This window comes from Abramis brama (assembly GCF_963993115.1).
Source record: "Abramis brama genome assembly, chromosome: 3".
NCBI classification, from domain to species: domain Eukaryota; kingdom Metazoa; phylum Chordata; class Actinopteri; order Cypriniformes; family Leuciscidae; genus Abramis; species Abramis brama.
The window spans coordinates 13,958,294-14,102,472 of NC_139965.1; the positions used below are offsets into that span (position 1 = coordinate 13,958,294).

A 144,179-nucleotide genomic window follows, 5' to 3' on the forward strand; every position below is an offset into this window, starting at 1 on the left:
ATTCCATGGCCGAAACAAGATTTCATATCTTTCTCTGGGCCTGTCTAAGACAAATTCATGCCCTCTGTCTTTCTATAGAAGTATTTATTTACACCGTTCAGAAAATAAACATATATTTGAAGCACTTTTTAGCAGCCAGATAGTTCTTTTAAGCAATTGTTTTTTTTTTTAATGCAGGTATGCTCAGAGGAGACCTTGGATGAGATTCTCCAGCGATACCTGCACTACAATTCCCATGCATCAAGCTACACCTGGAAACACAATGGTGTAAATTTGGACATGAGCAAGACCCTGAGTGAAAACGGCATCCCTGAAGAGGACGAGTTTTACTGTGGAAGCCCAGACTGTAACCTCTTCTCTCCATCCATATGCCTGTATTTTAACGACGACCTCACTGAACTCTAAAGACGTATGCATTAATATGAACAATGGCATATAATTCATTAGAATATTGTATCCACTGCTAGCAAATTTATAGGCATCTGAGCAAGAACGCCACATCAACTATTTATGTGTTCAGTGCTTTATCGATTTCTGTCTATGGTTATCTTATTGCAGCTCTCTGGGCTTCATCCAATCAAATGCCGTGCAACAGAATAAAAAAGATGAATGTCAGCCTACATAATAAACCCTTGAACCATAAAGTCTGGTGGTTGCCATGGTAATTGCTCGGAGGAAATGCGGCAGCTACTGTATTGTTGGCCACAGCGGGCTCTCAACCCTAATTAACTTGCATTATAAATGTATGCATGTATACAGAATTGATTTCATGCAACCAACATATCAATGAAATCACTACTTTATGAGACTCGTTTTTGTGATGCCATTAACATCAGCAAACGTGCGTCTTTTAGGCAAGCAGTTTCATTTGCTGCTTGTCTTTGTGTCGTGTGTACAAGAAAGAACATTCAACCGGGGCCTCGGGGGCCTAAAGATGGCTTAAAATTATTTAAAATAAGACAACATGTACTTTAAAATAAGCTGAACAGCTAAAGCTCAAGATGTGAGCTGATGTCATATTTCTTATTTTAATGAATTCCCCCAAACACTTGTCATTTTTACTAAAGAACTGGGGTTCCCACAGGTATTTAAGGAATTTTTAAAAATTACACCATTATTGTAGACCTGGAAAAGTCATGCAAATTAGTAAAATCTTAAAAAGTCGTAAACATTTCTATAACATATACATTTTTCTAGTTATTGTCAAGCTCTAAAATATTTGAATGGCTAGAAATTGCAATTTGTGAGTAAACATAAAAAAACTATTCACAAATTACTAGAAAAGTCATGTAAATTCATTAATAAAATGTAAACTGAAAAACATTGTTATTTAAACTGCTTCTGTAGTTATGGAATTGTATTTTATTTAATGTAATTATAATAGTGAGTACATGTTGTTAGAAATATAATTTCAACTATTTATATAAATATTTATTATTAAATTAATTATATTGCTGTAATAAATAAATTATTTATATATATATATATATGAAGAGTTCAGATGCAAAAGCCCAAGTGCCATCTGAAATTTTCTTCTAGAATGATAATTTTTATCAAGCTCGTATATTTAAGTTCAGTAATTTCACTTAAATGGCAATGAAGATTACCTATTAATTGTAATTTAAGTGAAATTACTGAACTTAAATATACAAGCTTGATAAAAATTATCATTCTAGAAGAAAATTTCAGATGGCACTTAGAGGCTTTTGCATCTGAACTCTTCATATATATATATATATATATATATATATATATATATATATATATATATATATATATATAATATTATTATATTTTTTAAATGTGCAGCTTTTTCTTTATATAGCAGAAGTACCATACATATCTTGTGGGGCGTCAATTGTCTTTGACAATAGTGTCAGAAAGGATGAGAACGCTGATCTAGAATATGAAACTATATATATAAACGAACTGCAAGTTTAATCAAAGAAAAGGTATTTCAAGTTGGAAAATGTGCATAAGCTGCTCTGGTTTGCATGGAAACTTGTGGCATGCATCCTTGAAAAGTGTCAGCGTTTAGAATGCAGTATGTGCATTTGCAAACTATTAGTGTAAATCAGCAGCTAAACATGTGGAATGATCTGTCTGTGCCATTTCCATTTGCTAATAATTATTCTATCTTTTGCAGCTTTGATAACTCGCTTGGTTTTGTCCTCACCTCAAACAGTTAATTTTTAAGCAATGCAACATGATGTAAGTGTGGGCATGGCTGCGGCAGCGCTCCCCCTCGAGCCAACCTCACATCAGCCCTTTCGCTCCAGCTCTTTTTCTTTTTTCTTTTTCTTTTGTGGATTTGTTTTTACAAAGGTGGGGGCTTTAAAGAATATTAAGGTGGCCATGTTTGTTAGATTCGTGTTGCACTCTGCAGTGCGCGCGTGCGTTACTACAGAGTTACAAACCAGGCAAGTCTGAAGCAGTGAGAGAGAAAGATCACACAATAAAAATGAAATGAAATACAAGTGCAATCAGCCATACTCCCCCCTCCAGTTACAGTGTGATTATTTTTAAGAAGGGAGGGGAGACATGAGAGAAAGAGAGAGAGAGAAAGAGAAAAAAGGAGGAGGAGGAGGGGGGGCGTTCTGAAATAATATAGTCAGCCATTTTTATGTAAGGGGATTTTTCTTATGGGGGGGGGGGGGGGGGGGGGTTGTTAAAAAATAAATATAAGGGCGGCCATCTTTGTTTCTCTGCCTTGTAGTGTAAAATATTCCAAAACGCCCCCCACTTTTTGTGTGTCGATTTGAATATTAAATAAATATCATAATTCGGACGGAATACACTTTTGGATCTCGCGGAACGGGGTCACGAGCGGGAATATAATGTCCTCTCTTCTCCGTTCTTGTGAGGAAGATGAGGGCACGGCGGTTAATTCCGAGGGAGGAGATTTTGATGAAGAAGAAGAAGACGACGGAGACCTGGACGAGAACGCAAGCGACATAAACTCGCCGGCGGCGCCTCGAGAAACTGCAGCAAGAGCCGCGCCAGGTACCGTACAGTCCGCGCGCGTGGGGCACAAAAACACATCGAAACAAACGCGAATCACCCTTAAACTGCGACATCTGCGCGACTGTATACTTCATCATGGATGCTCTGATGCTGTTAGGAATTGTGCATGCTTTATTTATCCGCGTGCATTTCGGCAAAGAGTTGCATAGAGTTTGGCTAAAGTTGACCGATCCCCTCTCTCTCTGTCCCGTCTGTGTCATTCATCAGGTCTTGTCATATGATGGTGCTTTTTCATCTCCCGCGGTGATCTGACAAAGGATCATTAAGCTGCCATCATCTCTCTCTCTCTTTTTTTTTTTTTTTACCCTTAAGGTTGCGGATATTTACTTAAGCAGATACAGAATAACAAGCCAATGCATTGATCTAAATGCGGGTCAGAAAGAGGCGCGAGTGTCAGGACTAACTGTTACCGCTTTGATTGTGACAATGTAAATAAACTTGACCCGACCCACTGCCGCCTTGTTCAGAGATCTGCTATGCTTTCACTTTGCAAAATGTCATGACAGTTTGTCCTCTGTCATCATCCCTCAGGCTGTTTGACTGTGACCATGTCAATAAACCGCTGTATTATTATGTGTATGGCATATGACATCAACAGAGATAGTGATGAGTCAAAAGTTTAACTATTCAGTCGATTAATGTGCTATCTTATAGCGCACAATCATAGCTTAGTTATAAACATGACGCTTTGTCATATTATTACGAGGAATGTGACGAGTAATGTTTTTTTTATTATTATTATTTATAATAACTGGTAAAATAATTTGTGACACCACAATTTTTAAATACTATTTGTCTTTAAAATAACTTTAGTTAATTCTAACTTTTATATTTGGGGCCTCGTATAGTGTGTGTCTCGCGCATTCCCACAGTGCGCGTGAGTCAGTCAGCAGCAGCAGCACGCGCGTCTTGTCTCGCCCCCGCGACCTCCATGTGCGGTTCATCTGGTGGTCTCTCACTCCGGGTGCAGGAGTTCACGACGAGGGGAGCATCAGCTCAGCTCACGGCCTTTCAATCCCCGAGCCTCGAGTGTGTGTTTCTGCCGCCTCTGGCTGGGGGGGGGGGGGGGGAGAGCTCTGACCGCGCGCGCCCCAGCAACAAAGACACTATCAAATCCAACTCATTAATCTTAGCGCAATGGCGATACTTCTGCGCTATTTGCTGTTAGTCAGACATGATATGATGATACAGTGCAGATACGGTGCTACATTTACAAAAACAAGCTGTATAATGCAGTGTAAAACTAGAAAGTGAGTAGGTGCACTTTTTAACGTAAGGAGGTATTTCTATCTTATCTGACCGTTAAAGAAAAAAAGCTCTTTCGTTGGTGTAGCCTTAACTAATGTCGTCAGGTTTATTAGGCATGTTGAATTATATTTTGGACTTGGTAATATTATGTCCAGAATGTTTTTGAATTTAAATGGGCTAAACGAGTTGTGTGTTTTACACAGAGCTGTCTGCTTTAAATGAAAGAATAGACTCGTGTCAACGTTTTTACATGGCTGCTGTAAATTGTCACATGACTGCAGTTGCCCCTTCTGAAAGAAAGATGATGTCTGTGTCAAAGCTCCTTTTATGGAAGCATAATACAGGGACCTTATTTGGAATATATAATATTAACCCCTTTTGATTTAGATGTTACCTCATGAAGCACATTGTAGATTAACTGACAACACAAACACATTCTGAGAGAGTTTTGAGTTTGATGGTTGTGGTTTGCTATTGGTCATCTCATGTGAGTGACAGCTTGTGAGTTATTTTGATTAAAGATTATGAGAGCACATAAATAAAAAAAATGATGTGCATGTATAAATCTTTTAAAATAAATACTGCAGTATTCCATAAAAAAAAGTAAGAATTGTCAATTTTGATTTCATGGTGGCTTTAGAGTAATTTATTCTGCTCATGCAGTGACCTGGAATTTTCATCTTATGGAGTGCCACATACAATATTTATCATCTTAAAATCCACTCTGTAAATAGCTTTCCATGCGAGCCGGCTGTCATAATTAGGTCATGTAGATAATTATGTTTGTGAGATTAATTAATTAAATACTACAGCTTAGTTCAAGTCATAAGTGGAATGACTTATTTCCTATGTGACAGTCTCGGTCTCTGCACCGCTCGTGTTGTTCAATAATTGAAGTGGGAAATGATTTGAAGGATACCTCAGAGGGTTTGCAAAGAATTATGGTCACTTTAATTTCATCAGTCCTCCCATGTTCCCTCATTTCCCTGCATCTCTCTCACTTAGATGATGGAGACGACATTGGCGAGACATCAGACAGGGACAACCTGGGGAAAAAGAAACGAGGCCCTAAGAAAAAGAAAGAGACGAAGAAGAAAGACAAGGACAAGGAGGGGAAGATGACCAAAGCGCGCAAGCGCAAAAAAATAGTATGTGGTTGATGTGTTTTTCTATCGTCATGTTCAAATGCATTTTTCATTAAACTTTTAGTTAATAGTAATCTGCAAACCATCAATTGATTTTTAATCAAATTACAAATTTAAGGCAAATTACATGATATGCTGATTAATTAGCCCTTATGAATCACAATATATCAATATATTATGTATAATAATATATCATATGTATTATATCAATAATATATACTGTATATATATATATATATATATATATATATATATTAAAAAACAAAAAACAGTTAAAAAACAAAACTACGTGCATTTTGCAGATTAACATTATTTTGGTTTTGCTTTGGCTTTGTGTGACTGTGCGGATGAATATGGTTCTTTCTCATAACTAAAAGAGAGAGAGAGAGATATATATTATCCTGCTGCTCATAAAACATTCACTATAGGCTTAAGATATATAACCAGGTTAGATGGAAAGGATCTCAAGCTGACTAGCTGAAGACGTTACTGTAGCTTTACATATTAATGGATATGGTACTGCGTCGAAAATAAATTCCAGCACAGCGCTACAACAACCATAATGAAATGCGCCTTCACAATAAATAATGCGTTACAGTGAACTCTGTTAGAGATCTACATATGGCTGTTGAGTGATAAAAACATCATCTCCGCGTCACTTTTACAACATTTCAAATCCTTCAGTTCTTGTTATCTACAAAAAGCCAAGCCAATGTTGATTCTTGTTTTTATTACAACTCTGTCTCGTTCTCTTTTTGCCAGCAGAATCTCCTCTGTTCGGCGTTTGTTTAAAAGGGTTTATTCCCTGGAGTTTGGAGATTTAGCTTCTCCATATCAACCTTTCTCACTCGTTGTGAAACTAGCCTCTGTCACTCCAACATCAGACACACGTCAAAATAGCCGGAGAAACTTCTCTCTATTTACGGATATGACGAGACTATGTCTCGGGCGAGTGACGTATGTACGCAATTTCTCGTGAAAACCATCCCGACAGGTCTAAAATATAAACGCTTATCATAGGCTTACCATAGTGGATCAGGGTAAGACAAAAACACGTTTTGGAAAAAGGATTGATTGAATTTTTGTTGATTTTGAATAAAAAAACGTTGTGTACATTTAAAAGTAATTGCGCAAATTTATTGTCACATTATTGTTTTTATAATTAAGTGTATTAAATGAATGCAAGTATATTGACAGCTCCAATGATATGTTCTTAAGGTTGATCTCACTTTCTCTGCCTCTTTCAGGACAGTGACATAGAGAGAGACTCAGAACCGGACTGTGCCATGAACTCTGACAGTGCTGCCAGCGATTACGGAGGGGAGAAGAAAAAGAAGAAGAAACACAAGGATAAAAAAGAGAAGAAAACCAAGAAAAAGAAGAAAGAGGATGAAGACAGCACACATGAAGAGACCACAAAGGTTATCCATTTGCGATCTCTGTCTTTTCTTGCTCTGCATGCTGAGTCGCATGATTCAGGTTTTGTTTTTCCTTATTCTCTTCTGTATCCAAACACAATCAGCTCATTATAAAGTGTAAAATTTAATACTCAACAAGTAAACACTTGTTTGGCTAAAGTTAAGTAAAGTAAGTTAAGTAAAGTTAAGTAGGAATTGCATTTTTCTGTGGACGTACTTTATTTAATGAAGAAAATGCAGTATTATTAACAAATTAACTTAAAGGGGTCATGGCATGAGAAATCACATTTCCTTTGATCTTTTGACATATAGTAAGAGGTCTGTATACCGTTAAAACATCCTGCAAGTTTCTTAGCTTAAAACGTCCTCATCATTATAAACAAAGCATTTATTCAATCTAGAAAACAGCTCATTTTGATATTTCGGGATCTGTGACGTCACATAGGCAAATACATTTGCATATGACTGCCTCCAGAGCAAGACATCGATGAATAGTTAAACATCATCACCAGGGCTTGACATTAACACCCGCCGCCGTTTTGCTCGTGGCGGGTAACACAGTCACTCCAACTAGCCACTTTGGCGGGTTGAATAATTGTAGTCAAAAGGCATCTCAAATAAGCCATATTGCAGTGTGACACTACGAAACTCCCATGAGTATTACATGCACACAGTGTTGACTTGCGCTTGCGCGCTAGTGACCGACAACACAGAAACGAAAGAGACAGCTAGCTGCCCTGCTGGAGTTACGTCGTCAGTGTTGCCAACTTAGCGACATTTTTTTCAAAAAAGCGACTAGCGACAAAACTAGAGACTTTTTGGACAAACCTCAGTATGTAAACCTTCAAATGTTGCCAATACTGTCCTGCGAGCGCGAGGTCTTGCTTTTTCCCCGCCGTCACTCGCTCTAGCTGCGTCTACCCTGTTCAGTGAATGGCTGAGAGGAGCTGTTCATCTGTTGAGCGCACGGCTGCTGATAGACGTGAAAGAGTAGTGTTTTTCAACGGACTTATCACTTATCTGTTTTTCTTTTGTTTTATATTTAAAGAATTTGGTTTAACCATTTTAATTTACTTTCTTTTCTTGTGCTTAATACTTGTAATAGGCCTACTCACTATCAGAGCTTTAGTTCATCCGGTTCCCGCACTCTCTATTCAGATAATTTTCCACATAACGTTAGGCCTATAAAAAATTTAGTCATTCACTATATCATAGCTACTCGTTATTGTCAGACAAAAAAAAACATAGGAAATGAGAACAGCTTTATTTGACATTCAGCTATTGTCAGGTTTCGTACAAACGAAGCAGGCAAGATGGTAAGTTTGATATTTTAATAGCAGAATGGATCGGACACAATAGCTTCGGGTGGCCATGGCGGAGAGGACCCCCCCCCCCCAAATTTCCTTGGGGAAATTATCAGGCTTTGACACTGGGCTGGATGAGGCAGGGGGCGAAAGTGGCTCTGGGCTGGACAGGACCAGTGACGAAGGCGGCTCTGGACTGGACAGGACCAGCGGTGAAGAGGGCTCTGAGCTGGGCGGAACCAGCGGCGAAGAGGGCTCTGTGCTGGGCAGCGATGAGGGCACTGTGCTGGGCAACGATGAGGGCACTGTGCTGGGCAACGATGAGGGCACTGTGCTGGGCAACGATGAGGGCACTGTGCTGGGCAACGATGAGGGCACTGTGCTGGGCAACGATGAGGGCACTGTGCTGGGCAACGATGAGGGCACTGTGCTGGGCAACGATGAGGGCACTGTGCTGGGCAACGATGAGGGCACTGTGCTGGGAAGGACCAGCTGTGAAGAGGGCTTAGAGCTGGGCGGAACCAGCGGCGAAGAGGGCTCTGAGCTGGACGGAACCAGCGATGAAGAGGGCTCTGAGCTGGACGGAACCAGCGATGAAGAGGGCTCTGAGCTGGACGAAAGCAGCGGCGACGAGGGCTCTGAGCTGAACAGGACCAGCTGTGAAGAGGGTTTTGTGCTGGACGGGACCAGCGGTGAAGACGGCTCTGTGCTGGACAGGACCAGCGGTGAAGAGGGCTTTGAGCTGGACAGGACCAGCGATGAAGAGGGCGTTGAGCTGGACAGGACCAGCGATGAAGAGGGCGTTGAGCTGGACAGGACCAGCGGCGAAGAAGGCTCTGAGCTGGGTGGAACCAGCAGTGAAGGCTCTGTGCTGGACGGGACCAGCGGTGAAGGCTCTGTGCTGGATGGGACCAGCGGCGAAGAAGGCTTTGAGCTGGGCGGAACCAGTGGTGAAGGCTCTGGGCTGGACGGGACCAGCTGCGAAGAGGGCTCTGAGCTTGGCGGGACCAGCGGCGAAGAGGGCTCTGAGCTGGGCAGGACCAGCGGCGAAGAGGGCTCTAAGCTGGGCAGGACCAGCGGCGAAGAGGGCTCTGAGCTGGGCGGAACCAGCGGCGAAGAGGGCTCTGAGCTGGACAGGACCAGCGGCGAAGAGGGCTCTAAGCTGGACAGGACTAGCGGCGAAGAGGGCTCTGAGCTGGGCAGGACCAGCGGCGAAGAGGGCTCTAAGCTGGACAGGACCAGCGGCGAAGAGGGCTCTGAGCTGGGCAGGACCAGCGGCGAAGAGGGCTCTAAGCTGGACAGGACCAGCGGCGAAGAGGGCTCTGAGCTGGGCGGAACCAGCGGCGAAGAGGGCTCTGAGCTGGACAGGACCAGAGGTGAAGAAGGCTCTGAGCTGGGTGGAACCAGCAGTGAAGGCTCTGGGCTGGACGGGACCAGCGGTGAAGGCTCTGTGCTGGACGGGACCAGCGGCGAAGAAGGCTCTGGGCTGGACGGGACCAGCGATGAAGAGGGCTCTAAGCTGGACAGGACCAGCGGCGAAGAGGGCTCTGAGCTTGGCGGAACCAGCGGCGAAGAGGGCTCTGAGCTGGACAGGACCAGCGGCGAAGAGGGCTCTGAGCTGGGCGGAACCAGCGGCGAAGAGGGCTCTGAGCTGGGCAGGACCAGCGGCGAAGAGGGCTCTAAGCTGGACAGGACCAGCGGCGAAGAGGGCTCTGAGCTGGGCGGAACCAGCGGCGAAGAGGGCTCTGAGCTGGACAGGACCAGAGGTGAAGAAGGCTCTGAGCTGGGTGGAACCAGCAGTGAAGGCTCTGTGCTGGACGGGACCAGCGGTGAAGGCTCTGTGCTGGACGGGACCAGCGGCGAAGAAGGCTCTGGGCTGGACGGGACCAGCGATGAAGAGGGCTTTGAGCTGCACAGGACCAGCGGCGAAGAAGGCTCTGAGCTGGGTGGAACCAGCAGTGAAGGCTCTGTGCTGGACGGGACCAGGGTGAAGGCTCTGTGCTGGACGGGACCAGCGGCGAAGAGGGCTCTGAGCTGGACAGGACCAGCGATGAAAAGGGCTTTGAGCTGGGCGGAACCAGCAGTGAAGGCTCTGTGCTGGACGGGACCAGGGTGAAGGCTCTGTGCTGGACGGGACCAGCGGCGAAGAGGGCTCTGAGCTGGACAAGACCAGCGATTAAGAGGGCTTTGAAAACTCTGGCTCTGGGAGAACGACGCTCACAGACTCTGGCGGGCAGGCGAACGGCTCTGGGTCATCAGGGCTGATGAGAGGAGGAAGATCGCTGAAGTTATCAACCTCGGACATAGGCTTGGCGGGCACGACGCTGTCAGTCACAGGCGCGGCGGGCATGACGCTCACAGTCTCAGGGGCGGCGGGCACGACGCATACTACCTTGGTCTCGGCAGCTCTGGCGTGAAGTGCAGGCTTTGCTGACTTCCGGAAGATGATGGGTGGCGTGGTGAAGATGGCTGGAGATGGTGGCGTTCCGGACCCGAACTGGAATGCCGGCTCGGCAGGAACCAACCGGATGATGAACGGGGCTGCGTAGAATAATGAAAGCTGACTCATCCTGGAATCCGAAGGATTCTGCATCTTGGTCTGGTCTTCTGTCAGGTTTCGGACAAACGAAGCAGGCAAGATGGTAAGTTTGATATTTTAATAGCAGAATGGATCGGACACAGCGTGAAAGGTGAGTAAACAGGAAGTAGATAATTGGATGAAGCTTAACTGAATGATAACAAAGTCTCTCTTTCTCTTGCAGATGCAGATGATGAGGATTCTCTGAAGATGGACTGAAGACAGGCTGAAGAAGATCGGGATTGACGGTAAGTATGCAGGTAGGTGTAGGAAGGGAGTCTGTGTGTCTTGTATTGACAAGACCAGACCATGACTGAAGGTTGAATGCTGAATATAAAGGGGTGAGATGACGAGGTACAGGTGATGATGATAATTACTTAGAGGAGAGTGAGTGCAGGTGTGCGCCAAGGAGGATTCTGGGGATAGCAAGGCTGGTGGACCACGGCTCACGGGTGCAGATCTGGCGGTCCGCGGCGTTACTCCAACAAATACTCCAACAATTTCCCACTTGTGGTCCATGCTCATTTTATTCATGAAGTTATAGTTCATCCTTAATTTTAATAACATTTAATGTATTATGTCTTAATATCCACAACAAGTGAAAATTAAAACGTGATGGTCAGCAAACCAGAAAGTGCACCACACCACCGGTCTGATGCATGGACCGCTCTTGGACCACCATCATATTCAGTTTATTAACTTACCATTACACAAATGTTCAGTAAATGCATGTATGCCTAGGCTAAATACTGTTTTGACAGTGGCATCATAAAATGCTTGATATGACTCATACCATATGAAGGCTACAGTAGCCTAGCTAACGTGAACGATAATGCTAACTAACGTTACAAACATCCCTGCAAAACTCACCACAACTTTGTAGGTCTTGTCCCTCATGCTGGCCCTTACAAAACCCACAAGCTGACCCTCGGACACGCTAACGTTACACTCAACTACATGACCTGATTTGAAGTGGTTTTCACAATTTGAACACTTTTGTTTTCCTCCTTGAAAAAAGCCATCATGGCAGTCAAGAGATCATGATTGCACTGATAAGTCTACCGTGCAAAAACGCAACACAGGTTTTTTTTATATATATATTTTTTATTAATGATCTTCAGTCTTCACGGACCTTCGCGGGGTTTAACAGACAGTTCCACGAGTTCCACCAATCAGATCAGATCATGACCCCTTTAATAAAGTAAAGTTACCTAGTTGCAAGAACACTTTAATCCAGATCTACAGTAGGGTTAAAGTATTATATTTTACATAATTATTTAAAATATTTGCATTTATATGCAGAGAACTTGCTGAAATTCCACAGGATCTAAGTTCACCAGGGGAAAACTAATCATCTTAACACTGATTTCCTACAAAACACAAATACCAACTACAACAAAACAACAGAGTTCAAAAGAATTCAAGCCCATGATAAATTCCCTTGATTTTACCAAGCATACATAATAATTAATTGAATATTAGATAGCGGTTAGTATTTACTGTGTATCAGAATATGAATGGCTTTCATCTGCAGAGCTGGTGTTAGTGCTGTATATGCAAGAAATTTGCCTCAGTGTAAGGTGTTTGCAGACAGAAACTTCACACATTCACAAACACATATGCAAGCACATCATCAGAGGTTATTCTCGCACTTGCATCCAGAAATTATGAAAGAATGACATGCACAAACTGTGACATGATGTTTCTAACTGTTGCATGGCCATGATAATGTACCACACACATAATTACTGATCCAGCTAACATGTAGCGGAGCCCAGATGTGTCCAGATGTTTATTACCCATCCACACTGTGACAGCCATATGATGAAGCCTCTCTTCCAGCCGGTAGAGATGAAAACATCAGCCCAGCTGGCTAGAGAGTGGGGGCTGGAAGATGTCGATCACACATTCACAGAAGAAGATTACCGCACACTAACCAACTACAAGGCCTTCAGCCAGTTCATGAGGTACTGACTTGCACCAGGGCTTTCACACATTGTAGTTCCTTTCCTTTGTATTAAATGTATTATATCGTCTGCAGACCCATGATTGCTAAGAAGAACCCTAAAATCCCCATGTCCAAGATGATGACCATTCTGGGGGCCAAATGGCGTGAGTTCAGCACCAATAATCCGTTCAAAGGCTCGGCCGCAGCCGTCGCTGCCGTAGCCGCCGCCGCCGCGTTAGCCGTTGCTGAGCAGGTCTCGGCAGCATCGGCCTCCCCTGAACCCCCACCTCAGCCACCACCACTTCGCAAGGCCAAGACCAAAGAGGGCAAAGGTAAGGGGTCAGAAAGCATGGGCAGCTTTATGGGTTTCAGTACAGGTACAACACACAGCACTAAAAATGTCTGGTTTTGTAGGATTGATAGCAATATCTTAAAAATTATAAAACGTTTCTTCTATTTTTATATTCAGATGACCTTTGTCGTCATCTTAGCGGACACTTAAAGTGCCCCTATTATGCTATTTTAAAGGTTCCTAATTTTGTCTCCTACAATAGATTTTCATGCATTCAAGATAAAAAAACAGTTTCATTTTCTCAGAATATACATTGCACGTCACCTCATTTCACAAAGATTCAGTCTCTCTAAACCCCTCCTTTCCGAAAGCCTACTCTGCTCTGGTAATATTCAAAAAAGCATAATAGAGGCACTTTAAATCTCACTTATGAAACACTAAGACATTTAATTTAATTGCATATTTAATAGCAAATTAATATTACTCTTTTATACTGCACCTCATTGAACTTGTAGCTTTTAAAAAATATATATTTTTAGTTTTTTAGCGTATTCTTTTTTTATCCAGACAAAATGCTATCTAATTTTAATACTGCCCATTTATTGGTTATTGGCAGGCCCTGGCTACAAGAAACGCAGTAAGAGTCCTCGTGTCTCAGACAAGAAGAAGCCAAAACCCAAGAAAATGGCTCCTCTGCGCATTAAACTGGGAGCACTTGGTAACAAGAGGAAGAAGAGCAGTTCGGTGAGAGTGTGTGTGTGTAATGCATATCCCCGTAAATGTGTGTTGGGTGCAGTAGTTGTGTTTGATTGTATGTTTTATGCAGAGTGAGGAGGTGGATGAGGACGACTCTGAGCAGGAGAACTCCAGCGTTCATAGCTCCTCAGTCCGATCTGACAGCTCGGGACGGGTCAAGAAGAACAAAAGGGGTCGTCCGGCGAAGAAGAAGAAAAAGGGTGAGATCCCCCCCCCATCTTTGTATTGGATCTGTTTTTAAAAACAATGCATCTGTTTAACAGCTTGATTTAATAAATAAAGCAAAAAATCCTAATGTTTTTTTAAAAAACATTTATGCTTTTCGTACAAATTATAATCATTCCTCATTCTTGTGCCCCAAAATGATATTAGTTTCTTAGTTCATTACCATAGGATTGTGGGTAAGTACCCATTGCGGTTTGGATGCACACCGATAATGGCTAAAAATTGCTTTTAAAATCTTCTTACTGAAGTGGACATTATTTTATGTTTTATTGTTATTTTATTTATTTAGAAAAACAGGGACAGCGTACAATAAACATTAACCTCAAGGGGAGAGATGCATAGTACCAGGTTTTAGCTCAAGAGCTAATTTCCACCCGTAGTCCCTGGGCAGGCTGATGTTATAATAAAATACATAATACATCATACATACATGAATAATGGAATTTACATTGACCAAATAAATAATCATAAAAAATCAAGTCTTCAGATACACAACATTGGTCACATGTGGGTGCAGGTTTGATTTGACAAAAACATTATGCTCGCTTATGCTCGTATCTCTCTCTTTCTTTCTCAGTGCTGGGTGATGAGGATGGCGATGGCTATGAGACTGACCATCAGGACTACTGCGAGGTGTGTCAGCAGGGAGGAGAGATCATCCTGTGTGATACCTGTCCTCGAGCGTACCACCTGGTGTGCCTTGAGCCTGAGCTGGAGAAAGCGCCCGAGGGCAAGTGGAGCTGCCCTCACTGTGTGAGTCACATCAACCCAAACCTACAGAATCACAGGTCCATTTGAAACTGAAGGACTCAGTGAAGCCAGACATCGTCTGATATATATCCCACATTTTTATAAGAGCAGATCATCAACAAACCTTCATCATATACAGTATGAGATCAAACAGGATGTTTTCAGTTTGTTATTCCTCTCTGTAGGATCTTCACATTGAGCTTTTCTAGATTTATTCCCTAGTGAAAAATAAATATGCTAAAATGTATTTGAAATACATTTATTTTATGCTAAGTATACTACAAATGCATTTACATATTTATGTACGTAATATAAATACCCTGCAATTGTACTTTTGGTATCCTAAATTTGTATACTAAAAGTCTGCTAGATTGGAACAACTAATTTTGTACTAAATGCACTTTATCCAGAAGTAGTGCTGAGGTCCAACTAAAGAAAATATTTAAGTTTATTTGATTGTGCTAAAGTGGAACTATTGCAAGTATACTTTAAGTACACTTTAAATATCTTGCATATAAAGACTGATATTATACAGAGATCATACTATCCCTACTTATATTGATATTAAAGGGGTCATCGGATGCCCATTTTCCACAAGTTGGTATGATTCTTTAGGGTGTTCGTGTAAAGTTTGTAATATACTTTGGTTAAAATTCCTCAATGGTTGTGTAAAACAACACCCTTTTCACCTCCTCAAAAACAGCTCTGTTCACAGCGACCCGTTTCGGTGCGTGTCTCTTTAAATGATAATGAGCAACTGCTCACCCCACCCCTCTCTTCCATGGGGGGTGTCGAATGGCTGAGCGGAGCATGAGCAATATATTCATAGCAATCATATTGCTCAGAAAATCCAAACGGCTTGATTATTGAGAGTGTTTAGACTTTTTGAGGATAAAAAAAAAAGGAGTGCATTGATTTTTTTCATTGTATGGTGGTTGTGTCCACACACTGCAAAGACACATTTATAAAAGTTATAAACACCATATAAAAGTGAATTTTGCATCTGATGACCCCTTTAAAACACATTTTAGGCTTAATATTAAGAAATGTGCATTGTGCAATAAAGAAGTGCTCCAAGTAAAGTTTAATTATAATCCTTATATCAGTAAGTCTCAAGTGATATGTCAGTAAATATGTTAATGTATTTGTAGTATACATAAATACATTTTGGTGTAGGTTTTCACTAGGGTTGTAATTAAAGTCTATATCTTTCAGGAGAAAGAAGGGATCCAGTGGGAAGCAAAGGAAGAAGACTTTGAGGACTTTGAAGAGGAGTGTGACGATGTCCGGGATGTGGAGGCAGGCCTGGGTGGAGAGGAAGAGGAGGATGATCACATAGAGTTCTGTCGCGTGTGTAAAGATGGAGGAGAGCTGCTGTGCTGTGACTCCTGCCCGTCATCCTATCACATTCACTGCCTGAACCCCCCACTGCCCGAGATCCCCAACGGAGAGTGGCTCTGTCCACGCTGCACTGTGAGTAATGCTCTGCCACCACACACGTGGTTCTTCAACGACTGGCAATTTTATCTCCAATGGCTTAATATTGACTTCTTTTTGTTGTATTGAAAGTGTCTTGAAAACTTTTTACAATAACTGATATATGCTGATTTTCAAATGTCTTTTTTTTTTTTTTGCTTTTACGCAGTTTTTTTCTCTGACCCAAACATTAAACCTTAAACTACGAACTAAAACTGTGGTAGTTGAAGCATAAACCATTTCATTGTTTAATGTGGAAAAATGACTTGCTATGGGATGTCCCGTAGTTGTGGAGACACCATAACAAACTATTTTGTTGTGGTGACTCCTAATAAAGTTTTTTCCAAAAGTTATTATACTTGCTTACCATGGAGACAACAGTGTCAGTGAAGAGCATGCTTGAGATGAAATATGAGACATGTGATGTGTGAAGAAAAGAAAGAAATTCAAGGTAAATATCTCTCGTGAACAGAATATTTTTGTCATTTTCAAGCTGTAATTTTGTTCATATATGTGTGAAATATGTATGAGGTCAGTAAAAAAAATGTATATACTTTTATTCAGCAAGTATGCAAAGTCTTACATGGTTACTATATCAAACAAATGCTGTTCTTATGAACTTTCTTTTCATCAAAGAATCCTGATGAAAAATGTATTAGTTTCCACAGAAATATTCAGCAAAAAAATTATTGATAATAATAATCAAATTGTTTCTTCTTGAGCATATTAGATAATAACTTCAGCATATTAGAATGATTTCTGAAGGATCATGTGACAGTGAAGGCTAAAGTAATGATACTGAAAATGCAGCTTTGACAGGAAAAAATCTAGCATTTTATGTATTCTTAATAAGTACAATAAAATAATATATGCAGTATATATAAAGACTTGGGATAAACACAGGTGTGTTAACTGAGATGGGTTTAGCTGAGTTGAATTGGGTTGAATTTAGATTAGATAAGTCAGTTGAGTTTTTAGATATTGATTATTGTGGTTGGTTTGGGTTGTGGATAAAGTCATTTTTTAGGTTATTGAGTTTAACTTATACTTAGGGAAAGAAGACTAGCTTGTTAATTTTAATTTATATTTAATACATCAGAAATTCATCAATGGCCAGTCTATCAGACATTTGTAACACAATCGGCTGTTAACTTCTGTTGTCTGTTTTTCAGTGTCCACCAATCAAAGGGCGAGTGCAAAAAATTCTGCACTGGCGATGGGGTGATCCCCCACCCCCAGTTCCTGTCCCTCCACCCCCAGACGCACCCCCCGATGCCCCGCCCCTTCCGCCCATGAAGGGTCGCCCAGAGAGAGAGTTCTTTGTGAAGCTAACGGGACAGTCCTACTGGCACTGCACCTGGATCACAGAGCTACAGGTGCGAGAGTGAGACAGATGTGTGAGACAGACATAACTGTTATGCGATGTACAGATTTTCTCTTATCCATCTGTCCTTCCTCAGCTCGAGATCTTCCACTCTGTGATGTTCCGCAACTACCAGAGGAAAACGGATATGGACGAGCCGCCCAGTCTGGACTATGGCTCTGGGGGAGAGGAGGATTCTGGGAAGAGTGAAAAGCGGAGGGCCAAAGACCCTCAATATGCCATTCTGGAGGAGAAGTACTATCGATATGGCATCAAGCCAGAATGGATGATGGTTCACAGGATAATCAATCATAGGTGTGTGATTTTTTGTGTTAAACTACTATATTATACTGTATATACTAATACTTTGTAATGTCAGAAGATTAAAGTGTGTGTGTATTTGTGTGTGCACAGCTTGGATAAAAAGAGCAACTACCACTACCTGGTTAAATGGAGAGATCTGACCTATGACCAGTGCACCTGGGAGAGAGATGAGCTGGACATCCCTGAGTTTAGTGGGCACAAAACGGCGTACTGGAGACACAGGTGCAGTCATACATCGATGTTTCAGCAAACTGTCACAAGGGTTTGATTTTTCATTGGATAGTTCAACCAAAAATTAAAATTCTGTTATTTAAAGGGGCTATATGTAGAATTCAGAAACCGACACCGGTGGCCGTTAAATGAACTGCAGCCAGCAACTTATTTCTCGTGCTCGCACTTGTGCACACGTAACATACACGAGACAAGTATATTTGAGACTATAGACTATATAGATCTGGCTATGTGAGACTATAGTTTGAATTAATTCCTTTTCTTTGCATTACACCTTGACATTACAGTACAGAATGGCTCCTGAACATTGAATAATCATTCGCTTCATGTGTCATTGAACGGAAGAGAGGCTCTCGGGAGCGTAAACGTCACATCCTTTTGATTTTTCCAGCAAGTCCTTTACAAAAAAATCAGTCTACAGGCTTTCATAGACAACCTAAGAAGTCGAGGAAGGTCGTTTTTTTAAAGCCACACCGCGGAACTTTTGCGGGCGCTAGGGGCGCTAGACCTGTAACTTTCACGTCTAGCGCCCCTAGAGGCCACAAGCGCCGCAGCACTGTTGCAAAAGTCTGCTCCATGAGTATATCAGAGCCTATGGTCACGTGATGGCCGTAAAGCGATACGTTCTCCAGGTCACATGAACTGGCCAACGACGGTCCGTCTTCTCCAAACTTACATAGGCGGTATTTCAAGAGGGCAGCCCCGCTCGGAGCATTAATAGTGTCAAACGCTGTATATTGGCCTGAGGAATCATTTAAAATAACTCGTATGCGTCAACTCTTTAGGTCACAAAGTCCGCGGTGTGGCTTTAAGTTTCGTTACAAGCTGTTCACACATTGGCAACACAGATATCTTATCTATCCCCTTTAATCATCCTCACGTTGTTTTATTATATTTTTATTGTATTTTTTTCTTCAGTGGAACACAAAATGAGAATTTTAGTAGAATGTGAATGATCCTTATTCAATATAAAGACTTTTTTGCCTTTAATGTCCTACATCTTTTAAATAAACGTTTTTGTTTTTTTTCTAGCAATTATGATATTTTGAATGATGGAATAAGCAGTTCTAATTTTTTTTTCCTTATAGGGAGGAAGTGATGAAGGAAGACCCAGAGAAGCCAAGGAGGATGAGGAGGAGAGAGGAGAATGATGAAGCTCCAAGCACGCCTGTTAATGATGTTAGTGCCTTTTATATCAGTGGTTCTAATATTTTTTTTACAAAAAAGTAAAATTTTTGCCAAAATCAAACAAGCCCAGCCTAGTCAGAATGATGTTTCCCTATTTTTTTTTTTAGAGATGGACAACGCAACCAAATACAGAAACGCACCGCATATACTCACAACCAAATACAGAAACACACCGCAAATACTCACAACACAACCAAATACAGAAATGTGCTGTAAATACTCACAACACAACCAAATACAGAAACACACCGCAAATACTCACAACGCAACCAAATACAGAAATGTGCTGCAAATACTCACAACGCAACCAAATACAGAAACGCACCGCAAATACTCACAACCCAACCAAATACAGAAACGCACCGCAAATACTCACAACCCAACCAAATACAGAAACGCACCGCAAATACTCACAACCCAACCAAATACAGAAATGTGCTGCAAATACTCACAACGCAACCACATACAGAAACGCACCGCAAATACTCACAATGCAACCAAATACACAAACGCGAAACGCACTTCAAATACTCACAACGCAACCAAATACAGAAACACACTGCAAATACTCACAACCCAACCAAATACAGAAATGCGCTGCAAATACTCACAAGCCAACCAAATACAGAAACACACCGCATATACTCACAACGCAACCAAATACAGAAACATACCGCAAATACTCACAACGCAAACAAATACAGAAATGTGCTGCAAATACTCACAACGCAACCAAATACAGAAACACACCGCAAATACTCACAACGCAACCAAATACAGAAATGTGCTGCAAATACTCACAACGCAACCAAATACAGAAACGCACCGCAAATACTCACAACCCAACCAAATACAGAAATGTGCTGCAAATACTCACAACGCAACCAAATACAGAAACGCACCGCAAATACTCACAACGCAACCAAATACAGAAACGCGAAACGCACTTCAAATACTCACAATGCAACCAAATACAGAAACACACTGCAAATACTCACAACCCAACCAAATACAGAAATGCACTGCAAATACTCACAAGCCAACCAAATACAGAAACGCACCGCAAATACTCACAACGCAACCAAATACAGAAACGCGAAATGCACTTCAAATACTCACAACGCAACCAAATGCAGAAACACACTGCAAATACTCACAACCCAACCAAATACAGAAATGCACTGCAAATACTCACAACCCAACCAAATACAGAAATGCACTGCAAATACTCACAAGCCAACCAAATACAGAAACACACCGCAAAAACTCACAACACAACCAAATACAGAAACGCAAAACACACTTCAAATACTCACAACTCAACCAAATACAGAAACACACTGCAAATACTCACAATTCAACCAAATACAGAAACACACCGCAAATACTCACAATGCAACCAAATACAGAAACGCACCGCAAATACTCACAACGCAACCAAATACAGAAACGCGAAACGCACTTCAAATACTCACAACACAACCAAATACAGAAACACACTGCAAATACTCACAACCCAACCAAATACAGAAATGCGCTGCAAATACTCACAAGCCAACCAAATACAGAAACACACCGCAAAAACTCACAACACAACCAAATACAGAAACGCGAAACGCACTTCAAATACTCACAACACAACCAAATACAGAAACACACTGTAAATACTCACAACCCAACCAAATACAGAAATGCGCTGCAAATACTCACAAGCCAACCAAATACAGAAACACACCGCAAAAACTCACAACACAACCAAATACAGAAACGCAAAACACACTTCAAATACTCACAACTCAACCAAATACAGAAACACACTGCAAATACTCACAATGCTACCAAATACAGAAATGTGCTGCAAATACTCACAATTCAACCAAATACAGAAACACACCGCAAATACTCACAATGCAACCAAATACAGAAACACACCGCAAATACTCACAACACAACCAAATACAGAAACACGAAACGCACTTCAAATACTCACAACGCAACCAAATACAGAAATGCGCTGCAAATACTCACAATGCAACCAAATACAGAAATGCGCTGCAAATACTCACAATGCAACTAAATACAGAAACACGCAGCAAATACTCACAACGCAACCAAATACAGAAACACGCTGCAAATACTCACAAAGCACACATGATCAGGATGTTAAAATTAATAAAAAACTCACCTTTCAGGTCAGTGACAACACATTGAACAATAAGCATGTCCCAGCCAGGTTCGTCACTTGTAGGGTCCCCATGAAACATTTTTGTTGTGGTCTGTGCTATTTGCAGCGCTTTTCTGTATTTGCAACGCATGTGTTATCAAACTGATGAAGATGATTTCATAATTTGCTAGTGTTTTTTCTATGTGTTTTCTTCAGTTCCAGCGCATTGAGCTCTCTTGGCCACCATCATTTTAACATCTTCTGATGTTATAATTTGGTCAAATCTGCTTTCTAGCACAAAGTCCTCAGTGCATTAATGCTTTTCTCACCACTTCTCTGCCCATCTCTCTTCTTTCAGCCCACAATCAAGTATGAAGAGCAGCCAGACTTTGTGACAGAGACAGGAGGAACGCTGCACCTCTACCAGATGGAGGGGCTGAACTGGCTGCGCTTTTCCTGGGCTCAGGGCACTGACACCATCTTGGCTGATGAAATGGGCTTGGGCAAGACCATCCAGACCATTGTCTTCCTCTACTCACTGTTTAAAGAGGTCTGTGCTGGTCAAGTTACAAAAGTATATGTTAAATGACGCTATATTTTCTCTCTCCCATCCTGTTTCTCTCTGTCCATTCTCCCTTATCACTGGGTTTATTTCTGTTTATTAGGGTCACACTAAAGGGCCATTCCTGGTGAGCGCACCGCTCTCCACAATCATTAACTGGGAGAGGGAGTTTGAGATGTGGGCTCCAGACTTCTACGTTGTCACCTACACCGGAGACAAGGACAGCAGGGCCATCATCCGCGAGAACGAGTTCACTTTCGACGACACAGCGGTGAATCGAGGAAAGAAAGCCTTCAAATTACGGGTGAGGAGATGAGCACTGGAAAGAACGCAAAAAATTGGTTGTGTAAGAAGAAACATACAATAAATGACTTTTACTGTAACCATTCTTTACACTTCCCTACAGAGAGAAGCGCCCATTAAGTTCCATGTGTTGTTGACGTCCTATGAGCTTGTGACTATAGACCAGAACGTTCTCAAGTCCATTGACTGGGCCTGTCTTGTAGTGGATGAAGCCCACCGTCTCAAAAACAACCAGTCCAAGGTATACTCACTTCATGGGTTTTCTGTCCAGGATTTATTCAGTTTGTGTGTGTGTTTGTGACAGAGAGAGAGAGAGAGAGAGAGTTTGGAAGATTTAATTTTCTAATTTAATACAGGAAAGGAAATTACTTTTTGGATTCTTTGCAACACAGCAGATTGAGGATGACAGAAATAAACCGGCGCCTTTATAAACGGTCATAATAAAGCCATTACGCATTTTCATTCAGCAAGCCATTATCTAAGTTAAAAAAATCATAGAGGGGACAAAAATATGGATGTCAGATATGTTATTTTGGAGTGCTTTTTTTGTTAGTTGTTAAAATTGTTGTTTTGTTAAATTTTTTTACTAATTGTGTGTGTGCAAGTAACTTAATTAAAAAATTAATGAAATGTATAAACAGTGCAGCTTTAAATTGGATTACAACGTTTAAATAGGACGTTAAATAGGACGTTTTTGTAACAATGTGAAAATCTTGATTAATTTGATCAAGAGTCCTTACTAAATAACAGTATTAATTACTTAAAAAAAACAACTTTTGAACGTTAGTATATATACATTGAGGATTATCTACACATACAAAAAATGCATTACGAAAAACAAATTAATACTAATTCTACTCCTATTTGTACACTTTTGCACAGAGATGTAAAATGTTTTGTCATTGGCAAGTTGTGCTTATCTTGGTTTCATACTAAATTATTAGTGATGCACCTTGTATGTTTCCAGTTGAGAGAAGTATATATTTGTGTGTGTGTGTTTTATTAACTGAAGTCTTTTGTTGTGGTGTGTTAGTTCTTCAGGAGACTGAATGACTATAAGATAGACCACAAGCTGCTGCTAACGGGAACGCCACTCCAGAATAACCTGGAAGAACTTTTCCACCTGCTCAACTTCCTGACGCCCAACCGCTTCAAGTACCACAAAACACATAAAAGCGCACTTATCCACTCTAGACTATAAAAGTGGCCCAACAAAGTATTTGGACAGTAAAACATGTAATGTATCTAATGCAATGATATCTTTTTTTTAGTTTATCTCAATGTCCAGATATTTTTTGGGGTCCACTGTATGTACACACTGTATCAACACAACTCTACATTATTTCACTCTCACTTTGTTTCTGTCCCTCAGCAATCTAGAGGGTTTTCTAGAGGAATTTGCGGACATCTCTAAAGAGGACCAGATCAAGAAACTGCACGACCTGCTCGGCCCACACATGCTCCGGAGACTCAAAGCTGACGTGTTCAAGAACATGCCAGCCAAAACTGAGCTTATCGTCCGAGTGGAGCTCAGTCCCATGCAGAAGTGAGACCCACAACATCAATATGCGTTTTGCATGCTGAATTTATTCATACATCTCAAGATAATCAGCTAAAGTAATGAAATCAGCTCATTTGTTTAAATAAACATGTTTCTTATTATGCATGCCAGCCTAAAACATTCAAAACAAAAAGAGAAATTGTCGATATATAGAGTTATGTGGAGGGGGAGATATTTTTTTTTCATATGTTTCTGTGTGTGAACAGAAAATACTACAAGTTCATTCTGACGCGTAACTTTGAGGCGCTGAATTCTAAGGGAGGAGGGAACCAGGTGTCTCTGCTCAACATTATGATGGACCTAAAAAAGTGCTGCAACCACCCCTACCTCTTCCCCGTCGCTTCTGCCGTAAGAACACACACTGTATTTCTGACAGCTACGCGAAAACCTTTGAATTTGGAACATTTGGATGGGTTTTTGGCTCTTTTGGACCTATCCTAACTTGTGTAGTGTGAAATACTGCCACCTGCTGTCAGAAAAAATTGGTTAAAATGCTGTTAAAATGTTGTGTTTACTGTTTGTCAGGGTTTTTTCTTGAGCATATATGTCTCATAGGCTGTTTTGTTGTGTTTGTGTGTTGCAGGAAGCTCCCAAAACACCAAGTGGAGCGTATGAAGGTGTTGGTCTCACAAAGGCCTCTGGGAAACTCACGCTGCTGCAGAAAATGCTCAGAAAACTGAAAGAACAAGGCCACCGAGTGCTGGTGTTCTCTCAGGTACAAACGCACATGTTATAAATACACATTCACACTGCCTGTTATTTATGCCTGCTACAGACTCTGTGATTTGGGCAATACTATAAGATCATTACAGATCACACTGTACGACATGGATCTAATAAACTTGGGTACGACATGTATGTAGACTGTACGATGAAGATGACACCTATTGAATCTTAGGCTACGACGCAAGTTAGTATAGAAGAATAAAGCGTCATCATCAGCACACGCTAGTGGTGAACAAACAGAGCAAGATGAATGGCATTTTGGCCATTGGGGTTTTTGTTTGCACTAAAAAAAAGAGGAGGAAGCGAAAGAGGAGAATATGGATGTGGTCATGTCTAGGGAAAAGAGGCCAACTTGACATGCAAATTTTGCAAATGGAGCTTGAGGGAGTAGTTTTGAGTTTTAGCGTCATGTCATGTTGATCATTCCATGTTGCATTTTTATTGGCTGGTCAGTAGACGTTGAGAATGATGATCATTTTACAGTTCTGACACTGTCAGAAAATTATTGCAGGCTATCTTTGGTCGCAAAACCTTGACAACAGCCGTTTTTGAACCTCTCTCACTCTACGGCATAGGATCACCATTTAGGGGCCACGACTGCAGAAATCACCACGATTGGTCATCTTTCATCTGACAGCCCAAAATTGTACAATGTGTACCAGGCATTACACATGCCACATAAGAAGCTGCTGTATTTGCATGGACTATCAAATTGTGGTATGTTTAGTGCCCCCAGGTGGTACACAGCGGAAACTCTAGAAATGTAAAATACCTATAAATATTACAAAATATATTGTTTTTAAAATTGCATTTACCATGTTTTATTTCTATTCAAATTGTATACAGCTTTGTGTTTCTAATTATTGCTGTCTAATATGGAGCCCACGGTAGCCACTTGGATGGTATTTGCTCTGCAAATTTTTATTGGATCATACTTACACACTCTGTTTCCTCCTTAGATGACCAAGATGCTGGATTTGCTGGAGGATTTCTTGGATTATGAGGGTTATAAATATGAGCGAATTGATGGAGGCATTACTGGAGCTCTCCGACAGGAGGCCATCGACAGATTCAACGGTAACAGCAGTTCACCATTTATACATGTTGAGAATATTTCTGTAGTGTGTTTAGTCTGTAGTGTGTAGTGTGCTAGAGAATTAGCTTCAGCAGTGATCCTGTGGTGCTTTCAGGTGATGAAACTAAATTACAATAACATAAAATAAGAATATAAATATATGAAGTTAATATGATTTTGTCTAAAACAGGGTTTCTGCGGGTCTTAAAATTTAAGGCCTTAAAAAGGTCTTAAATCAGTGCAGTACATATTAAATTCATAAAGTCATGGCATGATATGTTACATGCATTGCAATATATATATATATATATATATATATATATATATATATATATATATATATATATATATTCTGTTTTACAATACAAATATCTAATTCCTTCAATTTATTCCTTACATTTTCTTTACTTGGTCTTAAAAGGGTCTTTAAAAAGTCTTACCTTCATAAAACCCACAGAAACCCTGTGTGAATGTCGTTAAGCTGTGCCGTACTTTTAACACGTTTAGTACATGCACTAAAGAGAGAGCAGCAAAACCTGAGGTGATTAAGAAACGTGTGAGATATTATTCTGTTGGCCCTCAGAATATGTGAGTGCCTTCTAATGCTAGATTGCATCAAGTCTACTTTGAACTCAAAAAACTTGGATTCAGCACTTAGATTTGCACATGATATCAATAATGAAACTTGTTTGACAGAGCTGTTGCGAGCGCCTCTAGAAAGATAGGAAAAAGTGTAAGAGATTAGTTACATTGCCTCAAAATTTTAAATACATTTGGTATTTATTTGTTAAAAAAAAAAAACTTTCCAAACGATGTGATCTGTAAAGTGTGTGATCCCCCCCCCCCTCCTCTCTTCCCAGTCCAAATGCTGATGATAAATGTGTGTTTGGTGAATTTAGAGAGACTTTGTAAGTGTTTGTAACTGTTTGTAAGACTCAATCCATTCTTTGAGCTATTGAGTCAGTTGTTTTTCAGATGTGGAGAAAAGTTTATGAAAATACCGAATGTCTTATCTTAAAATGGCAGTTGATTTATTTTATTGTCGGGTAAGCAAAACAATAGGACAAAATCACTTGAGAACAGACATAGTCCTGTGTTTAAAGCGTTTGTAAAGTCTGGAATCGTTGTTGAATTTGAATGTTCCAGAGTATCGAAAGATATATAAACATTTGAACAACAGTGGTGCTATAATTATATTCTCAATTGTGTTGATGGGAGAATTTATTTTGGTATTTTGTGGTGTTGAGGTTGATTGAATGTGTTTTATTGAGGTTTGTGATATTTGTTATGATGACTTTTTGGGTGGCAAAAATCTTATCACGCTATGAATATTTCTACATCACGTTTTGGGAATTTTTTCAAATCCAAACACACCCCTTTTGATCCTCTTTTTAACTTGTTTGGGACACATCCTGTCAGATAGTTACGTGCATTCTGTCACCGTTTAAACTGCCCTGTCAATCATCTTGTCACAGTTAAAATCCGCCACATTAAATTAAATTGAACTTCCTACTGTTTCAGAGAGAAATGTAGTAGCACCAGTCGTGGGTCTTTCCTGCTGATAACTCTCCTCATGTGTTTTCAATTTGCATAATGATGCATTTAAAAGTACATGACCAAACGTATCTTTACAAAAGTTCACAATGCATTTGCATATGAAATATAATGTGGAAAACATTGAATAAATATCTTTTCTTCAGGTTAGATACTGATAGTTAAGCACTCAAACCCCTTTATCTAAACCTCTCTACTTAACCGTTGGACTCGCACATACCATAGTAAGTCATTTTTTAACAATTTTTATTCGTGTTTGTAGTTCTAATCGAATCATCGTCCAACGTGCAATATTAGTCGTTAGAGTCTGTATGATTCTGCACTTCGGATTCTAACCGGGAAAAATACACCATCCGGCTATCTTTGGAATACTCATTTCAACATATTACGATTTGGGACACACTAATTCTAATTTCGAACACTATTTAGGACAGGTAGTATGCGAATTGGGACGCAGCAATACAAACTGTGAAGAGCAGGGAGGCGAGAGGACTAGAATTGGGAACCCCTGAGGTACACTATATAAGTTTTGGCCCTCTAGAAGTTAAAAAACAGAACTGCATGCATTTTGCGGAAAAACATTGTTTTGCAACAACCATAATGAAAAGCCCCTTCACAATAGATAATGCATTATAATGAACTCTGTTAGAGAGCTACATATGGCATTTTATCTGTTCAATAAAATACTATAATCGCTTATACAACATTTCAAATCCCTCAGTTCTCGCCATCTCCGAAAAGCCAAGTCAATGTTGATTCTTGTTTTATTACGAGCTCTGTCTCGTTCTCTTTTTGCCAGCAGAATCTCCTCTGTTCGCCGTTTGTTTAAACGGGTTTATTCCCTGGAGTTTGGAGATTTAGCTTCTCCATGTCAACCTTTCTCTCTCGTTGTGAAACTAGCCTCTGTCACTCCCACACCAGACACACGTCTAAGTAGCCGAAGCAAGTTTTCTCTATTTACGGATATGACGAGACACGCATGGGCGAGTGACGCATGTACGCAATATCCCCTGAAAACCATCCCGACAGGTCTAAAATATAAACACTTATCATAGGCTTACCATAGTGAATCAGGGTAAGACAAAAAAAAAACGTTTTGGAAGAAGCATTGATGATTTATTGACTCATTATTTAAATTTTGTTAATTTTGTGTACATAGTGTAACTTTAAATATCTGCATCAAATCTCTCTCTGTCTGTCTCACAGCTCCTGGAGCGTGTCAGTTCTGTTTTCTTCTCTCTACACGTGCGGGTGGTCTGGGCATCAACTTGGCCACTGCGGACACAGTCGTCATCTTTGACTCGGACTGGAATCCCCACAATGACATTCAGGTAAATCAGATATTCACTTTACTTGTGTCACACTTGATGGTTTTGTTCTGCTATTTTCTTTGTCATGTAGTGTTCCATCTAGTGGACAGGGAAACTCATAATAGCATCTGGTTTCAAAGCTAAACATATTTTATTAAGCTTAATGTAGCAGTTTTCTAAGTCGTCTCGAATATTAACTCTTTTTCTCAGGCCTTCAGTCGAGCTCACCGCATTGGTCAGGCCAATAAAGTGATGATTTACCGGTTTGTGACCCGGGCTTCGGTCGAGGAACGAATCACTCAGGTGGCCAAAAGGAAGATGATGCTCACACACTTGGTGGTGCGGCCCGGTCTGGGCTCAAAAGCCGGATCTATGTCTAAGCAAGAGCTGGACGACATCCTCAAGTTTGGCACTGAGGAGCTTTTCAAGGATGAGATTGAGGGTGGGATTGATAAGATAAATCAGTTGATGTGCAGAATTTAATGAACCTACGAATCAACAAATTAATTTTATGAAAAAACTCACTCTGTACTCAAAACTGCTCTGTAACTCATGATTGTGCCCAACATCTCCGCTCTGAATGACCAAAAACACTTTGTTATACTGAAGGTTTACCTGTGTGTTTCTTTTTTCAGCAGGGGACAATAAGGATGATGATGGCAGTGTAATTCACTACGACAACGACGCCATCGAGCGTCTGCTAGACCGCAGCCAGGACGCCACAGATGACTCTGACATGCAGAACATGAACGAGTATCTGAGCTCCTTCAAGGTGGCCCAGTACAATGTCAGAGAAGATGACAAGGTGGGAGACCTTTCTGAGCAGTATCAAAGAGTGGGACTGTTAAAGTGCCTCTATTATGCTTTTTCAAATATTACCTTTCATGCAGTGTGTAATATCGCTGTTTGTGAATGTAAAAGGTCTGCAAAGTTTTAAAGATCAAAGTACACGACAAATTTATTTATTAAAGTTATTGTCTCCTAAAAGAAGGAATCGATTCTGAACTGCTGAAACGAGTCGTCAGTAATTCCAGTCTCTCTTCCTGTTACAAACCTATGTAACAATGTGACATATTTGCATAATGCCAGTCTAAGGTCTTCATTGGCTGCCCACGAACAACATCTACTCTGACCCTCAAACACTGTAGTTGTAGCTGAGACTGGAAGAGTTTGATGCACTTCAAAAGAACGAGGACTCTTGCTGGAATTGATACTTAAAAAACAACAGTGTCATTCGTATCACTGTGTATCAAGCGCTGAGGAAGATCCGGAGCTGAAATTCAGATTGGTGTTTTGTTTCCAACACACGCTGTAAGTGGTCGACCAATCACAACAGACTGGACCGTCTGACCAATCAGAGCAGGCACTCGGAAAGGAGGGGTTTAGGGGTTATGTGCAATGTATATTATGAGAAACTCTTACTGACCACAAATTTTGAATGGTAGTTTAATGGTAGTTTTAGTTTCCACCAAAGCGTTTTTCCAGAGGCTAGCATATTTTTCCAATTGTTTTCAATGGGGACGGCGTGTTTTTAGGCACTGAGCGTCCATTTCCTTTTTTTACCGGTCGCTGAGAGTTGAAAAATGTTCAACTTTGTTCGTGTCATAGCAAGCAAAGCGTCTCAACTGAAAAATGCAGCGCTGCCGAAGTGCTCTCAAGCGCCCACAGCTAGGCCTTTTCAGCAGAACAGAGCTTTGGTGGACATATGGCCTAAGATTAGATGTAAATGAGACAGTTTTTGCAAGAATTTAATGAGAAATGTTATTCTCTGACATTTGATTGCAGATTTGGCCAATAAGAGTGTGTTGAGATCTCTTTTACAACTCTAGTGGATTTTGGAGATTATTGGGCTCTTTTTTTTCAAGAGAAACATGTGAAAAGCAGGAGTCTTGGGTCCAGATTTACTAAACGGGGCGAATTAGCGTGAGAGCGTAATTCTAAAAAAGCGCAGATGGGAGTGTAAAGTTCTGCGCGTGATCTACTGACGATGTGCAAATTAAAAAACACAGATACAGCAGATAATTTCCATAATGACCAACGCTGTCTACCAAGAGCAGCACAAATTAGCGTCTGGTTTAAGACATGCTTTTTTGGGGGCATTAAATAATGGCGCAAATACCAGTAAATGGACTAGCGCAAAACCTTATATGATTGATTTAAATACTCTCTTCCCATAAATTTTGTCTTAAAGAGAAACTCCTACAAATGCATATGCAATAAGGTCAGCCACAAAAATAACCCTGTCCACGCCTTTTAAGCGCTAATTTTTCACTGCGTGTCTTTAGTAAATCCTGACAATAGTTTTTTAAAGCCAAAAGCTGTTAGTAAATCTGGTCCTTGGTCTCTGTTTGCTCTCCATTAAATCTTATTGGTCTCCATGAGAAACAAATACAATAATTCAAATAAACAACTAAAGAAAATATTAAGGAGATCTCACTTGAATTGTGTCTCCAGATAGAAGAGATCGAGAGAGAGATCATTAAGCAGGAAGAGAACGTGGATCCTGATTACTGGGAGAAACTCTTGAGGCATCACTACGAACAGCAGCAGGAAGATCTGGCCCGCAATCTTGGCAAAGGAAAGAGAGTCCGCAAACAGGTCAACTACAATGACGCAGCTCAGGAGGACCAAGGTACAATCCATCACTTCCTACAGATTGAATTTCAATAATGTCTTAGTGTTTGGTATGTCGCATTTTACTTCCGTAACCATTTTTCCATCAACCTATTTTTATGCACATTTTGGGATATCGCATCAAAACCACTGGATGGAAACGCCAAGATGCAAATAAATTAAAAAAATGTGAATAAAAAACGTATTATTGAGGTGGATATACTTTTTATCTGATAAGAATGCATTCGTTTAATCTATGATGGAAACACATTTACCACATAAATAAAATCCTTTGATGCACAACAAAAAACTTATGTGACTTTGCCTCAACCGTGGATGTGATTGGATAACTGGATTAATCAGTGGACCAATTTAATCGCACAGCATCTCAAATATTAGTTTGATCATTCTGAAATGCTTGAGCCAAAGTCTTTCATCAGAACGATTTAGTTGAATTCCCTCCCAGAAGCGTCTCACATGATTGCGTTCTCAAACACCAACATCCGAACACAAGATAACATGATCATTTGATTAGTAACCCAGAAATTCTGAAATATTTCTAATATTTTATGTCCGTCATGGTTTAAAGTGGATTTTGAATCCAAGATTTTCAGTGTGGTCTCAGACTTTTGGACCCCACTGTATTCTAATTAGTCCATTCTTCTTGCCTTTTATTACGAAAAACCATGTTTATGCTTGTCATATAAATGCAGCATATTATCTCTTTTAAATCTCCGAAATTACATCTTGTAGCAGTTTCATTCTCGGCATGTGGTTTACTACTTTACTTTTGATTGAGTGGGAAAGAAAAAGCATATCCCACACACTGCTGCTTTGGTCAGGTTAGAACAGCCACATGCAGTTGACTCAAAAACAGCTACATCCACAACACCCAGGGGATGCCGAAGTGTGGCAGCTTTTCATTTATGTGTCAAAAAGAGACAAACAAAATAGTCTGGAAAAAGACAAATAACAGAAGGTTTTCTCCAGAAAGGAACAATATAGAATTTATGGTTTCGCAGTGGTGCTTACAGCTGCATAATTACAGTGATAACTAGGATAAACTGTAAGCACACATACTTTCCTTTGTGTATCCAAGCATCCTGACTTGCAAGGTTGTAATGTTGCGGCATACCCTCTGCAGAATATATTACAAATGCACAGAGGACGATCCTCTGGCCTTTTCTTAAAATTCGAGAGTTGCCTGTGCTTCACTCATTGACTTTTGCAGGTTTTCATTTTTTGTTTAAGCAGCCCTTTGTTTTCCTGTAGGGCTAAATCATTCTCGTTGACAGTGGAATTTGAATAGAATGTGTGTGGATGGTTAGATAAGTGGAGATACAGAACAGTTTGTCACAAAAGAGCCAAATCTGAAATAATCACATCTGTCTTTTTTCCACTGTTGGAGAGAGTTGCCAAACTGATATATTAGATTTTTGTTGGATTCCGGTGCATGGAAATTGTTTGACCACTGCGGCACACACACTCTGTACTATGGTTTGAATTTAGTGTTCATTACTGACGTGCTCTTTTCTATATGCTGTTGCAGAGTGGCATGCTGACATTTCAGATAACCAATCAGAATACTCTGTGGGCTCAGAGGAGGAGGATGAGGACTTTGATGAGAGACCTGAGGGTGAGAACCGCACTGACACACTCTTATTCCCTCATTCCCACATTGTTGATGGACTCGATCTACTCCATCTATGTTTTGATCATCGTTCTGAATCCAATCTACTTGTAGTCTTTGACAAAAACGTGATTTTCTCACAGGGAACAATGGAAACAGAAAAACACTTCAAAATAACAATCCAAATACCACAAACCAAGAAACTCAAAACTAGTGAACATGTAACAGGTAGGGGTTTAACGATGTCAGATTTTTAAAAATGTATGTGATGAAAGTCGAGTCGACGTTGACTTGTCGCTGATTACATCAATAATGAACAAATAAGCCTGAAGCTCGAGCTGAGACTGAACGCGGGTTGCCTTGTGCACAGCTATGGCAGTATGACACAGCGCTGCCCACAGTATCACGTCACTTAAACTGAACCTTTCTGAAAACTCCTGCCAGGGTGAAGATTTTCTGAAACTCCGGTTACAGTGTTGACATGAAGCCGAACGTCGGAGTGCAAGCTCTTATCTCCTTTGTTTGACATCAGATTGTGCGCCGCTATCTCCTTAGTTTAAATGAGGCCGGTCTGTGCAATGGTGGACATAGTCAAAATATTGCTGCTAATAACTGTGCTAACAGGGCTTATAACATGTATGCGGATACATGGACAGTTCTTCCATTATATTGTGGAACAGAGGCGTCAGAATGCAATCCTACGCAGGTCACTTTTTTTTAAAACAAACGAGGAAAAACTCAAATACCCGTGTGGACTAGGTCTAAGAAATATATGCTAGAACTTTTCAGTTTCTAAGCTATTTTATTGATAAATCACAGAATTTGTCAGTCACAGAAATGTCGACAATACATTTCTGCGAATGATTCTGTGTGTGTGATCTGCACGTGATGTGCGAAGCTACTGTCTGTATGTGTGTGCGTTACAATGCAGCACTCATTAGTTTAGAACGGCGATTAACTTATGTGTTACAGTAAGCTGTTTAAAACGTGCATTTTTGAGCATCTAGATGGTATAATCAAACATATCTTGTGGAGAGCTCTCAGAGTATGCAGTTATTTGTCATTTCAACTGTTGGAAACGGAGTGTAAAAGTGGACTTCAAAGTTTTTTTATCCTGTTGCGCCCTCTATAGGCTCTATCAAGCTTAAAGCGTCATGGCAGAGCATTTAAGTCAACTAGTCTGTGCAACCCCTAGTAACAGGTCCACTGTAAAAGGGGGCCAAAAAATCCAATAGACTTGATATTCTAGTCTCTTGCGTGTGCTTTTTTTTTACCAGGGCCAGTAAGTAACCACCTAGCAACCATTCTAAACACCCTAGCAAGCACCCAGAGCACCCTATGACGTACAAACAACCACTCAGAACACCTTAGGGTGCTTTCACACAAGTACTTTTGCTGCGCTCCCGGGCTCGATTGACGTCAGAGTTTGATTTGTTTGCCGTACTCGGGTGCGCACCCACGAACCGTACACAAGTCACATAAAAAGGATGGTCTGGAGTACGGTTATGTAGCTGGTTCTGAAGATGCAGTAGTCCAGCGCGGCAGCTACACATTGTCATGTTGTAAACAAGACAACATCAGTATTGCAAACCCCTCCATGTTGCAGTTGTTGTTTTTGGCGTATGTCTACGAATGCAACGCCATTGCCATAGAATCCAACTCAGAAATTCCAGAAAACACAAAGAGCGGCATGGACACACAAATCGGATCTGAACAGTTGCAATACACAATTTCGACAGTCAAGAATTTTAAATCAGATTCCAATCGGATATACAAGTGATCGGATTTGGACTGACAGTGTTAACATAGCCTTAGAAACACCCTAGCTTAATGGCAGTGAGTTTGCACATACAAGCTCCACTCACAAATGTACAAATCTAGTTATAACTACTACACCCCACCCCAACACATCTTTTGGCACCTTTTAGACTTTAATTAATTTTTTTTGTCCATTTGTGTCCCTTTTGGTGCTGTATTGGGACGTCTTGTGGTTTTGTTAGGTTTTGCTATTCTTCTGGAGGCATATTCACAGTTTATGTATTGCAGCTGTTCAGGATAATGTATCCTTCCTGTGCTGTAACCCTGTTTCCTGATGCTGGCTCAGTGAGATGGACATGTTGAACTGATATCTTGGCTGACTCTCCTCCCCCCCCCCCGTCCAGGTCGCAGACAGTCACGCAGGCAGCTCAGAAACGAAAAGGATAAACCACTTCCACCCCTGTTGGCCAGAGTGGGTGGCAACATTGAGGTATCGCTTATTTGTTTTTGTCTAGTTTTTCTTTATTTGCTTGTTTGTTTTGGCCCAACTATTGCAAATTGCCATATAAAGACATCCTTGAGCTTAGTGTAAAATCAACATAAGCCCATTGGTCACAGTTTAATGTGGATAATAGTGTATTTTCCCAGTGTTTGCTTATCTATCTGGCCAGTATACACAGCGTCTCTGGATGTGTGCCTCTCATAATTAAATTGACTGACACACAGCTGGAGATAACTGGGCTAAATTTTTTCCAGTTTTGAGAATTGCCCAGTAATGTTTCATGATTGCAATAAATTCATGTCTGTTTTTCATTTAAGGTCTGATTAGATTAAAACAATTTCCATAAATGTTGAATCTGCTGTCTTCTGCTTGATCGTGTGTCTGTGTGTGTTGGTCAGGTATTGGGCTTTAACACGCGTCAGAGAAAAGCCTTCCTGAATGCCGTCATGCGATGGGGGATGCCCGCTCAGGACGCCTTCACCTGCCAATGGCTCGTGCGAGACCTCCGCGGCAAGAGCGAGAAAGAGTTCAAGTAGGACTTTCTTTTCCAGTAGATGTGTTTGGAATATGTAATTATCAAGCGTAGCGTCAGTTCTGGCAGGTCACGTTAGTCAAGCTCGCATCAGCTGACTCTCAACTGATCCACATCTACCTATAGGAATACAACGCCTATCACCGTATACATATATAAGCTCCTTCAGTATTATCAGCAGCTATCGCGTTCTCAGGAGCTAATTACCCTTCTCCATCCCCAGCTCCTCCTCTCGCCCAGTCAGGATTTGGCATTCGGATTCCCCCTGAATCAGACTAAAATTCTCTAATTATGTTGTACATTAAAATGAATTAATGATATCTGCAATACATTCATGTTGGTTCTGTTCTGTTTACCCTAAGGGGTTTATTGCTGCTCTCCCTGCTGTTATCCATGCTAGTCTGCGTGGATGCGCCCAGAACAGAACCATACCGTCAATCCAAACTATATGCTAATTGTCAATCGTATTTGACGATAGTGGTCCTGACAGAACGACGTGTAAACTTCAGACTTGGGTTCTGCTAAGGAAACGTCTTTTTTTCTTCTTTGTTTCTCTGGCAGGGCGTACGTATCTCTCTTCATGAGGCACCTCTGTGAGCCGGTGGCTGACGGATCGGAGACGTTCGCTGACGGCGTCCCGCGTGAGGGGCTCTGCAGGCAGCCGGTTCTCACGCGTATAGGGGTCATGTCTCTGGTTAAGAAAAAGGTCAGTGTGGGTCTGCTGCATTTCAGTGCTAATGAGCTGTGGATGGATCGGGATGGTTGACTAGATGATTAAAATATATGATATAATTATGTACTAGTGTTGGGCGATACTCCTCATGGTTAGAGATCGCCGATACGCAATATTTTTGTGGGGCTTTGTTACTTTGGCATATTCGCTCATTTATTTGATCATTAATTTGCTTGTTTATTTAATCATTTAATTATTTATTTAATTTTGTTATTACTGGAAATAGTGCGTGTGAAATGTGAATTGTTGTCCATGTCCATCATTTTGAGAGCAAATATGGAGTTGGTGATAAAGAAACATCGCAATATTGGAAATATTTCAGTTTTGAACTAGGGGTGTAAATCGGACAGTTCATCACGATACGATACGATATTTACCGATACCTCAAAAAAATTCTGCGATACAATTACGATTCAATTCAGGGCAATATCGATCGATTAATCGATATTTAGATATTATGTGCCAAGTTTACACAACCAGTTAAGTTTTTTATTAACTCACAAATGCAACCAAAATATATAACATGAACGTTTAATTAAACTCTTTGAAAATTGCACACCCTCTCCCAATTGGGACATTTACAACAGAAGAGTTCATTTGCAAAAACAGATAACTATGTTCTTGTTCATTTTCATAAATCATGTTTTTTATTTATTTTTATTGTCCATTCCAAGTAATATCAATCAAACTGCAGCTTGGTTGTTTTAATTAAGTAATAATAATTAAAAAATACAGGTAACTTACAAAATTCAAGTTAATTGAGAGTATGTTTTTTACTCTGTATCTCTATATGGCTCTGCAACAAAGGATGCCTGTCGGTTTCTGCTGTAAAACATGGACTTGCGATGCCGTGACAGTTGACAATATCGGCTTTTGTGACAAAACGTGTTTAGGGTTCAGTCAATCATGTCAGGGGTCTATTTCAGATGAGGAGATTAACGTTATAAAGATACACCGGCAGACAGCATTGGTGAGTAAACGGAAATCCGTAAACGGACGTTATGTGAGGATGTGGATATTGTCAAACAAAGGTACCTCATATCGATATTTTACGTGGGGCATCGATGCATCGTAGCGTTAGACGTTAGATCGATGTATCGGTCCATATCAATGTATTGTTACACCCCTCTTTTGAACCATGAAGGTGAGCCAGATTATATCACACCAGCAATGTGCAAGCTTTATGCGAGAGTTATGCCGTTGAAGAAGTCTCAAACCCCAGTCAATTATTCACTACACAAAGTGAAAGTAAAAACTGACCGAGCTTTTCGGCATCTGACGCTGCATTAACCATGCATATTCTCTCAGAGACGACGAGAGATGAATCTACTTCAGCATATGTGGCCCTTTTTTATATCCATTTCTCAATTTCTCCATTAAAAAACCTTCAAAATAATGTATTGTTGGAATCTGACAAAAAACGAATGAGCTACACCTGTCGTCAAGAAGGGAGCAGAAAAAACCGAAGCAATTTTTCATGGATTATTAAAACAAAGGAAATATTTAGGAAGGTAAACCTCTCCGGAAATAAACAAATAGCCTAAAGATACTTTTAATTTAAGTTTAATTGCTATTTTGAGCATTGGGAGGGCTTATAACTGTAAATTAAATGAGGGCTTAATAAACACATTTTTGTGAAAACCTCAAATGCAACCAAAATTGATATATTTCACTTGTTTTGCCTGTAGCTCGAAATTAGCCGTTGCGGATCTCATTTTGCCAGCACGGGTTTCATATGCTGATAACAGTATATTACTGTCTTAATTTATCTTCTTAATATTTCTCTTGTGGCCCATACATAGTGAAAAAATAAAAAGATAAGTATTTTGTGTTAAACCAGCTGTTTTTGAAAGTTGGTGTTTGAAATAAAGCTGACCTTAATTTTCATAGATTATTGCAGTGTTCGGACCTATTAAATATTGTTATTATATAAATCATAATAGACTTAAATGTTTTTTAAGTTTTTTGAGTTCTTTAAGTTTTTTAATGAGTAAGCTAATCTATCTAATCCTATTATCCTTGCGTCTGGTATGCGCTAGGAAATTATGGTTGGGAAAAGGACTTGTAATATTCATTTAATAATAATAATAATAGTAATAGATATTACAACCCTATTATGTACGCTTCCTTGAACGGTGTAAGCAAGTTTTTTTTAAAGAAACGAATGTTTTTATTCAGCAAAAGTGCATTAAGTCAGAGAATGTCTAATAGGAAGAGAATTGGCTCTCTCTGCTTACTTCCGGTTTCTGGACTGGCTGCAGTAACACGTCTCTGTCCATGCGGGGGCGCTCGCAGGCGAGTGCAGAATGAATGGAGGTCTATGGCGAAATACCCATCAAAATCCACTTTTCTCAGGATATAATTTTTTGTCTAGTAATTTGAATGTTGTATTCGAAAGGAGATGCAAAGAAATTACACATTGCTGGGTGTTAGATTTTTTAGAGTCACTTATTTGCTTTAAAAAGTCTTTTAAAATGTCAATGACGTCATACACATCATACGACCAGAGATACTGCTTTACGGCAATCCTTCAGTCACTCTGGTGCTTTCGCGCTCTGCACTTTCTTTTCTCTCGAGGCATCGACAACACAGCTGACACAGGTAAATACACGTGCTAGAAGAGTTTTTTTTTTTAATTGTTTCTGTTCCCGCTTCGGATGCCACGATACCATCAAGCGGTATCTCTGGTCGTAATCAGTCCTTCACTGGCCAATCAGCGTTCATTAGCAGAATGCTAGCGTGTTATGGGCATCAACAACTCTACCTGTAAGAAATCGAAAGGACATAAGTACTCGTTCATTCAACTTTCGACCTATAACCCATGTTGAACTTGCAAAACCTACAATAAAATCTGAGATTTCTCAACGGCAATCGGGTGAAAGAGACACATTTAGCCGCCTAGCCCCATAGACTCCCATTCAGTCTGCACTCGCCCGCGATCACCTCCAGTGGAATTCTAATGGAACTGCAACCAAGATCGATACAATGGAAGTGCCAAGGCTCTCCGTAGACGGGCTCTGATTAAGTTGATCAAAAGTGACAGTAAAGAGTTTTACATTGTTAGAAAAAATAAATGCTAAAATAAACATATAAAAATAAAAGCTAAATTTCAAATGAAACTTTTTATTAAAAAAATCCTTTATTAAAAAAATGTATCAAGGTTTCCACAAAAATAATAAGCAGCACAACTGTTTTCATCATTGATAGACTGCACTATTGGCTGCTGAAAATACAGCTTTTCCATTACAGGAATAGATTACTTTTTAAAATATATTAGTAAGATTGTAATAATATTTATAGTATTACTGTTCTGATTGTATTTTGATTAGATAAAAGCAGACTTGGTGAGCATTAGAGACTTATGTCAAAAACATAAAAATATCTTAACGACCCCAAACTTTTGACCGGTAATATATTGTCTTGATACTGATATTTTAATGGTGCTTGATAAAACCGTCTTGGATGAGCTTAAATCCTCGCTGCTACAGCCATACACTTTCAGACAGACATCACTGATCATGTCTCACTGCGTCATGTCTCATGCTGTTTTTTAAGTGTTTCCTTAAAATCATACGTTTTCATATTTTCTTACCTAGCAGTTTTTGGAAGCAAAACTGTCTTATTTAAAATGTATATCTAAGCCAGCCTAATTAAATGTACAGGTCTTCTAGTTGAGACTAATTAGTCTACTAGTTGTATATGTAGTTTTGCACATTCCTTGAATTAGCTTTTAATAACCTTTTATAACTCACAACAATGAATTAAAAGCATAAAATAAAAAGGTAAGCTTTAGTTCCTATTTCATAGATAGATTGATGCTCGTTTTTGCTCTTGTTGAATGACGTAAAAGGGCAGGTTTCTATTTTTGTGTGTAGGTGCAAGAGTTTGAGCACATTAACGGTAAATGGAGCATGCCTGAACTGAAGCCAGAGATTACTGTGGACTCCAAGAAATCTTCAAGAGCCTCTTCTCCTGCCATTAAGACAGACACTCCCACACCTGAACTGAGCTGTAATAACACACCGTGCACCTCCAAACCAGGTACAAACTCACCTGAAACCCTCACACGCAGCCCAAAGAGAGAATCTCACACACACAGAGACTTTACCTGCCGTGACCTGTTCCCACAGCCACTCCCTCTCCACCCGACAAGATAGAAAAGAGCGCGAAAGAGGTGGAGAAAGATGAGAGCGAGTCCCAGACCGAACCAGAAAAAGAGAGAGAGAAGGAAAAAGTAAAAGAAGGAAAGGAGGGGGATAGTGTGGAAAGCACAGAACATGGAGAGGTAAGTGTGTGTGCATGTGTGTGTGTGTGTGTGTGTGTGGTTCAAGTAAACCCTACAATATGGGGACAAAATGTCCCCACAAAGATGGCAATATCTGAAATCCTTGTCCTTGTTCGGGACCTTTTTTGGTCTACATTACAAAAACAGCTTATAAATCACACTAAGTGATGTTTTTTGAAAATGTAAAAATGCAGAAAGCTTTCTGTGATGGGCAGTGTTGGGAAAGTTCACTTTCTACATGAACTATTTCAGTTCAGTTCACAAATTTCAAAATGAACTAGTTCAGTTCATAGTTCATACTTGAACTAAGTTCACAGTTCCAACAATATACTAGTTCATAGTTCTTTTCTTTCCATATGTTGCTACGAGCTATTTTTTTTTTTTTTTTTTTTACAATATTTCCACTGCCCATATAGAACCACAGTCAGCAATTATTAAAAACGTGCTGCTTGAATGGTCTTTTTTAATGAGGAATTATTAAAAGAAAAACAGGACAGTAGTCCTTAAGGTGCAAATGTTTTTCAATTTTAATAATTTTCCATTTCAGTACATACTAAAAAGGAATACTGGAATCCTGGAAAAATATACCAGGCAGGTTCAACAAGTGCGGATTTTCTTTTCCTTTCAAAGTTTGCACAGAAATGTAAGATTTTTCCCAATCCTCACCGACCTTGTCATTAAACTCGTTTAAATGATCATACGACGCCTCCTTGCTGCTTTGTCGTCTACATGCTGCTTTTTGTTTCGATTCCGCATGCGGCGGCGCGACACTGGTGGCTGGTGTTGTCAGATTGGGTGTTTTTTCCGCTACATATTAAGGCCGGTTTACGGTGTGTTTTAGGCGGGTTTTCGCCTGGAAGGCTCTATAGAAATCTGGCACCCTATTGAACGAAGTTAAACTGAGAGAGCGTGCCGTTCACAGACACCAGAATGAACGAGTTCACAGTAACGTTCGTCAGGCAGTATTATGGTACGTTCAGTTCACGTTCGCCCAAAATATACTATCGTTCAATGAACGCGTTCAGGCACAACAGTGGTGATGGGTAGGTTTAGGGGTTGAATATACAGTTTGTACAGTATAAAAATCATTATGTCTATGGAAGTCCCCATAAAACATGGAAACCCAATGTGTGTGTGTGTGTGTGTGTGTGTGTGTTGGCTACATTTAGAGGACTAAATGCAAAATCTGAAATCACCTACATTGTGGAGACCATCCAACAATCCACAAGGAAAACTGCTTAATAAGCATACTAAATAATGACTTTCTGAAAATGCATAAATGTTTGTGTGATGGTTAGGTTTACATTTAAGGGTTATTAAATGTCATCTCAGAATAAAAACAATAGAAGAATATAAAATCTCCAGCATGATAAACAAATGTGTGTGTCGGTGTGTAGCAGGGATTATTTTATTGCACAGGTTTAGCAAAACACGAATACATGAACCTGTCAGTATTTTATTTATTTATTTATTTGTTTATTTGACAGGGACATTGCACAACAAATGTGTTGCACAGACCAGAGATAGCTACAAGCTAATTTTCGTCTGTAGTCCCTGGGCAGAGGCAAAGTGACAGCAGGTTATTACAGTGGACAATGAGCATTCCCACTGATGAGTCCATTCACAATACAAAATACAGATAAAACACCTACAAAAGGATCATCTCAACAAACATGCAATTGCAATACCTTTACAACTATTTACAGTTCCCTTTTAAATTTACCTTCTTACATTTTTAACAATACCCCAATTAACCAGTTTTGTGCTAATGATCACAAATCTGACCGTCTTTCAACCACTTCTTTAGGTTAAGTTTAAACTGTTGCAAGGTATAAATCTAGTGTTTCAGAAAGTGTGTGAGAGAGCATGCGTGTATGTTTGCTTTGGTGTTTTGGTTTGGTTTGCTTTTGGTTCTTCAGGCAAGCTGCTTTTAGTGGTGGCTTTAATGATCTGTTAAGAATTATATAATGTAATAATGTTTTTAAATGTTAAAGTTACTGTAAAGTGAAACCTATGATTTAGAGTGTGGCACACACTACTGTTCAAAAGTTTGGGGTCGGTAAGATCATTTTATTGTTTGCTCATGTTCACCAGAGCTGAATCTGTCACATGATCCTTCAGAAATCATTCTAATATGCTGATTTGCTGCTCAAGAAACATGCACTATTATTAATTTTGAAAACAGCTGTGCTGCTTAATATTTTTGCGAAATACAGTTTTAATTTGGTAACATTGTAAAGGTTTTTCCTGTATCTTTTTGATCAGGTTAATGCATCCTTGCTGAATAAAAATAATTATTTCATTCAAACAAAATCTGACTCCATAGTTTTTAATGGTAGTATATTGAAGTAAAAATTAACAAGTACAACCTGTGCAAAATTAAACATTTCACACCCTAAGTAAAGATAATTGACCTTGATCAGACTATATAACAGCTGCTTTTGTTTGTACTTAAGAGGCTTAGTTCACCCAAATATGATTTTGCCTTCTGTCTTCATTTACTCACTCTCATGTGGAACATAGAAGATGTTTTGAGAAACGTGTCATTGTTGTTGTTTTTTGTCAGTGGACACCAAAATTGTTCGGCTACCAACATTCTTCAAAATATCTTCTTTTATGTTCTGCAGAAGAAAAAGTCAAACAGATTTGGAACAACATAAGGGCGGATAAGTGATGACAGATCCACAGATCCTGATGGAAATCTAAAGTCCCAAATCTCTAACAATCTTTTGCAAAGGGAGTGTTTTAACCACATGGTTATTAACCACTTTTGGTTATTTTCAGCTCAATTTGAACAAATCTAATGTAAAACAGCTCTGTTCCAGGATGGATCCCTGAAGAAGCAGGAAGCAAACAGTCCCAAATCCTGCATTAGTGACCGTCCTTAGCGGAACATCTGCTATAATGTAATGAAATAAACATCTGTTTTAATATAATTAAATATTTATGAATTATTTGTTGCTTGGTACGAAATGATTTTGTCAGGATGCAGCTTTTGAATGGCTGTAAATGGCTTTTCCGGGGTGCCTAAAGAAGCTGGAAGTACCGCTGCGAGTGTTTGTTTGTAGACTGTAACTTCATGTAAAGACATGCGAAAGTCAAATAAAGAGAGTGTTTCTGTCTCTTCTTCCAGACTTCCACCACTGTGGAAGAGGGTGAGAAAGATCCCGCAACCAGTGAAAAAGCTCAGACATCTGAAAGTCCAACCAGAGCATCCGATGACTCAAAAACGAAAGAAAACCCTGACATTTCTCAGTCTTCTCCGAAAGAAAAGAGTGAGAAAGAAAAACAAGACGAGGAGAGCACTGAAAAAGACGCCTCCCCAGAGAAAACGTCTGATTCCCCGTCCATTAAAGATGAGAGCAGAGGTACCTGTGGCAGAAACTGCTGAAATCGGATTGGCTGTAATGCATTTGAGGGCTGATTGTTGTCTGTCATTACAGAGGCTCTGAAAGGGGACAAGGGAGAGAAAAGAGAGAAGACTGGAGAAGAGAAAGAGAAGAGTGAAGTGACGTCTCCTCCTACAGAAACGACAGAAAAGAAAGAGAAGTTGGATCAATCTTCTGATGTCAAAAAAGGTGAATGTTACAATGCTACTCTTTCTTTCTTAGCATTTTGTATGTTTCATAGTGGCATAGAGAAGAATAAAAACCACCTGATCAAAGGCGTTTGTACAGTCTGTCACAAAAACTGAGTAAGTGCATCCAATTGACCGTTTGCAAAGAGTTACAGATGCTATGTCCGACAAGCCATGCCCCACCATGTTCTCACACAGTGAAAAATACATCGTGGAGCAGAGAGGACACTGACAACATGCTGATAGACAGGACAGACCAGGTTACTTTTGATATGAAACAAAGTCTCACCTTTCAAATTTGGTCATTTTTTAAAGAAATGTAAACAATAAATACCGTTTTGTGGCTCTTTAATGTGTCTGACAGATCGCTGTGGCGCCTCAGTTAAAGCTGCTCGTTAGGGTGACCACCCGTCCCGCGTACCGCGTGCGCGCACAGCGTTTGAAGTAGGGTGACCACCCGTCCCGCGTAGCGCGTGCGCGCACAGCGTTTGAAGCCCAATTCATGCGTCCCGCAAATTGAGACCGTGTCACGCATAATCCATGCTTGCTCAAAAAAAAAGTTGGTCGCTCTATATCCTCGAGCCCCAGGCAGCCAAACGAACATTACTTGACAGTTCAGCACGCTATTGTTGCCACACCCACCCCTCAGTTGAACTGCTGACTGTTGTCAACTTTTTCGTTGTTGTCATGACAGCGCACGCACGCGCATATCAGACACACTGGGAAGGAACTTTTAGATGCGCGCTTTCCAATTCGAAAAATGGAGAAAGAGACTGTCTGAGAGGCACCGCCATCATCAATTAAAAAGAGAAGGTGTGGGTTCAAGAAAGACTGGGAAAATGAATATTTGTGGCTGAAAGGTGTTGAGGGGGATACCGAGAGGGCTTTTTGTGACCTTTGCAAAACGTCCTTCTCAATCGGACATGGAGGGGAATACGATGTCAATCGTATATTTTTTTTGAAAATACTTTTTTTTCTAACTGTTCCTGTGGTGTTGAACAACTACAATTCCTGTTAATCCTATAATTTTATATTATAATTTATTTAAAGTGAATAAATTGTAATGAAAAATAAATTAAATTAAATAGTAGCCTAAATCGTAAGTGGAAGTGCATCTGTCAATTCATTGAATGTTCAAAATATTATGAATCTTTATTTAGAAAAAAATACACATTGGTTGGCCTATTCATGAGCATACATCAGCAATTATACATGTTTAGGGGAATAGGGCATTATTAATATACCATGATGTAAGGTGGTATGTGCTAGAAATGGGTAAACCACTATCCACAGTGAGTCTGCCCATGGGGTGGGGGCACCGCCGCGCCAGGCAGTGTCCCACATTGTCCCTCAGAAACATACCCCTTGTCCCCCCTTGGGCTTATTAGCAGGTGGTCACCCCACTGCTCGTGAACTTCTATTCCTTCTAGTTAATTTATAGCATCAAATAAACATGAATGAACATAAGAAGGAATGTTGTTTTAACCGCGGAAAGACATCAGTACACACAGTTTTTCAAGTTCAAACCCTCCAACGTTAATCTACTAACTCTCCTGACTGCTTTGTGGGACAAAAATGGCGGATGGCGGATTATGATTGGTCAGATCGCCTGTCAATCAGACTCCCTGTGAAGGGTCAATTACTAAATTAAACATGATGTAAACCTGTTTTTTCCTTTTTTCCATCGGGACACAGAGGAGGTGAAGGGTGAAAGGGATGCTGGGAAGGATGGCAGAGGGCAGAGGGAGGAAGTGCCCAAAGGTAACGGCAAGCCCACAGAGCGCCCACGGTTCATGTTCAACATCGCAGATGGAGGATTCACAGGTAAACTCAACCATTGGGTTGTTTAAAGCTGCTGTGTGGCATTTTGTCTGTGTTGAAATACTTTCAATCTGCCATCTCAGTGTGTAGGCTACTTTATTTAAACTTTAGTGTCAATTACCTGAGCTATTAAATAATGTGAGTGAATAATCAAATTAAGACAATGCTGATATGACTGAGTACTTGCACAGCCCCGCCATTCAGAAAAAATAAATAAATAAATAAATAAATAAATATATATATATATATATATATATATATATAAATGTATGTAGATTATATGTTAAAGGTACATTAAGTAACTTTTGGCCCTCTAGCAGGACCAAAAACAAAACAAAACTGTGTGCATTTTGCAGATGAACATTGTTTTGGTTTTGCTTTGGCTCTGTGTGACTGTGTGGATGAATATGGTTCTTTAACTCAATAACTAAAAAGAGAGAGAGAGAGATATTATCCTGCTGCTCATAAAGCATTCAGTGCTAGACTTGAGAGATATACAGTAACCCGTTTAGATGGAAAGGATCTCAAGCTGACTAGCTGAAGATGTTACTCTAGCTTTACCCATTAATACACACGGTACTTCCTTGAAAATAAATTCCAGCACAGTGCTTCAACAACTATGATGAAATGCCCCTTCAATATCAATAATGCTTTACAGTGAACTCTGTTAGAGAGCTACATATGGCAATTTATCTGTTCAATAAAATACCTTACTCACCTGTTGAGTGATAAAAACATCATCTCCGTGTCGCTTTTACAACATTTCAAATCCCTCAGTTCTCGCCATCTCCGAAAAGCCAAGTCAATGTTGATTCTTGTTTTATTACGAACTCTGTCTCGTTCTCTTTTTGCCAGCAGAATCTCCTCTGTTCGGCGTTTGTTTAAACGGGTTTATTCCCTGGAGTTTGGAGATTTAGCTTCTCCATGTCAACCTTTCTCTCTCGTTGTGAAACTAGCCTCTGTCACTCCCACACCAGACACACGTCAAAGTAGCCGGAGCAAGTTTTCTCTATTTACGGATATGACGAGACACGCATGGGCGAGTGACGCATGTACACAATATCCCCTAAAAACCATCCCGACAGGTCTAAAATATAAACACTTGTAATAGGCTTACCATAGTGAATCAGGGTAAGACAAAAAAAAAACGTTTTGGAAGAAGTATTGATGATTTATTGACTTTATTGACCTATTATTTAAATTTAGTTAATTTTGAACAACAAAAGTTACATAGTATACCTTTCACTTTATGTTGTAAACTTGTATGCTTAAGAAAGCATATTTTTCAAATATATTTAGTTTAAACCTTCAAATGCCAAAATATATTATAAAATGTACTTCAAGTTGCAAGACAATATTTACGACAAAATATTTCAATTTTTTTTGGACAATATAAATATATACATTGAAAATATATTTGCTAATATATTTTTTGAACGTTGTTTATATAAGTAAGCTTAGCAAAATACATTAATATAATATCAATATATTTTATCATCTATGTTAGCTATATAAATGAAATTTTTGCTGTATGGGCAAGACCACTCTATTATGAGCTGTGATGTCAATGGCAAAATAAACATTTCATGCTTTTAAGAGCCTTCCAACAAAATCCATTATATAAAAACATTTTGCTTGAAAAACAATAGTCAGATTACACAGCTAATTTTGAAAAGCCATCAATGGAGAAAGATGCTGTGTGTCTTCTGATGGTGTAATTATGGCATCTTCCAGTAGGGGCCAACAGGACCGTGTTTAGAAACAACATTTGTTCATTTTTGTTTGGTGTCGCTAATAGCACAGTAATGACACCCTGCAGCTTACGGATGCATTTTTGATATTCATATTTATTTGATATACATATGGCTGGTTTAATAGCTCTATTCTGACTCCTACATCTTGACCTTTATCCATGTTTATCCTTCGTACATCCCGCTAGTAAATTTTTTGCCACGTGTTGACAAGCACAGTAACATGTGCCAGGTCATTGTGTCGACATGATGTAAAGCTGCTCACTCATGTAAAGTGAAGCTTGTGCTGTTATGATAAAGCGCAATGGAACAGTGTGTTGTTGAGTAACATGACAGTGTGGTTACATTGTGAAGGAGCAGTTCAGCCTCTCTGAGCTTCCGCTGAGCGGTTTTACCAGGAACAGCAAGCAGTGATTTCATCTGTCAGTGGTTTACGAAGACTTCCCTTAGATTATTTTCCATCGTTCACCATTGATTATTTCCTAAAATGACTTGTGTTGAAATGCGAAAACCTATGATTTCATGCATTCTGCTTAAATTCATGGTCAATCAGCATGTAAATGTACACTTGTGTGTTTATATTTTGTGTGCAGATACTGTATAAGTGCATGCATCAGTATTTCTCTGCGAGACTAATACTCTGAATAATTGTTGTGTGGTGAGGGTGGATACTGTAATGGGACCATTGGGAATATAAAGGGAAAGTTCTGGAGTAGGTGCGCCATTTCCCATTACAAAATCAGAGACATTTTTTAAAGATAAGTGTAATAACCAACACACTGAACTGTCTAATATGATTCATCACCTGACTAAGATCATCAGGGGGAGGGTCACTTGAAAAACATTGAATTTGGGTTTGTTTTTTACCATTTCAAACTCCCAGAGATTCATAAAATGCCATAAAATTATCGGCTTATCAGCATCAGCCATAATTTTTTTATGACCGCCCTGTTCATGATCAAATACCAGTTAGATACTCAATTCCAACACCTGTCATCTCAACAACCCTTAGTTAGCAAGCTACGCTAGTTGTCATTCTCTGGTCTATTATTTCTTTGATTTTTCCCAGCCGCAGTCGCTATAAATAGTTTCAGTTCCCAGAAGCCAATCACTTTGCATAGTTTAATTTACAACTTTAAAAGAGAACAACTAAACATCAAGGGGTTTATACTTACTGTAGCTATAAACATTTCACCAGCGTCGATAAAACATTTCAAGCAAACATTAAGCATACAGCACTCTGGACAAATCATTTCGTTTATAGCTAGATAAACACGATTTATATGCATGCTAGCCATGTTGTTGGAGGATTGTTGCCTTTTGTTTATTTACGCGTCATCGGGTATAAGCGGATAGTAAATGATATCTGGCCGTGTTGTGTTTTTCTCTTTTGCACAGAGCTTCACACTCTTTGGCAGAACGAGGAGCGGGCGGCCATTTCATCAGGCAAGATCAATGAGATCTGGCACCGGCGACACGACTTCTGGCTGCTGGCAGGCATCGTGTGGTATCCTTGGAGATAGGCTGCTGTCACCGTAGAAACAATCCAGTGCCATTAATGTATATTTATACTGCGTTTGCTAAATGAAACGTTTGTTTAGAGCTCAAAGCCAAGAAGAACAAGGCAATAAAATGAGATGGAAAAAATCGAGTTCCTGCAAATACATTCATATTGCTTTAGCGAACACTATGAAAATAAAGTTCTTTACACTTCCTATGAGGTTTCCTACGAGGTTTGGAAAAGTATTGAATTTGATTTGAGTAATTTCCAGGTAATTTTGTCGAACACAACTGAGTGAATTCAAGGCACACAATTTCATGTTTGTCTTTACCAGTTTGTTTCTTTTGAACGAATGTGTGTGTGCCACTCAAACCAGCAACAGATAAAAGAGCAAACGATCATCTAAGGCCGCGTTTACACCTGGTATTAAGATGAGTTTTGGTCGATCGGATAAAGGGTGGACGACTCTAAATGCAGGTGTAAACGGGGTCTAAAACATTTTGAGCTTGTCCACTTTCCACCACTTCCAGAGGTAGTCAACATGTAGTCGACATTCGGCCGGATTGCTTTCATAGTGTAAACACTCATGTGATCGAATGTGTTCAAACAGCCACAAAAGACCGTCTACTCTCCTCGTACTGATCTCATGCGTAACATTATGGGAAGAGCTCTAGCCATATTATCACTTTGAGAAAACCAATGAAAAGAACAGAAAATAAAGATGGTCTATTAACATCTACAGAGAGCTTGAGTCTGGAAAAGTATGGAATTGGGAAGGAAAATGTGTAGAAACCCTGGAATTGTAGTTTGATCCTTGACCTATCGAAGCCATGGCTATGCCCGGTGGCAGGACATTCAGAACGACCCTCAGTTCACCATCGTCAACGAACCTTTCAAAACTCAAGCCAACAAGGGAAACTTCTTAGAGATGAAAAACAAGTTCCTGGCCAGACGGTTTAAGGTATGTTGTATATAAAGAATATAACTAAACAAAAAATTGTTTCGTTTCTTTTCTTTTTGTTTGTTGTGATATCCGTGGTCGAGTTTTACTGTGGCTTTTGTAGTTTTTTACACTTTTCTTTTCTTGCGTTGTGGTAGGTCATTGTTTGAAAGCTGCTTCTTTTGTTCAGTCGTTTGTATCATAATCATATACTTGTGTGTCTTGCTTTGGCATGCTTCTTTCTCTACCTTTTGTTCTGCTGTCTGTCTGACTCTTGCCTGAAGATTTTATCTCTACATGTTGATGCACCGCAATCGCAAACACAAAACCTGAATATGCTGACACTCGTTCTTGTGAAACAGCCCTGTCTCTCATTGTTTTTCCTGTTTTTCTTTTCATCACATGTTTCATATCCTTTTCTCTACATCCTCCTTTTTCTTTTCTCAGCCTCCCTTGCTCTTTCTCACTCGCTCTGTCTTTCTCTTCTTCTCTTACATAATCCCGTATGCGTTGAGCAACCTGAGAGCCGCTGTTATTCCAGTGGAACCTCTTTTAATTGGAAGCTGGTGCTTTCTCATGCTCGTAAATCACTGGAATGGTTTATCGTTCCAGACTTAATTCTTCTGTCAATTCTGGTCAATTTCTTAAATTCCATTTTATTTGTGACCTATTTTCCTCTGTGTTTCTCTCTCCCTCAATCCAGCTTTTGTCTTTTTTTAATGTTCCCTTTGTGCTCTCTCAGCCGCTTCCCTCTTTCACCCATGATGCTTTTTTCCATTGTCTTTTCCTCACTTTGTCTTTTTTGAGACTATTTTTGTGCCAACCTGATGTAATGAAAAGGAAAAGCTACACCACCATTCAAATGTTTATAGTCAGCAGGGCTTGACATTAACACCCGCCAAATGCAGGTGTATTTCAGCAGTGGTGTGTAACGCAGTCACTCCTACTAGCCATATTGGCGGGTTGAATTTTATATATAACATATACATTTTTCAATTGTAGTCTTTTAAAAGGGCATCTGAAAAAATAAACTAAGTGTCAAAAATATCAATGTTTCGATACATATCGATACTGAAATATCGGAAACTCTTCTAATACTCATTTTCCACAGAATAGAAACACGACAGCGAGTGACACACAAACCCGCCTCACTCACTCTTACTCACTGATTTAGGGCTTGAATTTCGGTGTGGGATTGCGCGTATTGTGCATAATTTTACTCACTTCCACACACCCAAAGTGCAGCACATAAAGCCGCCTCTCTTTACAACACTGAGTTCTTTTTCGCTACTTATTGCGCTTTAACAGTCAAATACACACAATGTCAAAATGCCGTAATATTCACGTAAACACAGTCAGCTATGTTTTAAGTGAACGTAAGAAGTTGAGAAAGAAAACACGTGTAACAGTATAATGGATCCGTGCATCAGGTCTTAAAGTGACAGCAGCCTAATAAACCTACTGCAAAATTATGAGATAAAAAATATCTATATGGCAATTTTTCCCCTAAGGCATCGAGGTCAAAATTGTGGCTAGTGAAAATGCTGAGTGGCTAGTAACTTTGGAAATCCAGGAGATCCAAGTTGATGTCAAGCGATAGTAAGATTTTTTTTTTTTTTTTTTTTTATTCGGCAAGGGTGCATCAAATTAATCAAAAGTGAAAGTAAAGACATTTATAATGTTGCAAAATATTTCTATTTAAAATAAATGCTGTTTTTTTTTTTAACTTTCTGTTCCCCAAAGAATCCCAGTTTCCACAAATATATTAAGCAGAACAACTGTTTTCTACCCTGTTTTTGTCCCTCTCTTTGAAACACTCCATTTTGATGGGCGTGTTGCATTGAAGACTTGGAAGTAAACGCCCACTGCTATGATTGGGTAACAGTTTTGCATTTTAAAACAAATTTTCAACGCCATTATACGTGTGGAATTGTTTTGAAAACTTCCAAAAATACGAAAAAAACTTGAAAAAAGGCAATCACTGACATTCAGCCATACATAACAGTTTGAGTACTTGGAGTTACCAGATTATAGTAGACAAAGGATAACTTACGGTGTTTCGTTTAAACAAATTATGAATGAATGACCATTGTTTGTCGCACTTATATTAATCCTTCATTGTTTTCAGTAAAGTAAGTACATACAAACGATAGACAAAGCAATAGTGACACATGGTAAAAACACTGTTACTCACACTTGTGTGTTGCAACATTACTGTCGGATCCAGTGCATCATCTTTATCTTCAGTCTCTCAGAAAAGCTGCGTCGAACTGTGTCTTGTTTAAAAACGAATCTGCAGGAAAATGAAGTGTACTTAATGTAAGGATCACAAGGAAATGTCTTGTAATCCTCAGAGGCTCTATTGTTTTGTTACTGGAGTAATCCTGTGTTTGCATCTGTCCCGTATTTACTACCACACGACATGTGCGAATCGGTGGGCGGGGCTAAAGAGGCAATGATGTAGTAGTAGGTGTTGATCTTCCTCTTCAGAGGTGGTCTTTTGTTGCACTATGGCATAATAATGTGACAAAATCCGAAACAAGTCGTTTTCTGAGCTTGGTTTCAATCAAAGCTGTTTTTGGACTAACAAGGAAGTTTTGAGTTCTGAAACTTACAGGATATTTTTATAGTACAATGACCTCTTATATGACAAAAGATCAAGGAAAGTTTATAATATAGATGTGCTTAAATATTTTTTAGCAGCAGTGCTTTATTTAGCATGCTGGCAGCTTTTATAAATTCATGACTTCCGAAGCACTGATTTTGTAAACATAGAGTTTTACACATCTTTACATCTTTCTCTCAGTTGCTGGAGCAGGCCCTGGTGATAGAGGAGCAGTTGCGTCGGGCTGCGTACCTCAACATGACCCAGGACCCCACTCACCCGGCCATGGCCCTGAACGCCCGGTTTGCCGAGGTCGAATGCCTAGCCGAGTCACATCAGCATCTCAGCAAGGAGTCGCTTGCTGGAAACAAACCTGCCAATGCTGTCTTGCATAAGGGTAAGGAAAGTGTGTGTGATTTTTCTCGTAAATATCTTTTAATGAGAAATGATGTATCAGAGGGAATATGTTTGTGTGCAACTCAGACAAAGTTTGCTGGCGTCGTGAGAGTCTGATAAAGGACTTCTGGGTAGATCCAGCGGGACCAGTGTTCCTGCCAGCTCTGATATGGGAACAGTTCAAGAACACAAGGCACTTTTAATATGTTCTGGAGTTTTCCCAAACGTGTTGTTTAAACTGTAGCGATAAAACATTTATTGGATACCAGTTTACTTGGCATGTCACTCGTATGATTGCCTGCAATTGCTGAGAGAACTGCCAGTAAACTTCACGTTTGACAATCAGAATCAATTGTATCACTTTTAGTTCACTTTCTGAACTTTGGATCGGGTTTTAAGCTGATATTGATAAAAAAAAGTGCCTATTTGATGTGTTTCAAAACAAGTTTAATTTATACTGTATACTATTATAGTAACTCTTATTTGTATATGTTCAGTGTTAATTTCTGTTGTTCATGAAGTTTTAGTATTTTGTTGTTGTAATTTTTATTAGTTTTGGGGTGTTTTATATTTCTATGTAGCTTTAATTCATTTTTATTTACGTTTTAGTATTTTTTTATTATTAATGTGTGTTTTTGATTTATTTTATTCATGTTGTTTTTTAAGTTTAAGTTTTACATTTAATATTTATATTTTAATAAATTTCGGCTTTATTTCAATTCAAGAAAAATAGTTTTAGTTGTACTTTTAGTTAACAATAACAACACTGTTCAAAACCTCTCTTCTGGAATTGTTCCGAGGCTTGAATGAATAATATGATCAATTGATAAATTGATTGATATTTGCTTCCCACTCCCTCAGTTGTTAAAGTCAACATGAAATCAAAGTTGACCCTGTTTACTTTCTTAATATATGTTCCTGTTCTTATTTATTAGTACACTATTTAAAAAAAGTCTTCATAAAGGTTGTAAGTGAACAGATAGGCAGTTTATAAATAGTATTTAGTCTCTTAGCAATTGGCATGTTGTAATAATGGACATTTTTGTAGTTCTTAACCAACTGGAGGAGCTTCTGAGTGACATGAAGGCCGACGTAACGCGGCTCCCGGCCACACTCTCCCGAGTCCCGCCGATCACGGCCCGTCTGCAGATGTCGGAGAGAAGCATCCTCAGCAGACTGGCCAACAAAGGCAACGAGACACACACCCCGCCGGTAAACACGCAAACACATATGAATATACATATTCACATTCAATTATTACAATGTACACGATCATTCAAACGATTTGGGGGTCAGTACATTTTTTATTTTATTTTTCAAATAAATTAATACTTTTTTCAGCAAGGACTCATAAAATTGACCAAATCAGCATATTAGAATGATATCTGAAGCATCATGTGGCACTGAACACTGGAGTAATGATGCTGATAACGTCACAAGAATGAATAAAATTTAAAAAATGACTAAAATAGAAAAGAGTTTGTTTTAATTATTTGTGATTGTCTCGTTTGCTTCTCGTGAAGAGCACAGTTTATTGCTGCCTTCACATGCTATCGTTCATTTCCTACTTCCCACTTCTGAAGTCGTGATTGCGCTTTTTCAAGCGCTTTGTTGTCGGAAAGAACAGGAGGACACCTTTATTATTGCCTATTTATTGGGAAAATCATATTAAAGTTAAAATTATATTTAGCGTCCCATTCATTGTCAACCATATACATTTTCACAGCCCTATCTAGTCAGTCAGTGTAATTTCGGTCGAATCCAGGCTAGTTTTGCTGTGTGTAAAACATACAATATGCTTCAAATGATTATTCATATATGTAAATAGGCAAGGCAAGGCAAGTTTATTTATATAGCACTTTTCATACACAGTGGCAATTCAAAGTGCTTTACATAGAAGAAATTAAAATAATAAAAAGAAATAAGAATAATTAAAACAGTTTAGAAAAATAAAAAATAAAATACAGTACAGTACAAACAGTCGGACGAACATTGGCACAGTGCTCATTCATTAAATGCATAGCTAAACAGATGTGTTTTGAGTCTGGATTTGAAAGTCACTACTGTAGGAGCACATCTGATCTCCTCTGGAAGCTGGTTCCAGCTGCGGCTGGCGTAATAGCTAAAAGCGGACTCGCCATGCTTAGAGTGAACCCTTGGTATTTCTAGCTGATATGATCCTAGTGATCTGAGTGATCTGTTGGGTTTATATTCAGTGAGCATATCTGCAATATATTGAGGTCCTAGGCCATTAAATGATTTATATACCAGTAATAATACTTTAAAATCAATCCTAAATTTAACTGGGAGCCAGTGTAAAGACCTGAGGACTGGTGTGATATGTTCATATTTTCTGGTTCTGCTCAGCGTTCTGTATGAGCTGCAACTGTCTTATGGTCTTTTTGGGAAGGCCAGTGAGGAGTCCATTACAATAATCCACCCTGCTGGTGATGAAAGCATGCACAAGTTTCTCTAAGTCTTGTCTGGAAACAAAGTATCTAATTCTTGCAATATTTTTTAGATGATAGTATGCTGATTTAGTTATTGCTTTGACATGACTACTGAAACTAAGGTCTGACTCTAGTGTCACACCAAGATTCCTGACTTGAAGTTTAGTTGTTTGACCCCTAGAGTGAAGGTATGCGTTCACCTTGAGAACTTCATCTTTGTTTCCAAATGCAATGACTTCAGTTTTGTCTTTGTTTAACTGAAGAAAGTTTTGACACATCCAACTGTTGACTTCATCGATGCATTGGCACAGGGAGTCAATGGGGCTGTAGTCATTAGGCGATAGGGCTAAGTAGAGCTGTGTGTCGTCTGCATAGCTGTGGTAAGCAATTTGGTTCTTTCTCATTATTTGGCTCATTGGGAGCATATACAGGTTGAACAGGAGTGGCGCAAGAATTGAGCCTTGAGGGACTCCGCATGTCATGGATGTCCACTCAGACTTATGATCTCCTATACTCACATAATAACCTCTCCCATCTAAGTATGACCTGAACCATTTTAGGACTTTCCCAGAAAGCCCCACCCAGTTTTCCAGCCTTTCAAGAAGTATGTTATGATCGAATATGCATTACTTTAATTACAAGGCGATGTAGCTGTTGTGAAAAAAACGAATAAAGCATACCAGTCACAGCAGCAATCGTTCTCCCCTCCGCCATGTTTAAAGTGTATGGCTCGCCCAACTCGGGAACTTGGGTTTCACAATTATCCCCGAGATTCCAGTGGTAAATAAGACTTGAGAGGGCGTTCATGTCCAATTTTTTAACTAGGAAACTTGTATTTACGATAATTCTGATAGTATGTGAAGGCAGCACATGTGCCACAATTTGTTAATGTAGGCAGCAGACACCAAAGTAGCACACTAGAGCTGTGTCCCAAATGATGCACTTAACCGTCTCGTGTATTAACTTTATCAGGTTATTTTGGTTATTTTGTCATTCAACATAGGCGTCTGTCAATCGTCTTTGCCGTTAGTGTTCCTGACAGAAATGAATGACTTGTCCAACATTCCACACTTCGGGTGGTTTCCTGGTTTATTAAGTGCATCATCCGGGAATTTAAAGTGCACTTTATTCTATTTGGAATTTTCAGTGTGAAAACACTACTTACACTATATATGCTACAAAACGTCATAGAATATGAAATGCAAATTAGGACGCAGCACACACACTCACATCCACCTACGATTTGTTGCAGCCACTTGGCATTATTAAAATGTGCAGTTTTAAAATTAATCTTTACACAACTGTGAATTAAGTTTGTGTTTTTACCTGCTTTAAATGAAGTCCCTTTGGATTCTCAGAGTCATAACGGACACACTTTCTCTCTCTTTCTCTCTTCATCTAGCCTATTCCTTCAGGCCCGTATGCCACGCCGCAGAACTTCGGCCATCCCTTCACACCTGCACCTTCAGCGGCTCTCACTCTACCTGGGGCCAACTACAGCCAGATGCCCCCTGGCTCCTTCATATCAGGTCAGTTCTGCTGATCCATCCCCAGAAAGAGCCCATAACCAAAACAAAACCAGACCAGGCCTCCAGTGGTCTCACACTCGGGTTACTCTGAACCATTATAAAGGCTTTTCAAATGCACAGATCAATTTCTATTAACTGCTCATATTAAACAGTATGCTTGCACACAAAGTGATGAAACGGTTGATTTGAATGGTTGTGATGGTTTTAGAAACGCTCTGCCTGTGTGTAGAAAAAGACGTAAGGAATTCTAAACATAAACTTTATGAAGTTCTTAAATTACAAGTGTAATTGAGAGTCTAATTGAAATCGGTTTTGACCAGCTGGGGGTATTGACATGTTTGTTTGGTTGGTTGGTTGGTTGAAATTTGAAAGGCAGATTTGTTTGCCATCTGTTGCTCATGGCAGTCTCAAAATGTGAAAACAAAGTGCTTCTTGTATGCTGCTCTGGATTCGAGCATCTGCTAGATGCCTTAAGTGTGAATGATTTTGGATGTTAAATTCTCATTTCGCAGCTTAATATGCAGAGACAGCTATAAGTAGGCCATTCATAGGTTGATTCTGCTGAAAAGTGTAAACAGTATGGCTCTGTGGTGCTATCAAAACATGTATCTGCACGGTTGAGCATCCAATGGCGTGAGATAGGGGCGGGGCCAACTGTTTGGCCAGCCAATGGCAGATGGGGAGGGGAGTGTTCTGAAAACCTGTTTGCAAGCAGTCATTTATTTGCAGTTCTTTTGGTGACACAAGTGGAGTAGTACTTCACCTTTAAGAGCAATGAATTCTGGGTAACTTTAGTAAAGTGTGAATTTTCAGATAAGCAGGTTTGTGGGAAAAACAATTACACCATAAACCATAAAACACCATTGAATTTAGTTTTAGCAGTGAAAGAGAATTTATGTTTTTGCAACATTCTCCATAATGAGGTCTAACTGCACACCCAACAAAACAATGCTAATTTTTGTAACATGTTTTAAATTAAATTGCAGTTTTTTTGCACAACTCTGATGTGAATGTGTATCTTTACATACACATTGCACTTTGTCTAGTAAACATCTAGTCAGTAAGCGACTGAGATGTTTATCAGCAATTGTTTCACAGATTGTAATTCATTCTTCAACTGATTCAAACCAATGTTGTAAGTCTTTTAACTGATTCATTAAAAGAATCCATTCAAATGAATCATTTGTTTGTGAATCAGATTACATCAGTGTTATTTAAGTATTGTTTATATACTATTATAGATTTTATTTATATTTTTTAAATGAACATTTTCAGTTTTCATTTTAACTTTAGTATAATTGTTAGTAATCTTTTTATGTGCTTTTGTTATTTTTATTTATTTATTTATTTATTTTTATTTATTGTAATTATTTCCAGTTTCATATCTTTAGTGTATCAGGTTAATAAACTAAACATTTCTACATTTCTTGGCAACTAACTGGAATAATTAGTTACTGTATAAATAATAAATATGTTACTGTTCATAAATGAAAGCACATATTCTGTCCCTAGTTATTTTACGTTTTTCACCTAATATATATATATATAAAGGTGAAAAATGTAAAATAATTTCCTTATTTATTTCACCTTTTATTTCAATTCAAAACAAAAATGTTTTTAACAGTATACTAACGATAATAACCATGGACTGCACTGGTCGTCCTGTATGCTTGCAGAGACTAAGCAAGCGGTGATTTAGTAATGGATAAATGATCTCAATGGAGATTTTACTCATGATTAACGTGGCAAAATCAACACATGATTCAACTTCCCTCTGTTTTTCTCCCACTGTTTTCTCTCACTCGTTCTCTCTAAGTCTATTTGTGTTTATGTGGGCGTATATGTGGGTGTACAAATGCTCCATTTCACAATAATTTGTGAGGTCAGTGTATGAGAGGCTGGATCTGACATGTCTCTGAAGCACTTTGAAGATGTAGCATTTGTTCCTTTGAAAAAGATTTAATCAGTGACCAAACTTCCAATGAACCTGGAATGATTTGTGTTCCACATATTTAATTTACATAGTATATATATATTTTAAATCATAAAACATGGCTCAATATGTTACTGTTCATAAATGAAAGCACATATTCTGTCCTTAGTTTAAAAAAAACCACTGACATAAGTCACACTTTACGTATTCATATTTCTGCAAAAATATGATTCTGGTTAGGACACTTAATTGCATTTTAATTTGAGAGGGCCCCCAGTGGAATTTTGGCTAAATAATTTCACGTTCTCCATCTTTGGTCCAAGAGAACAGATTAGCCCTGCCAGTGAGTTTATTGTTTCAATATTAGCTCTGTAACAGCATATGTGTGCAGGAAGCACTGAAAAGAACAAATGTAGTTTTTGTTTGCCGTTTTCTGTTTATTCTATCCGAGGCCCGACTCTGTCCGTCGTCCTGACTGTTTGTACCAGTCGAAGGGTTTCTGGATTGAGAGTCCTGATACCAATCTTTCTACCGCAGCCTCTAAGGGAGGCATATTTTCTTGCCATGGTGCTTTTTCTGAAAATGTCATTACAGTTATCCAGGACTTTAGCTGTGCCAGGAATCGCTCAGCCGAGGGAACATTTTTTTGCTTTTCTACTCAGATATTTTTAAGAGGGTAAAAAAAACCCATAAAGAAACACAAATGTGCTCGTGCCTTTACGCCGGTTTTTCAAACCCCCTGGAGGCTGAACTAGACGCTCTCTCCGTCTGTCTCTCTCTCTCTCTCTCTCTTTCAGTCTCGGTCTGTCACTGAAATAGCCCGGGACTTCAGATCCTGGTGGGTGCAGAGGCTGATTGGGTTTGTTGAGGCTGTACATACTGAACCCTCGCCTGGCTAAAAATATGCCCCGCTTGGGGCCCGTTTGAACCTTCTGGTCCCTGATTGAGACAACTGCGGTGACCCCAGCTTAAACCGAGCCAGGGAGCGAGATGAAAACAGCATGCCAGACTAAACAACAAAAAAAACAGAGAGAGAGAAAGAGATATAAAAGAAAAGAGAAAAATTAAGGACAGACTATGTTGATCCGTTTAGCGTACTCCATAATAGGACATTTTTTGGACCCGGTCAGACATCTCTCTCTAAAAGACAGAAGGAGAAGTGAGAGGGAGGAGAGAGACAAAATGGAGTGCGAGCACCTCGGTTAGAAATCCTAGCGGACGCCGTAACTTCACACTCTCGATCATTCTTAAAGTTGTCAGAAATAAAGACTTTGGCGAGCACGTCTTGTTTTCTTTTTTAAGTCATTGCCACTTAAACTCTTAGCGTTTTACATGTCGTGAACTTTACGAAGCAAAAGGTTTTAGACACATTATGTCAACACAGATTTCTTTGGCAAAAGCCACTCGAACCGCTAACATCTCTTTTTTTTTTTTTTTACCTTGAGAAAGTTCAGTGCGTCACTGCTCTCTCGCAGCCAGTGGATGTCCCGACTGTGGCTGTAAGAGCGGGAGGTTCAAAACTGGAAGATTTGATGCTTTTTCTTTGGTCGAGAAGGCCTCCTTCCAGCAGGAGTGTTTTAAGCATAACTGCCTAACAGTTATGGGTTGTTTTTTATCTTTCAATACTGAGGACTGATACTGTGCCACTGATTTTTTTTTTGTTTATTAATTTTCAAGCATTGCAAACATAACCTAAAATCGAACAAGAGAACAACACAGAGAAAGTAAAAAATTAAAAATGTAAAAAAAAAAATTATTATGGCGGCTCACCACTCCAATTAATCAACTGTGCCACTGATTGACCGCTCCCTACCCCCCAGTGTCTACAGTCTGCCCCCTTTCTGCCTCCACAGAAGCCCCGTCCTGCCTGAAGACAAAGGAACATGACGTGCTGCAGCGCCAGAGGGTGGTGGACCTGTGGAAGGACGGCAAGTCGGAAGGGTCAATCGGGCAGGAGCTCCGCATGCCCAAATCCACCGTGCACAGCATCATCGTCAAGTATCGCCTCAGCAACACGGTGGAGAACCTGCCACGCAACGGACGGCCCAAAAGACCATGACCTGAAAGAGTGATGGATGGAAGACGAGAGGAAGAAAGAGACTGTAGAATGTGAGGGATGGAAAGGCTAGAAAAACAATAAGCCGGTAATAAATCAAACATGATGGGAGGGAACAAAGAGGTGGGAATGTCTAAAAATACTATAGTGCGACTGGACTTCCTGAGAATTTTTTTTTTTTAAAGGCTAAATGGTTAATAATACTTAGACAAAACGAGAAATGAAGGAAAAGAGAGCTGTTTGGACGACGATAACACAGACCTCTTCTTCCACTCCTGCTCTTTCCAGCACTTTTTTTTTTCTCTTTCTATCTCCCTTCCACTCTCACTCTCACTCTTTCTCCCCCCCCGTTCTCTTTCTTTCATCTGTCGGTCCGAGAGAAGTCCCAGCAGATTCATTTTTCATTTGGCCGAAGGAGCGAGAGTGCTCGTTTAAGTGCCCGAAACCTTCCCTCCCTAATTCCGCCACAAATCACTATTTCTCTGCATCCCTTTATACAGAATCTCTCTTTCTTTTATCATTTATCCACTCTCCTTCTCTCTTTCTTTCTCTCTCTCTCTCACACGCACATACACCCATGCAGCCTCTCACCATGTCAGAAGTGAAGGATTCCAAATACCACATGTTTGTTTTCTGTCATTAAAACCCCTGACCCAATCAAAACTGTTTTGAATCGGAGGCACAGTGGAGTTGAACTATCTTTTTTTTCTGGAAACTGCGGATCTCTCAAAATATCCTCCAGCCACGGACTCTCTACGTTCCTAAACCAGGACTGTGAAATGTGACAGTGGCACGAATGCGCTCCATATATATGAAGACTGACTCTTCGTCTTTTGCATTCTGTCCAGAGGGCCGACGCAGAAAAGAAATATCTTTGCACCTGATCTGAGATCAGTTTTATGGTTTTCTCAAGCTACCCTTTTGAAGGAGCGTGCTGATCCTGGGTCAGAAGTCCACACGACTCAACCTGCCCGACCAAATTCCTGCGTTGTGCTAGAGCCAGATTCAATCCCCAGCAGCGCATTTATACAGTGCATGACTGTTGTGTGAGAACTCCATGCATTCTGCAAAAATGCACAAACACACCCACGTGTGCGCAAGCACACACACTTGAGAGCCACTTAAGTAGCTCTTTATTTTCCACCACGTTTTATTGTAGCGGTATGCTTGCGTGTGTGTGTGTGTGTGTGCATGGTCTTGTATTATCACTGGACTGAAGCTAATTGTGCATATGGTTGCGTTGGGTCGGCTTGATACTGTACGAGTGCAGAAGGTTCTTCTGTGCGAGTGATTAATTGTGTGAGTTTGCTGGTTGTTTGGATAGGCCGGGTCACTGAGGCCAGCTGCCATCTCTGCATGTTTTTCTGGTTTACCGAGAAATAGAGAGACTGAGGCATGAGGCAGGCTGGTGTGCAGGAGCAAAACTTGGTGCCCTCAGATAATGTTTGGTCAGAGAAAGTGGCATACCGAAAGAGATGTTTAAAATGAAGACAGAGAAACAGATGATCTGAGTAGGAATACAAATTTAACGGTGACAATTATTTCCTTGATTAATTTGGATGAAAAAGCCAAATATTTATACATGTATACATAAAGGAGGGCTTTGATAAACATTATAGGCAGTAAAAATAACAATATAAAAAAACATATAAATGTTAATTTAAAAAAATTACCTGTTTGTTTACAGGAACACAAACATTCCCAGACATACAGGTTTTTTTTTTTACGTTTTTGAAATAAGGCTTCATTTATTTGATTTCATTTATAGTAAAAAGATATTGTCATTAATACAAATTAAATAACTTTTTTCTATTTGAATATATTTTAAAATGTAATTTATTAAAGCTGAATCTTCGGCATCATTACTCCAGTCTTCAGTGTCACATGATCCTTCAGAAATCATTCTAATATGATGATTTGCTGCTCAAGAAACATTTCTTTTTTGATTATTATCAGTGTTGAAAACAAGTTTTTTGTGGAAACCATGCTACATTTTATTTAGGATTCTTTTTGATAGAAAGAAAGATTAATAGAAAGTTCAACATTTATTTGAAACAGAAATGTTTCATAACATAAATGTCTTTACTGGCACATTTGATCAATTTAATTCATCCTTGCTGAAAAAAAAAGTATTCATTTCTTTCAAAAAAGAAATCTTAGACCCCCAACTTTTGAATGGCACTGTAGTAATTTTAGTTTTCCTGTAAATGTCGTCTCATAATTATATTTCATTAGTTCTGCTCTGTTAAAAAAACATTTTTACTTGTGTTGTATATAGGATTTCAATAAAATGATTAAACGGGGCATTTCAAATCTAAATTTCAGAGCATACAGTGAATCAGACAATCTGGGACCGAAACAGAGAGACATTTTTGGAAAAGAGAGACAGTCTGGGAAAAGAAGCAGCCTGAAAGAGAGTGAGACAGTCTGAGAGAGAGAGCCAGATAGTTCCAAGGTTGTTGATTGTAGAAGCAGAGAGTCAAGTCACTCCGAGATCTGGATCTGAGTAATGAATTATTTTCCTTGGCTCACGCTGCAGGAGTTTGCAGTACAACGCTCAGAGATATGAAAGTCACTCGGCAGGTTTCTAGCTCAGCATTTCCCCCTTGTAAAGGAGCCTCAACGCATTCCAAGCTCTTTCCAGACGCGTTCCCATCTGAAAGCCATGCATTCTTCTTCTCTTATTGCGTGTTTACGAAACGGTGCCAGTCTTAATCAGATAATTGAACTCAAGCGTTACTATTAGCCTGTTCCAGTGCACACATTTCTGTTTTTTGTTTTTTTTGCATACTCAAGAACATTAATCTCAGCCAAAACCTGTAGCACAACAAACGACTCTGGTGTTATTGTCCTTGGAAAAACTTTGGTTGTGTAATTTTGAGGAACCCAAGCCAAGAGGGATTGTTTCTATTGAAGATCTTGCAACTGCTCCTCAGTGCGCTGCATGTTTAGGCCTGAGACAAAACAGGTACCCCGAGTGCTCCGTCAGGGTGGCTGTCGGGACATTGTGCAACCAGGAGATGACATGTCGACTTTGATAAATGTCTTGAAATAAAGACTCTTCTTCCGCAAGAGTAATAGTAGCAAAATATTAGTGTTGATATCGCAGCGGGGGTTATTTGAATGTAGCCTGTAATTTGTGGTGGGGTGGGGGTTCATTCTTCAAACCAAAGGTATTAAATGCTATAACCCCATTTACTAAATGATGGGCACTCATTCATTGTAAGCCAATTGTAGTCCTTCATGTGTTCCTTCACTAGAGCGAGCATCAGACTTTAGGATGTTCCCGGTTGGAACGTTAGACAGTGTTTGCGTTTTATACGTGACTTGAAGAATGGCAGCAATCATGTCTGTCATACTGTGAGATTGCAACAAAAAAATCTACAGCAAATGAAGCTAAAGTATTTCAAACACTATACACTCACTATGTGCTTGTGTGTGGTGAACTAAAATGCTCAGTACTGTTGTCCTCATATATATCTCTTTATACAAGATGAGGTTTTGTATTATTATTATTATTATTATTATTATTATGTATGGTATATAGAATACTCTGACTGTATGCAAGTTTACCCATTAAAGGATGACCACAATGAAGCACAATGTGGTTTTATGTTTTGTTTGTTTTATGTACAATATAGTGTTACCATTTGTGACCCTGGACTACAAAACCACAAAATAAATAAGCTTTCCATTGATGTATGGTTTGTTAGGATATGACAATATTTGGCTGAGATACAACTATTGAAAATCTGGAATCTGAGGGCGCAAAAAAATCGAAACACTGAGAAAATCGCCTTTAAAGTTGTGCATTTATGTTCTTGATTGTGCTGCATTCACTCACAAAAATAAATGTTTTATATATTTACGGTTGGAAATTTACAAAATGTCTTCTTTTCTTGCTCTTTGCTTAATATCCGAATGATTTTTGGCAGAAAAGAAAAATCGATAATTTTGACCCATACAATGTATTGTTGGCTATTGCCACAAATATACCCGTGCGACTTGTGACTGGTTTTGTGATCCAGGGTCACACATTAGTTATTAGTTTCAGACTCTTTGAGAAATTAGGTGATGTTCAATGTATACTATAAGAAAATGTATGTGTTTTTTACCTTTGATGTATGTAGACCTGTTCAAAACAAAATTAGGAATCTTTAAAATAGTATAATAGGGGCACTTTAAGACTAAATCAGTGGAGAATTCTAGAGAATTCTATCGTTTTTGTTTGTTGTTCTGATTTTAAAAAATGATAATTTTGTATGCATGGATAAATCACTCACAATAAGATTTATAACATGCATTTACAAAAAAAGATAGGGTGGGGTTTTATTTCATGCCAACTTTAGATGTAATATTTAGACATTATGATTAAAATGAATGAAAGTTTTTCTTACTTTGTTATAATGCTGTGATACATAAATTCACTCTTAGCATTTAAAAGTACTGAAATTCAAAAGGTTTCTAGTTCCTGTCTGGTAAGGAGTGAGCCATCGGTCCTCTTCATCAAGTCTGATCACTGCTTTCTAAACTGAATGTTAGAAAAGGCAATGGGTCAAATTCACTTATAGTACATGCTTGGGATGAGCGTGAATACTCAGCAATGGCAGCAGTGATCATCATTTAAAATTCAGGAACAACTTAATCCTAAATTTAGAAGGAAAAGAAATTCAGTAGAAGCTTGTGGATGAATCATGATTTCTGTGTAAAAACATTCACACGTTTTTTCCACTCAAGTATGTGCATATTCATGGTTAGTGAATGAAACCCAATGAGATGGAAAGTGGAAGTCAGAGCCGGTGAGAAATGGAAAATGTAATAATAATAATAAAGATTGGAAGGTCAGGTTTAACTTTCGCTGTTTTGATTTCAACAAAAAAAGCAAATTATTGTACAGATCATTAACTTGTCTTCCTGTATGTATGTTTGCTTGTTTCCCCACAGTGTTGAACGGACCCCCCATGTCGGTAAAGAAGGAGAGGGAGGTAGAGTTTCTGATGGCACGGCGGGAACAACGCAGCGGGGAGGTGATCTGCATCGACGACTGAATTCAGCACCTCTCTAACCACACACACACACACACACACACTGAATCAGTCAAAGGACGTCTGCATGCAAACGTAAACACGACTATTCCTGAACACACACATGCACACATGCAGTTTGACGAATGAACAGACTACCCTCAGTATCACAGCAGCACTTTCACGACACCTCAAGTTCAGCAGGGCTAACGCTCGCCTTTGGTTGTTTCCTCCCGAATACATACGTGCGCATATACACACACAAACATTTGATTTCCTCTCATAGCTATCTGTCTCAAATCAGCCTCACACGTTCATCCGAAGTCCCGTAATCTCGCCAGCGCCCCTCAACACAGACATGAAGCTGCATGTACGTGGAGTAGCTTCACATCACCCGCAGTGGTTTGTTTTTTCCGACAGCATGCACCTCACAGTCCACGGTTTAGTCAAGAGAAATGCCTGTGCATTGAGCTGTGCCTACTCTAGCATAGTGCAGTCTTTCAACAAAACCCTCATCGTAAGCTAGCGTGACAGTTTTGAAGCGCCGTGAACCATAAACTTAAAGCAATCTTTAGTGCCCCTATTATGCTTTTTTGAATATTACCTTTCATGCAGTGTGTAATATAACTGGTTTTGAATGTAAAAGATCTGCAAAGTTTTAAAGATCAGTGCACGACAAATAAAGTTATTGTCTCCTAAAAGAAAGAATCGATTGAACTGCTCGTCAGTAATTCCAGTCTCACTTCCTGTTACAAACCAATGTAACAATGTAACTCATTTGCATAATGCCAGTCTAAGGTCTTCATTGGCTGCCCACGAACACCGTCTACTTTGACCCTCAAACACTGCAGTTGTAGTTGAGACTGGAAGAGTTTGGTTCGTGTCGAGAAGACGCTGTTTCCAGCGCTGAGAATCCACTTTGCTGCACTTCAGAAGGACGAGAAAGGAGGGATTTAGAGACTGAATCTTCGAACGAACCGTTTCAGACACTGTGAGAAATTGAGGTGATGTGTAATGTATATTATGAGAAAATTAAAGTGTTTTTTGACCTTGGATGCATGTAAATCATATATCAATATTGTAGGAGACCTCCAAAACAAAATTGGGGAACTTAATGATAGCATAATAGGGGCACTTTAATTTTAATGTCTGAAAGGGATTGTTGACCCCAAAATGAAAATCAAGTCATTTACATTCCAAACTGGTTTAACTTTCTTTTTTCCACAGAACAGAAAATAAGGTATTTTGAAGAACTGTTTTTTTTTTTTTTCTCCATACAATGAAAGTCAGTGGGGTCCGAAACAACATTGGACCCCATTGACTTTCATTGTATGGTCAAAAAATATATCAGAATATATTTTGTTACAAAAAAAGTCAAACAGATTTGGAACAGAAATTTCATTTTGGGGTGAACTGTGCCTTTAAAGACACGGGGGTTTAAGCATAATGATTTGATTTAGGAGGATATACATTTTTTTTTTTTTTAAAGACGAAAAAAAAATCAATTAACAGAACCCTGGCCAATTTTCTGCATCTTTCAGAGGAAAGAAAAACACGAGGTAAAGTTTATAACCTACCACGACAGTAAGGAAGTAATGTATTATGTTCGATTGAAACAGTATTGGCTGCAGTGTTGTCTTGGGAATAGAAGACATGTTTGTCATGAAGTTCTTTAGCCTTATATTGGGACATCAAGCATTGATATGTAGAGTTCCCTGCCTTTTTAAGTATTGACCCTTGATCTTGTGTTACAGTGAGGTGAAGAGGCCTCTCTCTAATAATGTTAAAGATTGTTACTGAAGCACGTCGGGCAGTCCTGCACTTTCTCTGTCATGCCCCCATCACTTCACTCTCACTTTCTTTCATTCAAACAAATCTCACTCCCATCCTTTATTCACATTTCTACTTGTTTTTATGAGCTCTTTGATATTGTTTGCGTATTTAAACTCGGTTTCATTGTGTTCTCCTGTTTTTAATTCTCGTTATTACAACTAAGATTATTGTTGTTGCTCTTGATGTTGTCCTTGATGTTACGATTGCAAAGCTTCTACCAAATGAAAATAATAATAATAATTAAAAAAAAAAAATACAGTCGAAACATTGATGCATTGTATGTTTGGTCCATGACATTTCTCTGTAGCGGACTTGTAATAATATTCCATGAGGAGGTTGAGCGGACTTCGTAACGATTGATATCATTGCTATCTAACGGACATCGCTTGTATCTAGATTCGGGGCTTGCCAACAAATAACCTGTATGCAGTGGATCACGTGTAACCATGAAATCGAAAACATATGAATGCATATATTCAAATCAGCAAATTAAATTCCTTCCGCAGTGTTTCTTTATGACCTTTGGCTCCTACAAATGCAAAGCCTTGTAATGTAATCGCCTTAAATGGGAATACAACTGTAAAGGGTTAATCAGCAGATGTGAACTCTGTGTATCCCTATAGCTAGGCCTCAACTCTCAGAGATCACGAGTTGAAATGTTAATTTATTTGCCTCAGTCCCCAGTACAGTTCTGAAATGTCCTTAATTTCAGTGCTTGGTATTATTTGGGAGAGTTGTGTCAAATCAAGCACTTTCTGTCCATTTTTCCATATCTGTCTTTTAAATTAATTTTTTTGCGTTTTGTTTGTTTCCAGCTAAGCGTTACTGTGTACGTTGTGATTCCAGACAGTCAGTGACATTGTTGTGATCAACATTCGGCACACCGAACGGAACATGTTAATAATGCATCTTTCTCTCTTTTGTTTTGTTTTGTTTGTAATAAAATAAAAATTCAAATGAACAATTTCTGGTTTGCTGTGCTTGTTATCAAGTTATCTAAAGAGATGACACAAGGTTGGGGGAATTTAATCAGTTTAATGTCTGTTAGTAATGTAACGGTACATGTATTCATCCTGAACCGTCACAGTACGGACGTCACGTTTCGGTGCATACAGTCAGATGCAAGGGGGTAATCCAGCACCTGGAAAGCGTACCTTCTATGGGGGCATCCATTGGCTAACAAGCCATCACCTGCTGTTAGCATCCCATTGACTCCCATTCATTTTGGCGTCACTTTGACAGCGAATAACTTTACATCTGAGGCGTTTAAAGACTCCATTTGTCCATTGTTTATTTCTTAAGAAACACAACAATGTATAAAAGGCTCCATTACCTTGTATCTTATGGCCCCGTAGAAGCAGTTTTTGTAAAAATAGGCTAACGACTGCGTCATAACCACGCGACTCTCTGTCGCACAGTAGAGAAATTACCGTATGGACAGGAGGAGAAGCTCGCGGGCAATCGGGGGGACGTGGAGGCCTAAAGTCAAGGGAGAAGCCCATAGAAAGTCATAAAGTTGCTCCTGCTCCTAGCTTATGGACAGCTCCTACTCACGCTCTCCGCCTTTGCAAGATTCGAAAGAGAATGATTCAGATTTCTCTTTGCACAGCTACTAGAAGACTTACAACTGTCAGACGGGTTGCTCACGTCACATCTATGTCGTCAAGCTCAGTTTGAGTCTCTCAGCCATCAGGAAGTGAGAGCTTCTAATTGACTTCACTTGTCTCCGTTGAAGTCTATGGGGTCACTGTGTCCATTTCTTTTACTGTCTATGGTCAGATGACAAATACAGTCACTCACAGGCCATCACACTCCAGTCCAGAAGGGGGCGTGTGTGGCAATGCAATGCTGTTTGCTAACAGGAAAAAGAGCAGAAGAAGAGACGATCTACGCACCAACCCAAGAGTTCAGATGGCACGCAAGAGCTTGCTAGTAGCCTATACGCTGAGTTTCGATTCATTTTTGTGACGCGTTCCTCAAACTTACCGGAAAGGAAACTGGGATGGCAGAAAGCGGCATCCAGTTTGTTTTCTTAATTCGAATTATGTCTTGCACTTATCCGTATGACCATAAATTATGGAGTATTTTTAAGTTGTTTCCACTGTTATAATGAGACAAAATCATTTGGCATTGTGCTGATTTGTGTCGTGGAAGTCTTCTCCTACAGTCTAGTAATGAAATATGTGTGTCCTGGAAATGGGAGCTGGAATGTAGATGCACCGAACTCGCATCGAACCGTGACCCCAAAACTGATGTCCGATGAACCGTGACTTCTGTGTACCGTTACACCCACTAATGTCTATAGCAGGGCTCCAGACTGTGACTAAAATCGACAGAAATCATCTTGTTAAAATGCTCAGTGTCTTCTAAAAGTAAACACGAATGCGGTGCCAGTCGTGATGTTCGATTCACTAACAAATGACTCTTATGAACCGATTCTTTTTAATGAGCCACTCAAAAAGCTTTAGAGGCACACTTCAAATGCACTTACGGTTTTGTGGTGTGATTTGTTGTGTGCGTGATTGTGAAGTCCACGAGACCGTATGGTGTCCCATTTGTCATTTTAGATTTCTGACGGGTGCTCGTGGGCGCCCCCTTTGCGGTCTATATTTACCCTCGATGCACACTTTTGCCGAAACTCGAAATTCTTCCCGACAGCTAAAGCGGTGTTACCTCACGAAATTGCAGACTTGTAGAAAGACCGGCAGTGTTTTGAGTGCCATTTGGGACAGGGCTTGTTTGTGTCAGTCAGTAGTGGAATCTTGTTTACGCCACAGAATAGAAAAAACTTTTGAGACTTTTTATCACAAAATTCAGAATTTTCTTCCTTGCAATTTCAAGTATCTCACTATTCTGAAGGGAAAAGTCGGAAATGTGAGATATAAACTTGCAATTGTGACTTAATTTTTTCGCAGTTGCAAGTTTAGGCTATAACTCGCAATTCGTACTTTTTTCTTAGAATTCGTCGTTCAGAGCCGTTACCGATTTCACAACTGACCCCTCGAGTCATTTTTCGCTCACGTCTAATTTAAAATGAACCAGGAACTGTGTTACTAGCAAATAATTTCCATAATGACCAACGCAATCTACCAAGAGTAGCGCAATTTAGTGTCTGGTTTAAGACATGCTTTTTTTGGGCGTTAAATAATGGCGCAAATACCAGTAAATTGACTAGCGCAAACCTTAGTAAATCACCTTGAATGATTCATTTAAATACTCTCCTAGCATCTTGCATCTTTCAGGCTTGTAATGTAACTTCTTTAACATTTTTGCAGGTCTTTTGGCCTTGAGATTGGCCAGAAATTGCATTCTTGATACCTTCTCAATTCCCAGAACCTTGTATCTTCAGCCTGATTTACAGCTAAAATAAGTTATTTTTTTCAGATGCTCTTAAAAAAATATGGCCATGAAAACAAAGAAACATCTTGTGTGCATATTTGAAATCAAAACGGCCTCCGTAACCTCAAATTCACACGTTTACTCTCGCAAAAGTGAATGTACTTCATCTCGACTAGGTCAGGTTTATCTTGGATGTTTTAAAAGCAGAAACCTTGCCGCTAGCCAAAAGTGAATTTTGTGCGAGGAGTGAACCCAAACAGATATAAAAAAAACTGAGTAGACAAGGGGGAAGAAATGGGGCTAGAGATCAGCGGGGAATAAGCACATGTTTTTCCTCAGAAGGTTTTCAACTATTTGCTGCAGTTTCCGATACAGGAAGTGAGAGTCCAGAAGCAAGTGGAAATGAGAAGGTTCGCAGGGGTCCGCATGAGGGCTCAGGAAATAGGAAAGAGGAAGCTGATTGCATTATTTGGAAATCCATTTGGGGCAAAGTGCATTTCGAACGGCGGTTGTAACTTCAATTTCAGATTTAATTAACAGCATTGACAAGATTTACAAAAGGGTCAGGTAGACATTGACAGATTCGAGTCAGCAGTGGTTTCATACATTTCTAAAATTAGTGAGATTTAATGACATTACAATGGTGTAAAAATCTGCAATTTTACCTTTTAAAAAATAACATGAAATTGCACATTATATAAAAACTAAAGGCATACTGTCCTAAGCCGTCCATGCCATCAACCTGTACACACAGTCCACTTTCAGCAACACAGTACAGTACATAAAAGAAGACACTGATAAATATTAATATATATTTCATATGTCACAGTGACTGTGTATTTGGAGAGAAAAGGAGTGTGGCTTGTTGTTTCATTTAGTCAAACTGATGCAACCGCGATAAAAAATCTGATTATTTAATGCATATTTAGTCACTCCCTAAGAGTTTTTCTTAATGACCAACCAAAACCTTCATTTCTTCTGTCTTCTGCGCTGAACCCATCCAGTGGTAAGGCAGTTCAGGAACTATGGTGACTCTGTTTTGGTCCAGCCAAGTAACCAGTGGTGAAACCTCTCATGCTTGTAGTGGCCTGCGACGCTGCTGAAAATTCATAGTCCTTCTGTTCAAACTGGTTATGCCAGTATATAAGCCAACCACGCTGCTGGAGCAATGTCTCTGGTATGCTGTAATTAAATGCTATATTTATATAGTAGAAATTGTGCTGGTTTGTGTTTAATAAGGCATTTGCAGCCAAACCAACAGAGTACCAAGTGATTCTCCATAAATTGGTCCAACAAGGCAAGTTGTGCAGTCATTAACATCCCGATGACATCTTAATGGAAGGGCACTTGCGTTCATAAAGGGGTCATCTGTGACCGTGGACAGCTGGTTATAAAAACGTTCCTCTTGAGTCAAAATTTCCTCTGTTAAGGCAACGCCAGGTTCAAAGAGACAGGTTTAGGTTAGGTACTTTTGGGCCAGTGATCTGTGGAAAACTATAAAACTCCATACAGTTGAGGTGTCTGGAAAACTGTCTGAGCCTCTAGTTGACTTTGAAGAGGCCGAAGTAGTGTTTGCCCGACATCTGCAGACTGAAGGAGCCTCCGGTGACGGCCTTCAGCTCGGCGCCCTTGTTGAGGCGTAGGAGGCCGGAGACCTGGCACGGCTTGAGGAAGTGAAACATGTGGGAGCCGGAGGCTGGTGTGGTCCCGTACCCCTCGATGCACTGGAGCGAAGGGCCTTTTGGGACCGACACCTCCAGCTTCACGTACTGACTCTGGTTCTCGTTGAAGTGAACCTGGGAGTGGAAATGCAGATGGTGCCAAACGGCGGGAGAAAGAGAACAAGTGAAGCCGGAATGTTATGAGAGACCAACAGGGAGCAAAAGAAATCAAGTCATGATTAAACCAGAAGCCTTTTGATTTGATTTTACAAGAACCACACAAAGTTGAATTGGAAATTCAACACAGGTAATGCATTCTGGGAAATTAGGTTTTCTTTTTGCAGACATGCATTTGTGTGTGTGTGTCTTTCTGTGTGTCTCTCTATCTATCTGTCTCTCTATCTATCTGTTTGTCTATATCTATCTATCTGTCTGTCTATATCTATCTATCTGTCTATATATCTGTCTATCTATCTCCCTGTCTATCTGTCTGTCTATATCTATCTATCTGTCTGTCTATCTATCTATCTGTCTGTCTGTCTGTCTGTCTGTCTGTCTGTCTGTCTGTCTATCTATCTATCTATCTATCTATCTATCTATCTATCTATCTATCTATCTATCTATCTATCTATCTATCTATCTATCTATCTATCTGTCTGTCTGTCTGTCTGTCTGTCTGTCTGTCTGTCTGTCTGTCTGTCTGTCTGTCTGTGTCTATATCTATCTATCTATCTATCTATCTATCTATCTATCTATCTATCTATCTATCTATCTATCTATCTGTCTGTCTATCTATCTATCAATCTATCTGTCTATCTATCTATCTATCTATCTATCTATCTATCTATCTATCGATATATATATCTGTCTGTCTATCTATCTGTCTGTCTATCTATCTGTCTATCTATCTGTCTGTCTATCTATCTGTCTATCTATCTATCTGTCTGTCTATCTTTCTATCTGTCTGTCTGTCTGTCTGTCTATCTATCTGTCTATCTATCTATCTATCTATCTATCTATCTATCTATCTATCTATCTATCTGTCTGTCTGTCTGTCTGTCTGTCTCTATCTATCTATCTATCTATCTATCTATCTATCTATCTATCTATCTATCTATCTATCTATCTATCTATCTATCTATCTATCTATCTATTTGTCTGTCTATCTATTTGTCTGTCTGTCTGTCTGTCTCTCTATCAGTCTATTTATCTGTCTCTCACTCTATCTATCTATCTATCTATCTATCTATCTGTCTGTCTGTCTGTCTGTCTGTCTGTCTATCAGTGTATTTATCTGTATCTCACTCTATCTCTGTCCATTAGACATTTAAACATTAAAAAGGCTTTTTAAAACAGATTTTATTTTCTAGCTCAAAAATTGTTATATGAATTTCTTGGAATTTCAATTAATTTTAATTAAACTTCCTTGTATTCAAATTCATATTGCAATATCCTGTTTGTTTATTTTTTACCTCATTTTTTAAAGTCAGTTTAAATTCAGTATTATATATATATATATAATATATAATATATATATATATATATATATATAATAAACACACTGTTGGGTGTAATGCATTAATAAGTAATCAATTGCTGTAATTGAATTACTTTTCCCTTGAAGAAGTAAAGCAAGTGATTACTGTTAATTTTTCTGTAATTTAATTAGTTACTTCTGATGTAATTGCATTAAATATTGTAGAGATTATAGAACAATTCTAGATAAAACAATAGTGGATTTAACATCAAAATTATTTAATAATTTTTAATGCAACCTTCTCCATTTAAATACTTTGGTTAGTTCAAGAATAATTTGAGCAATTTTCTATGATTTATTTGAAAGAATTAAAATAGCAGTTTCATGTCTATCCTTGAATTGTTGTTCAACTAGTCGAGGTTAATATGGGATTTAGAAAGTAATTAGTAATAAGTAATGCAATACTTTTTAGAGAGAGTAATCAGTACAGTAATCTAATTACACTTTTGAAGATGAAATTAGTAGCTAGTAATTCATTACTCACCCAACACTGTATATACACACACTATGTCTCTTAACATATGCTATCATTGCAGGTGATGCACCTGCGAAGTCAGCAGGAAACTGGTCCTGTTTAACTCACCTGACAGTACAGGAAGTAGACGCCGCTGCGCTCCACTTTGAAGGTGCCGGTCTCTGGATTATAATGCACTGCTCTGCTCATATTCAGCTGCTCCTCAGTCCATCCTTTAATGACTCCCTCATTCCCCACTACGACACACACACATTATTAGAGAATATTCCACAGGACACATGCTGTTAGAGAATATTCCACATGACGCATATATATAACTCACCTTTTTCAAAGGAATTATTGGTTACTGTTGAAAAATGAGATGTATATTAGGTTGTGGGGTGAAAAAAAAAAGCATTTAGGTGTTTCATTGATAAGTGAAATGATTTGCTACTTACTCTCAAAATGAGAGGCCGCTTTTCGTCCATTTCCTTTCCTCCCTCCCGCTTGCAAGATAAAGACAAAAGAAAGGCATGTTTTGGAAAAAGAGACAAAACTCTCTGGGATGCAAATAAGAGTCATCCATGTGGAGCTTCCAGCATTTAAACAGCTGTGCAGATGCAAACATCATGGATTAATCTAGAATAATTTATACACCAGCTGAAGTCCTGATTGTCAAAGCAGATGGTGAAATATTTCCTTTCAGCTCTGTTCTACACTTCTCCTAGCCTTTGTTTTCAGTAACAGGCACCATGCACAGGATTTTTCTACTTTCACCCCACCAGCTGGTTCCAGTCAACAAAGAGGCAAAACTAGAAATTATACACTGCAAGAAAAATGAAGAGTTGGCTCTTTCTTAGCCTTTCTCATGCAGAAAATAATCTTCCTATGAAATGAGATAGATTAACAGCTATGGCTACCGTTCAACTAAATGCAGTTATTCAAACAAACCACCTCGAGAAATGCAGGTTTTTTTTGTCTTTTCCTTGTCCCTCTCCAGAGAAATCTCTCCTCAGGGGAGCTGCCTAAACTCCCGGTAGTCCGTCAAAATATGCATTGACTGATCACCTACGTCTCAGACTTCAAAAGGAGCCGCAGAAATGGTTAAAGCGACTGTTATTTCTGGCTGACCGCTTCAACTTGAAGCCGTGACTGTCCCTAAGGGGCACTATTCTGGGCTAGGAAAACAATATATTTTGAGGAATGATTGTGGATAAGCATTTTGGCTCTGAAATCAGACAGCTGTCAGGTGTCAGCTGAAGACTTGCGGCTGTTCATTAGACTTCTGAAGCTCCGTCTGTTCAACACTAATGTCTATTTTGTTGATCTTTTTGGCCTGAGCTCCTCACTTTCTGTTGTTTTTACCCTGCTGGCACTGTTTTTTCCACCATGTACTCGGGAGAATGGCCTTGAGATGTCTTATCGCATAATTGCAACAGAGCTAAAGCAAGTATTTTGCTAATTAAAGCTATTTCTGGCTTCAATGCAGGGGTCACTTGTTTTAGAAGGTTGCTAAAACCAATATGCCCTTGCGGTCCTTGTGCCAGTTGGGTTTTGCCGGGTGCGTGTCCATCCAGCTCAAACCTGTAATTTCTGCTGTCATTCAGCCTTCTGCCTACTGTTTCCTGTTGCAGCTTTTGGAAACACATGCCCAATGGTTTACCCAAGGTGGCTTGGTGTCCAAAATGGTTTGGTCTCTGTAAATACTCTGTGCAAAGATCATCCTTCTGCAGCTGGAAAGACTGCAGGTGATCCAAGGTTTTCTGACAAGAGCTGTCATGTGTCAGTTTTACGGCTACGTGTTTGTACATCTGCATCTTTATTCAATTTCCTTCAAAGAGTAATCTGTGATTTCTCTAATGCATTCATAATCACTGATAATTGTTTCAGTCTTTACTAGTCAAGTGCTTTGAATGGATTTCAATAACTGGCTTCATGCCTGACATTATGACGTATGATGTCCTTCAGTACCATCTCTGCGGAACCTCCGACTCTCCAGCAGTTCGCGTTTTTCCAGGATGAGTTGGAAGATGGCCTTGCGCTGCATATTCACCTGCAAGAGAGAGAAATAACGAGCGGGAGAAGAAGACAGAATAACATTTTTCAACGTGCTCAACAGCTTTTGCAGACAGATATGGGAGACAGACGACACCAGCGTGGCTGGAACATAAAGTGTGTGTCAAGCTTGGGCAGGCCAGTGGGGAGAAAAACACTGCTGGCTTCTATTAACTGGCGTTTTGCGGGTAACCCATGCAGTAGTCATAGCTTTTGAAATAATCAAACCCAAGCTGAAGGCGTTCCTGAGAGACACAAACAAACAGTCACCAGAAGCCTGGCAAACACTGAAACTCAAGTTTTTAATAGGTCAACCACTTCCCCTAAATGAAAACCGGTAACAACACCTTGTACGTTTTTTTTTCTTCTTCTCTTAATGTAATACATTCCGGGAATGCTTCTCTGTTAAAGGAAACTTTAAATTAAGTGGAAAAGAAAAAGCTGACAAACAATGTGACGAACACGTGAAAGCTTTGTCAGCAGTTTAACAAATGTCTGGCAACAGGAACTGCGGTTGTGCCTAGAAGTGAAGTGAGTACCTGTCCATCTGGACTTTCAATCTACTCCATGCAGATGAAGTCTAACCATAGAGAGTTCGGGAGTGCACAAAGTCAGAATCATATGCAAAGCCGTAAACATGGCAATGCTTTTTGTGCTTTTTAAGGGTGAAATATTTGGGGTGAATGCAGTAATTAAATTACTATGCACAATAGCTCTAGTGAATTGCTCACCCACGTGGAAAAATATGTACTGTTGCCAGATATTGATTACAAAACAGATGAATGCAGCTGAAGCCAAACCGTACACTCTAAAAAAATCTGGGTTCTTTTTTTCTACCCAAACGCTGGGTTAAGCCTGTTGGGTTATTTTTTCCATGGTTGGGTAGTTTTTGTTTTACCCAGCCCATGGGTTAGTTATGGAAGCTTGTTTCCGCCACAGAATAAAACATTTTAAAAGATAATTGCAACTTTTTATTTCATTGTGAGTTTACATCTCGCAATTCTGACCTTATTTCTCAGAATTGCGAAATATAAAGGCAGAATTGCATGGTATAAAGTCGCAATTGCGTGTTATAAAGTCAGAACTGTGAGAATAAGAACGACTTTGTCACAATTATGTTCTATCTTGTCTGCACCTGTTCTTGTTAATCCTGATTAGTTAATCCACCTCAGAGCCAGGAAGGAACCTGGACCTAATAGACCTGTGGTCCACAGATCCAATTCCCTCCCAAGTCCCCACCCTTGGGTCTTCATCCTCCTCGCTGGTCCCGTCCAGAAACCTGCAGCCTCACCATCACTGGTCACGGCCAGTCTCGTGGATCCGTCGGCACCACTCTGCCTCCTCCGCTCACTCCGTGCGGCTCATCCTCTGTGCGGCTCATCCTCTGTGCCTCAGGCTTCCCCTCCACCAGCCTGGCGTGGAGGCCTACACCTCGGGCCTCCAGGCCCACACCGCCACCTCGTCCTGTCAGCCCGTCGCCCTGACCTCAAAGCTCCGCTGGGCTCGCTCGACACTCCAGGTCGGCCTTCAGCGGTTGACGCCCAGCTGCAGCCACGGACTTCCAGGATTCGGGGTTCACCATCACCCTGCACCCCTTCGGCATCACTGGACTGCCTCCCTCACCACATCGTCACCCCATCTCCATCCATCCCCACGTCACTGCCTCAGTCCCGCGAGTCAGGGGTTCAGCTCCCACCTTCCGGGACGGCGATGTCGCCATGGTCCATTAGCCACTCAGCTCCGCGGACTCCTCTGCCAACCACGGTGCCGCCGCCGTCGATCGGCTCCCGGGTGTCGTCTTGCCAGTCACTTCAAGCTCCACTCTGGCTCCTCCCCCCATCTGCGCCACCATGGTGCCCGTGGCCGACGTCCCCAGGGTCCAGTCCGTCCCCAGATATTTCCGTTTTTTTAACTGTTGCCATCACGCCGCGAGGACGCGCCTTTCCGAGGGGGCGTAATGTCACAATTATGTTCTGTCTTGTCTGCACCTGTTCTTGTTAATCCCTGATTAGTTAATCTTCCTCCACCTGTGTCTAGTTAGTTTCCTGATTTCACCCTGTGTATTTATACTCCCTGTTCTGTTCAGTCCCTTGTCGGTTCTCGTTAATGTTAGTTGTGGTTGTGTTTATCCTGTCTTGAGTTTTACCAGTAAACATTGTGTTATACCCTCATCTTCGTCTTGTGCCTTCAACTACCACCACACCGTTTCAGACTTCTGAATGACTTCTGACTGTTTTTCTCGTAATTGCAAGTTTATATCTTGAAATTCTGACTTTATAACACTTTATAACACGCAATTTATATCTCGCAATTCTGACATCTTTTCTCAGAATTGTGAGATATAAACACGCAATTGCGAGTTATAAAGTCCAATTCTAAGGAAAAAAAGACTGACTTTTTTACTCAGAATTTCGAGTTTATATGCATGTTATAAAATCAGAATTGCAAGATATAAAACATGCAATTCTGAGAAAAAAAGTAAGAATTCCGAGTTTATTTCAACATTATATCACGGAATTCTGACTTTATAACACACAATTGTGACTTTATATATTACGCAATTCTGACTTTATAACTCGCAATTGTAACTTTATATATTACGCAATTCTGACTTTATAACTCGCAATTGCGACTTTATATCACGCAATTCTGAGATAAAAAGTCAGAATTGAGAGATGTAAACACAATTGTGAGAAAAAAAGTCAGAATTGTAAGACAAAAAGTCGCAATTATCTGTTTTATTTTTTATTCTGTGAAACAAGCTTCCATAGTTAGTGGCTGGGTCAATCTCACTGACTGTTGAAACAATACACCCCTCCCCCAACCACCCTCCGACGCAGCAATCCAGCGGGGCTTTGCTACAACAACCCAGCTGTTGAGTTACACAGAACGCTGGCTTTTTGCATCCTCGTCAGGAGAGAGCAGTTCTCAACACTGCCGAATTAGTGGTGCATTTCATCTGTAAAATGGTTTTGTGAACATTTTATTTCTATAAAGTCTTTACTGTGCTGTAAATCATTTTATTTAATGAAACGCAACATACATGGATGAGATGTCAATCAGTCAATCAGCATCAGTCATCTCGCTAAACTGATTTTTATTCGTCATAATACTGAGTCTAATTAATTTGGATGTTTGTTTATGTGCAGGTTATAAGGAGCCTGTCACGATATCTTTCGGCTCTGAGGTTCGCAGTTCCCCCGGCCGAACAGCGGCCCATCACCGGCTCAGATTTCGGTAATACGCCGCTCAGCTTACGACAGGAATATATGTGAAAAAAATTGTTTTTCAAATGCAAATGCATTTTCAAATGTTTTTCAAAAGTGTTCTTGCTTATTAATACATTTTCCCCTTTTGATTATTACTGTTGCCTGTGTTGTTTCTCTAGTAAAATCTAGTGATTTTAATTTTCTACATATTTTGGGTTCATTTTAAGTCAAATATATATAAAACAATCCAGTAAATTGGGTAATTTAACCCAACCAGCTGGGTTCGTCCAATTTTGACCCAGCACTGGGTTGCCAAATAACCCAAATTGGGTTGTTTTTAACCCAGCATTTTTTATTGTGTAACTGTATATTTTTATGTTTTTGTGTTCTCAAACCAAATATATTCGGAAAATCCCCAGAAAACATATTACCTACATTTTTAACACATAAACAGAAAGTAGCCAACATATTTTCTGGCAACATTGATTGAAAACCTAACAGATAGCTAACGTCATTGTGAACTCTACTTTAAGAAGAGTTCACAAAGAAGGATCAGAGAATGCATTTAGTCTACAAATAAGGTAGGAAAATAAGCACACTATACAAATGTTACGTCTCTGAATTAAGCCCGTTATTGAATTAGTGATGTTTAGTTCGTGAAAGCATCTGTGTTTTGAACGAATCTTTTAAGTGAACTAATCGCTCTCGAACCCGGTTGGAAAAAAACTCACCGCTCGCCAAACACTACAATGTTGTATTTCATTCATTATTTCGTCGTTGTTTTTTAACATGTTTGTCACACGAACGAGCAATTCATTTAATTGAGCGTAAAGTAGCTACAGTAAAACTCAAACCGTTTGATAATTCATTAACCACGTTTATTCAGTAACGGCTAAGACCGATTCATTAGTGTTTTCTATTCACTAAAAAAAACCGGACCTCAAGAGTCCTTCGTTAGGTAATTGCTCTGGTCACGCTGTATAATTTGATTCCTTAAAAAGAACCGGTTCATAAGAGTCATTCGTTCTGGAATAGAACACTGGTCGTGCTCAGTAGCGGTGCTGAATAGTTGGGCAGGAACCCTCTCAGAACACTTTAGAAGTGTTTCGCCAACATCGGCAGAAAAACTCATGAAAAAGTTGCCCATCCTTATCTGAGGGTATATGCTAAGGCTTTAAATGGTAGCTTACAAGTCGCAAATCGTTTAACCATAATTGCACAAACGCACGATGAGAAAGAGACACGATGCTTCGAAACGCGCTCGTGCCAAGTAGTCTAAGATTTCCAGTAAATTGCCCTAAACATGGAGAAAAATTGGCAACAAAACCATCACACTTGGCAGCGACTTTAGAAACTAAATAGGCCATAACTCACAGCACCCCGCGCGCAAAGTCTGGAAGGGTCATAAAAACGCGTCCCGCAGACCCCCAGCGGTGCCGCAGCTGAATGTTTGTATAATCAAGTGCCTCGAAATTATATGCTTGCATTCCTCATGATATAGGCTACCTCCCTAAAAAAAGAGCTTGCAAACGGCTTTCATGGTCAGGACCACAATAGCGTAATTGCAAAATCACTGCATGATTAGTGTGAACTGCATGACAAATGTGCTTGAGAATGCATGCATGCATCTGTCATGCACTTGAAAGACAAAAAAGAAAGCAAGCGAGCCATTGCGTTTACCTGCTCTAAGCGCTCCTGCAGAGTTTGGAAAGACCTCGACAGGTCCCGCGTTTGTCGCAAAGTCCACACTGTAAATATGGCACTGCACACGGCCAGTGACAGGGCGAGCGCGGCCATGAGCGCCCAAACCAAGCGCAGTGTGCGGTACCGTCTCCTCTGGAAAATTCGCTGCATTGTTGCGCACACGGGTCGTTTACCGTTCTGAAGCTTCCACGTCAATCATTCTGTCCATATTCCACGAGAACATCTCTGAGCCTCTCTGGTATATAGGTCTCATGCGCGAGAGCTTCTTCAACTTCGATGCTGCGCGCGGTCAACGCGAACCCTGTTGCAAACGTTGCAAGATTGACCCCAGCAAACCAGTCGCCCCTGGCAGTGCTTTGGTACACGGAGAACTGTCTGCGTTTATTGCATAAACTGCAGCTGGCCCAAATGGCATAGCAATATTCCTTTCATTCTTGTGCAGAGGGTTGACAGCAGCACAGCAATACTGTGGGATTTGGATTTGATTCGCATCTTCCTGAGACCTGATTCTTTGGCATGACTTCCTCGTGTTCTCTTTGATAAATAGATCAGGGTCTAGTCCATAAGAGGTGTCATTTCAAAGCACTTCTGCGTCCATGTGCTCAAGTATGCACTGCAGGGAAGTGAGTCCTGCACAGCAGTGGAAAACAGATTTCCTTCCCCCCCTCGTGCGCTGCCAAGTATTCTTATTCTGTAGTGAAATACTATTTAGCTCTGTCCTGCCTCAAATCAACAAGTGCGTTTTCCGCGTGTCTTTTGGTTGAGCTGGTTGTTCTAGAAGGTTTTACAGAGTGTGGCCATGGACTAATCAAGTAAAGAGTGCTGATTTAATTGTCACCACAATCTGTACTAGGGGAGGGGGGATAAAAAAAAAAGAAAAAAAAAAGTTCATTCTGACCTGTAATGAAAATAAAAATTCAATAAAAGGTAAACTTAAAGGCAGGGTAGGCGATTTTTGGTTGAAAGTCTCTTCACATCCTGATAGCAATCGCTTTGTTAAGTGGTCTAAATGTATTGGAAGGCAACACATTTATTTTTAACACATTTATTTTTTGTACACTGAAAAACAAATTCTGTTAAATTTACGGTAAAAAAACGGCATCTGTGGTTGCCAGATATTTACCATTAAAAAAACATTGCAACATTTTAAGTTTTTACAGACTTAACTTAAATTCACAGAAAAAAAACCCATTTCATTATATTGAAGTACTAATATCTGTTTTGTACCGCATTGTAATACACTGACAACCACCAATCACAATGGTGTTTAGAATCACATGATGAATCAAAGCTCATCAAAAGCAGCTTTTCCTGAGAAAGTTAAAACTAATACATAGAAGCTGCACAGTGTCATTCACACAAACACTAAAAACCATCATGGTAACACACATGAAATTTTAAAAATGCAATAAACATTAATTTAACAACATTAAATGAAACATTAAACCTTAATGTACATAACTGATTAGAAAAAAAATTAAGAAAAACTATGAAGAAACAGTTATTTAAACAAAAATACATCAAATGTGTAGTGTCACTCAGGGAATTGGGGGAATTATACAATGATTTGATATTTTTCATGTCCAAAAACTGTAAATTTAATGGTATTGTACTGTAAAATGTACGGTTAGATCTATCGCAGTTATTCACTTTCTATTAACCAATTAACAGTTTTTCTCCATAGCATTTACAGTCTTTTACCATTAAAATCCCGATCATTTTTTACAGTGTAGGACCACAAAATGTTTGTCCAATCATTTAATTCGGTCCGAACGCAATAATACAATGTCCTACCTGCCTGTCAGCGTATATATTTCCATACCTCCGCGCACCTGCTCGCGCAGATATCACACATCATTAGTGCGTTTCTGCTATGCAGAGTTAGACAGACGTCAGTCACCGAGCAGCACAACCGAAAGCAGCCAAGCTGCGTCCCAATTCAGAGGCTGCATCCTTCAAAGGTCAATTGAGTCACTGTGGCGTGACGAAGGCAGTCCCAATTCGAAGGCTCCTCCAAATGCGGTGCCTATCCCAGAATTCATTGCACGCCAGTGACAACAGGTTTTTTTTTTGTTTTTTTTTGAGAAATTGCCGAATTACACTTTAAATGGTAAATGGTAATTCAAATATCTATTGATACAAATGTAAAAATAAATATAAAACTTTAAAGCGGTTCAAATGTTGACTTATATCGTACTAAGATGTGATTATATATAGTTTGGTTTATACTCTTTATTATATACAGAAATGTTTGCCTTTGAATTGGGACACAGCCACAGTTCCTCCTGCGTTCACACCATAACTGTAATTTGGAAGAGATGGAAACCCGTTATACTCGGAGCGGTTTGTGACTCGTATTTATGCATTTCAATGGCAACACCATCAACGCTGAAATGAATCTGCAGCAGTCAGGTGGTACAGGTCAGTGCTCTTTAAGTTATGTTCATTATTATTGAAATGTTATGTGCTTTGAGACATGAGGTAATATTTTTTATTTATTCATATATTTGTTCGAAAATTAACAGAAAGGCATTAATAACTGAAAGATTTACAAACAAAACTGAGCTTACATTCAATCATCACATCATGACGCCTTCTCTCATCTCTGACGCTTTGGAGACTCTGCTGTAGTCGTTCATGTGTTTTGAAGGCGGTGTGGCCTCGGAGACACTCTGAAGTGTGAAAATTGCCTTCCCTACCTTTAATAGTAAAAAAATAAGAATAATTTTATGCCAGAATGATCTTATTGTGTTTAAACAACATATCATGCTCTATTTCATATGATCCATCAATACCTATTTTGGATTCTTTATGTGACCTGAATAAACTCATAAGATAAATAGTAGAAGCTATGTGATATAGTGTAGGGCTATAAATTAACTTTATATGTGTGCTATTTCATTAGCAGTGGTTATTAAAATATTAGCATGTATTAACTTAAAATGACATGTAAACTGTTTGCTTGAGCTGGGTATTCTTTAATCGTAAATGTAATATGTTGAATAGGCTATTTCTTAAAATCTGTTGTCATTTTTATGAAAATGTGGTCTCTAAAATGATAAATAGTGCAGTCTAATCATCGTTTCCAAAAATAAACATCAATAATGTGAGGATGTGTGTAGTTCTGCTCTCCATTCTCCCTCTCCATAATAAGACATAAACAACAGGTTATTTCCTGGCAATGAGTTTGATTATTATGTCAGAAAAGTTGCAAATCACAGCCTGCGTCTGATTCACAGATTTTAATGGATTAAACAAAGTTTTCTCATTGAAATACATTGAAATACTACTTGAATTCCTCAGTGAAGTGCTCTGGAAAAGTCCAAATGTGGTATATCGTTAATCACTTCTCCGGGTGAACACTTGATGTCGCTGTTGGTTAAGGTGTGGAAACTGCAATATGTTGGCGTTTGAGCAGATTAGAAATGTAGTGATCTGCAGGACAAATGTGAATCCTCCTCTCAGCTACAATTTGGTCATTGATTTAAAAGTGAACATTGATGGCATTAACTCTGTTTATTTTATGATTAGTCATGCATAGTTTTCTTCAACACTAATCTAGATCACACTGTTTTAAAGGCTTAAAGGGATAGTTCACCCAAAAATGAAAATTCTGTCAATAATTACCCTCATGTCGTTCGTTCATCTTTGAAACACAAATGAAGATCTTTTTGATAAAATCTGAGAGTTTTCAGTCCCTCCATTGACAGCTACACAACTGACACTTTGACGCTTCAAAAAGTTCATTAAAGAGATCATAAAACTAACCAACAAGAATTGATGGGTCTATTTCAAATTTTATGAAGAGATTTGATTGCTTTATATGATGAACAGATTGAATGCGAGAACATGCGAACGAACCTCATTGGTTCTTGCTGATGCTCAAACGTGATGCATAACACAGGATTGAACCTCATTGGTTCTTGCACTTCAAGCGAACATGCTTGAGCTTCAGTTTACCACAACTGATGTGTGCGTTGATGAATGTTTATATGTGAATAAAAGCCTAAATTCAATCAGAAAATTTGGACTAAACCACTCAATTCATATGGATTAGTTTTACGATCTCTTTAATATGAACTTCAAGCATCAAAGTGGTAGATGCGTAGCTGTCAATAGACGGAAAGATCAAAGATGAAAATCAAAATTATCTTAATTTGTGTTTCGTAGATGAATGAAAGTCTTGCGGGTTTGGAATGACATGAGGGCGAGTAATTAATTACATAAATTTCATTTCTGGGTGAACTAACCCTTTAAGGCCCGTTCACACTAAGAATTAGCATCCACACCAGTGCTCAATATATTTCGGTTTACTCCAAGCGCGTGCTGCAGTTTTGTCTCTACTTGAGCTCTGAAAGCAGGATGAACTCTGATTGGCTGTCAGTTCATCAGCTGGTAAAAATCGTCCTGAAAGTGATTCCAATGATATTGCGTCTTACCGTGATAGCTGGTGTGGACTCTATTATTTTGTTTATAACTATATCTTTATCGATATAGTTACCGTCCTTGGTGTTAACAGGCATTTAGGCAAGTTAAAATCCATGCAACAACAACAAAAACCTGCACAAATGTTCTTTTATTGATGACTGAAAGAACATAATCTACAGTTCATTGGATACAGCAGCTATAGTTAAGTGCTACAAAATAACAGTTTCTTTCTATCAGGTCATTCATTTATAGACTGAGGTACTTAGGAGTTGTATGTTGTTCATTTTTGTGTTGTATTCAGTAACAGCACGAGATTTTCTTGCCAAAGACCTTTTGGCAATAAACATAAAAATATTCGTTTTTTAAAAAAATGCACAAAAATCAATTCAGAAAAGCAAAATCCAACCATGCTTCCACTAACCAATAACACAGAAATCATCTTAATTACAATTGTAGTGCATTTCTCTAGTTTTGGTGAGCTTATTCTCTGTTATGACTGACAAATGCCTGGTGACAGTTATCAAATGTTAAATGAGTAAAGTGTGTAGCTCTTAACTGTGGATGTAAAACGTAAACGGACACATCTATAGGTGGCTGTGAGTCTTGTGTACCAATCAATTTTCCATATATTGCAACACAGTTTAAGAACATTACTTGTGTGTATTTTCAGATAAGGTGGATTTGTGAACTAGACTGACTAGATGTTTAAGCAAACACATATTCAAATGTACAAATAAAATGACACATACATGGCTAAACACTAAAATGGCTATTTAAATAGAACATCTAAAGGTAACAGTACCAACTGTAACAGTTTCACTTCACTTGATAATGTCATAATATGCCCAATACATGTGATTCCCAATAACACAACAGAGCACTTCTGAATCTTTGGTTAGGCCAGACTTCACAATTTAAATGTGTAAAATGAATCGGTATCACTTGAATTTATAATGCATGTGCATTTTAACATAAATATGCCGCATCTGGTGGCTGTTGTTCTCTCTAATGTTTCTCGTCTATATAGAAAATTGATTTAGGAGATGAGCACGGTTACGTAATCCATTTTGCCCATTTTAACTGACAGATTACTCTCTTCCTGTGCTTATCAAACAACTTGTTACTTGTGGCTCTGGTCTAGGGTTGACGGGGAATCATTGTGCTTCAAAATTTAAAGGTCCCCCTGTGCTAAGTGTTCAAGGGCATCGCCCTCACAGCGCATGCAGTGATAGCCGAGGTCGGAGGTCACATCCCAGCAGCCCTGCTTTCGGTAGAAGTCAAGAGATGACTTGTTCCAGTCCAGCACAGTGAAATTCAGCTGAGTGCAACCAGCAGCCAGACCAAGCTGAGGGTGATCATAAACACCAACATGTCAACTTGTGCACAGTTAACAAACAGTTTTCTCAATCACGACAGATTCAACAGCTTCTTCTGACTGGCTGCACATGCTGTATTTATCTAGTGTCAATAAACTCCCCTCACCTGGGAAACTTTGGCCATCAGAGCCTTGCCAATGCTTTTCCCTGGAAATACGCGCAGAAAATCATTAATCGGTTTATGTTACATTCAAATAAACAAAAGCATGGTGTTGTTTCCTTACCTCTGAACTCTGGCATCACGTACAGATCCTCCATGTACACAGCCCGACCTTTCCATGAGCTGTACGTGTAGAAGTACAGTGAGTAACCAACCTTGGTATGACCTGTAAAGAGAATCACTCGCTTCTGTCAGCTTGATGGCTAAAATAAAAACATAAAACTCAGAAACAACACTGTGAGCTAACAATATCAAGTTGCAAAACATACTTTTTCACCACAATATCAGTAATGTGTTCCTTTATTCCTCTTTTTTTCCTTCACATTAGCACATTTGGCTTGGTACTTAATTCGTTTCCTATTCTACCTTGCATATGTAAATGCAAATTAACTTAAAGGGGTCATGACATGGCTTTCTTTTTATTATTAAATAATAAAAAAATAATATGTTCTTTGAAGTTCACTTATAATGTTAATAAAGTAAATGGAAAAATCCCGTAATTTACAGACAAAGCATTACAAACATAATCCTCTGATGCGATCCAGTTCGCCATTGAAATAAACTACACACTTGTTTTGACGCTGGGATCCTTCTAAAGTCTGTACAGAGACACAAACAAGCTGTTTAAACTGGACGTGTCAAAGCGAATGTTCTTTCATTCGTCCATTTGTCCTGTTGTCGACAGACTCGAGTGTCAGAAAGTGAGCGCGCATCTGAATACTGTATCTAGTGTAGACAGCATCAGTAATTATAATGGTTTTGCTTTTGGTGTGATGCAATGCTCACATCCAATGTAGGCAAATGCTAGCTGTTAAGCAACTGAACGATAGTGGGCGGGGCCTATGGTGCGATGATGTATACGATCATCGATGTTGTGCTCTGGAGGCAGTCATATGCAAATATACACTATATTTCCAAAAGTTTTGGGACCCCTGCCTTTACACACACATGAACTTTAATGACATCCCATTCTCAATCTGTAGGGTTTCATATGGAGCTGGACCACCCTTTGCAGCTATAACAGCTTCAACTCTTCTGGGAAGGCTTTTCACAAGGTTTAGGAGTGTGTTTATGGGAATTTCTGACCATTCTTCTAGAAGCACATTTGTGAGGTCAGGCACTGATGTTGGACGAGAAGTCACATTCATCCCAAAGGTGTTCTATCGGGTTGAGGTCAGGACTCTGTGCAGGCCAGTCAAGTTCCTCCGCACAAAACTCGCTCATCCATGTCTTTATGGACCTTGCTTTGTACACTGGTGCGCAGTCATGTTGGAACAGGAAGGGGCCATCCCCAAACTGTTGTCTAAACACTGTCCATGAAATTGTCCAAAATGTCTTGGTATGCTGAAGCATTAAGAGTTCCTTTCACGGACTAAGGGGCCAACCCCTGAAAAACAACCCCACACCATAATGCCCCCTCCACCAAACTTTACACTTTGCACAATGCAGTCAGGCAAGTACCATTCTCTATCGCAACCGCCAAACCCAGACTCGTCCATCGGATTGCCAGACAGAGAAGCGTCTCCACTGCTCCACATCTCCACTGCTTTACACCACTGCATCCAACGCTTTGCATTGGATGCAAATGCTCGGCCATGGAAACCCATTCCAAGCTCTCTATGCACTGTTCTTGAGCTAATCTGAAGGCCACACAAAGTTTGGAGGTCTGCAGCTATTGACTAATAAGTTGGCGACTCCTGCGCACTGTGCGCCTCAGCATGCGCTGACTCCGCTCTGTGATTTTACATGGCCTACCACTTCATGGCTGTGTTGCTTTTATTCCCAATTGCTTCCACTTTGTTATAAATAGGGCTGCACGACTAATCGCAATGAAACCACACGCAATTTGGCAAAGGCTGCGATTATTTTATGTGCAGCTTGTCAGTGCAGTGCGGCTGATCGGTAGTAAATGCTGCTCCATCTGAACGCGCTCTCACTCAGACACGCCAAATATGCCCCACAGCAGAAGTATGATAGCACATCATTCGAGGAGATCCCTATGGGCATCATGGCTGTAGCTGAATAAACAGAAGATTGAAATACTTTGATTGATTAAACATGACTAATATACTCACGACTGCATTATTTTGTGTAAGAAGCCACATCATCTCACAGAAGGATGCTCAACTGTCGTTATGAAGTGAGTTTGGAGTAAAAGCAGCATGCTATTAAATGTTGTCTTTTGTTGGACAAGAGGTTCATAAATGCTTCTCATGTTTGGAAAGATGTTTGATGCGTGTTGCTTTTTCAAATGCACGTTATAAGTGACTCAAACTCACAGCGCGTTCAGATAGAGCAGCGTTTACAGAGCTGTACATCAATGACAAGCTGCGCGTCAAAAATAATCGCAGCCTTTGCAATTTCAGTTATAATCCCAGTTATAATACCACTAACAGTTGACTGTGGAATATTTAGTAGTGAGAAAGTTTGACGAATGGACTTTTTGCACAGGTGGCAACCTATCACTGCCCCACGCTTGAATTCACTGAGCTCCTGAGAGCGACCCATTCTTTCACAGATGTTTGTATAAGCAGTCTGCATGCCTAGGTGCTTGATCTTATACAACTGTGGCCATGGAAGTGATTGAAACACCTGAATTCAATGATTTGGAGGGTTGTCCCAATTGGTGTATGAGCCATTTTTGGAGCTTTATTTTATAGCTTTAAATAATGGACTTGTTTATAATGAGGAGGATGTTTTAAGCGATGAAACTTAGAAGATGTTTTAATGGTTCAAAGACCTCTTTATATGTATGCTGTGTCATGACCCCTTGTAGAAAATATATGTGTAACTCTGGGGAGAATAAAACGGCAAACTAGCTTATGTAACATCCAGGCACTCAGGCTAGACATGACACGCATGCCCAGATTAGATAACACATGTGTATCCTAATGCAGAGCAACACAGAAGGACAGCAGTTTTTAAGGATTGTTGATCAAAGATAAATATTAAATCAGGCAGTTCTTTCTTCTCACCATCCCTGGACTTAAGATGCTCTGGCACTTCAGCAATAATTCCATGGAAAAAAGGGTTTTTGGAGAATCCATCCTGCTCCAGATCTATAGTAAACGTTGTATTATTGGTACCAGCTCCAAACAATCCACAGTATGAATTATTCCAAACAAATCATTGTATTTGTATTGGAGAGATGTGACAATCATACCTACCTCTTTGAGTAATCTTGATCTGGTCTGAAACTTTCTCATGCTCTGCCAGTTCCTAGTTAAAAGGATTCGACAATACAAACAGTTTATGGCTTGATTTTGCTGGGCCAATTTTCACTATTCTGACATCAGCAAAGTGCATAATTATTTTATGTATTTATTTATTAATAATGAGGTACATTTAATCCATGACGTGACACTGGCCTGCTTATTTGTAGCGGACACGATATGATCTGATTTTCATCATCATTAATATGACGTCATTCAGATCCACCATTCAAAACGCACAAAAGTCGCGGCTGACAGGTGAAGGATACTGCACGCTCCCGAGCATTTCAAATGCCGCCCACTTCGCTCGACGACAGGAAAGTGTCAGGTTACAGTGTGTCAAGTAAATGTGGCTTACTGTAAACCAGCCGTCAACACTGATGCCATTATACGCACGTTACACGTTAAACAACGGAGGTTGGAGCATAATGAAAGACTGCGCATGCTGTCGGTGACGCGGAAGATGAGTGTTCCAGTGTTCCAATTCTTTAAGTTCTAAAATCGTCAGAAATAGACGCACGCGACGCGTATGACACGCGGGCGCTTCGACTCACCAGAATCATCCGCGAGATATCCTTACAGTCCTCGAGCGTGGCGGCCCGGATTGTGAAGTCCATCCTGTGTTCAACAATAATAACACACTGAGCAACAAAATTTGAGTGTCTGTCAACGTGGAATATTATGAAACGGAAGAGATGTGTTTATGTTGCTCTGACTCTCACGCGGCACTTAGAGACGGAACTGCTGAAACAGCGCCATCTGCATGTATAATAATTTCGTCCTGTCATCATCCCTATTGTCCATTTATACAATTATTGTTGTAAATAAAACGTTAAACAGTGGATTAAAATGTGTGTATTATCAGGCACTTATTATTAGACATATCTAGATATATGCACATCATTGCTTGAAGGATTGTTCCACAGAAACATTTCTTCTGAACATTATATTCAAAGCTGACTCATGACAGCTGATTTAAAGTCCCCATGAAATCAGAATTGAGGTTTTTGGCTTTTAGTATGAATATGTTAGCCTTACTGTTATCTATAAGCTAGTGTGTTCAAAATAATGTCAAAATTCGCATTTAGAAGAAATAAGCATTACATTCATTCCCAAAATCAATTATTTTGATGACATCACTCTGCACTTCAGATTCTCATCAGATTTTCTGTCCAATCAAATGCTCTCTATAAGCTGAAGCTCCGCCCCCTTCATTATAAATAGACACTGAAGCAGTGGCTAAAATCGGTCACTTGTTCACACATTTACTAGTATTTTCTACATGGTGAATGGCACATAGTGCACTGATAGGGAACAATTCAGACAGTGCTTTTCATTGGGAGTCTGGTTTCTCCTTAGTATCACGTGAACCGCCACACACAGTCTGCTCCAGTCCAGAGACACGACGGCGCAGTGTGGATCATATGCGCGAGACCACAAAACATATTTGAATTCTGCACAAAATGCTATATTTTAAAGCAATATGGAGGAGATCATGAGGAAATTGCGGCTTTACTGAGCTCATTGGCTCTAGTCGAGCTGTGATAATATAAACTAAACGCTATTGGCATTTAAATGGGAGGAGCTGTTCAATAGGCCCCGCACTCTCTTCCTGTTTCACCGGAAATTACGTCAACACACTGAATAATGCTGCGTGTTTCAAGGCTCATCAGTGAGCTTTTAAAGGAGACATATCATGCTTTTAAATTGTTCCTTTTTACATATAAATCATACATTTGTAGTCTATATAAAGCGGAACTGCAATGCTTGGGTCTGAATTCCTCATTATTATAGCTCCACAGGCCCCTTTTCTACCCCTTTTCTGATGTGCGTCTGAGAGCAACTCGTTTTGGTGCGGTCTCTTTAAATACAATTGAGACACTTCATACCCCGCCCACACTCGGTTCAACTCCACCCCATTCGGCCATTTTTGTAGTTTGATAGCAGAGATACGATTATCTAGCGGCACAGAAACTTTTTATTCACACGTTATTAACAAAATGTCAACAACGGAAGACTTGTCCAGCCAGCCTTACATGTTCGAGCCAGAGTGGGAGCCGGAGCGAGATGAAAATGAAGACGACGAACCTGCAGAACAACGTCTTCATATGGATGTATCGCAATGGTGTGTTACTGTATTTACACATGAAACTTTGGTCTTCCGACCTTTTACCACCGTGTCGATTTATTTTGATTAATATGTGCGAGGGAGAGAGAGCAAGACAGCGTCTAGTTTGGAGACGGTGATGTCTTGTTTACACTTTCGCCTGGCTCTGAAGAGAGAGAGTGCGCGCGCGCGACCGGATCTCTCTCTCTGCTCGTTCTTTCAGTTAAACATGCGTCCTGTAACAAGCGCAGCAGTTCATCTACATTAAACGGTGTAATGAAGCGTGTGGGTTACTACATCCAACAACCGAACATTTTAACTTACCCTCTCGTAACTTCTGCATCCTTTAGCTTGGACTACAAAATTGCAGCGAGAAATAAAAATGGCGGATTGCTCGAAGTGTTGGGCCGGAAGTCAATGTCCTTATTTGGCAGTTCCGCTGCAAATACTGTGACGTAATAGTTCAAAAAACGTCATAGATAACAGAAAAATCGGAACAGGTTGAAAAATATGACCAAAACAGAATATAAATATATCAACGAAGCACCTGAAGAGAATAATTTAATATTTTCTGTACTTCTAAACACTCCAAATATACAACAAAATTTGGCATGATATGTCCCCTTTAACAGTTACTTTCATTATTACTAGTAATATCACCATTTACTGTGTGGTTTAATTATTAGCTTGTGCTGATGCAGTGACTAAACTATTTCTCCCTCACACATTCTTTCTCATTCAAATATGACACATATTCAACCAATATTAAAGCTGGAATAACCTTGAACAAAACATAAGGAAAGCAGAACATAATTTTTTTTTCTTGAGTACAAGTCTTCCAAATGTACATCAGTTGGCCAACATTCATTAAGATAGACTTATTTGGCATGACCTATTGTTTATTTCAAATGTAATTTAATACATTATATGATGCAACTATCAGAAACTGTAATGCATGTAAACTCAAATGCCTTTCATTCTCAGTTTATTTCTAACCCTATACTGTAAATAAAATTATGACTATGTGACTGAACAGTTTATATAGCAACATACATATATCTATAAAATATAAAAGTGCGGGTATCTAGAATCATATTGACTTTTACAAGCATATATATCCTAAATTCAGTGTTTAGATTGCATATGTAACCAGCTCATAATATGATAACAGCTTTCCTTGAGCTTTTTCATTCATTGCATTAGCTCATTAAATGTAAGGCCTGCAATCAATAGGACCACACATTCCACACCACAAAGTCGCTGTTCAACTCAGGGGTGTAAACTGTATTTTCAGAGTTTGTATATATGCTGCTAAATATAGATTCGTTGGCTCAGCTCAGGCATTACTTAGACGGGCAGGGTGGGGATGCTTTCATTTGAACAGTTATATTCAGATTTCGCTCTCAGAAACTGGCCTCGTGCCACTCAAAACAGGTCCAGTGTTGAAGTAATGGGCGCTGCTGACTGAACCGTTGTCTGAGGCTGACTGACGCAAGCGAGGGGGAAAAGCTGCCGTTTTCCATCAGCGACTCATGATCTTTAGATGATGACGTCACGTCTGTGAATGATCCGCCCGCATGACCGCGCGCTTAACTGTCCATTCAACGAGAGAGCACGATGAGCGCGCGTGGGTTTCTGACGGAAACAGACAATTATATACACACACACACACACACACACAGGTTACTCAATACATATATCATTGAGTAGGCTATGCTGAATGGACAGGTGAGGACGAAAACATCTTAGAAGACCAGACAATAGTAACATCTTCAGACAAAATGGGCTATGTGTTAAATCTAATTAGTTCAAGCCCTCCTGGGAAGTTCGTATTTACCAGTTGGGAAATCGTGTTTACGAAGTTCAGCTGGTCATGTCATTTGTCGGAGCAAGATGGCGGCCTTCCTTCTCTTTTACCACACAAATGTATATATATGTGTGTGTGTGTGTGTGTATGTGTATGTGTGTGTATATATATATATATATATATATATATATATATATATATATATATATATATATATATAACTTTACTCAAATTAAAGAAGAAAAAATCCAATAATATGTAGGTATGTATCAGGTATTGCTTTTTTATGTTTTTAATAAATTTATGAAGCCACTGTAAACTTTGTTACATATTTTTATATTGTTTTATTACAATGCTATCATATTTTGTGCAGCCAATTTGCTTATTTTGCTGTAAATAAAAAAGTCTGAGAATGTCACTGCTAAATTCCTATTAAAATTATGGTATTCTGCCATGTTTCTCACTGACATGGCCCCAACTCCTAAAGATCAGGGATCAAAGGAAATCCAGAGCTTCCCACTAGTATTTACGACTTTGTGGTGGCATTCATGTGCGTTCAACTCGTAAATACAATCTTTCTGACATGACTTGAACACATCAACATTCTTGTGTATAGTTGAAGTCTTTAGTACGGAGCCCCTAAAGAGACATGGTGAAGAAAAAAAATTTGAGATGGGAGGAAAAATCTCTTGCAAAAGTTTTGCGTTCCCCCGAGAAACTTTGCGTTCACTAAAGCATTGACTTATTTTTCCTCCCATCTCATATTTTTTTCCACCACCACGTCCCCTTTGGAGCTCCAAGTTTAGGAACTAACGTGCAACTTATGTAAAAAACAAAACAGCAGCTTCAAAATACACATTTGGGGTATAACTGAGTGTAATTAATAAACAAAACATAAAACTCTCTTCAAGTAATGTTAACCACAGGCCTATAATTTCCTCATAAATCCATAGTAAATTTCAGAAAGTTATGGTTAGGATTGAAAACCATGACTGGAAAAAGTTAATTCTCTTCTGGGTTTTAGGACTACACACTGAACATCTCAATTTGTGCCCGAAATGTCAAGGACAACACTGACGTAAAGAGGACCTGTGAGTGATCAACAGATGTACGAAAATGTTGAAGGTGTGGCGACATGAAAGAGCAAAAGAATAGCAACTTTTTTCTGTACGCCACATGGTGCCCCAGCATATAGGCTCATTAGTACCAGTACAGCGCCAAGAACCATTATATAACTGACATTAACACTCCTAACTACAGCGCTTAGAAAACGCATGCATTCATGGAAAAATAACGGCTCTGACATCACAACCAGTAGCCTAAGTCCTTTTATACACACCTCATAAAGAGCACCAGATGGAAAAACAGAGGCTTAGTCACTCTTCACATGATACAAGAACCTTTATGTAGAATGGAAAGAAATTGAGGATTTTTAACAGTCAGTGCAAACAATGTAAATGTACACTAAATGCAAAATGTAAACAGTGCACAAATAACAACTGTCTACACCCAAAATAACATCATCTGAAGGTCCTCTCGCAGCCTACATACTATATAATGGATTCTCCTCTTGATCCTGTGCTGGGCAGGAAACTGTCTTCCTTTCCTGTTTAGTCTATGACGTGATGGCAGTCTTTTTCTGCTACTATACTAGTATCTTTTTTGGGCTGCTTTCATTAGTTTAAATGATTAAACATGCTTAAATAAACATGCTTAAAACATTTATAAAAAAAAAAAAATCAAGAGCCAATTTAATTAAAATACGTAATAATGATAAAATAATATTTTCAAATTGGCCTCCAGGGACCCCTCGAGGGAAGTGTTGGTCCGTGGAGAAGTTTAGAGAAAAACAGTGTAATAAATAAAATGAAAGAAAGAAAGAAAGAAATGTAATAATAAAATATAAATAAAAAAATATTAAATTAATTATCATACTAAATAAATACTTTGAATAAAAAAAAAAGATTTCAATAAAACAATTAATATTACATCAAACAGTACAGTACTGAGTATAAAAAAAACATAGTAACATAACAAATAAAACTAAACTCAGAAACTTAATATTTTGCATCTTTAATTAATTGTTCACACTCCAGTATAAACTGGGTCTTTATACATAAAAATATGTAGCTACCCTCACATCAGAATGGTCATTTAAATACTAGGCAACCCTGACATTCATGTAAAATCACTACTAGCTGGACAGTATTACAGTTGAATTGCGTTTTTGTCAAATAAGCACAATTAACCAAGTTATTTAATAGCCTGTTGTCTTCTGTTTGTTTTATATATATAGCCTATATAGATCAGACAAAAAAGGGAAATGAGCTCATAATCTAGCTAGCTGATGCAACTGAGCCGCAAGAGAATTCAAGAGTGAGAAAAAGGGGGAAAAAGCCTGTTATTCAGGACTAACGTCCCTCTTTCCCATATTAGGAGAAGAACAACTGTTTGTCATCGCTGCTGTATCTGAGTGAGGAAATAAACGTTGGCCGGCAGCGTCCAGACGCATTAGTCATGTGACACACAGTGACTCGTGCTGGTCGTGTTGGGCCGTCCAGCGCAAGACTTAATATTTTGTTAGACATTAACCGTTTCAGTCAGTGAGTGAGCCATTCAGAAATGTTTGATTTTTCCTCATCTAAACCTTATTTGATCATGGACTCCTGTCCACACTAAACTGACCTCCGGGCAGTGTTCTTGAGCAGAAATAGCTGCTCTTCAGAGTGTGTATGCAGCCAAAACAAACATGTACATTTTCTAGTGCATGTGTTATTTACACATCCAGAACACTATGAGTAGAGGCACTCATGGACAGTCTGCACACACACCTACTCACGCCAACAAGAAAGAGCATTGAGGGAATTATTTGGGATAGTGTGAGTGCTGTAGTGTGTTAGCACTGCTAGCTATGCACATTTTAAGAACTTTTCTAAAATTGAGACCTACACTGTAAAAAATTTGGAGTAAGATTTACTTGAAAAAAGCTTGCTAATTTTTTTCACTCAGAAAATGCTAGTAAATTTACAAAGTTTGCCAAGTAAAAACCTAAACATATTCATCAGTAGCTTTAATTAGAAATCTTTAAGTTAAATTTACTTGAAATATGGAATTAAGTAAACTTTACTTAACCTAGTTAAGTGAAAGTAACAAAGATAATAAGTCATTTTAACTTGGCTAGTAAATGGTTGATTAATATCGATTTAGTTGAAAATTCCTTTGCATTACATTTCACTCAAACAATAATATTGAATTATACCAATCATTTATAGTATGTGCTTTACTTAGATTATCTAAGTAACTTATACTACATCATGTCAGATGTTAAGTCTCATGTGAATGCAAAGACCTCAATACTTCGTAGACAATACACAATGACGGTAACATTTGATGGATCATTTTTGTGTTTGAATGTGTCATTTTGAGCAGAAAATTTACTTGAAATGTCACAAAATGGCAAGTTACTAATCCTGACAACAAAAGCAATGATAAAACAGTGTAAATACAGCTGGAAAACAGTGAAAAATTAACCTCATTAATTATTCAAGGTCCAGTGCATGATGGGAACCCCAGTATCAGAAAAGTTGAGTAATTTTTACTTAATTTTATTGAGTTAATATTTACGTTTCCATTTCTACTCGCTTGAATTAAGTACTGATATGGAATTTACTTAGTTTTTTTAATTCTTGCCTGGACTAACTTTTTCATGTAAATTACATTGTTTTTTTTCAGTAGTATTTACTTCACCAAAAAATCATTTTTTACAGGGTATTATTTGTCTGATTGTTTCACAGTGTAATTCAAGTTGAATGACCATATTTTTAACAGAATGACTATGGGTAGATGACAACAATGTACTAAAAACGGAAAAGATTTTCCTTTGTGTTTTAAAAAAAAAAAACTACACGCCTACAGACTGAACACGTGATACACATGCACACGATGTCACCATTTCTCACTAAGATAATAGTCTCACTTTCAAAAGGCCCCAAAAAAGCCAATGTTGTGTAAATGAATGGCCAAAAAAATTATTATAAAAAAATTATTAATTGAGTTATATATATATTGAAACTAAATTTTTAGTTGAAAATGGTGTTGTGTAAACGACCCCTAAAATAATTCTAAGTTTATATTAATTGGCATTGACAACATTTTTGTCCTTTACGTTTTCTTATCATTCCTTAAACATGTATTTTAGTAATAGTTATTGGTTACGTTAATTTAAATGGTTCAAAATATAATAAAAATGAAACAAAACAAAACATTCATCTAACAGGTAAACAAGGCATTGAACATGAGTGAAAAGCATATGGGTAAAAGAGAGCATTTGAATGTATAAAAAGCAATAACTTTGAAACTAGAAATGCAACATACAATCCCACATATAAAAACGATAAACAAGAAGCTCATGCTTAGAATATTATGTTTCTGCATGTGTTACTGCACGTGTGAAGTGTTGTTTAGTCAGATAAATCTAGCAAGGTATTTGTCATGTTTGATTAAAAAGGAAGACTCATCTAATTAAGAAGTATATTAGGAAATTAGATTGACACTGTCCTAATGTTAAAACAGGTTTCGTTGTGAACTCAAAGCGTGTTACGTGGGAGATGCTGTATAAATTGTCGCAACTAATCTAATAATGCTGTTTATGGCTCGCTCACCCAAACTAAATTTAGCACCAGTGCTTTGTCAGAGGTCACACATAAATATTCAGCACGCAGCTGTCTCTGAATACAGCAGACAAAGTCCAGTACTAATAAATGTCTCTGTGTTTTAAATTAAAACATCCAACATTTCTTAACCCCAACTCTCAGTCTTATTTTACAGCCCTTTGAAAAAAGTGATTTATAACTTCACCAAACAGACATTAGTTAAACAATAATGTACATTAACTGTTAGAAGCATATTAGGAGTCTTTCCAAATCAGATACCACAAGCGTAAATTATGTATATCTCTCACTGTTGCATTTGAATTTCATTGTAATTATTTGTAATTGGCCTCATTATGAATCAGCATCATGACTCTGCACCATGCAGAAGAATGTATTTGTGCATGTTAATGAATAAGCACTGTGAAACTCAAGACGTTCATGTAAAACTGGTTAAACCACTTCAACTTAAGCATAGCAAACTGAAGTATCAAAACACCCTTAAGCCCCGTTCACACCAAAATAACTATAATGATAACGTTTCGGTTACTAACATAACCTCGGTTCCTGAGATAACTGGAACGAGAATTATAGTGAGACTTTAAAGTTTGTCCAGTAAAACGGGCTCGGGTCTAGGGGCGAAGCCCGTAAGGCATGATGCCGTTGCCACCAGAAGTAAGACCCCAGAGTTTGGGGATTGGCTATGCAGACAATATGCGTGCCTGAAGAGCAGGAACGTCCAGGTGGTAAAACCTGGCAAAGTTTGATGGCAAGGACCAGCCAACCGCCGCACAGATGTCAGCAATGGACACTCCGCTAGACCAATCCCAAGAGGAGGCCATTCCCCTGATGGAGTGGGCCCTTACTCCTATAGGGCACTGCAAACTCAAAGAGATATCCAGCCACTATCCATCGAGAAAGCCTCTGCTTCGTAACTGGAAGCCCCTCTGAGCGGCCTCCGAAGCCACAAAGAGCTGCTCTGATTGTAGGAACTGGCTAGAACGCTCAATGTACGCCCTGGGGGCCTGAAGCGGGCAGAGTGGGTGTGGCGCATGCTCATCCTCAGTGGAAGGGAGAGCAGAGAGCCTTATAACTTGTGCTCTGAAGGGCGTGGAAAGCACCTTAGGCACATAGCCTCCTCTCGGTATAAGGACGACTTTACTGTCATTAGGCCCAAACTTGAGGCAAGATGCATCCTCTGAAAGTGCCTGCAAGTCACGAACGTGCTTGACCGATGCCAAAGCAGAAAGGCGGTCTTTAGCAAAAGAGGCTGAAGGTTGGTTGTTGTGAGCGACTCGAACGGGGGCCTTGAATTGCCCTCGGGATTGTGGACAGGCCCCTCTGAGAAAACAAACGCAGGTGGTGGAGTGATAACTTACTTTTAATTAATCTGTTTGAGATCTAATTAATGCCAGATTTTTTGCTATAAATTATTGACATGGCTTTTGAGGACTAAATGTAATTTTCTCAGTTATTTTGCTTTTTTTTGCTAGAGCATGTCTACAAAAACAGTGCTTTAAATCTCTTGATATACTGATGTGTTAAATAAGTGACGTAAATTACATTTGTATGTATTTGAAATAAAAGATATAAATTGTACTGAATGTCAGCTAGCTTATTTTGCTCAAAATAAGGATTTATTAAGTCCACGTCATGTAAACAAGAACCTAGCCACAGGTCAAGAGCTGTCGTTCCAACCACACAACTTTGCGATGCTGTTTGCGAATGTTCATCGAAACACAGACTTGTAGAACTATATTGGAACTTGTGACCATAGCTGGCTAACAATGCTTTCGGGAAACGCACCCCTGGTTAAAACATCTGCTAAATACCTACTACCAGCTTAAAGAAAAAGCCCAAATCACATTTTAGACAATTTAAAATGTTCCCTATTTAGAGCAGGCACTGTCTGCGTTTTGAGATTTTCTTGTTTTTGTTGGAAAGCTTTAGTTGAGGTCTGTGAGATAAGATATGGAGGTTTTCAAAAAGTGGGTGGTTGCTCTGATTACTAAGATGTTGAGTTGAAGAAAGAAAACAGCAAACACTTTTTATGTTTTGCTTTCTTGAAGTTCTCAGGCTCCACATATAGCAACCCCACCCCTAAAAATAACAACACAACTTGATGGACATTAGATTAAGATCAAAGATATAACCAAAAAGATCACAGATAAGACAGTTTTATCCACAAATGGTTGTATTTCTTTTTATACAGCAGTGTTTCTATTGCATTTATATAATTATTTTTGCACGTATGATGCCCTACTTGTTCATGTCAATTTGCCATCCTACTGGCAAAAACATGAAGTGGTTTACGTCAAAAGATTTACCCGTGACAATTGTTCAGTCATTCCTGCTTTGGCATCGTGCAATGAACCTGGCACACTGTTTTTCATGTTGGGTTTACATGAAAGACAGTGTGTTTGTACTGAATGTGTTGGACTCATTATGCATTTGGTGTGTGTGTTTGTGTTGTTGGGGGGGGGGGGGGGGTTGTGGCGTCATTGGCAGATGTATAATAGCACTGCTGTGCTACCAAAGGTACTTTGGTGGGTGTGTCTCCCAAGCCTCCCAGTTGCTGATTACACAGGGGCTCAGTGTTCCTTTCAGTGTTCAGTCTAAACACATGGCATGAATTAACTCAATTCACGTTCACCTACTGAAAAACACAGAAAACTATTAAAACACAAATAAATGTTTAATTCTTCTAAAATATAAGACATCCAATCTTAGTAATGTGTGGACTCTATTTCACTTTTTTTTTTTAATCAGAATTTACTATTTAGGAGAAAAGATTCCCAATTTCACTAAACCAGGCTGGTGGAAATTCAATAATGTGCAGTGGAATAGAAAGAGATAAACAGATAAAATGAAATCATACGTTACAATCAAACAATAAAAGTACAGTTTAAACACATTACTGACAGAGCGAAGCATAACTAGCAGTGCAGAAGAGATAAGTACAAACAAATTACAGCCAATTTGCTAAATGGTGTGTAGCAGTTTGACGGGGGGCTGAACAGTGTGAAGGCTCTGGTTGCAATGGGAAAGATGCTGTTAAGGGACGTACTGTATAGTAAAATAATTCCAGAAAAAGTTCACCCCTCTCTGAGGTTAAGTGTCTTGCTCTGGCACAACAGCAATATATAGCATATTAAATTCTGCATGTGATGTATCATCTTCATTTGAGAATAAATAAGCAACCTTGGTATTGATGGCCCATGATCATTAACCTTTCAGTTACTCACCCCACTAATTAACACTTTGAATTTGCTAAATTAATTTGAGTCTCATTTGCTTCAAATGTCTACACTGTCACATTTTGTGCAACCTTTGTGGGTCCATAAAAGTGAAACTAGGGGGCGCTTACACGGTACGTTTTAAAAACTAAAAACAGAAAACTTTTTATGTTTTGGCCGTTCATTTATACGTCAACTTTGGAAATTCAAAGTGCAAGTTTTTGAATATGATACCATTATTGTTTCTGTGTAAACAACAAAAACACAAATTTTTGAAAACGGTGATGCATATTACATGTTCAGTCTACAACGTGACATCGCCAACTACTGGCCAGGCAAGCGATACGGCGTTTTTAGTTGTTTTGGTGGATGTGTGTTAACTGTATCGTTTTAACAATGTTGTCGTCTGTACATGAAAAATGCATTAGTACATTGTTGTTGTGTAAACATACTCATAGAAAGTGTTATAACCTTCTAATCAACTATATATTTTTTTTAAAACAAGTCACCTAACACTCCCTAGTTTCCAAAGCTTGTCAGCTGTCTAATAAAGAGTCAAATATAGGCCTTTAAATTAAAATTTGACCTTGATTTTAAAAGATAATACTAATTAAGCAACACACTGAATGTGTTATCATTCATTTATATTTTATATACCACCTATACACCTCTACCACCTACATTGTATCACCTGTATGTGCAGGAAAGCACACACCAGTCAAAAAGTGCAAAAGTAGCCTGCTAAATATAGTCACACAAACACATGCAGGTGTAGTGTTCCCTTATCAGTCAGTGTACTTACAGCAAGTTTGTCATATTTCGATGTTATCTGTTCTTGAGCATTTACATATTCATTTTCTCACTCCACCAAACCAAAAGTTAAATGGTCGTTGTCCCTGGTGAATCTTATTTTTGGGTACATCGCTGACGCTTTCTTCAGGGCTGAACTTTGCTCACACACCCTCCTCCTCATACAGTTCTTCCAGCACTCGTTAACTCCGTCTCCTCGTGGTTGCCTCACATCTCCTTGCGGCGCGGAGGCGTTCCCACGCCGCTCAAATACAGCGCAGCGACGCGAGCCTGAATCACTCGGTTTGTCAGAGCGCGCAGAGTGAGGTAAGCAGAGACGCGCGGCCCACGCCAGGAGAACATGCGTTTGCCTCGTTTCATATCCAATCCCGACATTGTAAAAGAGCGCGTTGGTTTCAGTGTATCGTGAAGCGTCCCTACCGCTACAGTTTCGATTTTAGTGAAAAACGGTTCACGAGGTGACATAAAGTACGAGGTTTGGACGTCTACTTGCCATTCAGTTGTTTGCGGAGGACGCATGATTTATCTGTGCCGGACCAAAAGCGAAGAGTGCATGAAAGGTGAGTCTTTTACTGAATTGTATGTGGAAATGAAGTGTAGCCTACACGGTTTAATAAACTTTATTTGTGCACATTAGTTTTTTTTGTTCTGTCATCCTTATAGTAGGCTAATACATTAGTTTAAGATGGTCTCTCAGCCTAAACCGATGAAAAGTAGCAACTGGTCTCATCTATTTTTTATTTTATTTTTTCCTTTAGTTGACCATTTTTATTTGTCTTTATGCAGTAGCCTAATGGATGTCTGTCAGACTCAATTCAACAATTACTATTACATTTTATAATTTTTTTTACCTGATCAGAACCAACCACAGTAAAACCAGGCTGGAAGAAGTGTAAGCAATTTTATCAGTATTGGCATCCGTTATATATATATATAAAAAAACAAAAACATAGTGATTCAACCACTATGAAGTAATTGCACCTATTTCTAATAATCAACTCTTCAAGGCTTGTGGATGACCACAGTGAATCTCTGACTAAAGTTCAATTCATACTTTTAAAGTCAGTTAAAGCTGTGTTTTTCCTGCATGTTGACCACAGCATGTTTAAAAAAGCTTATCTCTATTATTAGCTGCAACTAGAGGATAACAATCAGAATGACTTTACATGTACGTCTAGTTGCCTACTGTATTTGACTATGAACGTCCTTATCATGCGAGTACATCTGAGTGTCTCTTGACAACAAATGAGGCAACATCACAGACAAATGTAATATAATTATTCAAATGTAGTGAACAAAAGAAAAAGAAGCCATTTCAGACATCGGTCACTAATCTCATTCTGGGTCAGATGTTTGCAAAGGTTGGCTAACTGAGAGGTCATTTCCTTACAGGTGTGTGTACTGTATGTGTCTTGTTGCCTCTAGATCAAATCAGTCTTGGTTATTTAGTGTTGGCATTCCTTACATGACACGCTACACACCATTGTCTTTGGGACAAGAAATATTTTGAAGTTGGCGGGATGTCGTCTAAAGCTGTTTCCTGTAGAAAGTTTCTCTTCAATAGGCATCAGGGCTAAAAACAGTTGGACGTCTGAGTGGTGACCAACATCAGAAGCCTCTGGGAATGCTCAAATAATGGGCCAGGAAAAAGACAGCAGGGAAAAAAAAGTGCAGCACAATGCTATCGGCCACATGGCCAACACAATGTGGGAATAAAAGTGAGGTTTGTTTTCTGGAGAACAAGACAATGGAAGAAAAAAAAACAGCTTCAAGTGTTACATAATTTCTGCAAGGTGGAACTTCAACACCCGTCCATGCATTTGGACTTGACCCAATGAGGCCCTCAAGGGTTTTGTTAAAGTACATGTTTGAAATGGGTGGTGTGCATGTTTCTACATACTAAGTATATACTTATGGGACATGCTTGAGCTTGGTCATCAGTTTCTTGGTCAGAAACTTGTGATGCATGATATATATTGGTACTGTATTGATTATCAGCCAATATTAGAAATGTATTCATCAGTATCAGACCGTATTTAGATATTTAATTATGTGTATGCTCATTTCCTCTATTTTTACATTTAGATTACATGTGCTGTGATTTAACGCTAAAATTAATCTTTAAAAACACAAATTTGTGAAATGACACTTAAATGTAATCTTTAGCCAATCTCTAAATTAATATTTATTGAATGTTCTGATGCCTAAACTCACTTTTAGGTTGTATTTATACATTTTAATGTTGGTCATTTTGCAGTTATCAGCTATAAGGTAAAATAATTAGTGGCTTATCAGTTTTGGGCAGGTTTTTTTTTTTTTTAAATTTGTCCTTCCCTACTCATCTAAACTTGAACAAAATCGTATTAAGCCCCTTCAACATGGTGAGAAGCTGCTAAATTGAAGTGGAAAGTACTTCTCGATGCCCACCCCACACACATACACAGGTTCATTAACGTCCTTTTTCCAGCAAAGTGTCTCGGATGACTCACAGACGTTCTTCCACTCTTGCTAGACGCAAATGTGGCTCCTGTGCTGCATGCAGGAGGACACAATGCACACGTGTGTGTTAATGCTTGACTGAAACTGATCCTATCCTGAGATCATTGGTGTGGGTTTATTTGTGACCATTTTTCCATGAAAAGGTCACAGATAGTTGCAGTCTGATTGCAACATAAGAACACAATGTTCTAAGTAATTTTTATACTTAAACATGTATAACGTGTGGCTAAACATATAAATGAAGTGGAAAAACCTGGTAATGAAAAGTAACACTTAGACCACACTTGAGTAAATATCTCTTTTGGGGAAAGAAATTTCAATTTCAATCATACCTGCATTGTTTAATGTGTTTTCCAGTTGTGTTGTGATTTGATGAGTATGACAGTTTCTTTCTCTTCCTCCTCTGTTTCAGATCTCAAGGCTATACTCTGCTGCGCCACACTGGGAGGCTTACTGGATAAGCAAGAGAAGGATCCCTGTGACTCCAAAAAAGCTCCACTTTTATCTTCTCCCACGATGGCTCTGGCCTCTTTCCATCTGATGCAAACTCTAAAGAACTCACCGGCGGCTCTGCGTCGTCGATTCCGTCGGGACCGTACAGAGAGCCTATCTCATGGCGATCCCCTCTTCAAGGTGCACTACCTCGGCACCAAAAAGATCTTCTCCCTGGACTTAGAACAGGCGGAGGAAGCCATCGATCGACTGCTAGACGGGGCCCCCGGGAAGCTTTCGAAAGACCATGCCCTGGTAGTGCGGCCCCGATACGTTGAAGTTAAAGAACTGAGCACCGGAAGGCAGCTCACTAAGACTTACTTGCAGGACATTGCGTACTGCGCCTCGCACACGGCCAGACCCAATGTGTTTCTGTACATCTGCAGGCAGCCCGGTCAGCAACTGCAATGCAGAGTGTTCTGGTGCAGTCGGGCAGAAAGGGCGAAGGACATGACCGCCTGCCTAGCGAGGTCGTTTCAGCGAGCGCTCAATGACTGGCAGGGTGGATGCGCCACCTTGCCGCAGGGGGACGGGATCACTAAAGAGCCGGAGATGCCCGGTACGCCCACAGCACCCAGAGGGTCAACATTGCCAGCCAGTTTGGGAAAAGGTGAGTTAAAGAGGGACAAAGTGAAGACTGATGAGTGCAAGATTCCTGTAGCTCACATGTGCCACTGTCCTGCAGAGTTGTAACCAGCTCTGAAACACCTTCCTGGAAGTTTCTAACAATCCTGAAGATCTTGAATTTCTGGTTCAGGAGTGTTTAATTAGGGTTGGAGCTAAACTCTGCAGGACAGTGGCTCTCCAGGAACTGAGTATGTAGCTCAAATAGCATGGTGCTAGCAATGCCAATGTCATGGGTTCAGTTCCCAGGGAATGCATGAACTGATCAAATGTGTACCTTGAATGCAATGCAAGTTGCTTGGGATGGAAGCATCTGCCAAATGCATTAATGTTAATGAGTGCAATGAGGAATGCAAGCACTGGAACAGGGGTTCTCTTCTCAACTCTGGCCCTTGAAAACAATTTTCCAGAGGTTTTGCTCTAACCCTGATCAAACTCGCCTGCCTGCAGCTTTCTAGTAATCCTGAAGACCTTGATTCGCTTGATTAGGTTTGGAGCAGGACAGTGGATCTCGAGAGCCAGAGTTGAGAACTTCTGCACTAGAATCTTGTAAAATTCGAATTTCCTCAATGTTCTTTTTTGGTTTCCATTTCAAAGTTGTAACTGTATTTTGTTTTGTGTTGCAGTTCGTTGGAAGAAGAGGGGGTCGGTGTCCCACAGTCCTCTCCGTTCCATCACCAGAAGAGGTTCTACCAGCGACAACTGGCATTGAGAGTCCCCGTCACACCCTGGAGCTTAATTTTGTGATGCCTGGGAATTTCCACAATTGAATGTGAGGAAAAGGACAACCACACCTACAACTGGTGGAACTTTTGAGCTTTGATAGAGTTTGCAGCTCAAGCTTGTGCCGAGTCTGTGTCTGAACAGCCAACACATTTGAGGTTACCGATTTACCAAAGTGATAAACTATAGGTTTCCAGAGATAATTATTTGTGCTTTAGAAAGTTGATGGATTCAGTCATTTTATCTCTGTTTGAGTTGGACTAAGAGACAAACCAAAGCTGTTCATCTGCACTGAACTGGTATCAAAGCCGTGTATGTATCGCAGGGTTGAGTGTTTCTAGTCAGTCTCCTCCTCTGTGTACATGTCTGGGTAGTTTGTTAATGTGACTGATGAGCAAAGAGACTGTTTTTGTTTGTATTAGAGGTATGAAGAGAGGATCCGTGTGGAAAGAGGGTGGATGCATGATGGTAAACAGTAGCACGATCAGAACGTCAGCGTTTTAAAAGTGTTTCTATCCCAAATGCACAATGGAAGTAATGCTTTTTATGGTAAAGACAATCAGCTTTTTATCCTACAGTACTGTATGCTTCCAAATGCTCTTTTTCATATGGCCAAATCTCTACACATTGTTACTAATGATATTGAATTCATATCCTCTGTGAACATCATTCATAGTGAATTATTTACTGCATATTTACTTGGCATCAGGACCGACTTGACAATCAGGACTGGTTGTAATTTGGCATTGGAAAGACGGAGGTACTGAGATTTTTGTTTCTGGTGGTCTTGTCTTATAGCCATATCATGCTTTGCCGGGTTCTACCTCAGTTTGCCATTTTTATTCATAGCTTGAGTCATTCAAGCTTTGAACTTGAAGCGTAGGTTCTAATTCCCAACAGATAATGAAGTGTAGATGTACTGGTATTACTCTGAAAATGAGAAGTATTCTCTCTATGCACCTGCATTCCAGCAGCTTTTGAGACCATAATTTTTTTCTTTTCTTTTTTTTCTCTGTAACTGCAAGTTTTTAGAACATCAGCCCATTTTTCTTAAAAAAGGAACAAAAGCCAACTGTCTCCAGGCAACCGCTTGTGACATCAGAATGCTGACTGATTCAAAGGTATGTTTGCATAGAGCGTCATGTCCTTGAAAAAGCAGCATCGTTGCACTGCAGTTACATGCAGTTGTGAAGCACAAGGAAGCATTTTTAAGTGGCCTGGTTGCATAAGTATTTTAAACAAGGACGTTCTGCTTCGTATGACTGGAACGATCAAGTTTTCCTAGTTCAAAGATTGTCTAGCACTTTCCTTCACACAGTTACATTATGCTTACTGAGAATTGCATCATATATCACAGTAGTAGGCTATACAATCAGTGCCTCATTGTATTAAACATTGTGCCTGATGCGTTAGGGCAATTACTTCAAAGGATTTTTTTTTCTTCCCTGTTTTATCCATATGGATTTTATTTAAAGTTGTATTAAACCATATCTGGCACTACAAAGACTTCAGGTCTGTTGTTGGATCTGTTCTGTCTGCTTTATGAGGTGTTTAATGTTCTATGAATGTTCTTGTACCTTGTTTTAAAACTATTCGCGTGTACCTATTTAAATATATTTTATGGAATATTAAACTTTTTATACATGAAACATTTGTGTCTTGTATTCTATTCACTTATTAAACAGACAAAAGACTCTTTAAAAATAAAGGTTCTTTATTGGCATTGATGGTTACATGAAGAACCTTTAACATCCATGGAACCTTTTCATTGCACAGAAGGCTCTTAATTGTGGGAAAAAGTGTGAAGAATTATGACATCGCTGCGAAAACCGCCTTTTGGAACCTTTATTTTTAACACTTTCCCCGCCAGCCGGCAGTTTTTTTGTGTGTGATAATTTTCACAAAAATGTCATTGCTCACAGCATATTTTGTTATATGAATATCTGAACATGCAATATATCAAAAAAAAAAACTGATCCTCCAGGATTCCCTCCACTTAAAAAAAAAAAGTTTTATTCTAGTTTAAGAATCTACTTTTTTAAATCAACATTTTAATATGGATAGGTTTCATTAAAAAAGCAACATTTTGAGCAGAAAGCTGAGAAAAAAATGTGTTTTTGTCAAAGACTACATCTCTGCTGCTTCTTCGCATGTGTTTTGATCAGGAGATTCAGTACTCTTTCAGTGAGATGCACAATAGCGCCCCCTACCATATAACAGTGAAAACATGGAAAGCCAGAAGCGCTGTCTCATAAATGATGGAAATTTTTGTCAATGGAAGGGAAAGAGTTAATAGTGAAGACACCAATAACTTCTAAAGGTACGCTTACATGACAACGATGTACTTAAAACAGTAAAGTTTTTCCTTTGCGTTTTTTTTGCGTACAGACAACAATGTTGTCAAAATGATCCCTGTTCACACGGGTCCATGAAAACGCATGTCAGGTCAGTAATTGGCAATGTCACTTTGTAAAGAAACACTAACACACAAATTCACAATCACAAATTCGGTGACTATAACAGTATTGTTTTCAAAAACTTGCACACCTGTTTTTAAAAGTTAGCATTTTCCGGCCCCCAAAACACTGTTGTCGGCCAAAAGCATCAAAAGTTTTCCATTTTTAGTAGAAAACGGTGTTGTGTAAACGGCCCCTAAAAAGTCAGTGTTTTCATTGACTTCCAGGACAGACTACATCCTTAAAGAGGGAACAGTTTCTTCATAAGTCATGGGGCGCAAATCTTTTAATGCGAGGGATTAAAATACTCCTGGTCTGATTTCATAACTTTTCAAAGACATACGTGCTGTGGTTCACAAAAACATGCCATGGCTGACAGTTAGGAGCTTAAAGTCATGGGGCTAAAGCTGTCATTATTAAACCTCTTTGTTTACACATAAATTAATGTTTCTTAGTATCAAAATAAAGAAAGAACAAAACATTCTGTATTAGTTCATGGTTTAACCGTTCTAGATTGTGATGTTTGGAGTTTTAGGCCAATTGTAAAAATCCTCTGGAATTGAAAACTCTTGCATGTTGTATTTTGAACCATCAGTTCTCATTCGTCGGGTAAGTGACTTAAAGTCCTGTGAAACCTGTCACAGCCTTTAAACTTCTGGAAGTCAGAGAGGCTTTGGAAATGAAGTCGTCTCAATGGCACCAACTCTGCCACAACTAGGAAACACACCAGAAGAAACAGAGGATGATGGTAAAAAAACTAGCCTAAGGCCTGTTTTACACGAACTTGGTAAAAGCTGTGGCTCTAGCAGAAAAGAAAGTGATTATACAATACATTAGTGATTATATGCAACAGACACAGGATGTATTGTACGACTGGAGAAACTGGAAGAACTGGAAGAGAGGGCTACTCTCTGAGAAAACAAAGGAATTAACATCTGAACTCTCTCTTGCGAAATTAGCATTCCCATCCAAGACACATTCACAGTCAATCACCTCAGTATTGTAATAATTTGCTCTCTCATGCTGAGATCACCTGAAATTCACCCAAAAATCTATATAGTTTAATGTGAAAAATTTTCATACAACACTATACATGATAGGGCAGGCCTTACAATAGTATGAATCAAGCCTAAGACTTCGCTGTGTTTAGATTTATTGTTTTTCTTACACCCCTTATCTTGTGAGCACAAGGACAATAGAACTTTCAAAATGTTTGGATCCTGATTTCCCGGACTCCAATCTTTCAAAGAAATTCAAGCTCTGTGCTCACCCAGATCATAGAACGGTTCCTCTCGGCTTCCCTGAACCACAATCATCTCCAGGAAATTCAGGAGGGCCCCGGTGGCCAGGAAGCGCTCTGGGAGGGACAGGGTTTGGAGGTAGCGCATGTCCAGAGAGAAGGGGTTGTCGGGAGGCGGCATGGTGCACAGTCCCACCAACTCACTCACTATGTCCCATACATGAGTTCCTGCAGGGCAGAGACATGTTTAGTGTGTTATGTAAGGCTCCTCTAAGGGTATGTTTACACAACAACTATGTACTAAAAATGGTCGTTTTTGCGTTTTTCGCGTACAGAAGACAACGTTGTCCACAATCTGATGACTGACTTGTGATGCAGCCTGAAGCCTCTGGGGCCGGTTTCACAAAGCTGTTTTAGACCGGTCTATAGTGTTAGACAAGTCTAAAATTTGCTCATAGACTAGGCTAATTCAAGTTAGACTGTTTTTACAAAAATAAAGACTGACTTAATTTAGACCAAAAAAATCAGACACCTTATATTACCCCTAGGCTAACTTAGGTCTAAGACTCTATGTTACCTTGGCAACCAGCAGTAACAATCAGTTACATTACAAACAGCCAAAAGAAAAGGGAAAATGGCTCATAATTTAAACATTTCTTCTTGTTACTACATTCTCCGCTAAATTTCCCAAGTAAAATGTCCTTGTAACTGTTATACTCCTCCAATGAACACATATTTTCCGCTGGGGTAAACTGCACTGAGCGGTTGAATGCGCTTACTCGATCCGCCATTTTTGTTTTGAAAAGTGTCTTATTTTACCCAGAATGCATTGCAGTGTAGTCCTACTTAAGATAGTCTTAAGTGCTTTGTGCAACAGTCTGATTTAGATGTCTATCTGAAGTCTGACCATCTACTATATCTAAGCCATAGTCAAAGTCTATCTTTGTGAAACCGGCCCCTGGCTTGCTTAATCGGGGACACTTAATATTCAACAATATTATTGATCTGACTGTACTGACACTATTGGATGAGAACTGAACTGAGCTGGACAATGACATCACTGTTTTCTGTAGAACTGCTTTTTTAGATGAAATTAACTAATTTAATAATTGATGAACTTTAAAACGTAACTGAATCAACACTGAACTGACTTCAGCTGAACAATGACAGTGTTTTCTTTTAGAGCTGCTGTACAGCCGAAATGCACTGTTTTCATCATTGAATAATTTTTCTGTTATCACTGTAAAGCTGCTTTGAAACAATTTGTATTGTATAGAGTGTTATGCAAATAAAGGTGACTTGACGTTCACACGGAACTGCGAAAACTACTAAAAATGCTGTATCATTCATGCCAGGCCAGTAGTTGGCCATGTCACTTTGTAAAGAAACACTACACGTCTATAGACTGAACATTTCATACTCATGCGCGTCACTGTTTTCACAAATTCGCATTTTTGTGGTTTACATGGAGATGATAACAGTATCGTTTTCAAAAACTTGCACTTTGAAACCCATTTTCAAAAATGTGCATTTTTAGGCCCCCAAAACACCGTTGTAAAGTAAATTAACGGTCAAAACGCATAAAAAAGTTTTATGTTTTTAGTTGAAAATTAAAACTTCTTTATAACCAGGGGCTTTTTACACAACAACGTTTTCAACTAAAAACTGAAACCTTCGTATGCGTTTCAAAGTGCAAGTATTTGAATAAGGACTGAATGATTTTGGAAAATAATCTAATTGCGATTTTTTTTAAACCAATATTGCGATTGTGATTTAATATGCATTTTTTATTTATTTAATAATAATAAATTGTTTTTAGTTAATGGATCTGTTTGAAGGGGGTTGTCATCTGTGCACGAAAAAACCCAAAGGAAAAACTTTTCCGTGTTTAGTACATCGTTGTTGTGTAAGCGTACAGTTTAGTTCTTTTGCTAAAAGGTAAAGGCAAGATGTTTGCTGGGGCGTTAATAAGTATTATGGTAACACACAACTATTTGTATGTACGACCACCATAAGCCACTAAAGTAAGCCATATGTGCATTCATACATAATCTTTAACCTTTTAAAAGTTTCTAAACCTTGAGCCAGGAACATAAATAAATGGTGTGTATATAATAAAATAGTGAAATTATGGCCAATAAAAGTTGATCTTAAAACCTTGGGATGTTGAAACCCAGTCTGTGATGGACTTAAGTTTCATTGGTGTATCCTTGACTAGCGTATCAGTTCCTCCAACGTTTACTAGGCGCTCGTGATTGGATCTAATCCAGGCATAAGGTTGCCCATACTTGGCATAGCCGGCTAACAGGAACAGGGTGCAGTTCATTTCCTGCAATGAGAGAAAAACTCTTTTGAGACCCTTGATTACTGCTAGACAATCAGAAATTTTGTCTTGATATCTTAAAGAAAACTCAAAAGTCAAAGGGAAAATACGGTAACACTTTATTTTACAGTGTCCTTGTTACATATGTTACATGTAGTAATAACAGTAAATTATGCATAATTATATGCAACTAACCCTCAACCAAATCCTAATCCTACCTAACCCTATAGTAAGTACATGTAGTTGCTTAATATTACTCAGTACTTAAATATATAATTACACTGTAACAATGACACCTTAAAAAATACAAAAAATACAAGGGTGCACTATGCAACCTATATTGTATTTCATCTTTATGTCTGCTCTAATCAATTTCCCAGTGTATTTAGTAATGTTCTTAATCTGTGAATTTGACATTGGCCCTTGAAGACTGTGAATCTGAAACGATACTCACAGGAACAGCGATCTCTCTCTCACTTGGTGAGGCTGGGAGAAGATGAGAATCAACATCCCTATAAGTGAATAATGAAAAGAATGGCTTTACAGCACTTGGTTTATAATTGCTCGAGTGAGTCAAAGGATATTTCCTCTCCACCTGCTGGAAGTTTGTTGCTGTGTGGCCTCTGGTGTCTGGTGTTCGTGCTGTGGAAGTAGTTCTTCTCCTGCTAAAGGTGAGCTGGCGTAATCGCTGTCCAGACTGTAACTGCTACTGCAGGTTGAGCTGGTGAAGGTGGAGGCCACAGACACAGCGAACCCAGGAGAACGCCATCTCTGTGAGCGAAGAACGACGTAGCCATCAGATGTAACTATCACTGATGCTGCAGCAGTTGTTTCCAGAGATATACTAGTATGTGTTTATAGACGTTTGTAGCTGCGCTAGAACTGATGACTTAAAGTGATAGTTCACCTAAAAATGAAAATTCTGTCACTTATTACTCGCCCTCATGTCGTTCCAAACCCGTAAGACTTTCGTTCATCTTCGGAACACAAATGAAGATCTTTTTGATGAAATCTGAGAGATTTCTGTCCCTCCATTGACTGTCTACGGAAGCTCAAGCATATTCGCTTGACGTGCGAGAACCAATGAGGTTCATTCTCGTGTTACGCATCACATTTGAGCTTCTGTTTATGTTTGTTGATCAATGTTGTAAAAAAAAGCCTAAATGTAAATAAAAGCCTAAATTCAATCAGTTCAGCCTATAAAGCGATCGAGTCTCTCCAGAAAATTTTAACTAAACTGCTCAATTCATATGGATTAGTTTTACGATCTCTTTATGAACTTTCTGAAGTGTCAGTTGTGTAGCTGTCAATGGAGGGACAGAAATCTCTTAGATTTCATCAAAAAGATCTTTATTTGTGTTACGAAGATGAACGAAAGTCTAATGGGTTTAAAATGACATGAGGGTGAGTAACTAATGACAGCACTTTCATTTTGGGGTGAACTATCCCTTTAACATCTCCAAACATCTTAAACTTTTGGATATATGTGTTAACTGTCTGAGAGAAAATAAAGAGAGATGAACAGATTAACAAAGACCCTACCAAGTCATCGTTGACTACGGTCAATAGAAGTTCCTCTCTCCCTCTTAGCCAGGGCTGAAAATAATGGAAGCCCTACAGACAGACATAAAAGACTGTGAAAACAGTGGCAAGATATTTTTTCTTCTACTTCTTCTTCTGAGACTAAATTTAAACAGTATCTCTTCCTAGAGATTTCAGACCTTCAGACTTGGTATGCTATATCTTTTCTAACTGATCCAACTTACGATTTCCGTTAAACAGACGATCAAACTATGAAAAGTCCCATAGACTTTCATTAAGGGGGTCAAGACTTTTGCACAATAAGACTTATACGCTGAAATCACATACTTGAGTAGGTACTGCATTTGAATATGAGATTCGCAACTTAAGAAAGTACGCTCTATATAGTGTGAGTGTGTGTAGTATGAATGTAATCTGGACGTACAACATCTGCCATGTTGTCATTTTCATGTGACCTACCAGTTGTGTTGCTTCACTGCCATTCATAAATCCTCTCACATGGCCTCATGGGACAGTAAAGTGTCCAGCGAATGCGCACTTCAGAATCTCGACAGAAGTAGTAGGTCATCAGGGGACTTTTTACATACTGTTTTTCGAATACTATGGATTTGGACATACTCTGTTGGCGTACTGTTTTTCACATGCTAAATAGTAGAGAGGTATTCGATTTTGGACGCAGCGAGTAATTAAGATAGCAATTAATGACTATCCTAGGTCAACATGCCAGCAACATGCTAATTCATGCTAGCAATGTGTTAAACATTCATATAGTAGCTATATGCAGCCCTTTGACATCTACCTGTGGTCTTTATCAGCATGCTAAAACGTGCTAACAACTTGTTAAATAATGCTAGCAACATGCTAACAACCTGTTAAATCATGCATGGATGCTTGCAAACATGCTAATTTAAGCTAGCCACATGGTAGTGACATGTTAATCATGCTAGCAACATGCTAACAACATGCTAATCATGCTAACAAATGATAACAATGTTAAATCATGCTAGTAACATGTTAAATGGGTCATTCTATGAAAATGTCCATTTTTCTGTCCCTAGCCTTTACAGAAATATTACACTTAAAAAACACTTTAGGGTTACAATTTCTTTACATTTTAAAATAAAACAATATGTTATTTGAACAATTACACCCTCTTGAGCCACCAATGTGGCAATATTTGATTTTTATTAATTATATAGAATTTCAAGCACCACAGAAGTGCTCGTCCCCACAGTCATGTACAGAGGGGAAAATGCTATATTTTGAGGTCAATAACAGATTTTTACACCATTTAAAATACAATAATGTATACATAACTATAAAATATATTATGTAAATGATATATATAAAAAAAATGCAGAATAAATATTATAAAATTTATAATGAAAGTAGTGGTCCCCTGGAGTTGTGTCACTGGTGTTACTGTTAAACAAAAATCTGTTATTTTGAAATAAAAATCACACTGATGACATCACTTGACTTCCTTCTTCCAATTTCCTGAATATCTATGAAGAAAAGCCCATGGTAGATCCACTGTCTCTTTTCAGTTAGCAGAAATCTTCTCATTTATCTCATGATTTCATATGAAGCTTTTAGTTGAAGTCACTGGTATGACCTACTTTATTGTTAGGTAATTGTAAAAAAAGTAGAATACAAATGGATTAAACTACTTAATTTAGTTAGTATGCCATGATTGACAACATGTGGTTTGTTACCTTGCAGCAGCCATTTTGTAAAATTAATTTTTCATGAAAATTGTCACTGGTGTTACTGTCACTGGTGTCACCTTTCTTATGGGTAACACCAGTAACACCAGTGACTTCCATTTATAGATGAACTTTATTGTGTCACTGGTGTTACTGTCTTTTTTTCTGTCACATTAAATGCAATGTCACATGTGACATAGTAATAATGTTACATCCATTTTATTCTGCTACACTCAAAAGTTAAGATTTAAAGGATTGCATCATTACTTGATTTTAACTGGTTTTCAAATATTTTCATTGTTATAGCAAATAGATGGTAGCGCAGATGAACTAACCTCATTCAAGCACACTTTTAACAAACCTGATTAAAATAAATAAAACAATCTCCTTATTTGTTGCGTTATTATTATTTTTCGCTAACTCTGACTACATGTGCTGAAAAAAAAATTGAAATAATATTTCATAAAAACCTTTAATATTGCCAAAGAAGTAAGGTAACACCAGTGACAAAAAAATGGTACATGCGGTCTTTAAATAAATGTACAAAAAAAATTAAAAATCATTAAGCTGTAATTTATGCGTATTCATAAAGTCAAAGGGTAATCTAATAATGTGGTGTAAGTTTAAATGTTAGAAAAAGAAATCAATTTTAAGACATCTTGCCATACCAAAAGTGGACGTTTCTGTAGAATGACCCAAATCATGTCAGCAACAAATGCTTAATTATTGGTAACAAACTGTTTAAACAGCTAGCAACGTGCTAATTCATGCTAGCAACGTGCTAATTAATGCTAGCAACATGTTAATTCATGCTAGCAACATGCTAATCATGTTAGCAACATTAAATAATGCTAACAGCATGCTAGCAACACATTTGCAATGTGCTTTTAAGTTATTTCAAACTTTCAGAAAAGGCTTTGTCAAGCCAACATCAGAGTTTGTTCACAGACTTCACTCATCTATGAAATGATAGGCTACTTCAGTACCAGCCCACCTGTAAAGAACCCAATATTGCAAGTTCGGACAGAAAGTGCTGGAGTCTCGTCCTGTGTTCTTGTTCCTGCATATGTCACAAAAAGCAAACAGTTTATCTAATTAGTTGTTCTTATATTGTACACAATACACACTTATATAACAAACTGTTTGAACAGGATTTGATGAAGCCCACATCTACTAAGGGCTCATTACTCCGTTACTAGGCAACTGCAGCCAAGCCTGTCATTGCCAGCTACTGAGCAATGGGTTGATAAGAAAATAAAACCCCTTGTATTTAATAGCCTATGAGTACAGATTATGTTTTCTCCAGTCCTGACACATCATTATAATACGACATTTGCAACACCATTTATGACTGTCAAACTATATCTAACCGCAAAAACGAGAGGTTTGAGAATAAAGAAGCATGCAATCAAGCACATTTGTATATACTTACACCAGAACTCATGTTTACATGCACGCCGATGGACAATCAAACCACTCGTAAATGTGATGCATTTACATTGGACAAATTACTGCAAGCACACTGCATGTCACGCCCATTTCCATATCCTCTTCTTTGTCTCCCCCTAACTATACATTGTGTCACTTTCCTTGGAAATTAATAATGCAAGCAAATATCTCTCATAATGTTTTTCACCCACGGGTTCAGGTGAATGGGAATTCAGATCTTATTTCGTATTTCTCGCGCTGATCATTGTGCAGATGCTTCCATCCCAGGGATCTTCTGCATGTTGTGCTCTCAAAGAAAAACGTAAAATGTCACATCACCTCCTGTGTAAATACTTTTACTGTATTTTTGGAGAGTAACGTTTAAAATACCATTACAGGATTCATTTGATAAATCAAATCCAGCACGAACAGTCAATGACGTCTGAAAGATTCATGGTTACATCAGTGCACAGATTTACGAGTCATTTATGACCAACAGGCAAAATCTGGAACTTATTATAGCCACATGATTTTATAGCCAACTGCCGTTTTGAGTTCAGTTATAAGAATTAGGCCAAAGTAAATAGATGGATTGCATTTGCTCTGTGGTACAGCACTGTAGGCTAATTTAGTAGTACAAGGTTATTATTTTCATTTAGCCACATTGTCTGGTCATATGGTCTGATAACAAATGTTAACTGATTTTAAAATATATATATTTAGTAATGCTTGATATGTGAAACTGTGGTTTGACTTACACGTGTTCACCCAAAAATTTATTAATTATAATAAATAAAAGTCATTAGGCTCCTCCTCGCCCTCATGTCGTTCCAAACCAGTAATACTTTCGTTCATCTTCAGAACACAAATGATCTGTTCATCATATAAAGCGATTGAGTCTCTTCAGAAAATTTGGACTAAACCGCTCAATTCATATGGATTAGTTTTACAATCTCTTTATGAACTTTTTGAAGCGTCAAAGTGATAGTTGTGTAGCTGACTGTCAATGGAGGGACAGAAATCGCTCAGATTTCATTAAAAAGATCTTCATTTGTGTTCATGAGGGTGAGAAATGAATGACAACATTTTCATTTTTGGGTGAAAAATTTAAGCTGGGGTTTAGATGGTTGGTCTGGTGGTCTCCAAGCCTGAAAGCTAACAAGTGCCAAATACACCGCTCTAAAACCAACAAACCAAGAAGACAGCAGTGTTTTCTTGTCAGAGAATCATCTGTCTCTCATGCACAGCTGAAATTGCCTGTGCCAAATAAGTTAGTGATGGGTTCTTTCATACATTTTCATGCTGCATTCATGCTGTTTCATCTGTTTATCAAAAAATGCCACTCTTCTTTATCGTAATTTCAGCACATTAATAAATGAAGCCTTGATTAATGTGCTGAAAGGTCACAATCTGTAGCTGTTAAATTCTGTGTTGACTTGAATTCAACAGTCAACAGACAAATGACTCACTGCATATATCAAGCACAGTGATGTCAACCTGCTGCCCACAACAGGAAGTGAACACAATAGCAGTCGCCCAAAGCTGCCAGAAGAGACTCAGTGGAATGTGTTTTGTCTACTACAAATATTCTACAGAATACATTATGTACTTTCTGTTTTAATCAGGGATTTTATTAATTGTTCTACTTTAAACAATATGGTTACAGTACATTGGTACAATAATAACATTACATTGGTACAATAATCTACCAATGTAATGATAAGTTTGTAAGTTTATAAGTTTATTTATATAGGGACAGTACAAAAAAAAAAAAACATGATTCCAGTCGAAAACTGGAAAATGTATTGCACCAAGAGTAAGCTAATTTGCATCTCGGGTCCCTAAAAAGGCTTTTCTAAAAAAAAAAAAAAAATTAACTTATCATAATAAAACTAATACAGCAAGTCATTTAAACACATACAAATACAAACCTAAATTACCTGTACCTATTTTAAAGATGCACCACCTACCCTGGCATGAATGTTCCCGTTTCACTTTTGGCCACTTCTTCTCAGAATACAACGAAGAAGTGCAATATAAGAAATATGACGTGCATGTGATCATTGTTTCTCATTATAGTTTGTGATTTATTCTTCCTCTTTCTCACGAGGGGACTTTCCTAAATTCGCAAATTTCATAGCGTTATAAGGTCATCGGATGATTAAAATTTTGAACCTGACCTCACTTTCTGTCTGACAGAGAGCATTATGTTCTTTTCCTGTGTCACAAGTTCATATAGCTAGGCCTATACATATAAGGAGATGCTGTGAAGTTTATACAAAAAAGTGCAATAACCACCCAGTGTTTATTTATTAATTAATATAATTCACTACTGGAAATCTGACCACCTTTATAACAGAGATATACAATATGTCTCTATTCAATTCACTGAAAAGCTTATTTAATCCATTGATTCTATGCCAACATCTTCCCATTCATATCCGTTCCCATTCATATTAATACACATGTGGAATATTTATTTAATTTTCGCCCTGATTCATAAAAGCCGGAGACAGTGGTGAAGGTTGTCAGTTCATTATTTTGGTTTCAGGTCAATAGACTGTTGATTCCATTGAACACTGTCGTCTGAACGGATCTTTAAGTTCAGTCCTTGAGTGAATTGTTCTTGTTCTTTTCATACTTATCCTTTACACCTCTCTTTTCTGGTGCAGTGTTGGATGCTGATACGTGGATGGGTGCTGACGGCCATGTGTGTGTGTGTGTGTGTGTGTGTGTGTGTGGTGAATAAACAGTGTTCTCTTCCACGCTCATTACCCACAACTGAGGTGCCCTTGAGTAAGGCACCAAACCCCCAATCGTTCCCTGGGCGCCGCAGCAAAAATACTGCTCCGGGTATGTGTTCACAGTGTGTGTGTGTGTGTTCAAAACTTACTGTGTGTGTACTTGGATAGGTGAAATGCAGAGCATGAATTCCGAGTATGGGACACCATACTTGTCTACACGTCACGTCACTTTTAGGAAAGACAGTTTAGTAGTCCATTTGCACTTTATAGAACTGGTCATGTGGTAGAAGGCGGCCAATAAGATTCTTGTTTTTATGAATTGAAAATTTAATCTTGTTTAAAAACATATTAAACATGTTATAATGTAGGATGAAATGAGGAATAAGAATGATTCTGTGGAGAATGTAACCAGCAGTGTTGGGGGTAACGCATTACAAGTAACGTGAGTTAAGTAATCAGATGACCTTTTTCGAGTAATGCAACAAAATAGTTACTTTTTCAAATAAGTAATGCATAAGTAAAATGTTACTTTACCACATGTATTGACTGACAGCTCTTCTGTCCCCATGTTGAGTGAAATCGTGAGTAAGTGCAGAGGCGTTGTGTGTGTGAACATGATGGTTATTGTAGCGGTAGACTAAATGTGAGCATGCATTTACTCATCTCACTTGCACAAAAACAGAATCAGTATTACTCAAAATAAATAAAACAGTGAAATGCAAACTCAGAATATTACCCAAACCTGCAATCATTAAATATGTTAAAAAAATACACATAAATGTATTAAAGGTCCCATATTATGCCCCTTTTCACCAGATGTAAAATAAGTCTCTGATGTCCCCAGAGTGTGTATGTGAAGTTTCAGCTCAAAATACCCAACACATCATTTTTAAATTGAGCATGTTTAACAGCATGTTTAAATTGTCATTTTTTGGGGCACAGAAAAACGCGCTGTTTTAGTGTGTGCCCTTTAAATGCAAATAAGCTGCTGCTGGACGACCCAGGGGGCGGAGCTTCATGAGCTCGCGCTCAGTCTCTCAGGACAATTTCATCTCACGGAATGATGATAATATCAGAAACTCTCAGTAACGGTGTTCATTTCGAGTCGGACAATAATGCCTACAGAGTCAGAGTGCTGTATAGAGATGAAACAGGTATAGTTTAGTAGTTTAATTACGGTTATTATAACGTATTTGTCATCTGCTTGGATGTATCCATTATTTATTAATAGCCTAACGTTACAAGTCTGCTGTTTCGGACCAGGTCCGAATGATGATCAAACATATACTGATGAGTTTGATAAAGTTTATTGTACATCACACAAAAGATGAAGCGTCAGTTTTACTTCAGAAAATCACCGTAAGAGCTGAGTAAACACAGTAAGTTATAAGAAGTGCGCAAGTACATAAACGAATTTCGGTAGAGTTGAGGGAGCATTCCTGTGGGCGGAGGTTAGTCAAAAAACGGTTCTAGTGACGTCATTAAAGAAGGAAGTAGAGGGATGTAGTCCAAACGGGCCGTTCACTGTAGGCGACTTCTGTTAAATAAAATATCTCGCTTGGCATTGAACTTTGAGCTTTATAATTTTACAGATATTATTTATGCTCTAACAGCAACATTACACACTAACTAAAGTTTGAAACATGGGATCACGAAGAACAGGACCTTTAACCAATGTCTTTGCTGCTGACTTTTGATGATCCAATCAAACCATACTAATAAACAATGTCTTTAGATAGGCATCACATTTGCATTTGCATTTCATTTGTTTTTTTTGTTTTTTTTTTAATTTATGTAATGCAATTAGTTACTTTTTAGGGAGTAACTCAATATTGTAATGCATTACTCTTAAAGGTAACTTTCTCCAATGCTGCTAAAAAAAAGTCCTAATGGAGGAGAAAAATAAAGAAAGATAACTGACTGATCACACAGAGCTGCTCTATCATGCTTGGTTAATTTTCTGCCAGCATGACATCATGATGGTACAGCTCACAGTGACAAATTCTTATGCAAGAAGTGCAAAGTCATTCTCATTGTCATTTTTGTGGTTCCCCTTCTCATTTTCAGTTTTATTTGGGTCTGTCCTTGTTATTGGGAAATTTAATTATATCCCTTTCATTTCTAATAAAAATATTATGGTGTTTCTGGGACTTTTTATATTAAGGGCTAATTAAAACTTACTATAATTAGCCTATAGTTAGGTACTATAAAGAAACAGAAATTATATCTCAAGTAATTATGACAACTTGTATAGGAAAAAAACTCTGACTTCATTGGTATCTTGACTTTATGTATTATATGTTTTGTTTAGTACCTCATTTATTTATTATGCTACCATTTTTTGTCTCGATTTCTTTCAGGATTATCAGGTTATGAGATTTTGCAGTTGATGACACTCAAATCATATCCTGGCACATGTTTTTGCCAGGATATGATGCAGATGCCATTGCTTCCACCTTGTGGACAGGAACATTATTACACCGGTTCAATATTTCTTCTTTAGACAGTTTTATTAAAATTAGTTGAGAACCAATTTTTTTTTTGTACTGCTGAAAAAGGCCCTGAAACTTCCAAATAAGAATAACTTTGAGTGAAAGATGTAAATGATTATAATTTATAAAATAATATTTTAAGTGTCATTTAAAGAAGTCATTTAAACACTGGGCTGTAGATTTTATGTATTCATATTTCCCCACTATTTATTTTCCATAGAATTCTTGAAAAATTGCTTGATTAGTTCACATAAATTATTCCATATAACTTTCCAGTGTACTTACTCATTTTATAGTGACTTTATTCATACTTTATTCCAGTCTATTGTGTGTATGTTTTATACAGGCCAACAAATATCAGCCTGCAAAAATGTGTCTGAAAATTATTTGTGACAACACCAATGCGTGTATATCTTTTTTCCTCTCTTGATGCAGGACTTACAACATGTGGAAGCACAGAGTACAGTATTTTTTTTGTCTTCCAAAATTGCATTCATGTCTAGCGTTTTCCAAACAAAGAAACACAGTAGGCCTACAATTAAATCTGGCGGAAGCCTTTTGTGTTCTGTAATTCATACTTTTGACGCTATGTAACACATACTGTAAATTATCATCTTAAAACTGCCAGGGTCTTACTTTTATTAAAGTCCCCCTGTGGTGAAAATCAAATTTTTAATGTTGTTTATATGTCTATGTGTTGTTTTTAACTCTGAGCTGGCGTAAGTATTTAGAGGCGGGGCTAATTTGCATAATCATAGAACCGCGTATAATAAATTAGGCAAGGGTGTATTCAAGCTATTTTAAGGCATGAATAATTTATTTTTCAAGGAAATACGTTTAAACGTGTCATTTTAGTGATAAAAGATGAATTACTGACTGCAGGGGGACTTAAAAAAAACGTTTTTGAAATAAAACAAAATTGGCTTCTTTTTTTAGCTCTGGATGATGGGCGGAGCTTTACAGCCAATCAGGAAGTTCTGCAGCCGCTGTCGATTATGACTAATGTTCTAATAAGCGCAACTGCTTTTGAAGCAGCCAATTAACACATCTAGCTCCTAACAAGTCAGTCAACATAATGTATTTAAAATCTGCCCAGCAGTAATATGTTGTTATTCTTTGCTGTGTAGTTCAGGATAGTGTTATTTAGTACTGATGCACTTTTGGTAGTGGTTTTTGCTACCACACTGCAGACACTTCAGTTAATCAGTGGCTATGGCTTTTGGATTTGTTTCAGGGTAATTGTTTTTTGAACACCTTTTTTTTTTCTTCTCTGTAAGTGAAGTGATTCTAATGTAACCTGGCATTGTTTCTTTCTCTTTAGAGGGGTGCTCTTCCTGTGTGCTGTATCTTTTGCTCTAAGTGACTTCAAAAGCACGTTCCAGCAGTCCCCCAGTCTGCCACAAGGTAATGGCCTTTTAAAGAGACGTCTATCATTAGAGGTTAATGTCTGTGTTTTGCTTGTTTTCAAACTTTTTGTCTTGCTCCTAGTTCCCGTTGATGTTGAGTGCAAGGACCGCTCCCTGTTCATCTCAGTTGACATACCATCCTCTGGTGTTCAGCCTCGCTTTGAGGCAGTTGGTGCGTTTCAGTTTTGCATCCTTTTAGCATGTGCTTTTGTTGTTATAAATGCAACATGGGGTGTTTCTTTTTTTGGTCTTTTTAGATGCCACAGGTGTGTATCCTGTTATAGACCTCTATGGGGCTCAGTGTGGTTACACTTACTCAGTTGATCCTCTGTTGGGTCGTGTTCTTCTCAGAGCCTCATACTTCTCCTGTCACACGAACAATCAGGTACAAAACGCCTCTAATGATTGACAACTTTTGGGATAATGCTCATTTGAGTGTGACTTAAGTCTACATTACTGGCCAAATGCTTGGGGTCAACAAAAAAGGGTTCAATTAAATTGAACCTATTCTGAGATTCATTAGGCCTACTGTGTTAACAATGTATGTCTTTACTGTGACTCGTACAATTTCAAATAAATGGCTTTTTGAACTTCTACTCAAATAATCGAGAGAAATCCCAGTTTGCACAAAGCAGCACTTTTTTTTTCTTTTTTTTCTCTCGGTATGATTAAATGGTTCTTGAGCACAAATCTGCATATTAGAAGAATCATGTGATGAAAGATGGGTAATGGCTGCTGAAAGTTTAGCTCTGCCATCACAGTAAAAAGTTTTGGTCTAGTAAAAAAACTTTACACTGTCAATTATTTTAATGATTTATTGCACTTATCTTTTGTCAAATTAACTTGGGCAATTAACATTTCAGATAACAATTGAGTTTGTTTACTAAATCTCCTTTGTATTAACTCAATATTAAGGCAACCAGGTGCTATGTCAAACTTTTATAACTTCCCAATACTACTGTATTTGATTAAATGCAGACTTGATCCTAAGAGACCTCAGAAACGCTCTTGTTGACAAACTTTTGAATGAAAGTTAAACTTTTTTTTTTCTCCCCCAGAATGATGAGGTCTTCACCTTCATGTTCAGTGTGATCATTACAGATGAGCGTGGTGGTGAATCACTTTTCAATTTCTCCAAGGCTTGCTCTGTTTCTCATTTTTCTCCAAGAGAGATTACTTGTGAGGAGAACTACATGGAGGTATGAGTGAGACTTTCTTATGATGTGTTGTATTTATTTTTGATTATTTAATCTCCCTCCCCCCTAGGTGTCTGTGACAACAGCTCTTCTCTTCCCTGCAACCAGCAATGTTAAAGGTTTCTCTGTGGTAAGTGGCTAGCTGTTGTATCTTAATGGTTCACTTTGAAACCTGGTCTTGGCTGCACTGTTTTTCTTCAAGCCCCAAAGTTCAGTGGAGTCCTGGCAGGTGACTCTACAACAAGATGGACAGCAGTCTGACTTCATGTCGCCTGAAGATGCTGCTACTCTGGGCTACTTCATAATAATCACACCTGGCAGAATTGTGTTTCGGACAACCTTTGGACAACCTTACGCTTCTGTCAAAATGGTATGCCACATAACCAAAATGGTTAATGTCACTTCCCCTTAACCCAGAACAAGTACATATGACCTGATCTCAAGTGTTTACACATTTTTGACTGCCTTGTGATTTAATCACTGTTTAACTTGTTTCAGGTCAGTGGTGTTTCAGTTGAAGTGATCAAAGCCACCGTGTATTTTAGACAGAAATGGATGTTTGTCATGGTAGACCTGGTTGCTTCCTGCTCACTGGGTAAGAACCAAATATGTACACTGCCTGGCTAAAAAGTTGCTTAGTCATTGATTGGATCATTATTACAGTGATTGTTTCTAGCATGTTATGTTTGGCAACAGTTCTAACCCTAATTGGAGTAGCATTTCATTTCTTAAACAAGCATGTAGGAAGATGCATCACGGTCATATTCCAGGAGGACAATGTCAAGATTCAGGCTCAAATTGTGAAAGAATGGTGGGAGCATGAATCCTTTTTACACATGAATTGGCTCATCTGAGTTCAGACATTAAATTCACTGGAAGTCTTTGGGATGTGCTGGAGGAGACTTTACAGAGTGCTGGATTCTTGCTTTGTCCATACAAGATCTTGACCAAAAATAGGACGCAGAAATGTTCTGAGAGTCATTAAATCAAGATCTTGTGTTGAAAATGCAAGAGTCCAGCACTCTGTAAAGTCTCCTCCAGCACATCCCAAAGACTTCCAATGAATTTAATGTCTGGGCTCAGACGAGCCAATTTATTAAAATGAATGAACTTAAGGTCTGGACTCAGGTGCCAATCTTGACATTTGTCTCTTGAATCTTGACATTGTCATCCTAGAATATGGCCATGATGTGTCCTATATGGTTAAGAAATTAAAAGCAACACCCTCCAATTAGGGTTAGAAGAACTGTTGCCAAACATAACATGCTAGAAACAACCACTGCAATGATCCAATTTTTTTTTGGGGTGGGCTGGGCATGTTTTAGCTACAAACTCTTTAGAACAGTGACCATTGATTATTTGGTATTGTGAAAAAGGGACACGTGCTGCGCATCTGAAAGATATTATTTGATTTTAACAAATCATTTCAGATGAAGGCTCTTTTGATGGCTACAGACTTCACTGGAGGACCCCTGCAGTAATGACTCCTCTGGTTGCTCCGCCTTCTGTGTTAAGGAGTGAGTCCATAAGCATGGGGGTTAATGGCGAGCTCCTAGATGAACAGAACTCTATAGACCGAGGCTACTCTGTGACACTCAGTGACGGGGCCGTTGTCTGTAGCATCCCCATTGCTTCTGTGGGAGTGACTAGAAAGGTATGGTCGGGAGTTCTGTCCCTGTATGATGCTGGATTAAGCATCCAATGTTTAATATTAATTTGCCTACAGAGCTTTGTGATCGAGGGTATGTATCATGAGGTGTACGCCGTCCTGCTGACCTACCTGCAAGACTTTGTGGACCAGAATGGTGTGGACACCATATACAGTGTGTTCAAGCAAATGGCCACTCCAGCAATTCCTCGTATTCCCTTTTTAATTAACCGTGAGTTGGGTTGGATATTAAATGGGCATGTCATTGCTGCTCTGAGGATTAAGTTCACTACAATTGTACTGTGTCTTCCAGAAACTGCACCTGAGGAACGAGTCTTCACGGTCTACCTGGGTAATATTCCTTTTGATGTGGAGCTGATGTCCCTGGAGATAAATGGGCAGGAGTTCTCCGTGTCAACTGCCATGCAGATGGGATGTTCCATCACCAGAGTCCCACAAGACAATAATACTCTTGCGTATATCATTGGGGTGCCATTTGATGCCCAATTTGTTGTGAAGCAGGTGAGTTTGCTTTCGTAACCGCATTCTCCGTTCTCTAGGTCAGGCTTTTTTTTTTTTGTGTGTGTGGCTTTTCTACTTTAATATAAATGCAGACTCCTATTTACCTTGACCCTTTTGAGGGTGCCACTGGCATCACAGTTTGTGGGAAAAACAAAACTCTGCTCCAAGAACTTGCTCTATGCATTTAAGACTAAGTGGAGCTGATTTCAGACCCATGTGTTTAAAAACAAGATTCCCTAAAGTCTGGCATTGAGTTTTATCTGTCCGTCTTGCAGCTTATTGCAGAGAGCCTTTTCGAGTACACTTTGGAAATTAAGTGGACTTTAAACATCCTTCCTCAAATGGAGCCCTATTACTTTTTTTCTTCTCTGAGTGCTGTCATTCATGATGTCGGTAAGGATCAGTTTTTTTTTTTATAGAGGTTTTGCATTTCTATTGGAACTTTTAGACACTTTAAACATTTGACAATAGTGTAATACATTGTCTTCTAGGGCTGGTTATTGAGACAAATTTCACATTTTGATTCACAAGCTTGCATTGATTCAATATTGATTATTTTGGATATCAGGTACAATACATGCCATTTTCTCAAGGAAAACAAATCTCTTAATGCTGTAAACTATGGTAGTCAGTTGTAGCCTACTAGGCTTCATTAGCCTACTAAAATATTGAAGGTAAAAATTAACCATTTGTATACAAACACTTAAGTTACACTTAAGTTCTATGAAATATAAACATTTAAATGGTGGCTGTCATAAAAACCTGCCAGATTTATTCAAACATGCATTCAAAATTGAAGAACATTAAAAATTATAATGAATCTTTAATATGGTGCATATATTTAGCAAAATGCTCCGAGTTAATTTTTCTAGCTGACTAATGAGTTTATGGTCGCTGGATATGGTTTTTTCTGAGGTAAATGTGACGTTACATGATTGTTTACAAGCTGATTTACTGACGTCGTTCCACAGTTGAAACACTGAGCGATTCCATGTCACATGATACAGTTTTCGATAAGTTGTACGCTACCTTTTAACACTTTCAGATGCTCATGTTTGTTTCGCGTGGTAACCGATATTAAGGCGGAAGAGATCACGTGTGCTCCGCTGAGCTGCGCCGCGCCAGAGTGATCTCACGCCACAGTGCCAAAGCAGTATTTGTTTGATTTTCGTAAGAAAATGGATGCAGTTTTAAAACCGACTTCATTTCATATCAATAGTTACAAAGCACTTTTTTTTTTTTTTTTTTTTTTTTTAAATTGGATGGGATGCGCGCTACAATGTTTCATTCATCAACTGAAAACCGGATGACTAGTTGATTCTTGGGATAAGAACTGATATCGGTTCGTAAGAATGAGAAGCGATTAAAATCGCTTTTTTTGTGTGTTTTTAACCAGCCCTATTGTCTGCCATACACTTAGGTGTTCAATTTTATCTCAACAGATCCACCCATCTTTGACGGCATGTGTGCTAACAATGGCATACGCTTCATGAGAGCCTATCATGATTACGACTACTTGTGGGACATCGTCATCGGTCACTACCCGCTGACCCAACAGCTGGTGTCTGAGCGTGGCTACATCATGTCCAATGACAGCAACACCTTCATTTTGGATGTCCCTCTATTTACAATTGGATACTGCTATACGGTTTGTTAATCACTAGCAGGGCCTAACTGTTGAAAGCATGACGTTTATTCAGATTGCTGAAATAAACATCCCTCTGTTGTAGAATATTACACTGCAGCAGTTCTATGGCAGTTTTGAACTTCTCACCAGAAATGTTAAAACCCTGGAGATTGCGCAGTCCTCAAGAAAATGCTGTCTCTTCCAAACCACTGAGCTCTTGGGTAATGCAGTGGTTCTTATTGGCTTCACCCAAATTTATGGCATTGGCACCAGAGCACAATTCTCATATGAACTGGTTTAGGGATGGAATGGTCACTTTACACAATAGTCTGGTTTACTTAATTGTTTCCTTTGTAGTGTGCTCTGCTGAGGGCGTGATGACTGTAGTGAGTGATATCACTAAAGCGGTACCTACTGCAGACCCTGCCCGAACCACACTATTGGACCCAAGCTGCAGACCTCAAGAAACTGATGAGTCCAGAGTCCTGTTCTCCTTTGGTCTTAACACCTGTGGCACTAGATTTCAGGTGCAGTTAAATGGGTGTCTTCCCCACCCCATGCATATGAAAGTTACTTGACTTCACTTATTATTTTCCCCCCTTCTATTCAGGTTGATCAGCAGTATGTGACTTATGAAAACGAGATCATTTTTCATGAGATGTATTCCACAGACAGCAAGCCAGTAATCACAAGAGATGCTGCATACAGGTAATGTTATTACCCTAGTGAATACCTATTAGCCAACTTAACCACACAGCCATTCTCTCCCCCCTCAGGATGACCGTGAGGTGCATTTACCCAGTACGTGGCTCTGAAACCCTCTTTGTGGACCGAAAGTTCAGCGCTGAGATGCCTGGAATTGGACAAATCAAAGATCCTGTGATAGGCAAGTTAATTGGCTCAACTACCTGAGAGCCATTTGAGCTCCATGTAGGCCTAGAATAATCTTGAATATCTTCTATTTTCAGCTCCTCCCCAAGTGTTTAAGCCCATGCAACCACAGAAACAAACTGTTATGAAGACTTATCAGGCAGCTCCTGCAATGAATCCAGCTGAATACGTGCATGTGTGGCCCAATAGAGCTCGCCAGTAGACAGACGTGCTTGTCATTAGGTGAACTTTATTTAAATTTATGTGTATATGTACGTTTTATGTATGCATTTTAAATGCATGCATTTAACCTTTCTTTTTCAGGCCCTAATGGAGACTTTTAGATTGGAGTGATGGTTAACAAACTTGTATCTTAAGCATTGTCTTCTGATTGTGCAGTTTATTTTCAAAATAAAAACTTTCCTATAAAGCCTTTTGGTGTCCCTTTTCACATGACAATAGGTTCTTAAATGTGTGAAGATGAGTCTTGCCTTGAAACATGTAATATTTAATGAAAGTTCTTATGGCACTGAAAGGGTTAAACAACTGTACAGACATAATGTCAACTATTGGGTATCAGTCCATGGTTTACTTACACTGTCCTGTATGCTCAAATGGAGCCCGTTTACCACCGATCCACGGTTATAAAACAGGCCTCCTGTTTCTACACTGTGCAGGGAGCTCCATGTCTGCTGATGTCCAGTGTGGAGGGTCAAGGGAGGTGCTTTGGACACAATCTGTGGGTTCTGGGTGGGAGCCATGCAACTGGCATTACTGGTTGGGCATGTGCTCTGAGTCTTTGTGCTTTGAAGAAAAGCCAACTGGTTCTGTGTTTGGACCAAATTCTGAATCAGATTTTGGGTCAAGATGTGATTCTGATGGTGTGTCTGATTTAGGATTTGCTGGTTTGGGTGTATCTGTAGCTTTTCTCTCCAGTCCTCTTGCTGCTGTCGATGGATCTTCATGTGAGCATTTCTACTTTTTATCTTGTAGAACATCCTGAAAAAACAATTTGCAAGGTCAAATGGAAGGCTGGACACAATTGCTGTCCAACATAAGCCATGGTGTTTCAATTGCATAAGTAGGCTACTTGAACAGCATAAACAAATCATTCATACTTACTTTCCACACTGTTTACAGGGAAAGCTTGTGGGAAGTAATGGGGTAGGAATCAGTCTCTCGATACTGGCTTGGTACTGATTTGGGGGTGGAAGAACCTGTGGAAGAGGAGTTTCAAATATTTTAAACATCTATTTTTATCAATGCAAAAGTGGTACAAAGTATGTGCAAATCAAAAGCTGTAAACCTAATTAACAAATAGATGTGCATTTGAATGTTATGTTAAAAAAATTGTCACAGATGTAAATACGAACATAAGGACAGTTTAATTAAAATTATAAATGAAAAACAAGATTGGGAAGAGGGAGAATGTTCCGCAAAAACAAACACTTATTCCACTGAAAATAGTAGCACGTGTATTTGAAAATTTCATTTATGTCCCATTAGGCCCTGATCACACCTAACGCGTTTTTTGCAGCGAGAGGCGCCTGTTTTCAATTGGTTTCCTATGGCAGCGAGCGTTCTGCGCGCTGTTTATGCGCCTGCTGCGCCTCGCGTTTTACCGCCCGCTGCGCCTCGCGTTTTTGAAGTTGAAAAAAAAGCAACTCCGAGCGGAAAAAGCGCCCGACGTCATCGCGTTTTTTTTCACTGTCCAATTGAATGAAGTGAGAGGCGGGCCTTCCGTTTTAGTGATAAAAGCTACAGTTGCTTGAACGCCAGGAGAGTGCGATGATGGAGGATAAACTTGTGGTGCTCTCGCAGGTTACCAGGAACTTAACGACTTCACGACCGTAACTACCACAATGTTAACAGAAAGTAAATATTATATATTATATTATAAGTATATTTAATAAAAGGCTGATTTGACGTTTACTTGACTGACAGGATAGTTGTTTCAGTGGTTGCCTAGCAACATAAAAAACGCAGCGCACTGCTCGTTCTGTGTGATGGTAAAAGCTGTGCACCTCGCGTTTTCGAACCTGAAAAACGCGTTAGGTGTGATGATCAGGGCCTAACACGTTATAAACTCAGTCTGACGCGCATGCGCGCTGTGAAGTTTACCGTAGACTCGCGTGCTGCTGTGCTGTGAGTCTTTTCGCATTCCAAAAAGGAATCACTCGTGTGAATTTCTCACATTTGTAGTAGTGATGGGAAGTTCGGATCATTTTACTGACTCTCTCGTTCGATCTCGTTCATCAAAATGAACGAATCTTTATTTGAGTCATTTCGTTCATTTAAGTGGCTTTAAATGTTATACTTTTAACAGCCAAATTCCCCGAAAACATCCACCTACCCAATCTCAATCATATTTTGAATGAAGAAATCATTATAATGCAGCCAAAGATAATTTACAGGGAACATAAATATTTAATTTACCTTCCGAGTCTTTGGTTCATTTGTCATGTGACGCACGCAATGAACGGATCGTTCGCGAACGACACATCACTAATTTGTAGGATGAGGATAACAGCAAAAGGTAGTTTTTAACTGTGGTAGAACATTTCTCAAACGTAAACGTTACATGCAGTCTATTAAAGCAACTGACACGGAGCCACACTATAGGCTAACTCTGCTTTTGAGTTTACTATAAAACATTCTCGAGTTTTGGACGGCTTGGGCCGTGCAATGTTTACTATGCAGCTCACTCTGTGACCTTTGGGTAGTTTTCATGTTTTGTTTTGTTTTAAAAAGAGACGTTTTTCGGTTCAGTAAAAGTAGATGTGAGAAACGAAGCTTTTCTAACTTCGAGATCCATTGTACCGAAGCGCTCGAAACACCACATGAAAGTGTAATCTTATCTACCTTTAAATATGAAAGTTCTGTAAAATTTGTGTTCTTTAATATGTGTTAATATTAGACTGGCCATGGGAAAACTAGTTAAATTAAAAGCAAATTAGGCTATATAATTCTCCCTTTCGAATTAATACTGCCTTCACGCGCTATCGGCAGCAAATACAAACTCTCAGATACGAGTTTGATTCAAGCTCTCTGACTCGAAACAAATGATTCTTAAATGTTTCGAAGCTTCACGGTGTCAGTCTTTCTTACCTGATTGATGACTGCTGCAAGTTTCTCTTCCTTCAAACTTTCTTTTTCTCTCTCCATCTGCTTCCTTTGTTTATCTGAAAGCCTCTTGGAGTTGTAATAGAATTCAATACACTGTGACACCTGCTTTGTTCTCACCTGAAAGCATGAACATGTTGAATTGCAAATGCTGTGATCCCAGATATTTGTGGCTTAGATAATAGATTTACAAATGTTTGATATATTACCATTTTATGTACAAAGGAGAAATCTTTTCCATAAATTGTAAATGCCTTATGGAACAGTCTTTGTTCACTCAAAGTCCAGATATCCATTCCTAAATGCAAAGTGAAATTGGATTAGCCTTATTTAATAATTTATTGATTTAAATGTTTTTGAGAATTAAAGTTAGGGTAGGCAATTTTTTTATAAATACTTTTTGTTATTCTGGTTGAAACTCTCCTCACATCCTGATAGCAATCAATAATAGAAGTGGTACATTAAAATGTACATGTCTTCTGTGGAAGTCTCAGGAATAAAATATGTTTGTCCGATCATTGCATTCGGTCCGAACATCACACGTCATCAGCACGTTTCATGCTATGCAGAGTTAGACAGACGTCTGTCACCGAGCGGCACAAACAAACAGCAGCCGCCTTTTACAGTTCCTCCTGAACCAAAACTACGAGCTTATGCTGCGTTCACACCATGTCTTAACCGTAATGACTAGATGGCAACCTGTAACATTCTCAGACTATTTGTGCGTTTCTATGTCAACACTATTAACGCCGAAATGAATCTGCAGCAGTCAGGTGGTACAAGTCAGAGCTCTGTAAGTTGTTTATGTTTATTATTATTGTAATATTATGTGCTTTGAGACAAGGTAAATTTAATGCCATATCTGTTGTGATATATATCGCTTTGTAGACTCTTCTGTGTGCGTTCATGTGTTTTGAAGGAGGCGTGGCGTTGAAGATCCTCTGAAGGGAGGGTGGGATCTCATGCTTTCAAAGCTAACTTGCTATTGCTAGCCTCTCTGAAATTGCCTACCCTACCTTTTAAAAAATGAGTATTTACCAGAATAGTGATAGTTTTCTGATGGAGGGGAGTCTTTAAACAACAGCATCTCCAGCGCTGCCTGTTGTATAGGATTGGTGGAGAGGGAAATCGGGGAAAAGAAGGAAATTGAATATCACGCTGAATTAATTTGTGGAAGACAGCTTGTCATCAAAAAGTCATGACCATTTTGGAGAGGTAATTGTGAATAGAGTCTTGTAATATCATAAATCTATAAACATGAATTCATAATGAATATTGCACTTACTAGAATGTTTCCCTTGCAACGAGACAGACTGTGAAGGGCAAGCTCCAGATTGGCGCCCCCTCCTGGTAGAACGCTGGAGGCACTCAGGTCAAGAAGATTCTCAACTGAGGTTTGAAATCACACTCATGAATAATGTTTCAAAAAACCACTTGCTTTATGATCATTTGAATATTTTCATTACCATGCTGTAAAAGGGTGTCATTTTCTTCTAACTCTGCCCAAGGTTTCCATAACAGCTCCTCCCTGACCGCTTCCTCTGGACATTCCTCATGCTCTCTTCCTACTATCAGATCTGGCAGCTCAGCTTGGAAATCAGGGCCTATATTTATGAACCTTGAATGTGATAGAAAGTTTAATGACATTATCTGTCTCATAAAATAATAATAATTAATAATTTGTTACATTTATATAGTGCTTTTCTAGGTACTCAAAGCGCTTTACATATGGAAGGGGGAATCTCCTCAACCACCACCAATAAAACCTCTTGGTTCTTAAAACGAGGAGGATTTGACACAACCAAGCAGATTCTTACCAAATCAAGAAATAAAAAAACTTGACACCAATTTTTTTTATTATTATTGTTGTCAAATAAGCAACTATTCTTTTCTGTTGTTCAGGCACGCTCTTAATAAAACAGCATTTGCTTCAGGGGAAAATCATTCTCAGCGGCAAGGTTCTGCCTCGTATATGACGCCAATGAGCGACTGAGAAGGAACAAACAAACATCTGAATGCTCACCTTTGTGAGTCATCCTCTTTCCTCTCGTCTGTCCACAGTGCTCTGTTTTCCACAGCAAGGGAAGAAAGCAGGTTGCAGAAGAGCCCCGTTCCACTACGTGTCGGGTTCAGCATCGGAGGTGGTGTATAGTGAGACACAGTTCCTTCCCAGCTCTCCATGAACTCTCTACTCAGCTGGATCACACTGTTGAACGGGACTCCAGTATATACGGAACTGGGAACATTCTATATGAACAAAAGTTGCATGTGAGTGATGCTATGTAAAATGTCGCTGTAGAGCCAATCACAGCTTATAACAGTCGAAGTCATTAAGGCTTGTGGTTTTAACCTAACACTCGTAACTGTGCGTTCAAACAATATGTGAAGGTTTTTCTATTTGATATAGTTTATGTTTTTATTTTATGTATACACCACCATTCAAAAGGTTGGGGTCAGAATGGTTTTCTGATGGTTTTGAAAGAAGTCTCTCATGCTCGCCAACTGCTTGTCGTTGATCAAAAATCAGTAATATTGTGAAATATTATTACAATATATGGAATATTACAATATATAAATGTTTTTTTATAAATATAAATGTAAAAAAAAAAAAAAAATGCATTTTAAAATGTAATTGATTTATTCCTGTGATCAAAGCTGAATTTTCAGCATCATTACTCCAGTCTTCAGTGTCACATGATCCTTCAGAAATCACTCTAATATGCTGATTTATTATCAATGTTGGAAACAGTTTTGCTACTTAATTTTTTTATAACATGTGATACTTTTTCAGGATTCTTTGATGAATAAAAAGTAAAAAAAGAAGAGCAATTATTTAAAATAGAAATCTTTTGTAACAATATATACACTACCGTTCAAAACTTTGAGGTCGGTAATTTTTTTTCTTTCTTTTTTGAAAGAAATGAATACTTTTATTCAGCAAGGATGTGTTATATTGATATATTAAAATACAAAAACCATTATTGTATTTCACAATATTACATTTTTTTTCTGTATTTTTTATCAAATAAAAGCAGGCTTGATAAGCTTAAGAGACTTCTTTCAAAAACATTAAAAATAGTAATGTTTCCAAACTTTTGACCGGTACTGTAGTATATGTGTGTGTGTGTGTGTGTATATATATATATATATATATATATATATACACACACACATATATACTACAGTACCGGTCAAAAGTTTGGAAATATTACTATTTTTAATTACCATAACTAAATGAATTAGTAAATAGTTGATCTCATGCCTGTGTGCTGGAGGACCTCTGAGGTTTGTCTGAGGACCCAGGATTGAAGTTCTGTCCAAAACTGATTCGTGATCCTTCCCCTGGTTCTGACCCCTGCACATGGAGACTGGACTGGTGCAGAGAAGGTCCATATGAATGGGATGATTGCCCCATCTGTCAAGATGAGAAAACTGTTGCATGCTAGCAAAACTACACGAGAATGATGTGTAAGCCATTGATGCATCAATCTAAAATGCTTGACCAGGGTAACAATCTGTGTGAATGTGCAGATGACAGACCTGAGGCCATGTCATGTGATCCTCAGATGTCCTGGGCTCGTGACCCAGATGTTGCTGCACGCACGACTGAGGATGATGATGTTGAGCCAGTGCAGGGTTGAGGGACATTTGCATTGAACAGTCTATGCAAGCAAAAACACGTTTCATTATGCATTTCAAAACAGGTCAAACACATAAAACGCTGCATTTACGTTACCCCTACCTTTCTGCAGGGAGTTTATTTGTTTCAGAAGAGGGCTTCCATGCTCCGAATAAACTAGGGAGGAGTTTGAATCTTGTTGGAGGTGCTGCGTTAAGTCCAAACTTTCGTTGCCGTCGGCTTGCAGCTGGAGCCAAATGGGGTGATTGTACCTGCTGGTGGACGGCGAAGGTAAAGAGGGGAAGAACTGCAGCGACCCGTCCGTCTGCGATTGGCTCAAGATCTGTCCGGGTAGGAAGTGTTGAGGTCGTTTGGGAGGAGAGAAGGACTGAGGAGGCAGGGGCGTCGGAGGTGGGCTAAGAACCAAAGGGAAAGAGAGGGAATGGGAAGGAGGAGTAGAGTTGTTGAAGCCGCTCTGCTCTCCTCCACCCTGCATTCGCGGCGTGTTACGACTGCAAAACGCCTCGGAGAAAGAATCCAGTTTCTGTTGCTGGCGCCCAGTTGGTTCGTAACAGTCTGCCGCCTCCTGTTGGTGGCAATGAGAGCTCCAGTCGGTCTCATACACTCCAGCTTGTGCCTTGATCCTGTTGAGTCCCATAGAGGACACTGGGGACATACTTCCCCAATAAGCGGTGCTCCCTGATTGATCTATTCCATTCAGAGCACTCCCAGTGCCATCCGTGGCTTCACACGGGACTTCAAATGGCCCGAGCCCACTCATTGAGCTTTGCTGGTAAAGGTCGTGGCTTGACCTTTGACCTTCTGTCTGAGGTCGAAACATGGGAGCGAAGGAGAGCGACTCGGGTTCGGGAGATGCGTGGTCAGCCATGTGGTGTGTTGTAAATGGTTGAAGCACTCTCGAGTTAGAAGACGCTCATTGCATCTGAAAACTGAAAAGAGACACAAAGATCATGAGAAGTCATCGAAACCCTTTCAAGCTCATGAACGTTAGTGAGCCAAACCACACAAACAGCCGATTAATGGTTTTTTTGCATCTCCCTCTGTAACAAATGCTTTTTAGCTGCAAAGAAAAACAATGTCGTAGACACAGATAAACGCAACAATCAAAAGACCACAAACGGCCTTTGTTTGTTCTATGTTTAGCTTTTTACATTTTCTCTCATCCTTTTTACTCACACTTTTTTTTGTTTTGTCTAGTGCTTACTCACCAATGTTCCTCTTTCTTTATCCATAACCTGTTGCTTTTGTTCGTGTGCTATCTATTCACGTCGACTTGTTGAACGTGTGAACAAGCAAACGAAATGAAAAATGCAGCCACGTGTGAAAGCAGCCGCTCTCTCTCTGTCGCTCTTTCTGGCTCGTGCGCAAACGCATCATACTTAAACGTGAAAACACTTTCTCACACATTTCTTTGACAGGTGCCACCGATCAAAAGGTAAGCCTTCGGTTGTCATAGAGTCACCCCCTCCCTTAAAACCCTGAACCGAAAGCCACATCCTGAGGAAGCAGTCACGGATCTCCCTCTATCTCTCTCTCTTTCTATATCTCTCTCCCTCTTCTGTCTTGCTCTCCTCCTTAACCTCCTTTCCTTCTCAGTCTATTTTTATCTGTTCTCCTACATCACAGACTAAAGCAATCTGTGGTATACTCACAGTCTCCCTCTTGGTCCGACGCGGATGTCATTCATGGTAGACAGACAGACAGTCGAGCAAACAGCAGAATCCAGCAAAACTTTACTTTTTTAAACAATTAACAAAAGCTGCAGGATGAAAGCTTGTTGTCTTCACTGATGTTAGCAGGTTATGAGACCTTTTAGGGTTATTGTGCTTGTGGCTCAGAGTGTTATCTTGAGATTCACATCTGTTGTGGTTAGTGACTTCAGTGTAAAGAACGTAAGAGTTGTTTAACTGGCAGGTAAGGCGTGGGTGTAAGTGTATACGATATGAGTGAGAGGCAACGCTTCCTGTCGAGTTTGTGTGTGTCGGTCAGAGCAAGAACATGTTTGTGTGGTTTTTTTTTATTTTGTCTTTGTGTTAATGTTGTGTGTTAAGTGTTTAACTTAATTGCTTTGTTGAGATTTTGTGCATGCATAAGTGTGTGTGTTTCTCTGTGCATGTGTTTGTGTGGGTGAAAAGATATACTGTGTTCATGCCAGTGAGAATCTGTGGTTGTTCAAGATCATGTGACGGGAAGTTGACCATGAAACAACGACAGAACAGGAAGTGGACAAGGGAAACCTCCGTACACCCCGCCTCCGCTCGCTCGCTCGCTCTCTTTCTGCAAGTGTATCCCTCGTATACCCACAATATAAAATTGTTTCCATACCGCATACATTGTCTTCGCACCCCTTTTTCCACCCACACATAGTGTTTCCCTCTCTTTTCTCTCTCTCTCTCTCTCTCTCTCACACTATTTTAGGATAATTGCACTTCAATCAACGTAACCACTGCATTTTTATTTTGAATGACAGGTCGGTACTACAGGTCCTCCCACTCTGTCTCCGTGAGCCATTACACTTTGAGAGAACGTGAATCTGGACGGCCCCCGCACAGGTTGTAGGTTTGGCAGTTTTGGCTGATGAGGGTGATGGTAATTCAGTGGTGAGTACAGTATGAATGTACCTGCACAAATCACCTACACAAACCTCACCATTAGCATAATGTGGGTGAAAGAATAAAGGTGAAAGACAATACGCAGTGAGCAGACGGATCCTGGACCAGAGAAATGTAGATTTTTTACTCTCGCTGCCCTACTTCTACTTACTACTACTTCTTTTTTCTGGCTTTTAAATCTGCTTTCTAGACGTTTTTAATACACAAGGACGGAGAGTGTAAGAATTTGGGACTAATTTGCATGCTTAAAATGCAATGTTTCATCCTTAAATCAGAATTGCATGCCCTAAATCCGTATGTCATCAGTTAATACTGGAGAATGGGGCGAGCGGGTTAAGGGGGACCAAAACAACATAGGATATAATTGATGGAAAGAGGAGTGTGGAGGCTGTTTTCTAGTTTTCTGTCAGATGTGTGAAAGAGTGAACAGAGGAGGGGGAAAGCAGCAGAGCGGTTTGGACTTTTTTTCCTCTCCTTCTCTATCATTCTATCAAACCGTTTATCTTATCTATGAGATAACCTTTATAAGTGCACGCAAAGAGATGACAGATGAATGCGTCGAACAAATAAAAGAAATGAGAAAGGGATGAGAGGTCAACCTAAACTCCCGTTGAATGTATCCTGCAGTTTAGGTTACGCAAATAAATATAAGTGCAAATTACGTGCCTGCAGTTGTAATGAATTTAGACTCTTCTCCATCATTAGTCTAGTCCTGTCTGATTCAAAGTCAAATGTGCTGATGATGCATTTTAGAAGTAATATTTTACAGAGCTAATATATAACAACGGCAACTTTCCACTGAATTTCAGGACTAAATACAATAGACCACATGTGGCCATGAGAATAATACATCACTACATGAAAACTACGTGATCTTTAACTATTGTGCACATAGACTTCAGCTGTAGCTTCTTTAGGATTGTTGGCTGTAATGTGACGAATTGCTTGTGCTGTGAGTTTTTTCATTAGCACTGGATAAAAGTGTCTGCTAAATATAATAAAAATAAATATCAATGTGCAATTCAGATTCTGATACTTATGTCTGGCCGTCCATGTCTACCCAGCTCTGAGCCGGTGACCTTTTTTTATGATAGCATATACTATTATAAAGTATTTTTAGTTTTGGAATTGTATTGAATTTGATGGTGCCATTTTTTAATAGCTAAAATGCCATTGTAAACTTGAAATTAATCAATCAAATTATTAGCACAACTGTAATCGCTTATTGGTTAGTGAACCCAATGATCCGAAGTTCGCTGAAAGGCAAAGTCTGCAATTTAGATTTATCATATGTTTATATTTGCATGGAAATATATTTTTTGTCAATATTACATTTTCATGGGTAGTCATTTTCAGTGCTAAATGTTACACATTATTATCAAATCGACCCTTACTTAAGTTATTTCTATAAGGCGATTCTTGTCGCACACGTTTCCCATGCAAAAATAAAAAAAATGTAAAAGTATAGCATTAAAAGGTTTAATGTTTAAAGTTTAAATGTACGCTTTTAAGATTACATGAATATATTTTGGTTCTGCTCAAAAGGTTTTCTATAGAGAGAATGATATAAAAAATGACACTAAAGAGGACAAAATCTGTATGACTCATGAGCCAATGCAAGTCTTACTAATATAATGATTATCGATCAGATTTATCACCAATATCATTAATTCTGTTAGTTTGAATTATTATTTTTTTAAACTGGGTTTAATCTAAAAATGTTTAGTGCAAAATGATAATCATGAATGCAAATAGTGACAGGCCTCTAATGCAATCCATCCTCAAACCTGCATGAATAAAACCTTGAACCAGTATTTGTCTATAATATGTAAAAGAAATACAACATTTTTTGTTTTGTTTATATTAAACAGGCGCAATCTAGATTAAATATCTTGCCTTTCACAGTAAAATAGTCCAACATATCTAAAATCAAATAACTGACACGCAAGAAGTGTTAAGTGATGTTTCTAAGGACTCCCAGAGTCTACATACAAGTATTTGTTTAGCTATCTAAATGAAGACACAGTATACTGTCATTTTATATAAAGCTAATTATAATTAATATAGATTATCTATATCTATAGACAATTTTTTTTAAATATATATATATATTTACATCTGATATGCGACATTTGACATTATCTGAAAATGCAATTCGTGCTTTACTTAACGTATCAATCAGATTACATCAAGCCAACTCTACTTTTTCTTTTTTGTATTCCATTATTTTAAAAAGCATCGCTAATTTGTGGTTTGTGACCATCGTCATATTCAGTTTGACCTTTACAAAATAATGATGTGAGTTTTAAAATTCACTTCGCACCTTACAAAAACCCATTCAGTAGCTGAATAACAAAGACGTAACTGCTGTTTAAGCAAAATTACTTTTGCTGCTAATTTTAAAAGCTAAATTTGGCCGCAGTGATCAATACACAGGAAATATGCCCTTGCTGGATGACAACATCAGACAGAACTCTTGCTTAGACATCATTTAAATGACACAAAGAGTTAAAGGCACAAACCAGAGGCTATTCTATTAGTAGTAGGATTCTCATTAAGCCTAATCATTTTTTCAGTATATTTTTTACAGTGTGAAGTTTAAACTGAATATTTTGGCTAATGACTTCTTATACATATTTTCAGGAATCAGCATCGCTTGGATGAGTAGTCGACAGCAGCAGAGTCATGGAGGCGGTTGCAGGACATTATCCGTCATATTACAGGTGAGTTTAATTTCGGGAGCACTTTAGTTTACAGTCCTGTACATACTATGTACTTATTATAGCAATTACAATAACTGGGTAATAACCCTGAACCTCCCCCTAAACCTAACCTTAACCCATGTAGTTGCCTTAAATTACCAGTACTTTCATGGATAAGTGCACTGTAAGTACACGTACTGTAAAATAAGTTTAGTGTAACCTTAATTTCATAAATGACTATTCGGAATTGCTTTTCCACGCATGACATTTTACTTTGCAGTAATAGCAAAAAGCCTTAACTTCCCTTATTAGGCCCCGCTTTGTCAATATGAAAAATTATGCAAATGACAGAACAATCACACAGTGAATTATACATTATTAAGTGAGTTATGAATAATTTGCATTGTCCACCATCAACAACTAGGTCATTAATGACCTGCTGTCTGGGTTAAAAGGAAGAACCTTGCGCAATCTCAGTTGTTCAGGAATATCAGCCCCATAATCATTGACGCGACACTTCAATTGCACGTAAAAGGTGAGCTAAAACAGGAATTAACCTTAAAGCTGCAAAATCATTTTTTTTAAGTTACACGTTAAAAAAATTAATGACTGAATATGACTTACAGAATAAAAAGCATTGTTTTACCATATAGTGTTTTTTAGGTAAAGAGCACAAAACCAAAAAGAGCTTTTTAAACAGGGACGCGTAAATTCACAGATTATCAACAAAATCGCTCAACTATTTTGTGATTCGCAATACACCGAATGTTGCAGAAGCCACTGTAATATGCTCATGGAGCGTTAAAAATGCTGTTAAGTATTAGGA

General features: G+C 39.0%; 7 protein-coding genes and 1 long non-coding RNA gene across 16 annotated transcripts in view; 4 read left to right on the plus strand and 4 right to left on the minus strand.

The window, feature by feature from the left end:
• Positions 1–2,599: 2,599 nt before the first annotated feature.
• chd3 (chromodomain helicase DNA binding protein 3) lies at positions 2,600–66,858 on the plus strand. Of its 4 annotated transcripts, none has more exons than XM_084107823.1 (40): positions 2,600–3,003; positions 5,278–5,420; positions 6,665–6,838; positions 12,560–12,684; positions 12,759–12,997; positions 13,574–13,701; positions 13,784–13,913; positions 14,516–14,691; positions 15,904–16,161; positions 17,337–17,540; positions 17,625–17,842; positions 17,942–18,073; positions 19,171–19,261; positions 21,793–21,984; positions 22,100–22,300; positions 22,403–22,540; positions 23,333–23,454; positions 23,672–23,845; positions 24,067–24,208; positions 24,444–24,575; positions 25,546–25,663; positions 28,422–28,546; positions 28,736–28,967; positions 29,161–29,330; positions 30,980–31,157; positions 32,688–32,774; positions 34,931–35,016; positions 35,427–35,560; positions 36,122–36,266; positions 40,169–40,334; positions 40,424–40,578; positions 43,712–43,946; positions 44,022–44,156; positions 45,851–45,979; positions 49,126–49,234; positions 50,057–50,189; positions 52,975–53,170; positions 54,218–54,381; positions 57,022–57,148; positions 66,082–66,858. In XM_084107823.1, the coding sequence occupies exons 1-40, from the start codon at positions 2,838–2,840 to the stop codon at positions 66,183–66,185; spliced, it is 6,213 nt and encodes a 2,070-aa protein (XP_083963949.1). In that variant the 5' UTR covers positions 2,600–2,837; the 3' UTR covers positions 66,186–66,858. The 4 variants fall into 4 exon arrangements, with proteins under 4 accessions (XP_083963949.1, XP_083963947.1, XP_083963950.1 ...); XM_084107821.1 differs by lacking the exon at positions 66,082–66,858 and adding an exon at positions 60,935–61,347; XM_084107824.1 differs by having other exon boundaries at positions 2,654–3,003; positions 29,164–29,330.
• Positions 66,859–71,842: 4,984 nt separating this feature from the next.
• On the minus strand, positions 71,843–82,774 carry tnfsf12 (TNF superfamily member 12). Its single transcript, XM_084107780.1, has 6 exons — positions 81,930–82,774; positions 76,957–77,038; positions 75,444–75,491; positions 75,329–75,352; positions 75,115–75,242; positions 71,843–73,129 (listed from the first exon to the last, which is right to left on the minus strand). Exons 1-6 carry the CDS (start codon positions 82,101–82,103, stop codon positions 72,875–72,877), a joined length of 711 nt encoding a protein of 236 aa, XP_083963906.1. The 5' UTR covers positions 82,104–82,774; the 3' UTR covers positions 71,843–72,874.
• Positions 82,775–86,510: 3,736 nt separating this feature from the next.
• On the minus strand, positions 86,511–91,880 carry sat2a.1 (spermidine/spermine N1-acetyltransferase family member 2a, tandem duplicate 1). The gene is made up of 6 exons (XM_084107934.1): positions 91,684–91,880; positions 91,085–91,136; positions 90,893–90,976; positions 87,982–88,083; positions 87,864–87,904; positions 86,511–87,726 (listed from the first exon to the last, which is right to left on the minus strand). The coding sequence occupies exons 1-6, from the start codon at positions 91,744–91,746 to the stop codon at positions 87,553–87,555; spliced, it is 516 nt and encodes a 171-aa protein (XP_083964060.1). The 5' UTR covers positions 91,747–91,880; the 3' UTR covers positions 86,511–87,552.
• A 12,040-nt stretch (positions 91,881–103,920) lies between these two features.
• LOC311080409 (uncharacterized protein) lies at positions 103,921–109,725 on the plus strand. The gene is made up of 3 exons (XM_084110381.1): positions 103,921–104,298; positions 106,650–107,339; positions 107,980–109,725. Exons 1-3 carry the CDS (start codon positions 104,256–104,258, stop codon positions 108,063–108,065), a joined length of 819 nt encoding a protein of 272 aa, XP_083966507.1. The 5' UTR covers positions 103,921–104,255; the 3' UTR covers positions 108,066–109,725.
• Positions 109,726–110,030: 305 nt separating this feature from the next.
• Positions 110,031–119,085, minus strand: LOC311080408 (uncharacterized protein). 2 transcript variants are annotated; one of them, XM_084110379.1, is made up of 8 exons: positions 118,776–119,085; positions 118,338–118,403; positions 115,638–115,709; positions 114,691–114,866; positions 114,550–114,607; positions 113,930–114,101; positions 111,803–112,000; positions 110,031–111,246 (listed from the first exon to the last, which is right to left on the minus strand). In XM_084110379.1, the coding sequence occupies exons 1-8, from the start codon at positions 118,785–118,787 to the stop codon at positions 111,131–111,133; spliced, it is 870 nt and encodes a 289-aa protein (XP_083966505.1). In that variant the 5' UTR covers positions 118,788–119,085; the 3' UTR covers positions 110,031–111,130. The 2 variants fall into 2 exon arrangements, with proteins under 2 accessions (XP_083966505.1, XP_083966506.1); XM_084110380.1 differs by lacking the exons at positions 118,338–118,403; positions 118,776–119,085 and adding an exon at positions 116,097–118,296.
• Positions 119,086–125,083: 5,998 nt separating this feature from the next.
• Positions 125,084–131,709, plus strand: zpax4 (zona pellucida protein AX 4). 3 transcript variants are annotated; one of them, XM_084108094.1, is made up of 19 exons: positions 125,084–125,242; positions 125,329–125,411; positions 125,496–125,585; positions 125,671–125,798; positions 126,472–126,612; positions 126,680–126,739; positions 126,812–126,979; positions 127,108–127,204; positions 128,040–128,263; positions 128,336–128,489; positions 128,571–128,779; positions 129,055–129,172; positions 130,222–130,427; positions 130,510–130,627; positions 130,764–130,933; positions 131,017–131,114; positions 131,183–131,292; positions 131,375–131,519; positions 131,601–131,709. In XM_084108094.1, the coding sequence occupies exons 1-18, from the start codon at positions 125,220–125,222 to the stop codon at positions 131,497–131,499; spliced, it is 2,322 nt and encodes a 773-aa protein (XP_083964220.1). In that variant the 5' UTR covers positions 125,084–125,219; the 3' UTR covers positions 131,500–131,519; positions 131,601–131,709. The 3 variants fall into 3 exon arrangements, with proteins under 3 accessions (XP_083964220.1, XP_083964219.1, XP_083964218.1); XM_084108093.1 differs by having other exon boundaries at positions 128,040–128,489; XM_084108092.1 differs by having other exon boundaries at positions 128,040–128,489; positions 131,375–131,709.
• The window catches only part of LOC311078992 (uncharacterized protein), a 13,089-nt gene continuing 573 nt past the window's right edge, over positions 131,664–144,179 (minus strand). The window contains exons 1-12 of one of the 3 annotated variants that reach the window (XM_084108097.1): positions 139,692–139,826; positions 138,142–138,968; positions 137,940–138,061; positions 137,662–137,814; positions 136,423–136,646; positions 135,866–136,017; positions 135,685–135,788; positions 135,438–135,498; positions 134,609–134,697; positions 134,385–134,519; positions 132,399–132,493; positions 131,664–132,275 (exon numbers count right to left, since the gene is read on the minus strand). In XM_084108097.1, coding sequence (XP_083964223.1) covers positions 131,843–132,275; positions 132,399–132,493; positions 134,385–134,519; positions 134,609–134,697; positions 135,438–135,498; positions 135,685–135,788; positions 135,866–136,017; positions 136,423–136,646; positions 137,662–137,814; positions 137,940–138,061; positions 138,142–138,907 — 2,334 coding nt within the window. In that variant the 5' untranslated portion in view covers positions 138,908–138,968; positions 139,692–139,826 and the 3' untranslated portion in view covers positions 131,664–131,842. Of the gene's footprint in view, positions 132,276–132,398; positions 132,494–134,384; positions 134,520–134,608; positions 134,698–135,437; positions 135,499–135,684; positions 135,789–135,865; positions 136,018–136,422; positions 136,647–137,661; positions 137,815–137,939; positions 138,062–138,141; positions 138,969–139,247; positions 139,394–139,691; positions 139,827–144,179 lie in introns of those variants that run through there. The other 2 variants (XM_084108095.1, XM_084108096.1) reach the window with 2 other exon arrangements.
• Positions 140,524–144,179, plus strand: part of LOC311078998 — a 4,189-nt gene continuing 533 nt past the window's right edge. Inside the window, exons 1-2 of the long non-coding RNA XR_014605313.1 lie at positions 140,524–140,639; positions 143,295–143,374. This is a non-coding gene — a long non-coding RNA (uncharacterized lncRNA). The remainder of the gene's footprint in view (positions 140,640–143,294; positions 143,375–144,179) is intronic.

Bases quoted from the DNA above. Each gene is read 5' to 3' on its own strand.
- sat2a.1 (XM_084107934.1), bottom strand. From the start codon at position 91,746: ATGGACTTCACAATCCGGGCCGCCACGCTCGAGGACTGTAAGGATATC. The intron at 90,977-91,084 runs GTAGGTATGATT...CGTTTACTATAG, and splicing joins GATCAAGATTACTCAAAGAG to ATCTGGAGCAGGATGGATTC. The intron at 87,905-87,981 runs GTAAGGAAACAA...GCGTATTTCCAG, and splicing joins CGTGATGCCAGAGTTCAGAG to GGAAAAGCATTGGCAAGGCT.
- zpax4 (XM_084108092.1), top strand. From the start codon at position 125,220: ATGGCTTTTGGATTTGTTTCAGG. The intron at 127,205-128,039 runs GTAAGAACCAAA...AAATCATTTCAG, and splicing joins GGTTGCTTCCTGCTCACTGG to ATGAAGGCTCTTTTGATGGC. The intron at 128,780-129,054 runs GTGAGTTTGCTT...TCCGTCTTGCAG, and splicing joins CCCAATTTGTTGTGAAGCAG to CTTATTGCAGAGAGCCTTTT.
- chd3 (XM_084107821.1), top strand. From the start codon at position 2,838: ATGTCCTCTCTTCTCCGTTCTTGTGAGGAAGATGAGGGCACGGCGGTT. The intron at 13,702-13,783 runs GTGAGAGTGTGT...TGTTTTATGCAG, and splicing joins AGAGGAAGAAGAGCAGTTCG to AGTGAGGAGGTGGATGAGGA. The intron at 23,846-24,066 runs GTGAGACCCACA...GTGTGTGAACAG, and splicing joins GAGCTCAGTCCCATGCAGAA to AAAATACTACAAGTTCATTC.
- LOC311080408 (XM_084110379.1), bottom strand. The intron at 114,608-114,690 runs GTGGAGAGGAAA...ATTCACTTATAG, and splicing joins CAGCAACAAACTTCCAGCAG to GGATGTTGATTCTCATCTTC. The intron at 111,247-111,802 runs GTGAGCACAGAG...TGTGTTTCCTAG, and splicing joins GGAACCGTTCTATGATCTGG to TTGTGGCAGAGTTGGTGCCA.
- LOC311080409 (XM_084110381.1), top strand. From the start codon at position 104,256: ATGATTTATCTGTGCCGGACCAAAAGCGAAGAGTGCATGAAAG. The intron at 104,299-106,649 runs GTGAGTCTTTTA...CCTCTGTTTCAG, and splicing joins AAGCGAAGAGTGCATGAAAG to ATCTCAAGGCTATACTCTGC. The intron at 107,340-107,979 runs GTGAGTTAAAGA...TTTGTGTTGCAG, and splicing joins GCCAGCCAGTTTGGGAAAAG to TTCGTTGGAAGAAGAGGGGG.
- tnfsf12 (XM_084107780.1), bottom strand. From the start codon at position 82,103: ATGCAGCGAATTTTCCAGAGGAGACGGTACCGCACACTGCGCTTGGTT. The intron at 75,492-76,956 runs GTACTGAAGGAC...TTATCTTGCAAG, and splicing joins TCGGAGGTTCCGCAGAGATG to CGGGAGGGAGGAAAGGAAAT. The intron at 75,353-75,443 runs GTAAGTAGCAAA...ATTTTTCAACAG, and splicing joins AGCGGCCTCTCATTTTGAGA to TAACCAATAATTCCTTTGAA.